The sequence below is a fragment of the Elaeis guineensis genome, chromosome 3, assembly GCF_000442705.2.
Source record: "Elaeis guineensis isolate ETL-2024a chromosome 3, EG11, whole genome shotgun sequence".
In the NCBI taxonomy this organism is placed as follows: Eukaryota; Viridiplantae; Streptophyta; class Magnoliopsida; order Arecales; family Arecaceae; genus Elaeis; species Elaeis guineensis.
In genome coordinates, this window is record NC_025995.2 from 100,065,066 (window position 1) to 100,209,244 (window position 144,179).

General features: G+C 37.0%; 2 protein-coding genes across 3 annotated transcripts; both read left to right on the plus strand.

The window, feature by feature from the left end:
- The first annotated feature begins 17,804 nt into the window (after positions 1 to 17,804).
- On the plus strand, positions 17,805 to 76,869 carry LOC105035815 (14-3-3 protein 6). The gene is given in 5 exon segments (XM_073254143.1): positions 17,805 to 17,993; positions 17,996 to 18,367; positions 74,721 to 74,843; positions 76,578 to 76,696; positions 76,698 to 76,869. Coding segments are annotated over 5 exon segments (876 nt in total). The 5' UTR covers positions 17,805 to 17,888; the 3' UTR covers positions 76,855 to 76,869.
- A 28,645-nt stretch (positions 76,870 to 105,514) lies between these two features.
- Positions 105,515 to 127,869, plus strand: LOC105041440 (14-3-3-like protein 16R). Of its 2 annotated transcripts, XM_010918414.3 has the most exons (4): positions 105,515 to 106,088; positions 106,287 to 106,409; positions 127,235 to 127,327; positions 127,431 to 127,869. In XM_010918414.3, exons 1-4 carry the CDS (start codon positions 105,615 to 105,617, stop codon positions 127,464 to 127,466), a joined length of 726 nt encoding a protein of 241 aa, XP_010916716.1. In that variant the 5' UTR covers positions 105,515 to 105,614; the 3' UTR covers positions 127,467 to 127,869. The 2 variants fall into 2 exon arrangements, with proteins under 2 accessions (XP_010916716.1, XP_073110243.1); XM_073254142.1 differs by lacking the exon at positions 127,235 to 127,327.
- The last annotated feature ends 16,310 nt before the right edge of the window (positions 127,870 to 144,179 follow it).

Sequence of the window (144,179 nt, forward strand, 5' to 3'; positions counted from 1 at the left end):
TTCCCTTAGCAGTTTTATTTGAGATTTCTGGATGCTCTACATCAATATTAGTTCAAGGGGCAATGCTGTTATCCTTTTTATAGTGTCATTTTGGCTTAGTTGTGTAATATCTATTGTACATTCCAAACTCTTGTATGCTTTGCTATTTAATATTTAAGTGAAAACCACTTTTTATCAAAAAAAAAACTCTTGTATACTTTGTTGTTTAATATTCAAGTGAAAGCTACACTTTACTGTTTAATATTCAATGTCTACAAGATTACTATGTTCAAATAACAATTTAGGTTCGAGCCGACCTGATTAGGTTTGGACCAGGCCGATTAGTTTCGAGCTGGCCCAATTGAGCTCGGGCCGGGCTCGGGCCTCATATTTTAAAAAATTTTCAGGTCAAAGCCTGGCCCGAAGCCCATAAAAAAATTGTAGATTGGGCTCGGGTAGGGATGTTGTCCGATCCAGCCCGGCCTAGTTCCAGCCCTAAAAAGGAGAGAGCAGGGGAGAGAGAGAGAGAGCGGGAAGGGGTTACTAATCCATCAAATAGGGGAGGGAGAGGGTTCTTTTTCTTGTTCCTCTGGTGGTATGCAGCTGCCCTGCATCCACGAACCAGAATGTGGCTAATATGGAGGAGAAGAATACGAGGGCACCTGAGACTAGGAACACTTTGAAAGCATATTCTTTTGATAGAACTGCTGTGCCACGGCCTGGATGATCATCAGCTATGTATCTCCCGGGGAGAGTGAAACCAGCAGCAAATGTGACTGTAGCAATCAACACAGAATCACTTTGAAAACAAGGATCCTCCCACCATATTGAAACTCTGAGAACAGAAAAAAAAAAAAAAAAAAAAAACACCCATCGTCTAAGCTTTCCTTTTGGCTGCTCCAAGCCTCCCACCCGATTGAGACTCTGAGAACAAAGAAAAAAGAAAAAGAAAAAGGGAAACACCCAACACAAAACCCCATCCATCGTCTCAGCTTCCTGGTGGCTGCTCCAAGCCTCCAACCCGAACGGAACTCTTGAGGATGGGAAAATAGAAGAACATTAGGGAAAACATAGGAAAAATCAACGAAAATGAAGGAGAGACAGAAAAAAATTAATGGTAAGGCCTTTCCCCACGCAGATGATCATTCTTTTTCCTTCTCACTTCTTTTCCTTTTCATTTCATTATTTTTTTCATAGATCTATGGGAAAGGAGAGCACTTGAGAGAGAGATGAGAGGGGTTTCTTAGGTGGCTAAGCTTCTCTATTCGGTCGCTCCAAACCTCTCACCTGATTGGAAGTTCAAGGGGTGGTCACTGCTGGAGCCAGACAGGAGGCAGCACTTGTGAAGCGAGACTTGAAGTAGCCGAAGGATAGGCCCGTGCACTATCAGAATGCCACTAATCCAGCAACAGAAAGAAAAAACTGGCATTGTCACTACTAATCCAGCAACAGAAAGAAAAAACTGGCATTACCACTATTAGAGCCAGATCGGAGGTAGCTGAAGACTCATTAAAGCGTTGGCAGGTTGCTGCCGATGGATGAGCAATACGTCATCATCTAAGAGAGGTAAAGAGAAGGGATTGCCATGGTGGAGCATCTAATGCAGTAGCAAAGCAAAAAAAAAAAAAAAACTGAGGCGAGGTGGAATAGTGAATGGGCATGGATTACCATTGCTGGAGATAGATCGGTGGTAGCACCGATGGGATTAGAGACAGGAGGCAATGCTCGAGGGTGAGGGATGCTTCCCATGTGTCGATCATCATCAGAACCAACCGAGCAACAAAATAAAGGAAAAAAAAATAAACTGACATGGAAGAGTTTAAAAAATTGAATTATTATGTAGTATTTATTTATATATTTTTATGTTGATTATTTGAGATTAAATATTTTAGATAATCTTATTATATAGTTTTTTTAATTTATTTTTTTCATTCGTAGGTGTTTCAATCGGATGGGAGGCTTGGAGCAGATTAGGTAACATTTTTTCCCTTTCAATAAAATTTATTGAAATCTATTATTTTTTATAAATTATTTTTTATTGTTATTTGGTAGTATAAAAAATTATTATTATTTTAATGTTTATTTGATTTTAAGATTAGATAGCTTGAAGGTAATTAAATAATGAAAAAATTATTAGTATAAATTTAATTTAAAAATTATAAATTTTTTAATATCTTAATGGACTTTCTAACAATAAAAATAATATTTATGATATAGATATATTTTTTTAGAAAAAAAGTTAGTTATAACTTCTACTTTTTATGAATAATTTTATAGTTTCGGATCCATCTATTGAGTAGATATCTTTAAGAAGTATTTATTATATCTTGCTTCATATTAGTTTATTAATAAAATAAAAATTATAAAATTTTTATATTATATTTTATTAAAATTTATTTTATTATATTATTTATTATCAGAGTAAGTTAATCGAGTGATTTTTTTTCATATTTTTATGTAATTTTATTGATTAAGTTATGTTTGCTCATATCACTTAACTATGGAGTATTTGATCATTTAAATAATTTTTTTCTCTTATTATATTAAACTTTTTAAGTCAACTTAAATAGATTTTTAGGCTAAGATAAAAATATTATTCTAAAGAGGCATGATGTGTATGATGTTAGGCAAGTTTAAAAATATATATATCAAATTTTAAAATTTTTAGTAAGATATTTTTAATGATTCTAGCTTTACAGTCCTAACTACAGCTGTTCATCCTATAAATATTTTAAAATATATTTAAATATTTTTAATTATTTAAATTTTTATAAATATTTAATATTTTTTTGAATTATAATTTTATAAATAGATATTGTTGAAATTTTATTAAGGAAGAAGTTTGAAAGAAATTATCAAGAAACTAGGATTGTTTAAATCAATATACGAATTTAAGGTTCAATAGAACATAATGAAGTTATTGACCGCACTCAATAGATAAGACTGTAAAAATTATTATTATTTTTTATTATATTTCAAAAATATATTTTATTTTTATAGCTTTTGATTTGTAAAAAAAATAAATGTTAAACTATACGAGAAAAGGTCTTACCTTTTAATTTTTTTAATTTTTCTTTGTCTTCATTGATTTTTTCTATATTTTTTTCTAATTTTTTCTTTATTTTTTCTATTTACAGAAGTCTCAATTGGGTGGCAAGCTCAGAGCAGCTGAATAAAGAAGTTCAAATCCATCTCAATCGAGTGGGAGGTTTGGAGTAGATGAGATAACTCTCTCTCTCCCTCTCAATAAAATTTATTAATTTTTTATAGATTATTTTATTATTATTTGATAATTTTAAAAATTATTATCATCTTGATGTTAATTTGATTTTAAGATTGGACAGCTCGAAGGTAATTAAATGATGATTAAAAAATATTAGTATAAATTTAATTTAAAAATTATGGATTTTTTTACTATCTCAATTGATTTTTCAATAATGAAAATAACATTTATGGTATTGATATGTTTTTTCATTAGAAAAAGAAGTGGATTATATCTATCTTTTTTTGTAGATAATTTTAAAGTTTCGGATCAATCTATTGAGTAGATATTTTTAAAAAGATATTCATTATATTTTGCCCCATATTAGTTTATTGATGAACAAAAAAATATAAGATTTTTAATCTTTATTTTATTAAAATTTATTATATTATATTATTTATTATTGGAGTAAGTTAATTGAGTGATCTTTTTTCATGTTCTTATATGATTTTGTTGATTTAGTTTTGTTTCCTCGTATCACTTAATAGTGAAATATTTAATCTTTTAGATGATTCTTTTTCTCCTATTATATTCAGCTTTTTAAGTCCATTGAAATAGACTTTTAGATCAAAATAAAATATTATTCTAAAAAGACATGATGTATCTGATGTTAAGCAGGTTTTAAAAATATATATATATAATTTAAGAATTTTTTAAGATATTTTTAGTGTTTTTAGCTCATAGCCCTATAAATATTTTAAAATATATTTAGGATTTATTTTTAATTAGTTATCTCTTAATTATAATTGCATAAATGAACATTGCTAAAATTTTATCAGAAAAAAATTTGAAAGAAATTATGAAGAAATTAGAATTGCTTAAATCAATATACGAAATCGAGGTTCAATACAACATAATAAAGTTATTGATCGCACTCATTAGGTAAGACTGTGAATCTCATTATCTTTTTTTGATTATTAATATTTTATTATATTTCAAGAATATGTTACTATTTTTATAGCATTTGGTTTGTATTAAAATAAATTTTAAATCAATGCGGGAAAAAATCTTACCTTTTCATTTTTTTTCTATTTTTTCTTTATTTTCATTGATTTTTCACATATTTTTTCTTATTTTTTCTTTACTTTTTTCGTTCACTTTTCTCATTTGTAGGAGTCTCAATTTGGTGGGAGGCTTGGAGTAGCTGAATATGAAATTTTAGATTCATCTCAATCGGATGGAAAGTTTCAGACGGCCGAGATAGTTCTCTCTCCCCTCTTAATGAAATTTATTAAAATATGTTATTTTTTATAGATTATTTTTTTACTATCATTTAGTAGTTTAAAAAATTCATTACTATCTTGATACTAATTTTAAATAGAATTTTAAAATCAAAAATGAAGTTCTAGATAAGAATGATACTTGATGTCTTATACATGATGTGTGTAGCTATTTATTGTACCACTATTAAGAACCAATTACTTTATATTGAATGATTGTATATTTCTAGAGAGTACAAATAAGATCAATATAAATTTTTAAAAAATAAATTATATATTTCGAAAAATATTAATTTTTTATTATTTTTATAATATTATTTAAGTAGAGTCCACTGTATAGTATGGGTTATTTGCTAGTAATGAATGACATACCATAGGAGCAAGTGGCGGTAATCGGCGGCATGCACAATCATATGGTACATACCATGCAAGACATAATTTCTCCAACAGGCTAGATATATCTTATTTGATTTAGTTTATCATTGAATTCCCTTTATATCATTTTTTTTACCCAAAACTTTAGCCTAATTTGACAAAAAAAAAAAACATGGTGGACTATAATTAGCCGTGTCTATATTTTTAAGAATGCATCATTCAAGAATCAAAGCAAGAATCTTTTACTACTAGATGGAGAACTGTGACCTGGCTGTGGCTTAAATAATTGAAGGGAACCATCTTTATCCCATCTGCAATGCATGCCACAGCTGGCTTTCATGAGTGACATTCACCATCTATTTGGCAATTCTGACAAGGGTTGAACAGAGATGGTAACCCACATACTTTACTCGAGGGTAATTGCCATTAAGAAACTCCTTAGTGATCATAGTGCGGGTTTCCATCTATGTATGAGAGAGAAACCCACTCACTTTACGATGACCTAGGTTTAGATACTTTACGATGATCATAGTACTAAAAGAATAAGCCCCAATTCACTCTGTACTTTGTATTTTGATGTTTGTGGATGCTTTGTATCTTGGTCCACAATAATTATTTTATTTATTTATTTCAAAAAAAATGGGGATCCATTCTTAACAACCACTAACTCAGCCAATGGCACCATTGATTCTTAGATGCTGAAAGAGTTCACCATTATGATATCCATATCAACAATGTGTTGTGATTTCTCTAAATTAAATTCATTCGGATGTGACCCACACTAATATGTATCAAGATTTATTTTATATATTTTAATTAATCTTGATTCTGACTAAAGATAAATCTCCGATCAAGTGATATGAATATATTTGATGCTTTGATAAAATTGAGCTTTACACAAATACAAATATAATGGATAATGTCTATCTTTCAGTCTTTGCGATTGATTCAGATACCGACAGTGAAAGATATCTATCTTTCAGTCTTTGCGATTGATTCAAATTCTGTCTTTGATGGGTAAGGCACGGATGCTTTTGGATTTAGTCCCCTACTCATCCAAAAGCTTGTAAGATGCTCCCTGTTGAGACAATCAGATTTGCTCCCCCCGATTCTACATCAATTCCCATATTCGACATCGGCCCTTTATTCCATATCTATATAAGAAAAGCCAAGAGATCCCAAGAGAGGAGGCTCTGGAAAGGGAAGAAACTTTCAGAATTCAGCTCTCATGAGAGTCATCTGATGAAGCAGAGTCATTATGGCCGAACCAAAGTCATTTGGCTAAAGCTGAGTCATCATGACTGAACTTGAGTCATCATGGCTGAAGCAACATCTTCATGGCCGACTGACCATCTTCACATCATGGCCGACTGACCATCTTCATGGCTGACTGACTATCTTCATATCATGATCGACTGACCATCTTCATGACCAAATCAGCATCATAACGACCAATTGTTAAACAACCGACTACCGACTATCAAACGGCCAACTATCAAATGACCGATTGCCAAATATATAATCATGATGCTACAATCATGGGTAATAACTACATACCATGATTGTTAGTGGACATAAATTGCCCACTAACTCGATGATTATGATCCCATAATCAGAGTAACTATCCCTTAGTGCCATAAAAAGTGGGATCACGTGCTCGATAGTTACATCCGAGTTACCTATAAAGAAGAGGTAAAGGAACAGACGAGGAGTAAGACACCTTTGTGTTGATACTCTGTCAATTTTGATATTCTACTTCTTGTTCGATCATTCCTCACTGATTTAAACATCGAAGGATCCCCATCGGTACAACTTCGATTAGTGTGAACTTCTTTTGTAGGTGCTCTTCATCGATGTTAGGCACTCCAGGAGATTGGCCCAACAGATTGGCACACCAAGTAGGGAGGCAAACAAATCCTGAAATAATAATGGCAAGAGAAAAAGCCCAAAAGACATCCATTAACAATGGCTGGTGATCTTCTCGCAGAAAGAGGCTATCTGAGCCAGAACATAAAGTCCCATGCTCCATAGCAACAATCAAGGGAGCCCCACTATCCTCGATCGCTCCTTCAAATTGACGCCATCAATCATTGGCTGCCTCATTTCGATACAACCAACAATCGATGGTGGCATAGTCTCGAAGACAGTCTCATTAATGGGATTGGCCATACCACTCAGTCCATCACTCTCAACATGCCAATCATCACCTATTCTCTTACAAAGCTGATAAGGAGAAATGATGATGTACACTTTGAAAGCTTCTCCAAATGACGAATCGACTATGATCGATGATTCTGAAAGCTTCTCCAAATGATAAATCGATCGTGATCGATGATTCTGAAAGCTTCTCCAAATGATGAATCGATCGTGATCTATGATTTGAAAAGTTTCTCCAAACGATGAATCGATCGTGATCGATGATACGGAAAGCTCCCTTTAAATAATGAAGCGATCCTGATCGATGATTTGGAAAGTTCTTTCAAATAATGACTATACTCCTCTATAATGGAATGACTTACAATCATATTCTGAATTAACAGAACAATCTATAACAATGTTCCTTTACGGCAAAATGATTATCCTTCGATATGGAATGCCAACAATCTACGACCGTATCTTCAGTAAAGTTGTCCTTACAACATAATATATTCGAATGATATATTTGATCTTCAACATACTTTCAACTGAAATACGATACAATAAGCTTCAACTCAAGATGATTCGATGACAAATATGAGCTTTAGCTCAAAGATGATTCGATAATAAATACAAGCTCTGGCTCAAGCCCCGAAGGGTCAAAGCAGAAAAATACTGATCTCCAGATTGAAATGTGTCCTAAGAGGATTAACATACTGACTCAGCTACGATCGAATGGAATAATATGCCGACTCGACTATGATCAGATAGAAAATATGTCGACTCGACTTCGATCGGATGGAACAATATGCCGACTTACTATGATCGGATGGAACAATATGCCGACTTGACTTTGGTCAGACAAAATAATATGCTGACTCGACTACGGTCTGACAGAACAACATACCGACTCGATTTCGATCGGAGGAACAACATGTCGACTCGACTGCAGTCAGATGGAAGAATATATCGATTCGACTGTGATCGAACGAAACAATATGCCAACTCGAGTACAGTCAGACAGAATAATATGTCGATTCGACTGTAGTCGGATGGAACAATATGTCGACTCGATTACGATCGATCGAAAGAATATACCAACTCGACTCCGATTAGCAAGAAAATATTCAACAGTTATTTATGATGAATGATGATTACATTCAAAGAGATAACACAAAAAAAAATTTTCATTATGAACTGAAGACTACAAAATCAGACTAAGATCTGATAATAAATTTTTTTTTTCATTATCAACTAAAATAACCACAGAATCAGACTCAAAGTCATGGCAGAAGATACGCTAACTCCCATCGTCCAATGCATCAAGCCATCTTGAACTTGAGAGTGGGGGCAACTATTGGGACAATCGAATTTGCTCCCTCTGATTCTATGTCGGCTCTCATATTCGAGATCGGCCCTTTATTCCATACTTATATAAGAAGAGCCAAGAGATCCCAAGAAAGGAGACTCTGGAAGGAAAGAAACTTTCAAAATTCAGCTCTCATGAGAGTTATTTGGTTGAAGCAGATTCATTATGGTCGAACCAGAGTCATCTGGCTCAAGCAGAGTCATTATAGCTGAACTTAAGTCATCATGGCTGAAGCAACATCTTCATGGCTGACTAACCATCTTTATGACCGACTGACCATCTTCATATTATGACCGACTGACCATTTTCATTACCAAACCAGCATCATAACGGCCAACTGTCAAATAACCGACTACCGACTGTCAAACAGTCGACTACCAAATATATAATTATGATACTACAATCGTGGGTAATAACTACATACCACGTTTATTAGTGGACATAAATTGCCCACTAACTCTATGATTATGGCCCGATAATCAGGATAACTACCCCTTAGTACCATAAAAAGCGAGACCATGTATTCGATAGTTACATTCGAGTCACTTATAAAAAAAATAAAGAAACAAGCAAGGGGTAAGACACTTCTGGACTAATATTCTATTAATTTTGATATTCTACTTTCTGTTCAATTATTTTTCACTGATTTAAGCATCGAAGGGTCTCCATCGGACATAAATTCGATCAGTGTAAACTTCTTTTGCAGGTGCTCTTCACCGATGTCAGGCGCTCCAGGGATTGGCTGCAACACCCATCAGGTATACTCGGAGTAGGGTTAGAAAATCAAAGCACTGTTTGACGATAGCGAGGAGCTTTCAGGATTGGTCTCTTATGATTGTAGATTTTAAACCATTGCAGGTTGCAGATCATAGATTTATTTGGGCTTGAACAACAATGGCTGAATGATAATAACTGGAGATGTGATTATTTTCATATTAAATATTAAGATTTTCTATACAATGAAATTTCTGTCATGGATTGCAGAAACTATATCAATGTTAATCCTATCTGCTAGTGGTGATCCCTACTTCATGATCCTTGGTTTATCGTGTGGATTTGCTCCACACAATCAAAACACTTCGCACCAGATTTCACCTCTTGTAGGGCCCATGAGATTTGCGCTTTATATCCACCACCAGTCCTCACTGACATAGCACAAAAAAAAAATCCATATGTATATTTTAGGATAAATTAATGAAAACTCTTCATTTGAGTTTAAACTTAAAATTTGCTCTTCATTTAAGTTTTAAGTAAAAAATACTTTCTATTTAAAATATAACTTAAAAACAACTCTCCAAATGACATGAAATGATCAAATTACTCCTGTAGTTGTAAAGCAACACTAAAACAATATTGCGATATTATAAAACAGTACTGTCTTATTGTAATGTAATATTTTCTCATTGTAAAGGAATACAACCTTGTTATAATGGAATACTGCCTTATTATAATATAAGAATATTATAAAATAGTACTGCCTTATTGTAATGTAATGGTATTATAAAACAGTACTGTCTTATTTTAAAACGATACCATCTTATTATAAAATAGTACTGCTTTATTGTAAAGAAATACTGTTTTATTGTATAAGGGTATATAGATCATTTTTGCCAAAAATGAAAAGTTACTTTTAATTTATGTTTAGAATGAGAAGTTACTTTTATGTAACTCAAATGGGGATCTATTTTTAATTTGAAAGTAGAACTAGAGATTTATCCCAAGTTCTTTATATATTTTATTTTAAAAAATCTTCTTGAAAAAAAAAAGAAAAAAAAACATATTGAATCCACATTAAGTTACCAACATTACAAATCAGCATGCTTATCGGACTATCCATCACACAGCTTTTTAGTATAATATTTGTGTCTAGAAAGTGGCTTTTGCTATCTGATTTTAGGCCATAGATTTGATATACGAGAAATTCTTTATGCACTGTGGGTGGTGCAAAATTGTACGTACCATTCACGGTGATTGGCTCACACATGGGGTCAGAAGAAATTTTTTTTTTTTCACGCATCGTGTTTAATCCTGCGTATGAGCCAATCACTGCAGGTGATGTGCGCATTCTGCACCGCCTGTGGGGCGCAAAGAATTTCTCTTGATACAAATGGAATCAGGAACTTAGGAAAAAAAAAAAACAACGAATGGCAAAAATAAACTAATCAATTAAGTAGATCGTGTTTTATCCTCCTAGCTTAAAATGATGAAATGAAGAAAAAGAACGGATCGTACCGGTCGGGTGTTTTGGTGGGTACTGATCGGGGGCAATGGAATCCATGATGGTTGCTTTTATCCGCTAGACCCGCATTTGGGACCGGGTGTAGCCGAATATTTTATGTAGCATCCTTTAATAATTTATGATGAACTCTCCGAGCAGAGACACATACATCGTCTCTTTTATTAATTTTTTTTTTTATGATTTTATCATAAAGTTGCATAGTAAATATTTTTATCTGCATCCAGATCTTTTGGATAGAGTCGCCAATGGCTATAACAGTAGATCAGATTCAATCAAGTGATGTTTTATCTTACACTCCTACTAATATAATTTTAATTACCCAGAGTCATTCTTTTATGGATAACAAATTTATCTAAAAATCTATATTTTTATAGATATATATTTTTCAGATAATATTTAGATCAAAAATAATTCATTTACGTTCTTTGATGCATGAAAAAATAATTTTGAGATCTGCTATCCATGTTCTTTTGCATTATTATTTTCATGAATAAGTTGCTAAAATTTATTCATATTTTCATAATATCCTTTATGCTTTTTAGGTTTGGAGAAATTGGACAATTGAGTTATTGAGCATTGAATGATGAAGACATTAGAAATGAGGATCTGATATTCTATGAATAAAATTAAATATCTAGCCACTCTTCAAATGGATAAGATTTTTTTTATTTCATAGATAAATATTATTCATGAGAAAGTAATTTATATATCTTGAAAATTATGAGTATATGGATAAGTCGGTCAATAAAAAAATTAATTAAATTATTTATAATATTTATCTATCAAAGAACGACCCCTAAAGTTAGTAAATATCTTAATATTATTTTTTTACTTTATTTTCAATGATGATAACAACTAGAAAAAAAATATCTTACCGCTATCGCTAGACCTTTATTCAATAGAACTTCCAGCATCCTGGAGCCAAGAAGCTGACTTTTTGTTGTGCACACCTAAACAAAGACAAAAGCTATCGGTCCATCCAATACATCAGCTAGTCAATGAACTCAGGGCAGAAAGTAGTGGGTGATTGGCCAAATGTACCGCATGACATAAGCATTAGCAGAGTCAGAATGCTGTTGGCAATGTTCGATGGTCCATAATTTCCTGAATGGTCGATATAGATGCATATATAATACCCTAGACACTTCGGATCATGTACTCTTTAGCGAAAGAAGAAAGATCATTCACTCAAACCTATACAGAAACTTGGTAAGGATGATATCTTCTTAACAGAATCTTGCTGTAGAATTATTGATAATAGAGAATATTTTTGCCCCATTCTTTATAGCAATGTGAAAAGCAGCTGTGCTTGAGGTGATAAAAATGTTCCTTTAGCTTGTCTTGAAGAATAAACTATGTATAATGAAGTTCTCAACAGAAAAAAAAAAAAAAAAAAAAAGAGGCTAGACGGTAAACTTTAGAAATCCTATATGTGATTCAAGTGTTGAAACCTCTTCATGTTTTTAATTAAGCGCTTCCCTACTTTAAGCATTTAGTACACATTCAAACTTAAGCTCAAGTTGGTTGGATGATCGTCGAATCTTCATGCACTTTGGACAACTTGAAGACATAGAAAAATTCAATCTTTTTGAAAAGAGCTCGAGCTTAGCTTATCATTAAACTCCGCTGGTAGGTTTGGTATTAAACGAATTCAAGAATTTTTATAAGAAAAAGATCCTCCATCCAAGCAATATTTTTTTGATATGAATCCATCAAAGCGGTCATTATCTTCATACTTTTGAATTTTAAAGAAAAATTTGAACAACAACAGAAACGTCCTAAGGGGTGCTTGGTTCGCAACCGGAATCGTAAGGATTTGAAATGGAAATCAGAATAACCAAATCCCTCAAAACATTTCGTTCATGATCGAAATCAAAATCGAAATTAAAATGAAAATTTGAATCAATACAAAAGAGGGGATTAAGTTTTAGATAGATTGGATAATTTTTATTTCCATTTTATCCCGAAATCTAATCGAAATGAAACTCTTTCCAACCAAACAATTGAAATAAAAAATTACCTATTCCGATTCTTCTTTCAGATCTCAATTTCCCTCAACCAAGCACCTCTTAATCTCTTCAGCTCCTCTCTTTGGATGCTATGGTCTTCATCGTACTCCCATTATAATCACCACTCTCTGCCCCTCCCTCTTTTAAGACAGTATTTTCACCTTTTTTTTATAAATTGCGGGAAGCTTTTCCATCCTCCATTGCCCATTAGAAAAAAGATAGGCCACGGTGGCACGGAATCGAACCGACATGAGAAGCCTAATAATACAACTTAAGACTTTTTATAATTAAGAACGGAAGAAGTTTGCAGGATTTGGTGTTAGTTTATTATTAATTTTTTAAATAAATAATGATTATTTTATGGCGGTAATGTGAAAAGATTGATGCTATTGTACGGTCATTTTTTTTCTCTTTAAAAAAATCAGTAAGGGTGCATTTGGTTAACTATAAAATTTTTTTTTCTACATTTTGATTTTTAAAAAATAAAAATCAAAAATAATGTTTGATAATACCATAAAAAATCAAAAATCAAAATCAAAAAAATAAAAATAAAAATAATTATTTTTTGTAATATATATATATATATATATATATATATATATATATTTATTTTTTTTTTTATTTTTAATTTGCTTTTGCTTCTGCAGATCCTGTCACAGTATCCCTTCGCGCTCTCCCGTGGCAATGGCATCCCCTCACACCCCCACGCCTTCCCTTCCCTCCTCAAGGCCTGTGCCTCGCTCGGCCTCCTCCCCCTCGGCCTCGTCCTCCACCTCCATGCCATCGTCCTCGGTTACTTCCCCTGCAACCCTTACATCCCCGATCTCGCTCGGAGATTGTTCGATTCGATGCCGCTGAGAGGCATCGTCTCATGGAATTTTATGCTTTCAGGCTACGCTCGGACTGATGGATGTGTAACCGGATTGATGGATTTGTTCGGGAGAATGAGAGTCGTGAGGGGCATCAATCCTGATCATCAAACTTATGGGTCTTTGATATCATGCTTCACAAACACAAAGAATGGAGGAGGAGAGGTGTCGATACAGTTAGGCAAGTCATTCATGCTCTTGTTGTCACCTCTGGAGTTGGACTGGATGCCCATGTCCAGATTGCTCTTGTCAGCATGTACCTGAAATTTGGAAGACTGAATGATGCATTTCTGCTCTTCGACCAAGCTCCGGATCATCGAGACATTGTATCGTGGACTGCCATGATCTCGGATCTCGCCCAAAATGATGGAGCTGACAAGGCTTCGGTAATATGGAAAGCACATAATTTGATTCAGTGATTTCGGTCTTATTTTTTAATATTTAAAATAATAATAAAAATTTATGTATTTATTAAATATGGTTTTTGCTTTTTTTTTAGTTTTTTGCTTTATAACAATTAGTTATCAAACATTTTTTTTTATTTTTTTACTTTTATTTATAATAAAAATAAAAAATAAAAAATATTTTTAAAAAAATAGAAATTAAAAATTAAAAAATGTATTCAAACTCATCCTAAATTATATCAAACTTCTATGGGTCCATCGTGATTCGTGGTATGGGTGGATTCAACGCAGAGAACACGCTGGGTTTTTGGTGAAAACAATAATGAATGGACCTCTTAAAGACGTGGCGCAGCCGCATGGAATTCTTTAAGCGGCTGTTCCATGTGGGTTCTATCACTTTAAAAACGAACACAGTTTCAGTGATGCCACTTAGGTGCACTACATCTATAATTGGCACTACTGGTCAGACAAACCAAATTTTGCCAATCCAGTGGGAGCGTTGTGCCTTTCTTCTTCTTCTTTTTTTTTTTTTGGGTGCTGCTGCTCCTGCTGAGTTGGAGGGGTGGGGTGTCAGAAAGGTGTGTTGCTTTCGAATTGACCCACCGAGCCCAATAAAATTTTTTTTTGTAATAAGTTTTGATAGAGGTAGGTCAGACCTTGAGTGGACTGTACATCATATGGGCTAGGTGGTGCTACAAATTTTGAGTGGACTGTCCATCATATGAGTTAAGTGGTGCTGGTACATTAATACAGTAGAGCCGACTCTGAGACAGGTCGAATTGGACGGCCGCCTCAGACCTGTATTGATGTTTTAATAGGATATAAGAATATTTTTTATAATATTATAACAAAAAAATAATTAAATAGATTAATGATGTGTTTTACACATTGCCCAACGAACATATTTATGAAAATTATTGCATGCAGATTAATTTTTCAATGATAATTAATATTTAAAATATATTTATTTTTAGTAAAGAAAATCTCTTTTTTTTATTTATTTCCAGATCTAAAAAATATCAGGACCGGCTCTGAATATCAGTTAGGTGGTAAAAAAAAATTATAGCACCACCGATCTCATATGATGTATGGTTCTCTCGAGGTTTGACCGATCTTTATCCAAATTAAAACTTCTGCAATGTAAATGTAGACACAATGTAGTTTGACAATGGGTTGGGCTGGCAAGAATAACTATGGTTAGGGCAACCAAATGACCAAGGATAACTATGGTTAGGGCAATCAAATGACTAGAAAGAAGAAGTTATGATGTGCACAATTTTATGGGAGAATGTTGTTGATTCTAGATCCATACATCTAATGTACATATGTATGATTTATGCTAAATGTATGGATCTTTACTAAATTTGTCTGCATAATATAAATATAACTTAAATTGTAAAAGTTGCAATTTAATACAAATACCTAGTGCTTCCTAACCTTGATGGAGTGATCATGTCAGTCCTTAATGTTGACCCCATATAAATAACTATACAAAATTGCAAATTAAAAGATTTGATGCAACCAAACATATACAGAGCTCTCCTGATAGGCTTAGCTGGCCTTCACCTAGGATTTTATTTGTCTCTTATCATTTATCAGACTTTCAAGAATTACTGACAACTTGAAAAAAAAAAAGGAATTGCTGACGCACTGATACGGAAACTGATAAGGATGACATCTTCTAAATAAAATCTTGCTGTAGAATTATTGATAATTGAGATTTTTTTTGCCTTATTTTACATAGTAGTGTGAAAGCAGCTATACTTGAGAAGATAAAAATCTTTCTTTAGCTTGTCTTGAAGAATAGACTACGTATAATGAAATTCTCAACAACAACAACAACAACAACAAAAAAAAAAAGGGTGCTAGGTAGTAAACTTTGGAAATCCCATGTGTGATTTCAAGTGTTGAAATCTCTTAATGTTTTTTAATTAAGTGCTTTCCTACTATAAGCATTTAGTACATATTCAAACTTAAGCTCAAATTAGTTGGATGATCATTGAATCTTCATGCACTTTAGACGACCTGAAGATGTAAGAAATTCAATCTTTCTTGAGAAGAGCTCAAGATTAGCTTATCATTAAGCTTCATTGGCAGGTTTGGTATCAGAGGAATTCAAGAATTTTTATAAGGAGAAGGGCCTTCATTCGAGCAATATTTTTTTGATGTGAATCTATCGAAGTAGTCACTATCTTCATGCTTTTGAATTTGGAGAAAAAATTGAACAATAACAAAAATATCTTAAAGAATGCTTGATTCGCAATTAGAATCAAAATGGATTGGAATGAGAATCGGAATGATCAAATCTCTCAAAATATTTGGTTCATGTTCAAAATCAAAATCAAAATTAGAATGAAAATTTGAATCCATAGAAGAGAGTGGAGATTAAGTTTTATATAGATTAGATCATTTCCATTTCATTTCAAAATTGAAATCGAAATAGAACTCTTCCAATCAAGCAGCTAAAATAAAAATAATCTATTTTGATTCCTATTTCAGATCTCAATTCCTCCCAAATAAATATCCCTTTAATCTCTTCAACTCTTTTTTTTTTTTTTTTTTTGGATGCTATGCCTTCATGGTACTCTCATCATAATCACTGTCCTCCTACCCCTTCTCTTCTTTTTCTTCTTCTCTCTTTTTTTTTTTTTTATTTAGACAGTATTTTCACTTTTCTTATAAATTATAGAAAGCTTTTTCTTCCTCATGCCTATTAGAAAAAGATAGGCCCTGCCGACATAAGAAGCCTAATAAGATAACTTAAAACTTTTTATAATTAAGAACTCACAGTACGACTCCTCCGTTGCCTATTAGAAAAAAAGATAGGTCCGGCTGGCATGGAATCCAACCGACATAAGACGTCTAATAAGATAACTTAAGACATTTTATAATTAAGGACCTAAAGACCCGTTGAAAAGATTATCCCATTTCTCGCGGGCGACTCCTCGAAGAAAGATAGGCCAGGCTGGCATGGAATCCAACCGGCATAAGACGTCTAATAAGACAACTTAAGACATTTTATAATTAAGGACCCAAAGACCCGTTGAAAAGATCCTTCCTTTTCTCACGGGCGACGCCTCGAAAAAAGATAGGCCAGGCTGGCATAGAATCCAACGGTCATAAGAAGCCAAATAAGACAAGACCCAAAGAATTATTAAAAAGATTCTCCCCTTTCTCACGGTGCGACACGCAGGCGAGGTCCATTGAACGGCGTCCACAAGATGGACATCCCTAATTAGACCCACGGTCATGAACGGTGACTGGGGGTTGCCTACTGGAGTCTTCATACGCTCGATCATTCGTTCGATGGCTTTCTGATCGAAAACTAGTAACCATCTGTTCGGGATCTAAGGGATTTCAATAACAAAATTTTTTTTGTGGTGTTCGTATTATGCGAAAATATTTTTTTATGGACGCCTTTGCCTTACCGGCAAGGACAAAAGTACACAAAATCCAACCACTTTCGCTAAAGTTTTTCCACCAATAATCATTTAAACAAAGTAACATTCAGAAAGAGAGAAAGATATCAACGGCAGAGAACAGCTGTACCAGACTGCCAAGAAGCATCCTTTTCCCCTACCGCGGATATAAAAACGCATTCAATTTAATATGGGTCCCACCACGAGTGACAAGGTTTTTAGCAGAAACCGATGTTTTTTAAATCCGTCCTCGAACGTCCAGCTCATCCCATGTGGATGGGCCCAGATAGCCCGCATACAAATTTCCTTTAGGTGCGCTGCCATAAATGAACAGACGAGATTTCCCATACTTGAGTAATCAACGGCAGATCCAACCAAGGCCTAGAATCCCCAAAACGACCCCACGTTCAGCTTCTTTCGTCTTCTTGCGGATGACCCACTTTATTAATTTCTAATAACTATAATAAAATAAAAAGAGAAACGACAAAAATTTCTACTCTATAAACTATAAAGCCGCCCTCGTTCAGTTCGTTCTCACGCGTTCTTGCCTTTTTTTGCGCCTCCTATCTTTCTATTTCCCTTGTCTTCTTTATTTCTAGTCGCGGCGATGGCGGGAGCGAGGGAGAAGAACATGTACATGGCGAAGCTCGCCGAGAAGGCGAATCGGTACGACGAGATGGTGGAGTTCATGGAGAATGTGGCGGCGGCGGCGGCGGCGGAGGGGATGGAGCTACCCTGGAGGAGCGCGACCTCCTCTTGGTGGCCTACAGGACGATCGTCAGCGACCGCCGGAAGTCCCGGCAGATTGTGTCGTCGACCGAGCAGGAGGAGAGCCGCGGCAACGAGGACTACGCCGCGGACATCCGCGACTTGCGTGCCAAGATCGAGGACGACCTCACTAGCAGATGCGCCGGGATTCTCAGGCTGCTGGACGCAAGCCTCATTCCTTCCGCTTCCGCCGCCCACTCCAAGGTATTCTACAACAAGATGAAGGGCGACTTCCACCGCTATCTCGCAGAGTTGAAGACCGGCTCCGAAAGGGAGGACGCTGCGAATAGTGCTCTCGCCGCCTACAACTCTGCACAGGTCTCCAGTCTTTTTCTGGTTCTGTTCGGATCCGATCCGGCGATCCGCTCCGTTTGCTAGGATTAGGGTTTCGGAATGGAGATCCACTTGTTTAATCTCATGCAATGTTAGGGTTAGGTTATTGATTTGATTTCTTTTGATATGGACGGTGGTGATGATTAGTTGGGATGATGAATCTGATGTGATGTGAAGGATATTGCGATGGCGGAGCTGGCATGGTCGCACCCGATCCGGTTGAATTTGTGCGTTGGCTTCTCGGTGTTTTATTACAGGATCTTGGACTCCCCGGGTCAGGCACGCACTCTCGCGAGACAGGTAATCTTAGATTTGATTTGATTTTCATTTTTTTTATAAATAAAATACATTAAATTAAACTAAACGTATTCACACATCTATGAGAATCAGAAAATAAAATATTTAAAAATTTAACTGAAAGATCAATCGAAGAAGTCAAAAGGATCTTAGAACTTTTGACTTTCATCATGTATGATATTATCGATTTGGTTTTTGTTTTCATTTCTTCGGCTCTGCTGTGTTTTGCTTAGAGGGCAATTTCCTCCTTTAAGAAATAGAGCAACTTCTTTTTAACTGCTGGATATCTGTTTTAGTTGTTGTGGCAAGCTTGAATGAAATTGAGCACCTTATGTTCTTTGATAGGCTATAATAGTTGATAATTCTATTGGGTTGGAAGCTAATAAGTTTTTTAGCAATTAACATTTTTGGTCTTATTCTTTTTATATTTAGGGGAATGTCCTCTATTTGTATTTGGGTTCAAATTTTGAAGATGTTGCTCTTTTCATAGAAGTTGATTTCCTTTGTTTAGTGCTTCAATTCAAATATTGGAGGATCGCTTGTTTGTTTTGGATCTTTATTTCTTTCACAACTGCATTTATAGTTAGGATATTTCCTCTTTCTTTTATGGTTAATCAGAGGTACAGTGCCACTCTTCTTATTGTGTTTATCCAGTGCCGCTCTTTTTATTGTGTTTATCCAAATGCTAAGTAATTCCATCGGCATGTCATCTGAATGCCTGAAGTAAACTGTTTGTTCGAATGTGTACTATAAAATTGGGCATATAGCATATATTATTGCTTTAATCAAGTACAGAATAATTATGTTAAACAATCTGACATGGATACAGTCTAATATTTTGACAATCAGATGTCTTTCATGTTATTTGAATGCTGGTATTATTTGATTCAAGAAGGGTCTCTCTCTCTCTCTCTCTCTCTCTCTCTCTTCCAAAACACTTTTGTTAGGGTTATACTTAAATTTTGAAACATTTTGTTCTACTTATTCATTTGGACAAGCTTTAATTGATGTTTGTGGCTTATGGCGACTTCATAAAACCTTGTTGGTCACTTCAGGTTAAAGTTCAGTATTGTTTTCCCTTTTTTGGTCGAGCTTTTTGTTCCCTATGAAATAAATGTAAAGGATCATTTAAGCCCAGGATTTCTTCATTTTGTGCTATCAAGCTCTTCTGTAGATCCTTGAATGGAAAGTTCATGTGAGTCTTGATGTGTTATGAAGATATTGATCTTACCTTTCGATTGCTGCTATTAGGCATTGGATGGAGCAAATGCAGAGCATGAGGCATCGCGCAGGCTCATGCAGCGCATCCGAGATAATCTTGCGTCGTGGACTCCAGACACGGAGGTCTTTGAAAGTTCAAAATAAGTAGCCTATATTTTTGTGTTTAATGTCTGATCACATTCGCTTCAAGTATCCAATTGAATTAATTAATATTTGTTATTTCCAGCCTGACAGGTCGGATGACTCGGATGACTCGGATGATAGCTAAAGAAGCACCCAAGCATGAGGATGAACAGCGGTCGCTGCTATAACATTGGTTCCTTATAGCCAATCAAGGGTCCCGCTGATTTTCCCCACTAGAGATGCAAATAATTTCCTGTTCTCGGCTGGCCGCATTATGTCTTGGCATTCCATTTTCTCTCCTATCCACTGCCCCGTGAAAGTTTCAAGAAGCATTCTGTTTGTGTTTTGGGTTTTTGTTTCTTTGTTCTTCCTTTTATATTTGAATCTTTTTATTTTACCTGCTCCTTTTATCGTTATTAGGTTTGCTGCTGTTGTGCTTCAATTTGAAAATGCCAGACTCTTATTTAAAGTAGTTTATATGCAGTTATGTGCTTGCTTTTGCTATTCGTTACAGTCTTGTGCATGATGAGCTTATTCAAAGGGAAATGCCGACTGGCTGTTTTTTAGAAAATCCCATGTATCAGGTTTATTTGTTCAAAATTGCGAACGTTTTTAAATGGGCCATTGCTTACTCGGATTTCACTTTCCTTGTGACAAGTAAAGCGCACTTATTGTTTGAGCTGGTGCGGACTGTAACGGGCCCTGGTACTGCCCTCGATGAAACGTAACCTCCCAACAGGGAGTAAAAGAGGTCCATGCTCTCGATAGAGTTGGACCATCATGTTTTCGTACAGGACTGCGTGGTTTCAAAGAAATGTTTGATAAAATAGAAAATAATTCCTTTTCATGGAAAGAAAACTGTTTTTTTTTTTTTTGGTAGAAGATGGCAGGAAGGCCACTTACATTATAAAGAAACTGTTTACAGACCTTCCCCAGAACTGATAATATGAACAATAATCTACATCCCCAAAACCAATACGTAAACATCCCAAAAAGATTCAGCTGAGTCAGCAGATAATCGATCAGATGTAAGAATTGAAAAGCAGTGCAAGTTTCTTCATGGTGTTTGATGTTTCAGAGAAGAATGAAACCCAAGAAACCTGAAGACATCAGTTGCATATAGAACCAGGATGTGGAAGAAAGATGAAGAAAGTGATTTTCAGCAGCAACAGCAGTATAACAGCAATCTTCCAAAAAAAAGTACAAAAAAGATCCTGAGTGTTAAAGAACCATTTACAGCACCTTGGAAGATTGGAACTCGATGTGCACAGTGGACAATGAAATCAAAATGTGCAAGGCTGAGTAAGGATTGCAGCTTTTCAATGTTGAATGAAGTAGATATGTCATAGTAGGAATATGCAAGTAAGTCAAGAAGCTATCATTCGCCCCATTATCATAAAAAGATACCTGATACAGGTGAGTGAAATCCATCTGACTTTGAAGTAACACATATATAATTAACTTTAGACACCAAACTAAAGATCCAGATGCGAATAGATAGTTAGAGTGCTGACATAATACCTCTACATCATTGAAAACATGAATAGCTAATAACAAAACCTGCAAGCAAACACAACACAAGGTTAGTCATAAACTTTCTATTTTCTTTTTTCTTTCTTTCTTTTTTTTTCTCCTTTTGTTGTTCTTCATTTTCCTTTTTTCCTTTTCCTTTTTCTTTTTCTTTTTCCTCATTTTTTCCGCACATCCCCCATCCTTCTTTTGTATGTCTATACAGAGAGAAATAGCATATTGAAATTGGCATTGATCCTATATAATTCCATGATATGTAAACCACAGTATTCTGTAGGATGGAGTCATTGTAAATAAAGAAACAATGACCAACATGGTATTTGAAAAGACATTCGAACTTGTGCCATCCAATGCTTCAAATCCAGCACATAAAAGGACAATAAAGTGGAAGATATTCAGTGTAGCCATAGTAGCTAATATAAAGGTATGTGAAAGTTAATGAGGACCGGTGTAGAAAAATCCCCAAAGAAATCCTACCAGCAGGCCAGAGAATTAGAGTGTATACCATCATTGCTGAGATAGCAATCACTAATGAAATTCCACTCTATTTTTGACCAGTATAAGAAATTGACAATATTTTTGGTATATGTAGAAGAGAACCGAAGATGGATAAGCCTATAACCTGCACCCAAGAACAAACAGGGTTAGAAGTAAACCTTGTTTTTTTTGTTTTTTCCTTTTGATTTTCTTTTTTTTTTTCCTTTTTCTTTATTTTTCTCCTTATTTTCCTCTTTTATCCTCCACATATTCCAAAAAACTATCAAATGCTCATTCTGTACAACATAGTGTATCTGTACTTGTATTCTTTGCAGATAGTCATCTGAAGACAAGCCTGTAACTTTGGTGCAATACCACATTCTATATACAAATTGTCGAAGGTAACAAGTATCATGAACCCCATACTCATTAGAATGAAAGCCATGTTGGGTCATATCCACCATGTGGACTATGTAGAGGCCTAGAAAATCAGGATACTTGACCACCAGCCTATAGTCTTCCTCCTCAGAGCAACAACAGGACCCAGCATTAGAGTATAGGAGTAGTATTATCAGGTCCCAACTATCTGAAACACCATACATCTCACTCTATACAACAGATATCATGTGACCGTCGGCAACATCCATCAGATATTGTGGGTGAACAAGCACAGTATTCCTTTTATTTTGAATGCATAGATGCTGCATGTTTTGATAGGGATGTGTAGGGTGCCCAAGAAAGATGATCCAATTTTGTGAAATAGCACAACAAGTCCATTGACGCCCATAACAGCAAAAGTTATAAATATTACTGATCATTCTTCTTCCGCCAAAATGTGATGTAGAAACACGTGCCATAATAATATTAGAAACCTGCATGTACAATAGAAGAGAAGGAATTAGAACTTGAATAGTAAAACCATTTTGTTTATTGATCCCTATCGTTGCGTCATTATGTCCTTCTTGTAGCATGCAGTGTAGTGTCTTTGTTATATTCCTCCACCACAAAATATACCTCATTTGATCCTGCTTCCACATTATCGGATGTTGCATTAAACAAAGATTAGGGTCAGTCAAAAAATTAATTTGAATATAGATAACAATAAAGAAAAGCAATCTAAATGCAAGCAATTCAACAAAATAATCTACGGTGAGGTACTATGACCAGACCCCTGACCGAGAATCCATCTCCAAGGATAGCAACAGGAATGCATTTTCAAATCTCTAACTCTCTCTTGCATAGTGAATACCATACGCATCTGGTTGAATCAGAACTTGGTACATAAAATTCTCAACAGACTTTGAGGACCCAAGAAAATCACCATACTGAGCTTTATTTGCCAAAAAATCCACAACTTGATTGGCTTCTCTATAGGTATGCGAGATTTTATAAAATAAACCCATACTTTTTCATGGGTATAAATCCTTTACCTGAGGAATTTGCTCAATCTTCCCACATTTGGAACTTTTTAACCAAGATACCACAGTAGCGGAATCTCCTTCTAGCCAAATTTTAGTGGCTTGTAATTTCGAGATTGCAATCTTAACCCCATACCATGCCACCTGAAGCTCTGCCATGGAAACTGCAGAAGAAGGAAAAAGCTTACCTCTAACATATACAATGACAGCGTGATGATTTCGAATTACAATTCCAGCCATTGTGTTATCTGTAGTGATCGAAGCGTCAAAGTTAATTGTTACAACTCCTTCGGAAGGGGGTAGCCAAGAGATGAATCGAGAAGAGTAGAATGAAGCTTTCTTTCACAATTGGTCACCTCAGTATCGACACAGAGGTCGTAAACTAATTAAGACTACACTTTCATTTGCTTTTAAAAAAATCCAAAGCTTACGTAATACGTAAGATGTAGTGATATAAGAATGATTGAAAATACATTCATTTCGGGCCCACCACAGCAACCAAGCTGCATATGCCATAGGTAATTTCTGTTCATTCCCTACTCGGGTATTGAAAAGCTGTTCGCTCCATACCGGCAAGAAATTAAAACATAAATTCATCCGATAAATGCAACTTATCTGCTGCCAAAAATTTCATGCAGAGGCACAATGGATAATTACATGCATATAATCCTCAATTTGATCAAGACATAAATCACAAAACTGATTGTTCGCCTCTATAATATTGCAGTGAGCCAAAAGAGCTTTGCATTGAAATCTATCCCACATAGCCTTCTAGAGAAATGTTTTAACCTTTGGAGGAACCTTCAAAGCCCAGATCCACCCAGAATTCACCTGCACTGGAAGACAATAATTAGGAATAATAAGATTCTTTATGTCTTGTAATGATAGCTTCAAGCTCTTGGATGAGGCCCAAATAAGTTTATCCGATCATGTACCCTGCGCTAGTGGAATTTTACTAATTAAATTGATTAGATCCGTAGAAAAAAATAAAGAGAGATAGTGCAAATTCCAACACCTATCAGCCATAATAAAATATGTTACCCATAAATTAAGAACTATATTATCTACATTCATAAATGTTGGCCAAAACATGATGGGAATATTTATAATCATGGCTTTTTGTAAACATTAATAGAATTATCTGATCCAACGAACTATTGAAACTGAAATTTAATATGAGTTGCAGCATTTGAAATTTTTCTCCAAATAATGGGAGAACCTCGGTGACATATGTAGTCAACCTAGGTTCCATGAAAACAATATTTTGTTGTAACAAATTGGACCCATAAAGAAGAAGGTTGCAAGATCACCTGAGCAGCTAACTTACATAAATACATCAACTTACGATGAGTTAAAGGTTGAAATCTAATACCTCTCCTTCTGCTTTAGGCAAACAAACTTTTGCCCAAGAAATAGGATGGAAAATTCTCTTATCCCTGAGGTGTCCCCAAAAAAAGGCTCTAATCTCCTTCTTGATCCTTCGAAGAATTGACACAAGAACATGTGTTGAGGTGTTAAGCACCAAAGAAAAAAAAGCAAAAAAAAAATTGGCAGGTTCCGATACTAAATCTATAACAGTATGGAGCCATCGTCGCGTCGTTAGCATGCTTGTGATCTAGTCCTATCCTTTTGGGAAGGAGGATCGACAAGCGACCCTGTAGTTTCTGTCTCCCAGCCCATAGGCAAGGGATAGGGCATAAAGTGGAATCACATACAAAACTGATTGTATCGGATAGGTTCTTCCCACAAGTGATAACACATGCCATTTTTGTCCGGCCATCTTATTAGAGATTTTTGTAAGAAAAAATAGATAATCAGTAGAAGATGTCTTACACGATAATGGAACTCCTAAATCACTACAAGAAAATAAGTTATTAGCTATGAAAAATTTTCATCGCTAATAAGCCAAATTCATCGCTAATAATAATTAGCAATGAAAATTTTGTCACTAAAATTTTATTGCAAAAAATACCATCGTTGATAATATTTTACGACGAAAAGTCTATTTTCATCACAAATAATCTTAATTTGCGACAAAAAAATTTAGTCATAAAAAATAAAAAATAAAAAAATTTATTCATAAAAAAATAATTTGTGATAAAAATAATAGTCATTAATAATAATTAATAGCGATGAAAATATATTCATCGCTATTATTCACTTATAACGATGAAAATTTTTTATCATAAAAAAATTTATTTAATAAAAAAATAATAATTGAAAAACTTTAGCGACAAATATTTATGTCGTAAATAAATAATTTTTTGATGGAACTTTACGTCGCTAATAAGTATTTACAACAAAAAATTTTATCACTGTTAATCATATATTTTTTAAAAAATTAAATTATTTTTGTAAATTTTTTGCGATAAAAATTTTGTCGGTAGTAATTTCATCGCTAATTATTTTTTTTTAAATTTTAGATATATTTTTTTAAGTTATATGTATAATATTTTTTATAAATTAAAAAATTTGAATAAGAAATTTGCATAATAAAATGATAAATAAATTTTATTATTTTATTATATCAAATTAAAATTATAAGAGTTTTAAAAAATATATATCAAAGAGCTATCACATATCGGCATGTGAAGAACGAGATGGGGATGGAGAATGCTCGATGGAGCTCAGGTCGATGATGAAGCTCGGACCGGCCTGCTGCTGCCTCAGCATCTGGATCGTCTACTCCATCTGTGCCATCCGATCCATCATCTGAATCTGGAACTGCTGATAATGGTCGATGCATTCAGTCAGCTCCTGTGCTCGCTGCTCAGCCTACTGTTGATCCTCGATAGCCTGCTATCGATCCTTGACAGCCTGTCTCTGTACCTCCATCAATTGAGCCTGGCACATAGAATAGATCTCAGCCCTAGATGATCGTGAAGATGAAGGAGCAGTGATCCCATATCCTAGATTCCTAACATAACAAGATCTCGTACCAAGCATCTGATCACAGATCTTACATTTGTGGGTGCGGTCGAGCCATCAAGGGTAGGCTGAGATCTCATGTCGGTCATACAATCCTGAAAATAAAAATTAGAGTTATTTTAATTTTTTAATAAAGATCAAATTATGAATAAAAAATTAATTAAAAAAATTTACGAAGAGCTCCTGGCTCCCCATCGTCCACTCCTCCGACCGTTGCTGGTGGGTCTGCTGGTAGATATTGATCCTACCAGGAAGCTCGCCACTTCAGCATCTCTCTGTAATTTGAGAATTATTTAAAAAAATTTTAAATAATTAGAAAAATATATCATAATTAAAACTTTAAAAAATACGTACCCTGTGCTCCATGTGGCGAGCAAATGATCTCTAACCCCCACAATGCGTCACGATCTGTCTCGTCTGGTTCGCCGCATTCTAGACACATCGTCTCTGTAAAATTAGAAGTAAAATTAGTAGATAGCAAACATAATTTAAGAATAAATGATTAAGGTATTAAAATCTAAAAAAATTTTAGATGTGTAACTAGATATGTCGGATCCTTGTAATGCCGGCATATGAAAGTCCAATCATCGATGGTGATGCTGTCGTAAGGCTACAACCATGCTGCCTCCTACCCATCAGCCTACACCACCCGATACCAATGTTGATGCATGTGACCAGATAATCCTTGAAGCGCAAGGATAGATGGGTATCGATCACTCATCTCACACGATCATCCTCGAAATTGATGATGTCATATACACCCTGCCAATAGCAAATACTAGAAGAATACTATGCAAATTAAATATTCATAATATAATTTATTTTATCTGTAAGTGGGTGTAGAAAATCTGTCTTTGAGCTGGGACAACATGATGCCAATCAAAGAGCATCATCGGGGCATAGCTGCGGCATATGATGCCCAGCTCGGTCTGTCATGGCTCACACTATCCCCTAATGGTCTTGTGTAGCCGGCTGGCTTCTCTATCCGGAGATGCTGTCTCGGGTGCTCAGTCTCCAATGCTCTAAAGCAAGGTTTTTTGATGGACCTCGCCCTCGCCTGACCACTGATGTAGACTGACCTAAACAATAATAAATAAATCATTAGTATGATCTAAATAAAAGAATCAAATTTGATTATATATAAAGTGTAATGATTAATATCACTGGGACCAACCTCACTGGGACTTGGCTCAGTCGTAGTCAGCTCACTAGGACCTGCCAGTGCAGGACACTCTGACACTGGAGCCGGTGAGGCCATGGAGATCGGTGAAAGCGCCTCAACCTCCGAGCTGTTAGTAGGTAACTGTGAATGCGACCGTCGTCGTCTATCTCTTGGTGCCATATCTGCAAGAACTGAGATGTAAATAAATATAATATTATATAATAATAATAATAAAATTAAATAATATTTTAATAAATATAATTATATCGCATCCCATTATAGCAACATAAAATTGAACGAAGAATAAAGATCTACTCATCAATATTCATATTTTCCTCGATGTGTAGATCCTCGTCCGAATCATAGTAGTCGGTATATGTATCATCTTCTATCTCATCATCATTTATGAGCTGATCGTCACCCTCTGACTCATCTAGATTAGATACAAAATCAGCTTCAACTTCGTTGGACGGGAGATCAGCCCTATTCAAAAGTACGTTACAAGTTTTTCATCAACTAAAAACTCGGCTGATGTTTGTTCTTCTGACTGAAAAGCTCCTCTTCATGTAAATCCAAAATTTCATCTATCTCTAATCGAGTTGGTATGTCACATTCACTTCTAGATATTATTTTTTGTACGACATGCCAATTACCTCATACTTTACATCCTTCAAATATATTACTTGTTTCGCTTGAGTTGCTAATATGTACGGCTCATTTTGGTACCATGTTCGTGCAAGATTTACACTGATAAATTATGAAATCGACATGAATCCCGATCTTTTTATTACTAATATCCGACCATTCACACTGAAAAAAAAATACAGAATTACTGGATCCATACTTCAGTTCTATGATATCTACCAGTACACCATAGTAATTAATCTCTTCTTCTCCTTCATATCCTGTTGTAGCAATTTCACTATTCTGGATCCATCATTGCATCTTAAGTTTTCTTGTGTGAAATCTCATTCCTCCAATGATACAGGATGTGTAGTAATTAACTCTTCGATCGGGACCACATGCTAAATCGTACAACTTATCGGTTGCACCCACTTCTTTATTGAAATACTTATATTTCATCTGCATCATAAGATAAAAAATTATATTGATTGAAATAATATTATTTATAAGTAAATAAATAATGTATCACTAATACAACTTACAAGATCACCAAACTATTTTACAAATTTTTTTCTATGTCGATCATCGGCATCCATATTATTCTCTTTACATAGTATACTCTTGTGCTCACTACAAGAAGTTATAATTTTTAATTTTACATCGGCATAAAAAATTTCTTGATCATTAAATATTATCGTAAGATGATACCTACTCAATAAAATCTTCAATTCTTCATAATTATTTAGAACATAAAAATATACCTTGGATAGCTCGTTCACGTCCATAAATTTAAATTTTCTTGCACCAATAGGTCGAACCATTTGTTTAAATATAGACAACGTTGACTCATTGTCATCCCATTCATGGTCTGCATTATGATCTGTACGATTGAATTTTATTTCGATATCATCAAGATACATCGAGCAGAATGTGACAGACTCGGTAGCTACATATGCTTCCACTTTAGATCCTTCAGACTTGTTTATTGCGCACATATTTTTTTAAGGTGCACAAAAATCTGCAAACAAAAATAAATTTAAATTTTATAAATGCATTTACATCTTATAATTGATATGATAAAATACGTATAACTTCTTTACCTTTCAATAGGATACGTCCATCGATAATGTACCGATCCGACCAAAAGAGCTTCCTTTGGAAGATGGACAGCTAGATGCATCATAACATCAAAAAATAATGGTAAAATTTTTTTTTCTAACTTATAAAGAATGAATACGATATCTTTTTCTAATATCTTAAGTAAGTTAATCTTTAATTTTGACAACATAGTTTTCGAAAGAACACTCCCAGCTCAATCAATGCAGTTTGAACATCACCATCCAAATAGCCACGCATGATCACAGAAAGCAAACATTGTATCATCACATGGGAGTTATGACTTTTCATGCCAGAGATATTGCCGTCGTTGTTCCCAACACACCGTGATATATTTGAAGAGTATGCATTAGAAAACTTTATGATTTTGAACCATCCACAGAAATTCTTCTTTTTCTCTCCAAACAGTGAAAACATGCGGGTGGCATAAAAATTTCTCACCTCGATGAACTAAATGCAACTTCGATCGGATTCTCATTTTCTGCAGATCAAGACGAGCTTTTGTACCATCTTTTATTTTTTCTGAAATATTCAATACAGTACCGATGATATTATCATAAATATTCTTTTCAATGTGCATTACATCTAGATTATGATGAAGTAGTAGCTGCTTCCAATATGGCAGTTCGAAAAAGATGCTTCGCTTCATCCAATTCAGCTCAGCTTCAATACGCTTCTGCTTGTGAGTTCCGATATTTTTTCAAATCAGACATTTTTAATGATTTAAGTTGTTCTAAAATTTTTGATCCACTTAACTCCTTGGGTGGCGAACGTCGATCGAACTTACCATCAAAGAATTGATTATAATGGGTCCTCCAAGAATGATTAGCAGGAAGAAACCATCGATGATCCATGAAACATATTTTTCATCCGTGCTTTAAATGTAAGGAGGATGCATCCCTATTGCATATTGGATATGCCAAATATCCTTTGATGCTCCATCCAGATAAATTTTTATATGCCAAAAAATTATTTATAGTCCATAAAATCGAAGCATGCAACTTAAAATTACTTCGACTCATAGAATCATATGTCTGAACTCTATTTTCTCATAACTCCTTCAGATCATCAATCAAAGATCGTAGATATACATCAATTTCATTACCTGATGCTTTCGGATCTGGAATCAACAATGACATAAAAATAAATAATTCTTTCATGCACTTCCAAGGTGACATATTGTATACAACTAGTATCATAGGCCACATGCTATAAGAGGTACTCATATTATCAAAGGGATTAAATCCATCTGTCGCTAGACCAAGCCTGATATTGTGCGAGTCACTCGTAAAGTGCGGATGCTTTGCATCGAAGTCTTTCCACACTAAAGAGTCAGTCGGGTGGCTAAGTATGTTCTCCTCCGAAATCCGCTGCTCATAATGCTATCTCATTTCTTCAGCTATCTTTGTGGACATATACAATCTTTGAAGTCTTGAAATCAATGAAAAATATCTCAAAATATTTTTAGGTATCTTCTTTTCTTTTCTATTATCGATTTTGTATCTAGGCTCACCGTAATTCGGACATTCAGTTGCTTGTTCGTTATCCTTATAAAATAATATGCAGTCATTTTTGTAGGCATGTATAGGAGTAAAGTCTAATTTTTCACATGTATATTTTTGCTTCAGAATATGATTTCGGCAGTCTCTCTCCATCAGGCAGAATTGCTTTAATCAATATTAAAATTTGATCAAATGACTTCTGACTTCATCGGTTCACGATTTAAATATGAAGCAATTTTATCAAAAACTCTAACTTGAAAAACTTTGCGTAATTTGGATAAAGTGGCTCTCGTGCATCCCTTACAAGCTTTGCAAACTGTTCAGAGGTCCATTCTACCTCAAGCTAGATATTATGTTCATCATCAGAATTGCTTTCAGATGCAGCAGTATTCATCCATACTTTCGAACAAGCACCTTGATGTAAATCATCTAACAATTCTTCTACACCACTGTGTTTGACAGATCCATCAGCATCACTATCATCTTTAGTATCATCATTGTCGTGTACCACCTCATTCGGATCACCCTCTCGATGCCATGTCCAACAAGTATACTTCTTATCCATACCATATTGTAGCAAATACTCGTCAACAAGTGTTGTGTGATGATATACCATATTGACACATCTCTTACATGGATATTTTATCGACTAGCACTGTCAGTCTTATGCCGTGCAAAGTCAATGAAATCTCGAACTCCTTTTCAACATTCAGACAAAAAAAAATTTCTAGCATTCATCCAATTTTTGTTAATATTCATCTAATAATAAACATAAAATCATTAACAATAAAAAAAAATTCTATGGTATTCAGGATCCCGATCTAAATTTTCGGACTGAATCGCATTCTGAATTTTAGGCAAAATCCTGACTTGGATCCAAATTGGATCATTTCATACAAAATAACACATTAAAAAAGACATACAGACTGAACATTAATACAGAAAATATGTGGCTCTATCCCTTTATGAAGTAAAAATGCTTGATCCTATCCTTTTCAAATCATTACTAACAGGTGTGGCCCTATCCCTTTCAGAAAAGTAATAATCTCATTATTGTTATTAGTGATATTTTATCTCATTTTTATAAAAATTTTGACAGTATCTCTCTATGATTTTTCAAGTATATGATGTGGATATGGTGCCCACGCATCCTATCCACCACATACCCGAAGAATAATGGACAGATAACTACTGAATACCACATAATGAAATGAAATATCAATTATTAACAATAATAATATTATTACTTCTTCAAAAGGTCCGAATACGGAACATCCAAGTTTCGATCTCAATGAAGATTGAAACTTGAACAGGAATCTACAGCTCAATATAATTAAGTACCATCTTTGAACGTGCATTCAAAGATGGATTTCTAATTTATCAAAAAGGAATAACTTCATATTGAAATTTCTTGATCAAAAATTTCAATAGATTTTTTTAAAAAATAAAAATACTCTTTTTATTTATAATTTTAACAGTATATAAAGCAGCACATAAAATAATTTAATTGTAACAAGTAACAGCAATGTGCATTGTGTTAGTGAAAAAATAATCAATCAAATAATTAACTAACTTCAACAGTAACACTAAAAAATAATATGCAATAATTATAATAATATGCAATAATTATAATAATTTGGTTGCCCTAGCCCAACCCGGTACGGACCCGACCCGACCCGGCTCCACCCGACTCACCCCAGGACCCACTTCATTTCGATCCGACCCAGAACCGACTCAGCCTGGACCCTACCATCCCCGACCCGATGCGGACCGGACCCGACCCGACCCGACCCACCCTAGCTCCACCCGACCCGCCCCAGCCCGACCCGACCCGGCTCCACCTGACTTACCCTAGCCCGACCCAACCCGACCCGCCCCGGCTCCACCCGACCCACCCTGTGTTGGGAATAGTGTCCCAAAGCCAATCATCAGTCTGTTGACGGTTGTGCTCCTTTTAATATTAGTATATAAATTATAAATAAATAAAAGTTATTTTGATATTTTTTTCATCACAAAATGTTTCATCTTCTAATGAACTCCTATGTTGTGGTAAAGTCCTTAGGACTATTTAGACTCGACAAAAGAGGATTTATCGTTTAGTCCTTAAACCAGTTCACGACCAAATGATACGTTGTTACCAAGGATGACAATGTTTATCAAGCATAAGTCGTTGTGTGCCATATGGGTTGGTTATCCTCTTAACCAAGGAGTGTGGAGACACTGATATGGCATACAGGTATGATGTAAGGGTACATCTGCACTGAACGTGACCGACTCCAGAGCATTTTTTGCTGTCAAGATTTGCTCCGATGGGATATGGGTATAACTGTCCCTCCGACCTGAGACCACCATGGTGACTTGCAAGCAACTCACTGCACTTAGGCACTGGACTACCTGAATTTCTAATTCAGTGATGGAAGGATGCTGGGTGTAGTCAAGTACTTGACTTGTCGGTGCGTGTGTCAAGATGGGATTGACCACTCCAGTTCAGGAGCTGTGTACAGTCGTGTTTCAATTTAGCAAAATCTTGGCCAGAGTAGTCCTAGTGAGGAGTCACAGGACTGTTTGAGTTGAGCACGATTCAGATGATCTAATCACGGTTGACAGTTTAACCCTGAGTCGTCCTAAACACAGAGGTCAAAAGGGATGAATTATACAGTAACCATATTCATGTAGGTTTTGAGTGTTGTGATTACAACTATTTGATCTATCCGAATATCGGGTACCATTGCTAGATGGTCACTTCGATTAGTACAGGAATTGGTTCCTGTGCTACCGATTTAGGTTCGAACCTGTGGGGTCACACATATTAGAGGTTCCTATCTGATCTGATGGCTGATGAAGAGTCCTAATGCTCATAGACTATAAGTCCTACATGTCTAAGACTCTATGATCGAGAATCAAGATTCTCTGATCATGAGTACCACATATTTTGGGTACCGGGGTCAAGAGTCCCACTGGTTTGAGACTTTTTTGATCAGGATTTCATATCGATGGACTTTGATGCCCAATTGCCCATCGAATTTGGACTCAGTATTTAAGAGAGGTTTAATTAGTGATTTGATCACTAATTAACTCAATTTGATTGAGTAATTATTTTTGGATCAAGTCCAATTGAATTGGATTCAGTTGAGTTTGACCCGATTAGGTTAAGTGTTGACCTAATCGCTAAGGTGTTTTGGTCACTGATTTGATCAGGGGTTGGGCTTAGTCAATTTTTAATTTGATTAAAATTTTATTGAACCTAATTAAGCCTAATTATGTTGGGTTTAATTTAGTCTAATTGTGTCTAACCTATTTTAAATAAGGTTGGTTCAATTGGATTTCAAACCACCTTGACTAATCTCCCTGTGCCACCTCACTTCTCTGTGCCCATTTAAACTCATGAGAAACAACTTCTCATTTATTTTCTCCCATGTAGAAGCCTTCCCATGCCCTCTCTTATGCACCATTTATCTTGATAAAATTTGGTTTGTTGGCCATTCAAATTCAAAGAATGTTTGAATTTGAATGGGCAACCAACTCCATGCGCCACACCTTATCTTGTGCGCCACTTCTTCCACACGAGAAATGGTTTCTCGTGCAAATTATCCATGCATAAGAGAGCCCATGCCCTTCTCTTCTCACACCCAAAGTGGATAAGGATGGGTTGTTTTGCATTTGAATTCAAATTCGATTTGAATTCAAATGAGCAACCACTTATCTTTATCCTCTCACGCGGATAAGACATGTCTTGCACTATTTTAAAAGAGAAGAGAAAGTGGAGCATGCGTAGAATTTTTTTGAGAGAGAATAGTGGGTGTGAGGAAGCCTTGTGCATGAGTTTGATGTTCAAAAACTTTTGAGAGAAAATAAAAAAAAAAGAAACAAAAGCGGGCGCAGGGTTTTCATAGAGTACCCTAGGGTTTCAGCCTAGGGTTCGGGAAGTGAGAAAGTGAACTACGAGTGTTATGAGCTCACCAAACTTCAGAGAGAACTTCATCAACCTCTCTACTATATCTGCTAATGATCCAGAGTATTCGAGGAGTCAGCAGATCAAGATCAAAGGAGTTCGATCAACATCGGCCATCAAAAGGGTTCAGCCATGAACTAGCATTCATGAGGAGTCGATCAGACCGAAAGCTTCATGTAGATGATCCACAGAGGTTAGATACACTGTGTGGTTGTATTACGATGATCAAATCCTTCCAACGATGATCAGATTATGGCGATCGACTACCCGCACAAAGATAATGTCTTCTTAACATATAACAGTAAAATATTTACTATAGAAGTTTGAATTTCAAATTTAAATGCATGCTATGTATATATCATATTTAGATTCTTATGTAGGGTTTATACATGTTAATTAATTAGATTAATTAATAATTTTTACTGTAAAATAGTGATTTGAAAAAAGTTTTAAAATTATCGTTTTACCCCTGCACTAAAATTTACTTCAAATGGTATCAGAGCGGGTTCTAAAATATGATATATATTTACATGCGTAGATTAAGTTGTAATCTAAATGTTTAAATTTAAATTTTAAAATTCAAAATTTAAAATTTAAAATTTAAAATTTATTCAAAATTCAAAATTCAAAAATTTGAAATTCAAAATTTGAAATTTAAATTTTGAAATTTGAAATTTGAAATTCAAAAATTTTAAATTTGAAATTTGAAATTTGTTTGAAATTTAAAATTCAAAATTTAAAATTTAAAATTTAAAATTTAAAATTTAAATTTTAAAATTGGTATATTTAGATATACTTGATCCAAGTAGCAAGTAGTCTAATTGGGTTGGTTGCCATGGTCGTCCGATCAAAGGAGAAAAGTAGGGTTTAAAGATCCTCTCCTCCCATTCGATGGGGTTCTCCTATAGCGGTAGGGGTGCCACTGCAATTATATCCCATGCAGATGAAGTAGCGTAAGGACTTAATTATAAAGGTTCAATTATAAAATTTATCATGAATGTGTTAGATTAGATCTCAAGGAATATTTATGATTTATTTTGATTAAGTTATTTTCTGTTATGTAATTAGCAATAGGATTGCTGTTTATGAAATGTGCTGATCCGTTTGTGAAATGAGTCAACACATTTGATGAACAGAAAATAAAATCTTTCAAATTTAAAAATTATTTTTGAAATACCAAACCCTGACCCATCAGTCCAAATACTTAATTAAAAGAATTAAGTATTGTCAAGTTGGTCTAGAATTATGAATTAAGACCTAAGACAATTACATAAACTTGTAGGTCAATGGGTTAGATGGATTAGGTCCATAATTGGGTTAGACCTAAGGTTAGCTTAAAGAAATAGACTAAATTAGAGTAATTGGTCAAATCTAATCAAAAATTGAATTAGATTAGGTCAAGAACACTCTAGACTCAACTCCAATAGTTGTAGTTGAATGGGTCCATATCTTTAACTAGATCAAGATGGACTTAATTCATGGCTACATGGTGAAACCCTATTTACTAAGTTGATCAAATTAAAACTAATGAATCGGTTGGTGTCTAAGGTAAGTTCGACAGTCTGACTAGTGGTTTTTAAGTGGGAGCTACTCGCATTGATTCGATCTCTGACGAGTTAATGACATATCCTCACCACTGATCTCACTTACCTGGCTAACCTGGTGAGTTAGGTTTTGATTAGATCACTTGGTGATTAGGGCTCACCCATGTCATTAGGTAAATCAGTGTGACTGATTTAGGTGCTCCTAATGCCGGCTTTAATTAAATCTTTTTTAATCTGACTTGGTGAAGCCAGTGGGAGGATTGAAATTGGCTGGTTAATTTCTTCTCTTTTATCCTTTCATAAAATTCTGAAAAATTATTAGGTCCCTAAAATGATTAAGTTATAGTGATAACTAAGTCATAGCCTCCCATTAAGTGAGTGATAATGAGTCCATTAGTTTAATAATCACTAGAGGCCCAAAGGCCTGGTGCTTATTGACTAATGGAATTATCATTCATAGTATGATAATTTGGTTGAGTCTTTTTGATGGTGGTCAGGTTGGCCAGCCAAAGTCGGGCCTGATCATTTATTGATCCGATTCACCAAATCAAGTCATATTAATGGTTGGACCTAACCAGATCTTTTCAGTGAAGGCCAAAGCCTACTGATTAGGTTCTGGGGCAAAATTAATTACTAGAAGTTGTTTAAAGAAACAACTGGTTATGAACCTACCCATAAATGCACATGGGTTGACTAACCAAAGTTGGACTCGTGTGTAGTCTGTGTAGATTCTAGTACCCACTAAGGAATTAAAGTAATTTTTCGAATTGGAGGTTGAGGCTACCAGTTCGTTAAAATACTGAGAGAAACTTTAGACTAAAGTTCAAGACTTTAGTATTAATAATTTATATACTAATAAAGGTCTGATTTTTCTTTATGCAGCAATGGCCACTACCCTGTCGCTCCAATCATTATTAGATAATGACAAGCTCATGGGACCTAATTTCGATAGCTGGTATCAAAAATTGAAAATCATCCTTAAGCATGAGCGGATTCTTTATGTAGTAACGGATCTGGCACCTGAGGAGCCAGCCCCGAACGCTAGAGGGACGGTTCGAGACACTTACCAGAAGTGGCTCAACAACCACACCACTGTTCGGTGCATAATGCTAGCGGCAATGAATGATGAGTTCAGCTGTAGGTTCGAGAATGCCCAGCCGCAGGAGATACTTCAAATGTTGAACGACTCCTGTTGCCCAGCTATGCAACCCTAGAGGGGGGGGGGGGTGAATTGGGTTTCTAAAAATTTTAAACTTAACTTGTGTCTTATGAAAAATATTTGACAATAGCTAAATAAATAGGGAGAGTAAAGTTGATTCAAGGCTAATGGTTAAATACAAGAATACAAGAGAATATTGAAGTGTTAAAGAAGAGTAATTAGGCACAACACAAACAAAAAGATTTATAGTGGTTCGATGCCAACCTTGCACCTACATCCACTCTCCAAGCTCCTATTTAGGAATTCCAATCCACTAATCTTGTATTCAACCTGAATACAAATGTCAAAAACTCTGACTCTAGCTATCCCAAGCTAGTCCACTTATTTTTCGGATACAAGCCAATCCAATACACTCCGATTCAAGATTCGGATCAACCTTTTCTTGTTTTGGAATCCTTCTAAAATAAAAATAATAACTCAACCAGAGTATAACAATGAATAGCACAGAAAATATAAAGAAAGCTCCTTTAATGAGCAAATGAGACTTTAAATACACTTTACTCAAAGAGAAGAAGACTCTTTTTGATTTTCTCAAGGTGGTTGGAGACTTGAATGTGCACTTGAGGAGTTGGTGAGCTTGGATTAAAGGCTTCTTGAATGCTTTGAGTGAGCTCTTGCTTAGGGCTAAAAAGTTTGCTTGAAATTTCCTTTTCAAAATCTCTCTTCTTGATTCTTCTTAATGATTCCCACCTATTTGTCTCTTTTATAGCTTCAAGAAATGGTGAAAAATATTCTTGGCTGAAATAGAGCCGTTAAACCACATTAAATGAGCATTAATAGCACTTAAAATGGGTTAAAAACTAACCGTTGTGGAACAATCCCGTCACAGGGGTCGACTCATGGGTTGACTCACAGGGTGTGCCAAGTCTGTGCCATTCAAAAATTCAGTGTGCCAATCATCTCATATGCCATGAGTCGACTCATGGGTCGACTCATGTTTTTCAAACATGAATATCTTTCAAAATACAAGTCTAAAAATAATAAAATTTTCACCAATGGATCATAAATCTTTTGTTCTATCACTTGATGCTTTCAAATTAGGATTTGGTAAAATTATGATTTTGTCTCTGAAAAATAATAAGTCTTTTTCAAGCGAAAATCATTAGTACCCCTTCAAATGCTTTGTAATCATCAAAATCAATCCAAGGAGCAACAATCTCCCTTTTTTTGATGATGACAAAATACTTGAACAAAAGCATATATATGAAACAATGAGCATGAATTTCAAAGGAATGAAATGCATTATAGGTAGTTTGAAGATAAATAGAAAATTTACTACTAACTTGAAAATTAATTATAAGTGCATTTGCTTGAAAAGAAGATTGATTCTTTTGGCATGAGATACATGTGTCTATTTGCTTGTGTTGCTCATTTGCATAAACAATTTGCCTATTGCTTAATAATTTGAAAATTTGCTCATTTGATTATGTGATTTTGGTATCAGAGCAAAATTTATTTTTATTATCAGAGCAAAGCAGAATTTGTCTAAAAATTTTAAAAATTGCTCATTTGAAAATATCTCATTTGCTCATTTGCTTATTTTTCAAATTGCTTAGCACCTTGAAAATTTACTCATTCTCATTTGATTATTTAATTTTGATACCAGAGCATGTCTAAGAATTAATTTTAAAGTTTGCTCATTTGCTTTTGCTTAACATTTTACTCAGTTTGCTTTTAATTCTTTTATTAATCTGCTTTTGATTCTTTAATTTCTCTCCCTTTTTGACAGCATCAACAAAAAAACATTGTTTACTCCCCCTTTTTCTTTGAATACATTTTCTCGTTTTCTTTCTTTTGATGGAATTAATTTTACTAATGTTACTTCTTTAGTTTCTTTTACTAATAGTAATTTTACTAACATTAATGTTTACTCCCCCTGAATACAGCAATAAAAAAAAAATTATACCATTGGATATCATAGATATGAGATAGCAATTCATAGTATTTTAAGCATGTACACAATTGAAAGTAACTCAATTTGAAGGTCATATATTAAAAGTCAAAGAGTAGATATATAATCAAAAAGTGACTGATACCATAGTTGTTTCAATACATATACCAAATATAAAAGTCAGTTAGTCAACATCATTACATGGCTCAAAAGATAGATCCTAGAAAGAGACAAAAGACAAAGGCTAACTACAAGGATCTAGTAGAGCTCATGACTGGATGGATCAGAGTCAGATGTATCGGAGATAGGGTGGAGAGATGAAGGATCATGATCAAGGACTCATTCTCTACCCCATCTGCCTCTGCCACGAGTGGAGGTGCTGGCATGAGTAGGTGGACGAGATGATCCTGAAGGCTGAGAAGCAACAGACTGAACTGCAAGAGAGAGCCTGATGGTGTCTAGAAGGTTCAGAGCTCTCGAAACAGACTGTAGCAGTGCAGTGAACTGGGTGGATGCATGCTCACTAGAGCCTCTGATCTCTCTCCTCAGAAAATCAAATCCACTCTCCAATACTCCTCTAAGTCTGACTGCCTCCATAGATAGGTCTGAGACCTCAGTGGTGCACTCCTGTGGCTGTGGATGTACCAGAGCTAACACTTGCCCCTGTAAGTCAAGTACCCTCCCAATCAGTCTCAAAATGTAACCCTCAAGCTGCTGAATCCGAACTAACTGATCTGAGATCATCTGAAAGACAGTGGAGATGTCGGGGATCAAGGTCTGATCAAATGCATCAAATGATGTGGATCCCTATGCAAAAACTGAAATGCCCCACTGTCGAGAAAGTAAGGAAGCCACACGCTGAGAGATCATCTCAATCTGGTCATCAGTCAATCTGATCTTTGAGGGAAATGTTCTGCTGTCTGGCTGCTGGACTGGAGTGTGCCTCCTAGTGGACTCTGAAGGGCCAGCCTCTGGATCTGAAACAAACTGGATGTCTGGAGATGCTGCCCCGATGTCATGGAGAGGTGATGAAGGACCTTCTTTCTCAGCTCTGTCCTCAACTCTCTCTTCTGCACCCTTAATCCAACCACCATCAGTCCTAGTAAATCCCATGCGGTGCAAAGTATGTTGGTTGATGGTGTCAGAGTGAGAGAGCCTAGCTGATGCCTCCCCCTCAAAACTAACTCCAAACCTCCTGAATACCAATGTGAGGGCCATACCGAAAGGCAGATGTGCCTTGGATCTATTCAGGGTTTCCCTCATGGCTTCTATCATTAATGCAGGGAGGTTTAGGGGGGTTTGGGTAATCACATGAAACATGATGCAGATATCTCGGCCTGAAAGGAGGTCATGTCTACCACTTCTAGGGAAGAAAAGCTTTGTTACCAATTGATGTAGAATCCTCATTTCAATGGACAGGATCTTGGCTTCTAGTTTATTTAGACTTCCCGAGTAGGTTCCTCCTAAAATCACATTAATACCTTCTTCCTTGACTGGGAGTTTCATGTTTGAGTATCCCTCACAGGGCAAATGAAGAATCTCTCCCAAAATAACAAGATCCAAACAGATATCTATACCCTTAATAGTGGATGTTACTGTTCCATTGCCATAGCACAAGTTCAGATAAAATTCTCTAACCAAATCCACATATGTAACTTCTTTAAGTGAACAGTAAAATTTCCAACCTTGATTTTTGATTTTTGAACCAATGAAGAACCTCTCTTTTTCAAAAAATTTGAAGTCAATATTTTTTCCGGATTCTACCTTTCTAATAGATAAAGAAATTTTACTGGGGCTTAGTGGAGATTGAGAGGAACCTGGAGCAGATGCTGAAGCAGGAATGGAAGCAGAAGAGGCCTGAGAAGCTTGTCTTTTCCTGCGCACGCCCTCTTCCAACTCATGGATCGATTTTCTTCTTTGTGGGAGCTTCATTTTTGGAGCTATTTTCACCACAAGAGCAAGCAAGGAGACTTGGAAGATCAAATGTGTGAGGAGATAGAGGGTTATTAGGGGATGGAAAGGGGTTTTTGGAGGAGAGAAACCCCGATTTGGAGGAGAATGGTGGAAGCTAAGGCACGCTCCAACCGCTCCAATCAAGGGAGAAAAATGGGAATAGCTCGGTTCCCAAGGGGTGATTTGAGGTGGAGGGGTGATGGGAGAAAGATCTTGGGGGTAGACCTTGGATTTGGAGAGGAAGAAGAAGAGGACTTTGGGTTTTGGAGGGAGGAAGACGAAGATGGAGAGGGTCGGCTCATGAACGGGGTTTTAACCAAAAAAGAGAGGAATCCATGGGGTTTTGACCGTAAATTACAAGTATGCCATTGGGTCGACCCTAGGGGGTCGACTCATGATTCACAAAATTTCAAGAAAATGATGAATTAATTTTGAAAAATTTTAAAAATTCTGGGAGAAGGATTTTTGCTCTTTGAACAGTTATGAGTATGATAATCTTAAGCTTTTAGGTCCAAGAGAAATGATGGAAATTGAGCTCAAAAAATTTTTGACATTGATTCCTTGGGATCAGAGAGATATTTAAGTAGATGGATCAAAAATTTCTAGTTCTCTTCTAATTTCACAGAATCTATCTTCACTTAGGGCCTTTATAAAGATGTCAGCTAATCATTTTTCAGTACAAACATAGTCAAAAATTATATCTTTATTTTGAACATGTTCTCTTATAAAATGATATCTGATTTCAATATATTTAGACCTAGAATGCTGAATTGGATTTTTAGTAAGATTTATGGCACTGGTGTTATCACATCTTATGGGTGTTTCATTAAGTTTAATACCAAAATCTTCGAGTTGTTGCTTAATCCACAAGATTTGAGCACAACAACTTTCGGCTGTAATGTATTCGGTCTTGACTGTAGATAGTGCTACCGAATTTTGTTTCTTACTAAACCAGGAGATTATGTTAACTCCAAGAAATTGGCAAGTTCCACTAGTGCTTTTTCTATCTAATCTACATCTAGCAAAATCAGCATCTGAATATCCTATTAAATTAATTAGTGAGTCCTTAGAGTACCATAATCCTAGAGTTTGAGTACCATTTAAATATCTAAGGATTCTTTTAACAGCATTCAAGTGAGATTCTTTAGGATTAGATTGAAATCGAGCACAAAGACAAACACTAAATATAATATCAGGTCTACTTGTAGTTAAATATAATAGAGAGCCAATCATACTTCTATAATATTTTAAGTCTACACTTTTACCTTCTTCATCCTTGTCAAGCTTATATGAAGGGCTCATGGGTTTGCCAATTATTTTGGAGTTCTCCATTCCAAATCTTTTGAGTAATTTCTTTGTGTACTTGCTTTGGGTGATGGAGATTCCTTCCTTGATTTGTTTGATTTGGAGTCCGAGGAAGAATGTAAGTTCTCCCATCAAGCTCATCTCGAACTCTTCCTGCATGAGCTTAGCAAAGTCTTGACAAAGAGATTCATTAGTAGACCCAAAAATAATGTTATCTACATAAATTTGTATAACTAATATATCATCTTAATTTTTTTAATGAAAAGGATTGTATCTATATTACCTCTTGAAAAATTATTATTAAGTAAAAATTTACTTAGCCTATCATACCAAGCCCTGGGTGCTTGTTTCAAACCATATAGGGCTTTGTTTAGTTTAAAAATATGATTAGAAAAAGCATGATTTTCAAAATCTGGAGGTTGTTCTACATAGACTTCTTCAGCAATATATCCATTCAAAAATATACTTTTGACATCTATTTGAAATAATTTAAATTTCATAATGCAAGCATATGCAAGTAGAAGTCTAATGGCCTCTAATCTAGCAACAGGTGCAAAGGTCTCATCAAAATCAATTCCTTCTTCTTGATTATAACCTTTAGCAATCAATCTTGCTTTATTTCTTATTACATTTCCATGTTCATCTAATTTATTCCTAAAAACCTATTTTGTGTTAATTATTAAATAATTTTTAGGTCTTGATACTAAAGTCCATACATTATTTCTTTCAAATTGATTAAGTTCCTCTTGCATTGCATTAATCCAATTATAATCATTTTCAGCTTCTTCAATAGTTTTAGGTTCAAGATGAGAGACAAAAGCACAATGATTAAATACATCTTTAAGTGAAGAATGAGTTCTTACCCCATGCATAAGATCACCAATAATTAGCTCCTTAGGGTGATTTTGAACATACCTCCATTCTTTGAGTAGGTCATTTGTACCTTGAGGTTGTTCTTGATGTTCTTCACCTTCCTCATCCTGTTTGTCTTCATGTTCCTCATCTTCTTGAATTATAGAATCTTTCAGAGTAATTTCCTTCATTCCTTCTATAAGAGGATTTGCATCATCAACACCTTCATTCTTTCTTGAAGGAAGATCGTTAGATTCATCAAAGATAACATGTATTGACTCCTCTACTACTAAGGTTCTTTTGTTAAAAACTCTAAAAGCTTTACTAGTGGAGGAGTAACCAAAAAAAATTGCTTCATCTGATTTTGCATCAAATTTTTCAAGTCTTTCTTTACCATTATTTAATACAAAACATCGGCAACCAAAAATATGAAAATATGCAATATTAGATTTTCTTCCTTTCCAAAGCTCATAGGGGGTTTTCTTTAAAAATTGTCTAATCAAAGTATAATTTAAAATGTAACATGCTGTGTTAATAGCTTTCACCCAAAAGTATCTTGGAAGGTTGCTTTCAAATAGCATGGTACGGGCCATTTCTTCTAGGATTCTATTTTTTCTTCCTACTATCCCGTTTTGTTGGGGTGTCCTAGGTGCAGAGAAATTATGGCCTATTCCTTTTTCATTATAAAATTTTTCAAAGTCTTGATTTTTAAATTCAGTTCCATGATCACTTCGAATATTTTGAATTGAAAATTCTTTCTCATTAGTGACTTTTCGGTAAAATTTAGTGAAAACTTGAAAAGTTTCATTCTTGTGAGCCAAAAAGAAAACTCAAATAAAATGAGAGTAATCATCTATAATTATAAAATCATATCGTTTTCCTCCTAGACTAGTAGTTCTAGTAGGTCCAAATAAGTCCATGTGCAAAAGCTCTAAAGGTCTAGAGGTTGAAACAATATTTTTAGATTTAAATGAAACTCTTATTTGTTTACCTAGTTGGCATGCATCACAAATTCTATCCTTTTCAAAATTCAATTTTGGCAAACTAAGAACCAATTCTTTCTTAATTAATTTTGAAAGTGAATGCATGCTTATATGTGCAAGCCAACGATGCCAAAGCCAACTAGTCTCATTAATCTTAGCATTCAAAGATACAAGACATTGCATGTTTATCTTGGATAGATCATCCAAATCTATCATATAAACATTACCATGTCTATGTCCAACAAATTTAATGCCATCATTAATAGGACTAGTTACAATGCAAACAGAAGATTCAAAAATAACTTTATATTCTTTATCACAAAATTGACTAATGCTTAGTAAATTATACTTTAAACCATCTACCAACAAAATATTTTCAATATATTTGGAGGGAGTGATACCAATGTTACCTATATCGATGATCTTTCTTTTACCATTGTCTCCAAAGGTGACCATCCCTCCATTCTTAGCATCAAGAGTGATGAATTGGGATTCATCACCAGTCATGTGTCTCGAGCATCTGCTGTCAAGATATCATTTCTTGTTTCTTCTTGGGATGCTAGACACACCTGCAAGCAAAAGTCAAATTTTTGTTTTAGGTACCCAAGCTTTCTTGGGTCCTTTTTGGTTAGTCATAATGGTTCCTTTTGGAACCCATACTTTCTTTACATTTGAGTTTGTAGATTTGTTAGAGAAGCAAGTGTATGACTTGTGTCCTACTCTACCATATTTGAAGCAAGTAATATTAGATAACTTGTTACTTGAAGAGTTAACATAGATATTTTTCCAGATACTTTTGTTTCTTGAAGGGGTTATAGCCAAGTCCAACCTTATCATACACGGCCTTTTGATTTTCAAGAATCATATTAAGTTTATTAGAACTCAAGGTGAATTTTTCAACTATTGATTTTAGCTTGGCGATTTCATTCTTTAAACTTTGATTTTCTTGAAGCAGGGTGGATTTTTCAATTGAAATGCTTTCATTTTGTTTCAGTAAAGATTGATTTTTCGATTTTAGATCTTTGTTCTTTATCCCTAGTTTCTTTAGTTCATCAATTAAATCATAAAATGCTTCATGCAGTTCTTCAAATGTAAAGTCACTAGGAGTTTCGAGAATTATCTCATTTTCATGTGCCATAAGGCACAGGTTGGCCTGTTCAGTCGAGTCTTCCTCTTCGGAGCTTGAGTCATCACTCCCACTTCAAGTGGCCATCATGACCTTCTTCTTGTACTTCTTGGGACCCTTCTTCAGTTGTGGGCATTCGAACTTGAAGTGTCACGATTTTTTGCACTCATAGCAGATAAGGGGTTGGTCTTTATCCTTTTCTTTGCTTTGTTCCCCTTTTGTGAATGGCCTCTTCCTCATCCCTTGTTTCCTTTTTTTTCAAAAACTTCTTGAATTTTTGGATAATGAGTGCCATCTCTTCATCCTGCTCTTCATTTTCGGTGTCATCAGTTTCTTCATCTGGTGGAGCTGTGGATTTGAGAGCAATTGTTCTCTTTTTTTTGACATCTTCCTCTTGATGTTGTTTCATGCTCAGCTCATGTGTCATCAATGATCCAAGAAGCTCTTCCAAGGGTAGAATATTCAAGTCCTTGGCTTCTTGGATGGCAGTCACTTTGGCTTTCCAAGTTCTTGGTAAGGACCTGAGAATCTTTCTTACAAGCTCACTGTTAGTATAGGACTTATCAAGACTCTTTAAACCATTTATAATATCAGTAAAGTGTGTAAACATTTCAGTTATGGACTCATCATGCTCCATTTTAAACAATTCATATTTATGCACGAGCATATTAATTTTGGACTTCTTTACTTGATTGGTTCCTTCATGGGTTACTTCTAGCCTATCCCATATTTCTTTAGCAGACAAGCAAGTTGAAATGCGATTAAATTTGTTAGCATCAAGAGCACAATATAGAACATTCATAGCTTTAGTATTTAATTGGACTATTTTCTTATCAACCTCATCCCACTCCTTTTCGAATTTGGCTGATTCCACACCATCAATAATTTTAGTGGGTGTGTAAGGGTCGTTCACTATGATACTCCACATATCATAGTCGAGTGCTTGAATGAATATTTTCATCCGAGCTTTCCAATAGGTGTAATTAGACCCATTGAAAAGTGGAGGTCGGTTAGTGGACTGCCCATCGACTAGAGAAGTGCCGACTTGAGTTGCCATAGATCTTTGGCTCTTTGATTGGTTAGATCAAAGTAGGGCTAGAGCACCGGGCTCTGATACCACTTGTTGCCCAGCTATGCAACCCAAGAGGGGGGGTGAATTGGGTTTCTAAAAATTTTAAACTTAACCTGTGTCTTATAAAAAATGTTTGACAATAGCTAAAAAATAGGTAGAGTAAAGTTGATTCAAGGCTAATGGTTAAATGCAAGAATATAAGAGAATAATGAAGTGTTAAAGAAGAGCAATTAGGCACAACACAAACAAAAAGATTTATAGTGGTTCGGTGCCAACCTTGCACCTACATCCACTCCCCAAGCTCCTACTTGAAAATTTCAATCCACTAATCTTGTATTCAACCTGAATACAAACGTCAGAAACTCCGACTCTAGCTATCCCAAGCTAGTCTACTTGTTTTCTAGGTACAAGCCAACCCAATACACTCTGATTCAAGGTTCAGATCAACCTTTCCTTATTTTGGAACCCTTCCAAAATAAAAATAATAACTCAACCAGAGTATAACAATGAACAGCACAGAAAATACAAAGAAAGCTCCTTTAATGAGCAAATGAGGCTTTAAATACATTTTACTCAAAGAGAAGAAGACTCTTTTTGATTTTCTCAAGGTGGTTGGAGACTTGAATGTGTACTTGAGGAGTTGGTGAGCTTGGATTAAAGGCTTCTTGAATGCTTTGAGTGAGCTCTTGCTTAGGGCTAAAAAGTTTGCTTGAAATCTCCTTTTCAAAATCTCTCTTCTTGATTCTTCTTAATGATTCTCACCTATTTGTCCCTTTTATAGCTTCAAGAAATGGTGGAAAATATTCTGGGTTGAAATAGAGCCGTTAGACCACATTAAATGAGCATTAATAGCACTAAAAATGGGTTAAAAACTAGCCGTTGCGGAATAATTCCGTCACAGGGGTCGACTCATGCTCATGGGGGTCGACTCATAGGGTGTGCCAAGTCTGTGCCATTCAAAAATTCAGCATGCCAATCATCTCATATGCCATGAGTCGACTCATGGGTCGACTCATATTTTTCAAACATGAATATCTTTCAAAATACAAGTCCAAAAATAATAAAATTTTCATCAATGGATCACAAATCTTTTGTTCTATCACTTGATGCTTTCAAATCAGGATTTGGTAAAATTATGATTTTGCTCCTGAAAATTAATAAGTCTTTTTCAAGCGAAAATCATTAGTACCCCTTCAAATGCTTTGTAATCATCAAAATCAATCCAAGGAGCAACAACTCCTTTGGCATGCCTAACGACGTTGAAAGGCACAAAACTAGTTATGCCATTTTCAATGCTCGGATGAGGGATGGGGCCTCAGTCACCAATCATGTACTGTACATAATCGAAATGATTGAGCGCCTAAGTAAACTAGGCTTTCTCTTGCACGAGCAGCTCGCTAAGGATGCGATCCTTAATTCTTTGCCCAAGTCCTTCCTCCCCTTTCTTACTCATTTTTGGATGATAAAGCCTGCACTAAACTACCACGACTTGTTGGGGTTGCTGCAGAACTTTGAGAAGGATCACCAGCTCCATAAGGAGTCGGTGAATGTTGTTGGAGGGTCTTCTTCTGGTCGTCGACCCTTTAAGAAAGAAAAAAAAATAAGAAGAAGAAGAATAAGAAGGTGCAGCCGCATGTTGGAATGTTTGCACAGGATCAGACCAAGAAGTACAAGCCCGACCAGAGCCTGGTGGAGTACTTCTTTTGCAAGAAGCAGGGGCACTGGAAGAGAAACTGTCCTCTATACATTGCCTCCCTAGACTCGAACAGGCCGAAGAAGAAGCAAGGTGATTATATGATAATACCTTGCAACTTTTTCATTTGTGATACTACTGCCTGGGTATTGGATACTGGAAGCCCTTATCATATCTATAATTCAATGCAAGATCTGCAGGTCAGTAGGAGATTTGATGAAGGTGAGAGGTTCCTGAACGTTGGAGATGGAAGCAAAGTTTCAGTTCTAGCTTTAGGAATCATGAACCTTGTAATCAACTCTCGTAATGTAATTCTGAGTGAATGTCACTATTGTCCAAGTTTTTTATTAAATATTATTTCTGTAGGCCTTTTGGCCATGTACAGTTATGAATTTTTAATAAAAAAAATATTTATAATATCATTTTGAATGATGTTAAAATATTTGTTGGATAACTAAATAATAGAATTTACTTACTATCACAGTCTGTTAATGTGGTTCAAACCTCTGGTAAATATCCTAGAATAGATAATGTGTCAGAAGTCTACCTTTGGCACTGTAGGCTAGGTCATATCAATAAGAACAGTATAAACAGATTGGCTCAAGAAAGAATTCTTGAAATTAGTGATTGTGAATCACTTCCAACTTGTGAGTCCTGTCTTCTTGGGAAGATGACCAAGTCACCTTTTACTAAAAAAAAGTGAGCGAGCTAGTGAAATCTTGGGTCTGATACATTCTGATGTATGTGGACCCATGAGCTCAAGTGCAAGAGGTGGATATTTCTACTTCATAATCTTCACAGACGACCTATCGAGGTATGGGTATGTTTACTTAATGAAGCATAAGTCGGAGTCGTTTGAAATGTTCAAACTATTTCAAAATGAGATAGAAAAATAAACTGAGAAGTGTATTAAAACTCTTCGATCTGATCGAGGAGGTGAATACCTTTCCAATGAGTTTCTGACATATCTTGGGGAGAATGAGATTCTCTCTCAGTGGACTCCTTCTGGAACACCACAGCATAATGGTATGTCTGAAAGAAAAATCGGACCATGTTGGATATGGTTCGATCCATGATGGGGTTTGCTGGTCTGCCGATCTTCTTCTGGGGATATGCGCTCGAATCGGCTTGTTACCTTCTAAATAGGATTCCGAGTAAGTCTGTAACCAAAATGTCATATAAGATATGGATAGGACGTAAGCCAGTACTCTCGCACCTTAGAGTTTGGGGATATCCAGCTTATGTTAAACGTTTAATTATGGATAAGCTTGGACCTAGGTCTGACAAGTGTTATTTCATAGGGTACCCAAAAGAGACCAAAGGGTATTATTTCTACCTAGCTGATGAGCAAAAGGTGTTTGTTAGCCTTAAGGCAATCTTTTTGGAAAAGAAGTTCCTTGGTGAAGGGACTGTCACCTCTAAGGTCAAACTTGAGAAAGTTCGGCAGGTAGAAAAACCAACACAAGTTGCTGAAACTGAACCGAATTTGGTTAGATCAGATCTGAAGCCCATTGTTCATGCACCCTTAAGGCGATCTGGTAGAGTACCACGTCAACCGGACAGATACTATGGTTTCTTGATCCGGGACGGCGATCCTGTCGAACTTGATGAAAACGATGAGGATCCAATCACCTACATGGATGCAATGCAGAGATCTGACTCTGAGAAATGACTAGAGATCATGAAATCCAAAATGGAGTCCATGAAGGTCAATGATGTGTGGACATTGGTTGACCCACCCGAAGGAGTAAAACCTATAGGGTGTAAGTGGGTCTTCAAGAGGAAGAAGGGCGCAGACGGAAAGGTGGAGATCTATAAAGCCCGTCTGGTTGCCAAGAAATATCATCAACGTTATGGTATAGACTATGATAAGATATTTTCTCCTGTGGCAATGCTCAAATTCATTCAGATTATGCTTGCGATAGTTGCCCATCTGGACTATGAAATCTGACAGATGGATGTGAAAATAGCTTTCCTAAATGAAGAGCTGGATGAAGAGGTGTATATGATACAACCTGAAGGATTCACATCCACAGATGAGTCTAAGGTGTGCAGACTATAGAGGTCCATTTATGGACTTCAGCAGGCATCTCAGAGTTGGAACATACGTTTTGATAGGACGATCAAGACGTATGGCTTCGTTAAGAATGGAGAAGAGCCCTGCATTTATAAGTGGGCTAATGGTCCAGTAGTAGTATTTCTTGTATTGTATGTAGATGACATTCTCTTAATCGAAAATGATGTCCCTGCATTACAAGGAATAAAGATTTGGCTGTCGTCACAGTTCTCCATAAAAGATCTGGGAGAAGCTTCCTACATCCTAGGGATGAGGATCTGTAGGGATAGATCTAAAAGGTTGCTTGGCTTATCCCAGTCCACGTACATTGATACTATGCTGAAAAGGTTCAGCATGGAGTATTCCAAAAAAGGCTATCTACCGATAGGCCATAAAATTTTTCTCTCGAAGAGGGATTGTCCGATAACACCTCAAGAGAGAGAGCGTATGGGTAGAATTTTATATGCTATGGCAGTGGGATCTATCATGTATGCCATGACATGTACACGATCAGATGTGGTATACTCACTAGGGGTAGTGAGTAGATACCAATCTGATCCAGGAGAGAATTACTAGAAGGTTGTTAAAACCATCATGAAGTATTTAAGAAATACTAAGGACCAGTGGCTTGTTTATGGTGAATCGAACTTGAGACTTATAGGATTTTCAGACTCTAGTTTTCAGTCTGATCACGATGACAACAAGAGTGTGTCAGGATTTATTTTTATCCTTAATGGTGGGGCTATCTGCTGGAAGAGTTCCAAGCAGCACACAGTGGCTGATTCAGTTTGTGAGGCAGAGTATGTCGCTGCATCAGATGCTGCCAAAGAAGTGGTGTGGCTGAGAAGATTCATCACCAAGCTTGGAGTAGCACCCTCCCTTGTTGGTCTAGTTCTACTCTACTGTGACAGCTCTAGAGCCATTGCTCATGCGAAGGAACCAAAGGCACACCAGCGGACGAAGCATATTCTGCACCGCTACCATCTCATCTGAAAAATCATGGATCAAGGTGACGTCAACCTTCAGAAGATCGACGAAAAGGAGAATCTGGCCGACCCATTCACTAAAGCCATTGCGGTGAAGGAGTTCGATGACTTCAAGTCGAAGATAGGTATTAGATACTGCACCGATTGGCTTTAGGCCAAGTGGGAGATTGTTGGGAATAGTGTCCCAAAGTCAATCGTCAGTCTGTTGACGGTTGTGTTCTTTTTTGTATTAGTATATGAATTATAAATAAATAAAATTTATTTTGATATTTTTTTTCATCACAAAATATTTCATCTTCTAATGAACTCCTGTGTTGTGGTGAAGTCCTTAGGACTATTTAGACTCGACAAAGGAGGATTTGTCGTTTAGTCCTTAAACCAGTTCGTGATCAAATGATACGTTGTTACCAAGGACGACAATGTTTATCAAGCATAGGTCGTTGTGTGTCATATGGGTTGGTTGTCCTCTTAACCAATGAGTGTGGAGACACTGGTATGGCATACAGATGAGATGTAAGGGTACATCTGCACTAAACGTGACCGACTACGGAGCATTTTTCTGCTGTCAAGATTTGCTCCAATGGGATATGGGTATAACTATCCCTCCGATCTGAGACCGTCATGGTGACTTGCAAGAAACTCACTGCACTTAGGCACTGGACTACCTGAATTTCTAATTCAGTGATGGAAGGATGCTGGGTGTAGTCAAGTACTTGACTTGTCGGTGCGTGTGTCAGGATGGGATTGACCACTCCAGTTCAGGAGCTATGTACAGTCATGTTTCAATTTAGCAAAACCTTGGCCAGGGTAATCATAGTGAGGAGTCACAGGACTGTTTGAGTTGAGCACGATTCGGATGATCTAATCAGGGTTGACAGTTTAACCCTGAGTCGTCCTAAACACAAGGGTCAAAAAGGATGAATTATACAGTAACCATATTTATGTAGGTTTTGAGTATTGTAATTGTGACTATTTGATCTATCTGGATATTGGATACCATTGCTAGATGGTCACTTCGATTAGTACAGGAATTGGTTCCTGTACTATCGGCTTAGGTTCGAACTTAAGGGGTCACACACATTAGAGGTTCCTATCTGATCTGATGGCTGATAAAGAGTTCTAATGCTCATGGACTATGAGTTATACATGTTTGAGACTCTGTGATCAAGAATCAGGATTCTCTGATCACGAGTACCACATATTTTGGGTATCGGGGTCAAGAGTCCCACTGGTTTGGGACTTTTTGATCAGGGTTTCATATCGATGGACTTTGATGCCCGATTGCCCATCGAATTTGGACTCAGTATTTATGAGAGGTTTAATTAGTGATTTGATCACTAATTAACTCAATTTAATTGAGTAATTATTTTTGGATCAAGTCTAATTGAATTGGATTCAGTTGGGTTTGACCCGATTAAGTTAAGTGTTGACCTAATCGCTAAGATGTTTTGGTCACTGATTTGATCAGGGGTTGGGCTTAGTTAATTTTTGATTTGATTAAGATTTTATTGAGCCTAATTAAGCTTAATTATATTAGGTTTAATTTAGTCTAATTGTGTCTAACCTATTTTAAATAAGGTTGGTTCAATTAGATTTCAAACCACCTTGGCTAATCTCCCTGCGCCACCTCACTTCTCTGCGCCCATTTGAATTCATGAGAAACAACTTCTCATAAATTTTCTCCCACGTAGAAGCCTTCCCACACCCTCTCTTGTGTGCCATTTATCTAGATAAAATTTGGTTTGTTGGCCATTCAAATTCAAAGAATGTTTGAATTTGAATGGGCAACCAACTCCATGCGCCACACCTTATCTTGTGCACCACTTCTTCCACACGAGAAATGGTTTCTTATGAAAATTATCCATGCACAAGATAGTTCACGCCCTTCTCTTCTCACACCCAGAGTGGATAAGGATGGGTTGTTTTGCATTTGAATTCAAATTTGATTTGAATTCAAATGAGCAACCACTTATCTTTATCCTCTCACACGGATAAGACACGTCTTGCACTGTTTTAAAAGAGAAGAGAAAGTGGACCGTGCGTAGAATTTTTTTGAGAGAGAATAGTGGGTGTGAGGAAGCCTTGTGCATAAGTTTGAAGTTCAAAATCTTTCGAGAGAAAAGAAAAGAAAAGAAACAAAAGCGGGCGCAGGATTTTCAGAGAGTACCCTAGGGTTTCAGCCTAGGGTTCGGGAAGTGGGATAGTGAGCTACGAGTGTCGTGTGCCCACCAAACTTCAGGGAGAGATTCATCAACTTTTCTACTACATCTACTAACAATCTGAAGTATCTGAGGAGTCAGCAGATCAAGATCGAAGGAGTTTGATCAACATCGACCATCAAAAGGGTTCAGCCATGAACTAGCATTCGTGAGGAGCCGATCAGACCGAGAGCTTCGTGTGGATGATCCGCAGAGGTCAGACACATTGTGTGGCTGCATTGTGATGATTAGACCCTCTCGACAGTGTTCAGATTATGATGATCGACTATTCGCACAAAGCTAATATGTTCTGAACACATAATAGTAAAATATTTACTGTAGAAGTTTGAATTTCAAATTTAAATGCATGCTATGTATATATCATATTTAGATCCTTGTATATGATATATATATATTAATTAATTAGATTAATTAATAATTTTCATTACAAAATAGTAATTTTAAAAAAGTTTTAAAATTATCATTTTACCCCTGCATTAAAATTCACTTCACCCTGACCCAACCCGACCCGGCTCCACCCGACTCGCCCAAGCATGATTCGACCCGGCCCGACCCGCCTCATCCCGGCCCGACCCGGCACAGACCCTACCATCCCCGACCCGGCACAGATCAGATCGGACCCGACCCGCCTGACCCCGACCCGCCCGACCCCGACCCGCCCTAGCTCCACCCAACCCGCCCCATCCTGACCCTACCCGACTCCACCCGACTTGCCCTAGCCCGACTCGACCCGGCCTGACCCGCCTCATCCTGGCCCAACCTGGAACCGACCCAGCCCAGACCCTACCATCCCCGACCCGGCACAGATCGGATCCGATCCAACCTGCCCTAGCTCCACCTGACCCACCCAAGCCCGACCTGACTAGGCTCGACTCGCCCCAGCCTGATCCGACTCCACCCAACTCACCCCAGCACGACCCGACCCGGCCTAACCTGCCCCATCCCAGCCTGACTCGACCCAACCAGATCCGACCCGACTCCACCCGACCAGCCCCAGCCCGACCCGACCGGATACAGCCCGACCCGCCCCTCCTTAGCCCCAGACCCTGGCATGCATGAAGGTCATGACATACCGGCCACGGCATGCTGTTACCATGCCCGATAAGCTAGTCCTGGAACGTAGGCCCTGGCACACAGGCATGCAGGCCTGCCGTCCCAACCCAGGCGACCGTCCCTGGCACGTCAGCTACGAAACGCCACCACCATGCGGCCGTGGCCCGCATGCCCCATGCGATTGCGGGCCGCCATCTTGGCCCAGGCGGCCATCCCTGGTATGCCGGCACTATGCCTGGCACGTTGGTCCCGGCATGTAGGCCTGCAGGCCCCGACATGTAGGCCTGCCATCCCGGCCCAGGCGACCGTCAACGGCATGCCGGCCATCGTGTGGCTACAGCCTGCAGGCTCGCAGGCCCCACGTGATCGCGAACCACCATCCCGGCCCAGGCGGCCATCCCCGGCACACCGGCACGGCATGTTAGCCCAACGTCGTTCCCCGTCCCCGGCCCGAACACAACCCAAAAAAAAAACCTCAACACGACTCACCTCGATGGCGGCGGCGACGGAAGAGTTTCGAATGGTGGAGGAAGCCGGAGGGGACACGGGAGGCAGGGAGGTCGAGAGAAGAACGTGGGAGGCAGGGAGAAGAATGCGAGATGCCGAATGCCGTGGGGGGGGAGAGGAAGAAAAATGGGTTTTTGATGGGATGTGAAGGGACGTGGGGTATTAGCGACGTAATTTTTCATCGTCAATAATTAATTTTTATTACAAATAAATTGAATGAAAAATACATTTACGATGAAAAATATATTTTCATCTCTAATAACTTTATTAGCAACAAAAAAAAATTTCCGTCGCTAATAATTTTCGCCATAAAAAAATTTTCCACTGAAAAAATTCACGCTCCGAAAAAATATTATTTACAATGAAAATAAGTTGTTTCATCGCTATTTATATAATTAACGATGAAAATTTTATTCCATCTCTAATAATCATTCAAAAAAAATAATTAATTTAGATAATGCAATGATACATGTGATATATGTATATATACATATATATATATATGTATGTATCTATGTATGTATGTGTGTATGTATATGTGTGTGTCTATATATATATATGTATGTGTGTGTGTGTGTGTGTATATACATATATTAAGTTGGTAAAGTCTTTGGTTGTTAAATCAACTGAAATGGGATCAAATCTTACCTTCACTTTTGGGGGTCTAAGGATATTTTGGAGAGGGCAACCTCAAAACACAAAATGGACTAATCAAACAAAGATAGGAAAAGATTTTAATTAACATACTCATTTTACTCCAAACCAATATTATATATTGATTTATATATACAAAATTATATATTACTTTATATAATATAAATAGAATAATATTTTATATCTTGCACTAAACAAATTGATATTCATCTATTTTATTTTTGGATCAAAATTAAAGGTTGAAAACATAACTTTTGAATGTAAACAATTAGAGACTCGAGAAAGGCATATTAGAATGACAAAAACCACAAGAAAAAACACTATGACAAAAAGTAGGAATAGAAATAAAAGTAATCACCTTGAAAATGCCTTCATCAACCCCATCCACTTCGGCCCTCCCATGCCCCAACATTGCGACAACATAATTTTCATATGCCATGACTTTTCACGTGCCTTTTATATACACATATCTTGATATTCTACATAACTTTATTTTGCACATATTATTTTTTAAAAGTATCTTATAATTTTTATAAATATAGTAATATTTATTATAATATATATATCCTTCAATATGAAAGTTTTTTTAAATTTTCAAAATTTTTTAACCATTAGTGATGAAATATTCTGTCGTTAAAACTCATTTTAATGATAGAAAAAGCTTATTACGTCACTAATAGTTTAGTTTTTTAAATTTAAAATTATTTTTTAAATATTAGTGAGTTTTGAAAATAATTCATCGTTAATAATCAGAGATTTACGATGATAATATGATTTATCATCGTAAATAGTTCATTATTAATGATGAAAATATTTTATCATAAATTATCTTTTATTTTTAAATTTTTAAAATTTAAATATTTGTGATGAAAAATATTTTTTCATCGCTAATATTCATATTAATGATGAAAATATTTCCATCGTTAGGAAATGACTAGTTTTTTATTTAAAAATTATTTTCATCTAAAAATTTATCGTAAAAAAAAGCTTATTAGCATCGCAAATAACTTACTTTTTGAAATTTTATATTATTTTAATTTTTTAATTATTAGTGATGAAATATTTTATCATAAATGTCTCATATTTTTTGATGAAAATTTTATTTTCTATCCTAAATATTTGGTTATCTACGATGTTATATTTTCATCGCAACTAATTATTCTATTTTAAATTTTTAATTTATCTAACTTTTTAAACTATTAACGATGAAATTATCTATCATTAATATTTTTAATTTGGGATAAAAAATCTTTATTGATCATAAATAGTTAAATTATTTATGACTAAAATTTATGTCATAAATAATTAAAAATATCTAATTTTTAATTTTTCTTGACTTATTAGTGGTAAAAAAATTTTATCATAAATAATGTTATTGACGACGCAAAATCTGATTTCATCAAAAAAAATTTTAGTATTTTCAATGAAAATAATTTCATCGATAATATCTCTATATTTTTTATTTAAAAAATATTTTTTTATTTATGATAAAAATTTTCATCATAAATATTTTATTTATTACGATGCAAGCAATGTTTCCATTGCTAATTATTTTTATTTATGATGAAAAAACTTATTCATTATAAATATTTTTTTATTATCGATGAAAACTTTTTACCATCATTGACATTATTATTGATGATGGAAATTTTATCCATCGTAAATAATTTTATCGCTAAAAATCTCTTCTCTTGTAGTGAATATTACCAATTCATTCTTTTTTCAGCAATATGTAGCAGCTTTTTTATCTGATGTTTGACCCTGCGATTTGTACTTGGAGAAAAAATTATATAAGATTTAGTGCTATTAATAGATTGATCAGAATAAGTAGTATAAGCATTTAATATAGCTAACTGGGCAATCGCAACTTTTAGGAAAGCTTGGTCGACCAATAAACAATCATCCGCATAAAAAATGTGGAATATTTCAAGACCCCCAGGAACTTTGAGCCCACGAAGCAAATGCATTTGGATCATAGTATGAAGAAAATTTGTTAAGATTTGGAAACAAATAATAAAAAGATAGGGTGATAGCAAACATCCTTGTCGAAGACCTCTAGCAGCCCAGAAAGGAGTGGTCTTGGATTCATTAATAAGTAAAATGAATTGGGGCTTGAAAATACAGATTCTAATCCAAGAAACAAACTACTCAAGGAAGCCTATCTGAGTTAAGATTTTAAGAAGCAATGGCCAATGGATCCTATCATAAGCTTTTTTCATATCTATTTGGATCATCATTAGTTTTTTTGATTGAGTAGTCCTAGAGAGAGAATGCATAATTTTTTATCCAAGCAAAAGATTTCTGTAATATTTCGATTTAAAACAAAAGCTCTCTATTCTTTTGAAATGATGTCAGGTAAAACCAATTTTAGCCTTTCAACCAACATTTTCACAATGATTTTATGCACCGTATTACAAAGGCTGATGGGATAGTAATCATTTGGAACTTGAGGATTATCCTTTTTTGGAATAAGCATGATATATGTTTTTGTCCAGGATTCAGGTAGAGTGGCAGAAGCAAAGAAAAAAGAAACTGCATTCACAATGTTAGGCTTAATAATAGTCCAAAATTTGTGAAAAAAACAAGCAGAAAACTATTAGGCCCAGAGGCCTTGTCCGGATGAATACTCATTATGGCAGATTCAATTTCATCTTCAGTAACCGACAGAGTTAACGATGAACTTTGAATAGGAGAAAGAGTCGGAGTAACAATAGGAATATCCATTTGAGGGATCTCGTCATCCTCCTTCTACTGATCATGAAAATGATCAAGCAACATCTCCTGGATAGTCAAAGGATCACTAACAATTTCACCTTGGGGGGAAGATAAAGCATGCACTCGATTTTTCCTTTGATGAAGAATGGTGGAGCAATGAAAAAATTTTGTATTAGAATCACCCTCCTTAAGCCAGGTGATCGGAGAATTTTGTCGCCACATAATCTTGATGCAATGTAAGATTTGATTATATTCTCGAAGATTAGAAAATACAGCATGATGAAGATTAACAGATAGGCAACCAATTTGAGATTCCTTGAGTTGCAAATCATAAATGTTATTATATACCTATCGGGCATGGGTATTCAAATTACCAATAGAATATTTTCATGAAATAAGTGCACGATGAATCTTTTTTAACAACAAAGAAATCCTTTCAGTCGGAGAATAATTGTTGAAGCCCCTCCAAGATCAATGGATCACCTCTGTGTACTACAAGAATTCAGACTACTAGTAGCCGTTGCTAATAGTCCACATGCCATCGCTAATAACCTCACTGTTGCTAATTTCGTTGTAGCAGTCAATCTGAAAAAATTTGATCGCTAAATATCCTTATTAGCGATAAAAATTCTAGCTGTCGCTAATAAGGCTATTAGCGACAGCTTTAGCGACAGAATTTTTCCACCGCTAGTTATTTTTTAATTTTTAAATTAAATTTTTAATTTTTTTTAAAAAATATTAGCAATGGTATTTTCATAGCTAATGCTGTCGCTAATAATTATTAACGATCAATAATACCGTCGCTAATATTATTTCTAATTTTTTTAATTTTTAAATTAAATAAAAAATTTAAAAAATATTAGTGATGGTATTAACTATGATATTTTTTATTGCTAATACCATCACTAATAATTAATTTTATTTTTTAAAATAATAATAATAATATTTTTAAAATCTATTTTAATTAATCATAATGAATTATAGTTTTTAATACCTGTTATAATTAAAATCCAAAGATCATATACAATCAAAAATTAAAAACTAATTATATTATATAAAAAATATAAATTATATAATTTTTTATAAGCTGTATCAAAAAAGATACAATACATCAAAAAAAAAATCAAATCCGATCTTCCTCGTCATCTGCCTCCTCCTCCTCCTGCTCCTCTCCAATAGCTGGTGGATGAAAACCAGATGTCTCAGCATCATGTATTGAAAAACATAAAACAATATTAGTACATTTTGATATGGAGGCGTATCATTCGATACGAAGGTGTATCTTTCGCTATACTTTTCTAATTTTTGAACAGATTATTTCTATATATTTTATTCGATGATATGAAGCTATAGATACCTCCAGCCCATCGATTGAATAGTTAGATTAAATTTTTAGTCCTTAGATCTCCTTTGCAGCCTCAAATCTAAATATATGAAGCTTCTAAATATGAAAACTTAAAACAAGTAAAAAGTTTAGTAATATAATTATCTGATGTGATGGTTGAAATGATGAGCCCAGTCGGTCATGTAGCTACGGGTCCCTAAGAAGCTCCATGACTATATCATGGATGGCATCCTGGAGGCTCTAAGGTCGCTAGTTCAGAAGCCTCTGCACGACCTACTCTATGTGTGCATTAGTCTACGTCTGGGATATCGAGGCCTATGAGGACGGCGAAGGGTATGGAGCTGGTGGAGGATCGAAGCTATGGTCGAATCCTATAACTCGGCTCTTACTCATCCCTTCGATGGCACTAAGCCATCCCTCAAGATCAAGAGAGGGCTGAGAAGATGGGTCATCACCATACCTCTCAGCAATGTATGCCACATGACACATCTGCATAGTTCAAAAATATATTAGTTCTAATATAAAAATTAGATCTTGTAACAACTTAATTAGTAAATAAAATTTGAAGTTCTTATCGTGATATGTCGCAACGTAGAATCTAAATAGTCATCAGTCCTCTTAGACTAGTGTGTGGCCCGTCACAACTACAGCTGATCTAGTGAATAACCCAGCTACCATACTTATAATGAGTAAATAATAAAATTAAATTAATTAAAGCATGCATATAAGAGTTTTTATAGTTATAGTAAAGAGTTTTGGTATAGATTTTTTATCAGTTTGTCGGCCATAATATGTGTGCCGATCGAGCCATCCGTGTGTCGATCGGATCCTGCTGGATGATCCGATTCTATTGGGCCCTCTGTAGCCTATCGAAGTACTTCTCGCTGCTCCATTAGTCGCAAAGGACTTGCCATATGTTCGTCAGTATCTAGTGATCCATAAAGAACCTCCAGTCCAATGGTGACTGGGAACCAAAATGCTAGATGACGGACTGTCTGAGGCTGTAGACACCATCTCGGAGCCTCTGTATGGCCACCTCTTTGAAGATTCGATGGCCAGCCTCCTCATCCTGGATAGTCTCGAATTGGTAGTATTTTTGTAAGATAGAAACAAGCGTGTATTAATATGTAATTAAAATATCAGTGTACCAAAAATTTAAAATTAAAGTAGCTTTGACTTATTAGAAATATCTCTCAGGCTGCATCATGAGCTCCCGACAGCCAACTTGAGAACTCATTTATCGATCTTGGCATCAATCGACGTATGATCTCGGTAATGATACGAGATATAAAAGACTCTCTGAATGTGATGCAAAATTGATTTAGAAGAATAAATATTAACTCTAAAATTACTAAATTCTAGACATATTAATTGAGCATGTAGTATTTATGAGCGGCTCTGGATATGGATGTTCTCTCTATCCTCCGATCGAGTCGGAGGTGCTGCGAGCTAGGTGGGTCCTCAATCACGGAGTTGTGTTTGAGAGCCGACGGTCGTTGCTGCATGCGACTGTGGGGTCACCGGTGACCCCCTGTCCTCTAAATTTGAGCGCAAAATATCTAATATAAAAATTATTATATTAGTTAATAAATAATAAAATAACATAAATGAGAATATATAAAGTGTTAGAGCTTACCGCCCAATGTGAGAGGTGCAGAACCATGTGAGCTAGCCGTGTAATCGCTCACTCCTCGAGAGCTCTCTCCTCGATTGGCACGGCCCGACTTTGGAAGACATGATGTATGCTCTCTGAAAATAAAAATAAATAGATTCATCAAATTAATTATACAATTATGGATAGTAATGCAAGATTTAAAATGATGCAAGATAAATAATTAAAATAATCCAAGAATTATATACTTAGCACTACTCATCGGTTTGTTCAGATGTTTGGTATCCTTCAAAATCTTCTTCCGATTCTTCCTTTTCTTCCTCTTCTTCTTTCTCTTCTTCCACCTCTTCCTCTTCTTCTTCATCTTCTTCCTTTTCTTGGAGAGGATTGTCTTTTAAAACAATCTCAGTTGGATCTACCTCCTCATGTTGGCCATCTTCACGTACGAGAATTTCTGGAGCAACCAATTCCACATCATCGAATGATTGATGAACTCCTATTGTCTCATCCTCTTGAAAGCATTCTGGTAATTGAGGCTCTTTTTTTTTGAGTGTATAATGAACGGTTCGAGACTTAACTTTCCATACAACCTATCAATCTTTACTTCTTTTTTCTCTTGATGGAAAAAGAGTACAATACACTTGAGCAGCTTATGCAGCTAGTACAAATATCTCATTGACGTAAGCTTTTGATCCATATTTGATTTCAATAAGCCCGTGCCGTGGATCAATCTTTATACCATTATCGATATCAAACCATTGATACTTAAATAGAATGACACTATTACCTCAAATATAGCTCATCTTAATCACTTCTTCAAAGATTCCATAGTAGTCACTCTTTGTCTTATCTTCCCATCAACTACCTTTTATATACATACCACTATTTATTATCGGTAGTATTTTTTCTGAAATTTTTTTCGAATCTTCAGCATACCATTTTATTACTATAATAACCTATAGAATTACTTGTATTTTTTAAATTATCCATAGTGGACAATCAATTGACCAATATACATAATTCTTCCATCTGTATGAAAATAAATAAATATATGAATATATTAGAATATGTACATCAATTAACTGATGGATCTATCATTTCATGCACTACAAATTTTATTAAAATTAACATATAATTAATACTGTCCGGAACCTTCCATCGGCCAAAGTGCATATAGCGCATGAGGGCTAGATGTCTTGGATGCTAGCTGTGGCCCGAGGCCTAGGCACGCAAGGCACGCCCTTGCCTCATGTTTGCAATGCTACCCGACACCTTCTCTTGGTCCGAGCACTCTGCATGTCGAGACCCAAATCCCATGCATCTTTCTAATTAATTAATTAATTACTTATCTAACAAATTAATTAAATCAATATTTAATTAACATTTAGTGATAGCACTAGCCATCACTAATGTTGTCACTAATACTAGACAACACTAACTCTTGCTAATGTTGTTGCTAGTTCTCACAATAGTAGGCGCGTTGGCATGGGGATGGGACCACGGGGTCGAGGTTGCAGGCTGGGGGTGGTGGGGCAGGGGCTGTATGGTTAGGCCGACGGGGATGGGGCCATGGGGAGGTCGGTGGGGCAGGGGCCGCAGGGTCGGCCGATGGGGTCGAGACGGCCGTAGGTGAGGCAAGACCAGGGCGGCTGGCTCAGGGCCGTGGCATAGGAGGCCCCGACCCCACCGCTGGTGGGGTCGGAGCAGCCGCGGGCAAGGTGGGTCTGGGCCGGCTGGCTTAGGGCCATGGCGTAGAAGGCACAGGCTGGGACGGGGTGGCCGCAAGCATGGCAGGGCCAGGGCAGCAAGCTCGGGGCCGGCATAGGAGGTGCTAGTAAGGTCAGGACTTTGAGAAGGAGGATGTACGGGGAGCGGAGAACATCAGGACAGATGTGCTGGGGAGGGGGGTCGCTGTCGGTCAGGAGGAGGCACCGGTGAGGTGGGAAAAGGTCAGGAAGAAGGAGAATGAGAGGGGATTCGCGGGAAGGAGGAGAACGAGTGTGGAATTTTTTTCCCACCGATAGGTTGGGGGTGTTTTTTAATCGAACTATTATCGATGGCAATGCGGCCATCGATAATACGATCGGTAAAATTTCATTTTATATGCCAAGATAATAGCGATGGTAGTTTTCATCGCTAATATCCATCCACCATCGCTAATACTATTAATTTTTTTAAATATTAAATTTTAATATTAATTTTTTTTATTTTTAAAATAATATTTTTTAAAATTATTAACAATGATAAATTATTCTGTCGCTAATGCTATCGCTAATACTATTAAATTTTTTTCTTCATGATCATTTTTTTGGGTGGTTAAAAATCATTATTGGGTCTTATTAAATTTTTGGACTTAATTAATTTATGAATCAAATTTTAACTAATTTAAATTAGATTTAATTTAATTAAATTTGACTTAATTTGAGACTAATTGAGTTTTAATATTTCAAATAGGATTTGGATTCAAAGCTTAATTGAATTAGATTTAATAGGATTTTGAATTAGATTCAAATTGGATTCAAATTAGATTCGAATTGAATCATGGATTCACTCTTAATTAATTTAAATCAGATTTAACTTAATTAGGTTTGACTTAATTTGAGGTTAACCTGATTTTATAATCCATGTAGGATTTGGATTCAAAGCCTAATTAAATTAGGTTTGACAAGATTTTGAATTGAATTCGAATCGGATTCGAATTGGATTCGAATTGGATTCGAATCGAATCAAGGATCAAATTATAATTGATTTAAATTAAATTAAATTAAATTATATTTAACTTAATTTAAAGATAATAAAATTTATAATCCAAGTAAGACTTGGATTCAAAGCCTAATTAAATTAGATTTGATAATATTTCGAATTAGATTTAAATCAAATTTGAATTGAATTCGAATTGAATAATGGATCAAATTCTAATTGACTTAAATCAGATTTAATTTAATTAAGTTTGATTTAATTTAGCCTAATTAGATTTTATAATCCAAGTAAGACTTAGATTCAAAGCCTAATTGAATTAGATTTGATAGGATTTCGAATCGGATTCGAATCGGATTCGAATTGAATTTAAATTGAATTATGAATCAAATCTTAATTAATTTAAATTATATTTAATTTAAGTAGATTTGACTTAATTTATGGCTAATTGGATTTTATAAGTCAAGTAGGATTTGGATTCAAATCCTAATTGATTTAAGTTTGATAGGATTTCAAATTAGATTCGAATCGAATTTGAATTGGATTCAAATCGAATCTAAATTGAAAATTATTTTCTCTTAATTAATTTAAATTAGATTAAATTTAATTAGGCTTAATTTAATTTAAAAATAATTAGGTTTTATAATCTAATTAGGATTTAGATTCAAATCTAATTGAATTAGATTTGATAGAATTTCGAATTGGATTCAAATTGGGTTCGAATTGGATTCGAATCAAAAATAATTTTTTTTAACTGATTTAAATTAGATTAAATTTAATTAGACTTGACTTAATTTGAAGATAATTATATTTTACAATCTAAGTTGGATTTGGATTCAAAGTCTAATTGAATTAGGATTGATGAATTAGGATTGACAGGATTTCGAATTAGATTCGAATCTGATTCGAATTAGATTCGAATTGAACCTAAATTAAAAATTATTTTTTTCTAATTAATTTAAATTAGATTTAATTTAATCAATCTTGTCTTAATTTGAAGCTAATTGAGTTTTATAATCCAAATAGGACTTGGATTCAAAGTCTAATTAAATTAGATTTGACAGGACTTCAATTGAATTCGAATTGAATTTGAATTAGGTTCAAATTGAATCCAAATCATTTTTTGGATTATTCATAATAGAAATGTATCCTGTCACTAATTCCATCACTAATAATATTTAAAAAAAATTCTTTTTTCAAATTATTATTCAATTTTTTTTAAAAAAAATATTAGCGACGGCAAGATTTTCATCACTAATAATCCCAATTCGCCACCACTAACAATTATTTTATATTTAAATACTATAAAAAATTTGAAAAATTTAAACACTTTTAGTGATGACTTTGCCATCGTTAATATTTAAAATGCCATTACTAATAGTATTAACGACGGTAAGATTTTTGGTCGGTTTTGTGGTAGCTAAAAGGTATTATTAGCGATAGAATTTTTTTTCATCACTAATCCCATTGCTAATATTCAATATTCTTATAGTGGCGACTTTGGGGTATGTCAGTTGGAATTTTTCAAAATAAAAAATGTGGGATCCCCTGTTAATTTTATCAATGATGTGAAAAAGATGGGGCAATGATCTGAAGCAAATTGAGCCAAATAAGTTACAGTAGATTCCAGATAAACATTAAGCCAAGAGTCAGAGGCAAAAGCTCGATCAATTTTTTCCCAAACCCTAGCAGCACCCAAACAATTATTACATCAGGTGTAAGAAAGACCACAAAATCCAAGGTCAATAAGGTTAGTGGATCGAACAAAAGTATGAAACTCTCTAACATCCCGATTAACAATAAAAGCTTTCCTCCTTTTTTATCAGAAGCATTAAGAATATAGTTAAAATCACCCACTAGAAGTAAAGGAAATTGAAGCATTAACACATCTTGGATCTGAGACCAAATGATCCATTTGTTGAAGATATTAAGGCTAGCATAAACCACACCTAAAATCTATGAAGGACCCTAGTTTAAAGAAAGAACTCCCAAAGCAACTTGCCTATCCAGATGGTAAAAATCTGTACTTCCCAAAACTTTTTTCCAAACAATGATAGTACCTCCAGATAGCCCAACCACAGGAATCATAAAGATATTCCATGCTTGATCAAAAAACCTGCGAATCCAATTATCAGAAGACTCATCTAAACGGGTTTCCAAAAAACACATCACATCTACATTATGTTGTCCTAAAAGAGTTTTGACATAATTAGCAAAAGAGGGCATAGCCACACCCCTACAATTCCAAACAATCAACTTCATTGTGTATGTATGCATTGCTAATCTTACACACCAGGATCAGCCTCACATTTTGCCTTCAGATTTGCAATATCTCTTATAACTACAGGAACGTTAACAAGAGAAGTAGAGACATTATTAGCATGAAGGGCTGATTAAAGCTCATGACATACTTCCTTGTGGGAAGACAAATTCTATTGTTGACCAGGTGGAGACAGCCTATTGTCCATTTTATGTACTTCCACCTGATCTTCCTCCACTATCTTTGGATCCTTAGGTAGTTTAGAATTCGTATCAACAATTGGTTTCCATGCCTTGACGATAGTTGATCTATTTTTATGTATCATCATAGTAGAGATTCCCTTTAAAGTCGCATCACCTACATTTGAATTGTTCACTGAGATTTTTGCATGTAGTGGAGATGAAGATGATGATCGAGTATGTTGCTTATTTGGGGATTTTTTTTGTTTTTCCATTGAACTTTTTGCTTTATTTGGAGAAGCACTAAAAACCATGCTATCCATACTATCTATATTCACCACTGTTTGCTCTTCACCACTGCTTTCTTCCAATATCGGGGAAAACTTGGATGTTGTTTTAACTTCTAGTGGTGAAGTACCTACCTTCGGCATATGGCCACTCCTTATTGGCTTCTTAGGTTGAAGCCATTCGAGGGTGGGTCTTTCATCAACAGGAGCAGAATTAGAAATGTTTCTTTTGGCTTAAAATTGAGGTGTTGGGGTAACTGATACCCATGCTGTTCTAATCCAAGATCCATATATGCCATCTTCATTTTTATCTATGGATGAACCGTCGCTGGCATCAAAGTTACCCCAATATGCCCACAATTATAATAGATATTCGATAGCTCTTCACAAGAGAACTGTTGCCACATAACATCATCATGGATCATGATTCTAACTCTAGGGCAAATAGGTCGCGAAGCATCTAACAAAACACAGACCCATGCATACCCCAGTCTAGAGGAATTTAAAGTCCATTCACTAAGAAACATTGGAACCCCAACTTGGGAAGCAATTTTTAGAATTTTGCATTCTTCCCATAGCTCTAGAGGTAGATCTGGGAGATGGAGCCACACTCTAAGCTGATTAATAGTGTCCCTCTCCGATCTAAATTTTGGTCCCCATTGCTCCAAGGCAAGCAATTGCCTAGCCAGGGACCAAGGGTCTTTAGCCAAGATCTGATTTTTAGCCTCCTTCGAAGGGCACTGGAACAGCATCAGGCCCTTAGACATAGCAGATATGTGAAATTCACCTTGTAAATTCCAACATATCCACGTTTCTTTTTCCACATAGTTAATAGGAAAACCCCTACCAAAAAACTTACCTATCAGAGCCGCATTCAGCCTTTGAGAAGCCGATTTGATTTCATCTTTTGAGAACAAAATTATCTTGGAGAGCCTCTGCTCCAGTTGTTCAATCTGAGTCTCCATGGTCCGTGTCATCTCCCAGCAAAATTTTCTCTATCCCTAAACCACCTGAGACCATTTTTGGTTAGGATCAACTGAGGGATTTGTTGCCTGCAATGTAGTGTCGGGCCCTCTGCGTGCTGGCGTAGAAGCAGCTCACAGATGTGAAGATGCTGCTCCTAGAAGAGAAGCACCTTCTCCAAAAATAGAAGAAGTCTCTTGCAAAGGCACCGCCCTATCTCGGCGGACTCCTCTCTGAATATTTACGGCTATGTTAGGACTAATTTCAACCTTTTCTTTCCCCTTCTGAGCACTTTTTACCATTGCTAAGACAAAATCTCCATCAATCGTCTGGTTGTCTAAGCTCCGATGGACATTAAGCAACTCTCCTTCGTCGAAAGGAGAGCCTTCCTTTGCATCCATAGTCACAGATGCGACTGATCCAGATGGATCGTGATCCATAGATGAGCAAAGCCCACCGATCAAGGATGATTAGCAAAACCTAATCCTAAAACAAAGCAGAAACAAAAAGGGCTAATCAATCACTGGAGTTTCTCTCTCTTAGGGCTAAACAGTCTTTTGCCTTCTAGTGGAAAGAAACTTGTTGGAAGATTGGTTATAAGCTCGTTAAGTTTACTAGTTTTCTATATTCAAATAAACAATCAAAAAATCAGATATATTCAAGAAAAACAAGTTTTTTTTTTTTGCCACGTCACTTGTGTGTGGCCTGTAAGGAAAAAAAAATTATCTGCAAAATCACCATATAACCTATATATAATCTGTTAAAAAGATAGTTTTTTGGCTCACCTCTTTACCAAAATTTATTAATGAAGCACCATGTGCGCAGACGGTCCAAACTTGTCATGACTTTTCTTCAAAAGTTACGACTCGAGTTCTCACCAACTCCTATAATGCCTTTAAGAAAAGTCACGATGTGAGTTCTCACCAAATCCTATAATGCCTTCTTAAAGAAGATGACGATTAATGCAACCGGGATGGACTCGCAGGGCCTGATGTGAACACGAGGAGAGGAGAACTGGCGCCACTTGAGAGGACATGATCTCACAAATATTATTGCATGAACTACATATACGAACACACTGAGACATGCCACCAATCATCATCATTGAGACGAGCATCTCCTAATATTTTTTTTTTGGCAGAAGAGAGGAGCTAAGCTGAAATTAAAAGCATGAAAATGGTTCACAGATACACCAACCAGCCCACCTACAGATGATTGAATAGCTTTCAGACCTAATACACACAACAAAATAGCTGTGCCTAAAGCAAAAGCCAGCGCACCAAGAAGATGAGCTAGTAGCAAGGATTACCAGATGTATAAAAACCCAATAGCCAAAGATATTGCATGATCAATGTCTTTGAACTTCTGCTGCATCCTCTGACCAAGCCTTTCAAATTGAGAGCAAACTACCAGCACATCCCAAACTGTTGAGTACTGGTGCGGTGATAGCAAAGGAAGTGAAATGAGTATACAGACTTCAGGCTCCCGACCCCAGCTTAACTGCTTGCCTCCTGATTTCCTATAAACAGAAGAAACATTTGTGACAGCATAAATACAATAATCATAGAGCACCAACCAAGTAAGTGATGATGCGCCAACTTGGAGATATTTGTAATGTCTCTGTAGAGTGCGAGAAGTCGGTAGTCCAAAGTAGATCCTATAGTATTCCAATTTATATGCGAGTACAAAATAACAGCAAAGCCTTGAAAATATTGCAGCATTTGTAGATTGGGATATTGAATTTGCGTGATGATGATTGAAGAAAGCTTATGGCAACAGCAAGATTCCAGCATCCAATACAGCACCAGTAGATGGGTGTGACGTTCATTAATTCAGAATTAATTGAATACCCAGCATACTGAAGAGAATAGAAAGACCATGGTAAATAGTTATGAAGTTTAGGGCAAGCATCAGAAGACCAAGGTAAATAGTTGCTTAGCAGATTGTTATCGTGCAGTAGTATACATTGAAGGAAAAGCCCTGAAACAAGAGCGACATGAATAAAATCCAAAATCTTCAAATATAGTGGAGTGATGGAAGAGATTTGAAAAGCCACAGCTTTGTCCATGATATGCTGAAACCCAGAGCAACACAATAAGATTAAGAAATGCATATCTTTGGGGTAAGAAAGTAAAAATAAAGAGACATAAATTTCAAGACTTCTTTGCGGGAAATACAGATTCATCCTCTTGAGAGTTGTACTGAAAACAGAGTGTCTTAGCTTTATCTTTGATACCTTATAAAGGGAATTGACCTTCTATCAGCCTGTATAATACCTGCAAATTGAGGACTGGAAAAGATATAATAAATATCCATGACATCACCTTTTAGGGCACAATTAGCTAGAAAATCAGCAGCTTTGTTTCTTTCACGGTAAGTATAAGAAATGGATATAGTTCTACTTTTCTTTCACTATTTAATGTTATCCAGGACAGGATATTGGATCCTTATACCCTGGTCTGATTTTAATAACCAGGTAATAACAGTAATGGAATCACCCTCCAACCAATTGTTTTGAGCATTGAGATTATTTATGGTAGAGCGAAGGCTACACCAAGCAGCCACAAGTTCAGCAAAGGGTACTGAAGAGGGTTACAAAAGTTTACCCCCAACTCTTAGTAGAACCCCATTATAGTCTTGAATAATGAAGCTAATGGCGGCCTTTGTACCAAAGACTAAAGCATCGAAGTTCACCTTCAAGACACCTAAGGGAGGGGGCAGCCAAGACACAATGGCATCATTTACATGATTGGAAGGGATAGAAGAGTGACTATCTGAGGGTGAGTGGAAGATGCATTGACATAGTATTTATTGTATCAATGATGTGAAAGAGAGAAATAACATAATCTCGAAAGATGCTATTATTTCTAGCTTTCTACAAAAGTCATGGAAGATAGGCAATCATCATTTTCAAAGAGTTTTCCATCTTTTCAATAAAAATTCAATCAATGCTGATAATGAGTTCAACTGGTATCCCAATCTACATTTACTACTAAGTAATCTTCAGCTAGCCACTACAAATGGATAAGATACAACAACATGACCACAGTTTTCTTCTAATTGACAAAGGTCACAAGTAACTCTGGTAGGAGGAATGATATTTTTCTTGGCTAAATAACTTTTAGTAGGAAGTTTCCTCCAAAGAAGCTTCCACCAAAAAGTTTTCACTCTTGGAGGGTTAGGCAGCTTCCAAATCCAGGTAAAGTTAATGTGAGTATCAAAATCAGAAGCATGAGAAACTAAGGGGAGGGAGTCTTTCATAGTAGGAGCAGAAGAATTACTTTGGGCCCATGCCAGCTGATCAGATCATGATTCTTGTGCTATAGGAATGCATTTAACATGGTTCATCATCTCAATCGAGAAAAGATTGCTTAAAAGATTTTCATTCCAGATTTGATCTGGGTTGATGAGCTCAGAAACACTTTGAAACTCTTCAATATGATCCATATTAAGAAATGTAGGCCATGCTGTAAGAAGAATATTAGAGAGCCAAGGATCTACTATTACACGAATAGATTAACCAGATGCAACTTGTCATTAAAATGCATATTGAATTTTATTCTCCATCCCACTTATTTTGTTCCAAATTGTAGAACAATGTCGTGGCTTTTTATAATTAAGCCAAGGACCATTGAAATGATATTTAGCAGCCACTACTCTGGCCCAAAGAGAATTAGGATGAAGGACAACATGGACAGCTAATTAACTTATAAAGGAATGCTTGCTTCTTAACACCAAGAGATATCAGTCCAAGGCCTCCATGATTTTTAGGCAGACAAACTATGCTCCAAGCCATCAAATGAACTCCTTTTCTATCTAAGGGATGGCCCTAAAGAAAGGCATGAAATTCTTTCTCCAAACCATCAAGTATAGAGATAGGAATGTGTATGGAAGACATACAATAGATAGGTAATGAAGAGAGAACAAATCGAAAGAGAGCAAGTCTTCCAGCAAAAGATAACGCCTTCCATTTCCAACTCTCTACTTTTCCTCACACCTTATCCAATAGAGAATTGAATACAAAAGGGCGAAGGATAGAGCCAGTGATAGGAACTCCAGAGTAATGCCAAATATTTTCTTTGAGAGTAATCTGAAAGAGGCTTAAAATTTGTCTGTTAATGCTTTGAGAAGTGGAGGGGCTGAATCTGATATGGGATTTAGAGAAGTTAATGGATTGACCTGATAACATAGAATAAGAACCTATGATGGCACGTAGGGCAACAGCATCTTTGATGGTAGCTCTAGAAACCATAATGAAATCATCAACAAAAAATGTGTGATATCGAAGAGCCTCCTCAGATCCTATAGGCTTTCAGCATATTGCAATAGTCTTGAGAGAACCTCAAAGAAGGATAAATAAAAAAGAAAAAAGAGGACACCCCTAACAAAGGACTCTTAATGAGAAAAACCAGATAATAGGAGAGCCGTTAACAAGAATAGCAAAGCTGGACGCAGTCACACAAGCTTGGATCCATTGAATGAAGTTAGTATGAAATCCAAACTGCTTTATTATTTGAACCATGAAAGGCCAATGCAACTTATCAAAAGCTTTCTCCATATCAACTTTCAGCATCATCAAGCTTTTTGATGGAGGGGCCCCATCAAGAGAGCACATAATTTTTTGAGCAAGAAGAATATTATTTGAGATATGCCTCCTTGAGACAAAAGCCCCTTGCTCAGAAGCAATAAGGCAAGGAAGAATCGACTTCATATGGTTTGTTAGAATTTTTGCAATGATTTTGTAAACTGTGTTACAAAGACTGATGGGCCTATAATCATTAACAGTAGTGGGATGAGGGACCTTGAGAACTAAAGTGATATAAGTTTGTTTCCAAGAATCTGGCAACCAAGAGTATCAAAAGAAATATTTGACAGCTTGAATGACCTCCCTTTTGATCAAAATCCAAAAGTGCTAGAAGAAGAAAGTTGGGAAGCCATCTAGTCTAGAGGCTTTATCTGGATGCAAACTTCGAATAGTCTCCTTAATTTCTTTTGCTGTCACCTATCTACAAAGCTGCTTGTTTTGTTCTTGTGAGACCATCATGGGAAGAATAGTGAGATCCATAGATTCAAGATTAGGATCAACCCTACATCTATTTTGAAAATGCTGAAGGAATAGGGATGGAACATCTACATCATTCTCCCCATTGCCATTGTCAAGAGAATGGATTTTATTGTATCTCCTTCATAACAAAGTTGATCTATGAAAACATTTTGTGTTAAAGTCTCCTTCCTTGATCCACAAAGTCCGAGCCTTTTGTCTCCAAAAAATCTCTTGAATACATAAATTTTTATGATAAGCTCTGAGCAGAGTAAGAAGTTTTATATGATCCGGCATAGTAAGGCCATCAACTTGGGATTCAATGATTTGCAAATTATAAATCTGATCCTGTAGAGATAGACCCTGCTTGAATATATTTCCCACTCTATGCTTCTAGGCTTTAAGAGCATTTTTGGTATTGTGAAGTAGTCTTGAAAGTTTGACAGGAGGGGAATGATTACCATAGCAAGACCATGCATGAGAAATAGTATCCATGAGACCATCCTTGTAGAGCCAAAATTTTTCAAATCGAAAAGGAATCGAACCCCTTCGAGAATCATTAGTAGATGAGAGGAGAAGGAGACAGTGATCTGAAGCAAATCGATCAAGATGGACAATAATAGATTTTGAAAAAAGATCAAACCAAAGGTCAGAGACAAAAGCTCTATCAATATGCTCCCAACTCTAGCCATATCTAGTCTATTGTTACATTAGGTATAGCGAGGTCCTTGAAAATGCAAGTCAACAAGGTCAGCACTTTGGATAAAATTTTGAAATTCTTTTATATCTCTATCAATATAAAAAATTTTACCCCTTTTCTTATCATTTGCATTCAGGATATAATTAAAATCTTCCATTAATAATAAAAGCTAATTTAGAGACAGCACAGAGTGTACCTGAGTCCAGAGTTTTTTTCTTTCTAAACCACAAGTGCTAGCATACACAGCACCTAGGATCCAGGAGGGATAGCTTGGCCGAGAGATAACTCCGAAAGCAACTTGTCGATTAATATGAGTGAAAGAGATATATCCAATGTTCTTTTTCCAAGAGACAATAGTACCTCCCGATTGTCCAGTGGCCGGTATCATGTAAATGTCCCATAAAGGACCCAAAAATCTGTTGATACGACTTAGGCCATCAAGGAACAAACAAGTTTTCAAGAAACAACATATATCAGGATAGAATTGGCGAAGGATGGTCTTCATATAATTTATGAAGGGTCGCTTAATAGCTCCCCTACAATTTCAAGCTAAAATCTTCATTGAGATGGAGTTTGAGAGCACCCAACCCTCCTACCCGCATCTTCCTTTCCAGTTAATTTGCTAGCTTTAGCCTCAACTATAGAGGAAACTCCCTCAGATTGCTCTTGGTTCTTATGAGTTGAGATAGGTTGATCTAAAAAAGCATTTGCTCCCTCCAATTTCTTCTTGGGCTACTGAAACAAGGTGTCCGTAGAAGGAGAGCTAATGTTAAGGTTATCAGGAGAGTTATTTTTACCAGAATTCTGACTTTTACCTTGCACATTATGTTCTACTTGTTGGACTTTTGATTGATTAGAAATAGGCTTCCAGACCTCCTTAAGAATCTTAATTACTTGACTTTGTTGTTTGGAAGATAATACCAATTGTTTTTTCTGATGATCAAGGTATGGAAATTGTTTCTTTGGAACTGTGTCGAAGATCCACTTGTTTAATCTCAAGCCTTGCTAGGGTTAGGTTAATGATTTGGACGATGGTGATGATTTGTTGGGATGATCCATTTGATGTGATGTGATAGGATATTGCGGTGGTAGAGCTAGCACCGATGCACCCAATTCGGTTGGGGCTGTCCCTCACCTTCTCGCTGTTTTACTATGAGATCTTGAACTCGCCAGACTGAGCATGCACTCTCATGAAGCAAGTGATCTTAAATTTTTTTTTTTATTTTTTGTAAATGGGATGCATTAAATTAAACTAAATGTGAATAGATGTACCAGTGGGAATTGAAAAATAAAATATTTAAAAATTTAACTAAAAGATCAGTCAAAGAAGTCAAAAGATCTTAGAACTTTTAATTTCTTGCATTTTGAATTTTTTCTTTTAGATTATTTTTTGACTTCCAATATACCTTTCATATATAGAAATTCGATTCATATTTTAGATCCACAATTTGCCAATCAATGATACACATTTGGGAAAATAGCTCTGCACCTACAAGATACACGAGGTAGACAATTCAATAGTTGAGTAAATGATCTGTGTCCACGTTGTTCCCTCATTCTGTTGTAATTATTAGATATAAACATTTTGTGCATGATGTGATGAATAACAAATCTTGAGTGATGCTGTTCCTGGATTCTACTCCTTTAAAATGGCAGTGGGCTTATGTGATGTGATTTGATGGCGTGGATGTGACAAATGTGAATGCATGTGCTTACTTAAGGTGGGTAGGAATGTACTAAATTAAATAAATGATGGGTGGCAAGATTGTCTTTTATCTGAGCTCATCAAGCTCTTGTCTACATGTATACTTGATTTGGTAGATGTTAAAATGTCGATTTTTGTTATAAAAATTCCCCTTTTTTAAATATTTCACGTTTCATTTCTGACTTTCATTTCTGACTTTCAGCGTATATGATGTCATTGATTTGGTTTTTGTTTTTGTTTCTTTGACTCTGTTGTGTTTTGCTTAGAGGGCAATTTCCATCTTTAAGAAATAAAGCAATTTCTTTTTAACCGTGGGATATCTGTTGTAGTTGTTGTGGTAAGCTTGAATGAAATTGGTACCTTATGTTCTTTGATAGGCTATAAGAGTCGATAATTCTATTGGGTTGGAAGCTAATAAGTTTCTTAGCAACTAACATTTTTGGGCTTACTCTTTTTATATTTAAGGGAATCTCCTTTATTTGCATTTGGGTTCGAATTTTGAAGATGTTGGACGTTTTATAGAAATTGATTTCTTTATTTAGTGCTTCAATTCAAATATTGGAGGATCGCTTGTTTGTTTTGGATCTTTATTTCTTTCACAACTGCATTTATAGTTAGGATATTTCCTTTTTCTTTTGTGGTTAATCGGAGGTACAATGCTACTCTTCTTATTGTGTTTATCCAACGCTAAATAACTCCAGCATGTCATCTGAATGCCTGAAATAAACAGTTTGTTTGAATTTGTACTATAAAATTGGGCATATAGCATATGTTATAGCATTAGTCAAGTATCTGACATGGATACAATCTGATCTTCTGACAACCAGATGTCTTTCATGTTATTTGAATGCTGGTATTATTTGATTCAAGGGGGTTACTTTCTCTCTCCTCTCTCTCTCTCTCTCTTCCAAAACTCTTTATTAGGGTTATACTTAAATTTTGAAACATTTTATTCTACTAATTCATTTGGGACAAGCTTTAATTGATGTTTGGGGTTTATGGTGACTTCATAAAATTTTGTTGATCCCTTCAGGTTAAAGTTACAGTGTTATTTTCCCTTTTTTGGTCGAGCTTTTTCTTGCATCTGAAATAAATGTAAAGGATCATTTAAGCCTGGGATTTCTTCATCCTGTGCTATCAAGCTCTTCCGTAGATCCTTGAATGGGAATTTCATGGAGTCTTGTTGTGTTATCAAGATATAATCTTACCTTTCAATTGGTGCTGTTAGGCATTTGATGAAGCAATTGCAGAGCTGGATACGCTTGGTGAGGAATCGTACAAAGATAGCACCCTTATCATGCAGCTCCTCCGAGATAATCTTACCTTGTGGACTTCAGACATGCAGATCTTTGAAAGTTGAAAATAAGTAGCTTATATTTTTGTCTTCAATGTGTGATCGCATTCACTTCAAGTGTCCAATTCAATTAATTAATATTTATTATTTTCAGGATGATGGGGTAGATGAGATCAAAGAAGCACCCAAGCATGAGGATGAACAGCAGTAGCTGCTATTATATTGGTTCCTCATAGCCGATCAAGGGTCCTGCTGATTTGCCCCACTAGAGATATAGATAATTTCCTGTTCTTAGCCGGCCGCATGATGTCTTGGCATTCCTTTTCTCACCTGTCTACTGCCCCGTGAAAGTTTCAAGAAGCATTCTGTTTGTGTTTTGGGTTTTTGTTTCTTTGTTTTTCCTTTTATATTTGAATCTTTTTGTTGTGCTTGAATTTGAAAATGCCAGACTCTGATATCCTGGCCGTCAAAGTCCCCCCTTTTTATGGCGTACAATGACTTTCCTGGATGATATGTAATGACAGACTTCATCTCATGTTATTTAAAGAAGTAGCTTATATACAATTTTGTGCTTGCTTTTGCTATTCGGTATAGTATTATGCATGATGAGCTTATTCAAAGAGAAATGCCGACAGGCTCTTCTTGCGAAATATTTTGTGCACCGCGGGCAGTGCAGCTCACACGCACCACCCATAATGCATGGATGAACATTAACCTTGACATTCTGTGTCCCGAAATGAAAAAGGTCATTTTAAGTTAACGAGCTGCCCAAGAAAAAACACTAGAAGCGCTGGATAACTATCACAATTAAGTAACACGGACTGCGAGATGTTCTGCCATAAAGTTTCACGAAAGTGTCCAACCCTCTGGCTGTACTAAATTTCCTCTTGCAGATTATTCAGTTAATAAATGAACATCACTGTTGAAGATCATGCCCTTCAACTTCAGCCAATATACAGAAAATGTGGAGTAAGTAAAAATGACTTGTGGTTAAATTTTTGAATCTAATGTAAAATATTACAAAGAAAGTGGAAAAAAAAAAAAAAAGGAGATCTTGCATGCGACACTTAAACTGGCTTTTCCCTTCCATGCCTTGATTACCCACTATTGACATCAATTGCCGACACTAAAACATGAATAACATGATAGCATCGGCGGTCGAGCGATGCCACAGGGGTAGAGTTTTTGCAGGGTGGGCTGCAAGACCGGTCAAAGTGAAGACAAGCCAAGTTGGCCAACGTCTCTTTTTTTTATGACTTTTGTAGTTGCAGAACAAGTTGATCCACATCCATCTCTCTTGGTCACATCACGTCGGTTGGTTGTGGAGTGAGGCGAGGCGTGCACCCAATCGGACCCCATGGGCTCGGGATGTTCTAATCATGGTTGACATCTTGCCTACCGAGCACCATTTCATAAATCTCCTGCTTCATTGGCTAAACCCATCGGTGTAGGGCAGAGTAGAACTAGCTTGACGTTGCTAGAAATGCCACGGGATTGACCTGGATGCAAAAAAATCTGCTACAAGCGACTGTAGGATTGCTTACCAAACACAGCCATACTTGACTGAAACTTTCTTGCTCGAAGCAATGGCAAAGTGCGTCTAAACTGTGTCAGACTATGCTTGCACCACACCATCTTGTGCCCGCTCGAACAAACTTTCTCTTGATCCTGTTGAACCTCAGTGGAGAATTTCACTTAGGTTTGAAGAATATATAGGATTTTACACCAGCCACCAGTCTTGTGGTCTTGGCTTCATGCTTGGACTCATCTCACATCCAAGATACACAAAATGAACAGCAAGTGAATTCAAGGCATTGATACCTTACCTGCTAGCAAAACCCACCAATGCTTCTTGTATCACTAGGGCCCAGTTTGGAACCAAAATAATCATCTCGGGAATAACTTTTGCCATGCAACAGCCATACTTAATTTCAGAAATGGATAAAAGTGGGAATGATGCAAATGTACTTTTGGAATAAGTATTTCTAGCTGTCTCCATTTAATCATTACCTAATATTACAGTACTATGACATTTGTTGGTTATGACATGGTCAAAACATAATAATTTTGCTTTTTGATTACTTTTCTTATGAATAAAGGATTTTTAACTATTTTCACCAATCAAGTATGGGATACTGGAATTTTACTAAGATCTCCTTCAAGCCCAAGTAATTGTTGGTGAATAATCGAGATTATCTGTGCTAAAAGAATTATTACACCTAGAAAGTAAATTCATTGACTTTTCCAATCGTTAGGTTTTACGACAAGAAGCTAGAAATTCTAAAATGAATGAGTTTTATATAAATATTTATTTTCTTGCTTTTTGATTGAACTTGTTTTATAAGTCTAGCAAGCCATAAAACTTGAGCTACGTGTAAAATGAATGAAAAAGGAACCAAAAATATTTACAAGCCTACAGACTAAACCTACTACCATAAGCTATGAAAAGGCCATCGAATTCTTTGACTAGATAGCGTCCAGCTTGACACGTTGACGTGGGGCAGGAGGCATTCTGCTTCACGTGCCATCACTCTAGGCCAGAATCGGAATGTTTGGTTTGTAGTCACCGTCCATTAATTGGCTCCATTTATTGATTTGATTCCAAATTGATCGGATCATTGAACTCAATTTGCGATTCTGTCGAACTCTTGAATGATTGAGTTCCTCTTTTAGATGGCCTTTATCTTACGCTATCATATGGCCGTGCAAGCTGCCAATGAAAACCATCCATTTATGTAGTGGTGCACCAAAATGAATATATCTATCCTATACATTAAAGCGCAACCCGATGGTTTCCCTACGTGCCACATAGCAGCCCATCAGGTCTTCTCCCCTAGGTGTTTTTTTTTCCTATTTGTTCGGCACGCTGTGGACTCCCTCTGGAACCTTCTCGACCATCAGCACCAGTTCTTCTCCCCCTAGTGTTTGTTTTCCTTTTTGTTTGGCATGCTGTGGACTCCCTATAGAACCTCCTCGACCGCCTGCCTCCTCTCTGCTCTCCTCGCCGCCCCCTCCCACCGCTCTCCACTATTGTCTTCTTCTCCACCGTCATCGGCATCGGACTTCCCCTCCAATCTCCCTCAGGTGCTTGCTTTCCTACAGATCTTCGAAAAAGAGACATCAACATCCTCTCTGCTCTCTTTGCTACCACCTCCAGTCGATCTCAGCCATCGCCTTCCTCCCTATTGTCGCCAGCATTGGCCTTCTCTTCTGATCTTCCTCAGGTGCGTGCCTTCCTTCCTATAGATTTTCGAAAAAGAGAGAAATGAAAAGAAAAAAAAGAGGCAGGTGGGGTGAGTGGCAAAAGCTTCACCTCTCTATTTTTTTCTTTCATTTTCTTTTCTATTTTTCCACCCATCCAACACACAACACACACAGAAGAGAGAGAGAGAGGGGAACATGGAGAAAAGAGAGGGTGGGGAAGGGAGCACAGCAGAGAAGGAATGCAGGGAGGAAGATAGAGGAAGAGAGAGTGTGAGAGCAAGAGAGGGTGTTCAGTTCCAATAAAAATAGGGGAGGGAGTGAAGGATGTCGCGTATCTAGGAACATGCATGCAGAAATCAGAACGTACAGATTTTTAATATTTAAAAATCATGAATACAATGAAATAAAATTCTAATCCAGATTAAATACTTTAATCTATCTAACATACATAAAGTACATGTAATTTACGGCTAATAGGATCGATCATATGCAATTTTTATGATGCTGAAATCAAAATCAGATTTAATTAAAATCGAAAGCCTGGAGATCCGATCTTCATACTTTTGTGCAGATCGATGATCTTCGCTGCTGATGACTGTGATAATCCGATGAGATTTTCGTCAAACCGCATATATATCCGGCCTCTACGAATATCCACACGAAGTCCTTGATTCAATTAGAGACTCCTGACTTTATTGGGATACTAGCTCTCTTACAGAGTCATCTCCTAATGGTTGATGCTGATTTTTTCCATCATTTTCTCTCAGACCTTCTCAGAGATAATGGAGAACCAGAGGAGGAAGAAGAAAAAGAAGGAATAGGAGAACCTTTCTCTCTATTTTTTTTTCTTCTCACAAAACCCACGCCACCCTAGGAAAACCCTAGGAATCTAATGCCCACAAGAGGAGATGCCTCTCTCCTTTTTTCTTAGTTTTCATGCCAATGCCAAATTACCATTGAAGAAAAGGACCTGATGACCCTTCCTATGTTTCTCACACACAAAACTTCCTTTCGTTTGGTGAAATCTAATTCCAATGCACAAACAAAAGATTCCTTTTAAAGTGGTGTCCAAAGGGTGTTAGGATGAGATCAGATTTCATTTTGATAAGGAAACAAATCAAATTTCAAAACTTCCTTATCTTTATCCTATCTTTGGCATTGAGAAGAGGGGGCGACTAAGGGGCTATGACATTGGTTTCTCACGTAAAAAAGAGGGGATGCATGATTCCTTAGCATGGACATGTGGGGCCGTGCGCACAAGGGAGAAGGGAGAGAGTCCTAGTCTAATGGGACTCTCATTTATCATTTTAATTGGATCCCAACCAAATCAAATTTGATTGCACCCAATAAGAAGAGAAAATCTAATCAAATTAAAATTCAATCTGCTCAATAAGAATCTAATCCAATTAGAAATTAATTAAATCTAAGTTCTGATCAAATTAGAAATTTATTTCCCTAGCGATTTAGCTATCCCATAATTCAATCAGGCTTGATTTAATCAAATTCAAATCAATTTAAATTGAATCCAATTCAATTAGACTCGATTTCAGCCCAATTGCTCAATCAAATTGAGTTAATTAGCAATTCAATTGCTAATTAATCCTTCTATAACTTACTAACACTTAGCGAATTACTTTATTATAACTCTTACACTGGATTAATTATTAATTATATTGACGATTAAACCTAATAGCGATTCATAATCACTAATCAACCATCTAATCGGATAAAGACCTCTTTTGTGTGTGACTTCATAGGTTCTATTATCTGATAGTGAGATATATTGTGATCTCCATTACAATATTATCGAAATTTCTTTCGATGGGTTGAAACGATTCCAGTTTTACCCATCAAGGGTCATCGATCATCAAGACAACGCTTAACGATTCTCACAATCCACCAATAATATCTAGTAGTATATAATGACAACTTAGAAGAATGAAATGTTAAACCTCTAGGTACAGTTACCATATGATTTGATCCTTTTATCCTGAGTCCCGATAAGATAGAAGTCATAGATAACTCGTCAAATTTTATCGTCTGTCATATATAAGATTTATTCGACTTGAGTTTATATGTGAAAACTAATGAAAATTCTTTTCTATCATTCACTCTGCCCAGGCCTAGATCTTCTGAACTCAATCTCATAAACCACATAGGACTATTCCTTATTTATCAAGATCGATAGATGCCCTATAGGTGTGCATCTTACTCCTATAGTGAACCTACTGCAGCCAACATCTACTACAAGGATCCATATAGCTAGAGACCATGTTTATATATAGTTAAACTACAGTAATTTCTTTGTAAGCAGTCAAGGCACCACAAGTCTAAGGACTACTCACATTACTGCAGCATCGAGTATGTCAGAAATGAATGGATAGATATCCATGTGATTACTCATGTTGGTCATACTCAGTATCATTATTTTTTAACAATCATCTGCACTCTCGCTCCAGTATCCCTACACTATGGATTTAAGACTCGTCTATCCAAAAGAAAGTGACTGTGCACTAATGTAACCAGATCAATTACTGTTCTCGTGATGATCCATCGATCGAAAGTATTTAGAAATCAATCACCAATGATATATGTCTCAAATTTTTAATTTTTGAGAATATGTGTCGTCATCCTATTAATTCTTTAAACAATTTATGGATACATAACTCAACATGAATGAAAATTAATCTGATTTATTTTATTCAATTATAAAATTATGCCACCAGAAAGGCTACATGTGTCTGCTAACTTAGTTTCTAGGGCATACCTCTAATAGGGAGAAGGGTGCGCATGTGAGAGAGAGAGACAGAGAGGAAAAGGAGTAGGGCAGGAAGTGGGCTCGGGCCGGCCCGAAGCCCATCGGGCCGGTCCGACTTCAGGCCAGGCTTTGGACTAGGCCCAAAATAATTCAGATCAGGTTTGGATTAAATTATAGAGCCCATTTATCTTTCAGATCAGATCCGGATATACCCTTGGCCCGATCCGAGCCCGACCTGAAGTTTAGCCCACCATTTTCGACCTGAACCTAGCCCAAATTTCAGCCCATTAGCCCAACCCAATTTTATGCCCCTTAATTTTTATGAGTTACCCTTCGTGAGTGGATAGCCCCTGGCCTTTAATCTTTGGTCTTCTGACTCTTTCCAAATTTTTTCATTCGATGCCCTAGCCCCTAGCTGCAGACCGTGGTCCTTGTCTGTCCGCCTCCCATCACCGTCTTCATCTTCTCCCATCACCGACAAGGGTGTCTTGTCTTCATCCATTGGCCATCGGTGTTCGTCGGACTTTCGGACGGCCTTTATCGTCTTCCAACTTCTATCTTCCACTAAAAAATAGATACCGATGGTGACAATCAGGCAGAGAGATCCCTCATCATCTTCCATCTTTTGATTTTTCTCCATCACCGACTCCAAGATTCTGTCTCCCCCATAGTCCAATTTTTATTTTTCTTTTTTTCAAAGATAGGATAGGGTTCTTGGATTCTCGTGTGGTGTCTATGTTTGGAACTTATTGCTAAGTTTTAAAACTGTTGCTTGAAAATATTTGGGTTGAAAAGATCAGTATTTTTTATCAGGATTTTTGGCAGAGTATTTAGGTTCTTTGGTTCACAATCTTGATAAGATCATGGGATTGCATGTGGTGTTAATGGTCTTATGGTTCGAACTCCAGTTTGTTGAAAAATTGATTTTTCTTTTTCTTCTCCTTTCTATTGGGGTTCAGACAGATTCTCAGATTCTTCTGGGGCTTTCTGTTTCTTGATCTTGGGTAGCCTAAGATTTATTAGTGGTGGTAATGATCTTTAGTTTGCATTCTAGTTCTATTGTCAAGAATATGGTTTTTCTTTTTTCTTTTTCTTTCCGTTAGAGTATTAAACCTCATTTATTGGCTCTGCTATTAGAAATAAATTACTGGATTGTCTCAAAGGACCAGGATTATTGTTGTTTGGGTGTTGGATAGAATTTTTGGATGCAGGCAAGAATTCTACGTGCATTCATTTCATTTTTAATATGGCTTAATAACCTACAGTTCCATATTTTTAATAGGCATGATATAATTAGTGAAGGTCATCTGACAAATAGATACCAGAGGATAAACTTCTGTGGTATAATCATAATTATGAAAAAAATAGAGGACCCTCACTCTTGCCTAAGGAAAGAATGCAATGCTTTGTGCTTTATTGATTTCATTTTCATCTGTTATGTGCCATGTGCTGTTGCATAACTCTTTATTTATCAAGACCTTTGCATTGATGCATTGGGCATTGTTAAAATGAAAAATGTTCAGTATTTATAAATTTGCATGATTTTAGAAGTTATTTAACTCTAAGAACTATTTTACCTCCAAATTTTTATTTTTTCCTTGAAATCCTCATTATGTTTCATCTAATCTTTTAGGTTTTTGACTAATATCAGGTGGCATAAATTTTAAATCCTCTTTTAGCCATGTGCTGCTATAGTGCTATTAAGTATTGGTTGATCAGTGCATAATGTTTTTTCTATTGGATTTTCTATTCTGATAGTTTTTAATTTATGCTATAATTTGACATTAAGTAGTTCTTTTGAGTAATTTATAATGTGATTTGTGCATATTGTTTTACTAATGTCTAAATCTAAAATGGGTGAAAATGAGACTATGGAACATATAAGAAATGAAGGTGACAAAAATGAAAATAATTCTGAAATTGATTGTGACAAAAGTTCTAATAAAAGATTTTGGGTATGGACTCATTTTATTGAGTAAAGAAAATCTGATAGATCAATAGCTATATGCAAATATTATAAAAAAAATATTAAATGATGGTATGAAAGGAGAAACAAGTCATCTTAAATAATATCTTAAAAATATTTGCAAGAAATATCAAAAGAATCCAGTTAATCAAATATTGATAGTAGCAAGTTCAAAAGATCTGGTGAAATCTTTTAAATTCAATCAAGAAGAGAGCAAAAGATTTCTTGTAAAATTTATCATATATACTGAGCTTCCATTTTGTATTATTGAGTATCCTATTTTTTTAAATTTTATGAGATCTGTTCAGTCATTGTTTAATATTATTGATCATAAGACAGTAAGAAATGACTGTATGGCTTTATACCAAGTAGAAAGAAAAAAATTATTTGATATATTTAAGAAATTAAGTTTTCATATTAGTTTCACTACTGATATTTAGACATCAAATTAAAAAATTGATTATATTTTTCTCACAGCATATTATATTGATTCTGACTTTATTCTACATAAGAAGATAATTAGTTTTAAGAAACTACCATATCCTTATATAAGTTTTGCAACTGAAGATGCTATTGAAAAGTGCCTTCTTGAATGGGAACTAGATTCTAAAATATATGCTATTACTTTAGATAATTACTTCATAAATGATGCTATAATTAGAAGGATTCAAGATCATTTTTCTTACGGAATATTATTTAATGGGGAGTATAGTCATATTAGATACTGTGCACATATATTAAATATTATGGTTCAGGATGGAATAAAAATAATTCATGAAGCTATTGAATATATCAGAGAGATTATTAGATATGTACCTACATCCCCATCTCGAATGTAAGGATTAATGAAATTGTACAATATATGAGACTTTCTGTTAAAAAAGGATTGAATTTGGATGTTGTTACTAGATGAAATTTCACTTATGAAATGTTGACTGATGTAATTACTTATAAAGTTATTTTTATTAGATATACAACTGAGTATTCATATGTATGTCTTAGCAATGATGAATGAAAACAAGCTGATGTAATTCTTAAATTTTTAGAAGGTTTTCTAGATACCACTAAAGTATTTTTTGGTTACAAGTATCCCACATCTAATTTTTACATAAAAAAAGTTTGGAGAATTAGGGCTTTATTGATGAATGGGAGTGTTGATACCAATGATAATTATGATATACTAAAGCAGTTGATAAATGAGATGCAAAAGAAGTTCAACAAATATTGATCTCAGTGCAATATTTTATTCGTCATTGCTTCTATTTTGGATTCGAGATCAAAGTTGATATTTATAGAGTTTTATTATCAAATGATATTTGATGCAAAGGAGAGCAAGAAGAAGATTGATGATATTTGTACTTGTCTTTATGAATTTTATAATGAGTATGCAGATGCAACTAGAGTGTAGCCTTCTATAGGTTCAAGCAAGCTAACAGTTGATTTTGATGGACAAAAGGATATAAATTTATTTTTTTAAAATTTGAGTAAAATAAAATTTGGCATGGATTTTGTTCAGTTTAAAAATCAAAGTTCTTCGAAAAGGCCAAAGAGATTAGAGCTAAATAGTTATTTGGATGATGATGTACTTTCTGATTTAAGAGACAAGTAGTTTGATATCTTGGCATGGTGGAAGAACAATGTAGCAGTCTATCCCATATTATTGAAAATGGCAAAAGATATTTTCACTATTCTAGCCTCTATTATTTCATCAGAATCGACATTCAGTACTAGTGGTAGAGTTATAGATCAGTATCGGAGTTTATTGAGCCCATCCACTATTGAGGCCTTAGTTTATACCCAAGATTGGCTTCGTGAAGAATATGATGAAGATATATAAATATTTTAAATTTATATTATATTATTTATTTGCTCATAGTATTTATATTTTGAAGATTTATGATTGATATATGTGTTAACAGTTACAAGTAGCTTAATTGTGAATGATGGCACCCTGGAGCGAGCCAAGCAGTAAAGTTGGGACATGGATATAATATTATGTAAGCATCTTTAAAATTTATTTTAATCTATATGAAGTTATAAATTTTTATATTTAAATTTTTTCATCTTCTAATTATTTAGTTTATTCTAAATACAGATTTTCATGATAATGGAAGAATGAAGATGGAGGTTGCTTCTTGTATTTTGGTATAGGCTCATCAATCTCTTTCTTTAAGTAAATTAAAAAATGACCATATTGCATTCTGATTGATTAAGTTTTTTTGAAGATAGTTGAGTATATCACAACTTGAATGCAGAAGTATATAGCTGCTTCTTTCTTTTTTCCTTTTTTTCCTCAAATAATTGTTGTGTGATAAGCATCAGACGAGATGGGCACTAATGATCTCATTGCCAAATTAGCTCAGCAAATAGATTTTTCTTTGGGCACTAATGAGGCTATTCCATATGCATTGGCTATTATTTTGCAGGAAGACCGTAGTGGGAAAACTAGGGAAAGAAGACTGAAGTAACAGGGAGATCTACATGCAGATTTTGTTTAAACTGCCACTTACTTGGGATTCTCCATTTTGGATGATTTCTGAAGTCAAGGTAGAAACTGTTGGGATATTTATGTACACAGGTTCTGCTGGTATTAGCATTCTGTTTTAACATGGTTTTTTGCTGATTGGCTTATGTATTCGTGTAGGGTTTATGGGTTAATGTTCCGAATAATGTTCTTAACCATTGTAATCACATCTTTGAACTCTATTTCTAAACCTTTATCTTTGAATGGGGAGCTTTTGGTTCCAGGTTCTACCAACAAAAAAAAAATGCAAAAGCATAAAATTGCCAAGTTCTTTTTCTTTTTGTTACATGGACATCTATCATTTGGAGTCTTATTTTGAGGAAAAATATCTTCACAGATGTCATAAGGGTCATAACTTTGAGATCTAAATAAGAAATAAAGTAATGTTTTTCCTCAATTTACTTTTTTTCTTAGGTCAAAATCAACTCCCATCAAGCTTTTATGATCCCATTCTACATCCATAACAATGTATAGGGTTGGTTTTCCTTATCAACAGATAATGTATAGTGTTTGCTGGTGTCGATCTAACTTCCTCTACAAGCTCGGTGGAATCAGAGCTTATTCCTTTATCCATTACAATTTCTACATCCCCTTTTATTCACTGTTTTACAGCTTCTTCATTATCCACACATCTACATATATGGTTTTATTTGTAGCAGGTCCACTCCAAGATGGTTATTCAATGACCCATATACAGGCTCAAATCATGCAATGGCACAACTGGGAGGAGTTTTGGTTCAATTGATCTTAAAGCTGGATTACTGTAATACATGTGTTAGCATGTGGAAACAAGTACAGAAAGGAGATAAGAATAATCAGCTTATTTGCCAAATCATAGGACTGCTGTTTCACTTCAAGGATCTTCTTCACAACAAGGTATCAAACACATATTTTCAGCTTCAAAAATTACTGATACGGCTATGTCTTCAAACTGTCTATCCTACCCTAAGCAATATCCGAATTCAGCTGCTAATGAATTTCAATTTGTATTTCATGGCCGATCATTGTTACTACTTGGTTGCCTCATCCCAGAACTACAGGTCAACGACATCTTTCCCCTAGCAGTTTTATTAGAGATTTCTGGATGCTCTGCATCAATATTAGTTCAAGGGGCAATGATGTTATCCTTTTTATAGTGTCATTTTGGCTTAGTTGTGTAACATCTATTGTACATTCCAAACTCTTGTATGCTTTGCTGTTTAATATTTAAGTGAAAACTCCATTTTTTATCAAAAAAAAAAAAAAACTCTTATACACTTTGCTGTTTAATATTCAAGTGAAAGCTCCACTTTGCTGTTTAATATTCAATACCTACAAGATTACTATGTTTAAATAACAACTTAGGTTCGGGCCAGCCTGATTAGGTTTGGATCAGGCCGATTAGCTTCGGGCCGGCCCAATTGGGCCCAGGCCGGGCTCGGGCCTCATATTTCAAAAAATTTTCAGGTCAAAGCCCGGCCTGAAGCCCATAAAAAAATTGTAGACTGGGCTTGGATAGGGATGTGGCCCGGTCCAGCCCGACCCAATTCCAACCCTAAAAAGGAGAGAGCAGGGGAGAGAGAGAGAGAGCAGAAAGGGGTTCCTAATCCATCAAATAGGGGAGGGAGAGGGTTCTTTTTTTTGTTCCTCTGGTGGTATGCAGCTACTCTGCATCCACGAACCAGAATGTGGCTAATATGGAGGAGAAGAATATGAGGGCACCTGAGAGTAGGAACACTTTAAAAGCATATTCTTTTGAAGAATTGTTGTGCCACAACCTGGATGATCATCAGCTATGTATCTCTTGAGGAGAGTGAAACCAGCAGCAAATGTGACCGTAGCAATCAACACAGAATCACTCTGAAAATAAGGATCCTCCCACCAGATTGAAACTCTGAGAACTGGAAAAAAAAAAAACCCACCCATCGCCTAAGCTTTCCTTTTGGCTGCTCCAATCCTCCCACTCGATTGAGACTCTGAGAACGAAAAAAAAAAAGAAAAAGGGAAACACCCAACACAAAACCCCATCCATCGTCTAAGCTTCCTGGTGGTTGCTTCAAGCCTCCAACCCAATCGGAACTCTTAAGGACGGGAAAATAGAAGAACATTAGGAAAAACATAGGAAAAATCAACGAAAATGAAGGAGAGATAGAAAAAAAATTAATGGTAAGGCCTTTCCCCACACAGATGATCATTCTTTTTCCTTCTCACTTCTTTTCCTTTTCATTTCATTATTTTTTTCATAGATCTATAGGAAAGGAGAGCACTTAAGAGAGAGATGAGGGGTTTCTTAGGTGGCTAAGCTTCTCTATTCGGCCGCTCCAAACCTCTCACCTGATTGGGAGTTCAAGGGGTGGTCACTGCTGGAGCCAGACAGGAGGCAGCACTTGTGAAGTCAGACCTGAAGCAGTCGAATGACAAGCTCGTGCACTATCGGAATGCCACCAATCTAGCAGCAGAAAGAAAAAATTGGCATTGCCACTACTAATCTAGCAGCAGAAAGAAAAAACTGGCATTACCACTGTTAGAGCCAGATCGGAGGTAGCCGAAGACTCATCAGAGCATTGGCAGGTTGCTGTCGATGGATGAGCAATACATCATCATCTAAGAGAGGTAAAGAGAAGGGATTGCCATGGTGGAGCATCTAATGCAGTAGCAAAGCAAAAAAAAAAACTGAGGCGAGGTGGAATAGTGAATGGGCATGGATTACCATTGCTGGAGCTAGATCGGTGGCAACACCGATAGGACCAGAGACAAGAGGCAATGCTCGAGGGTGAGGGATGCTTCCCATGTGTCGATCATCGGAACCAACTGAGCAACAAAATAAAAGAAAAAAAAAAAGAGAGAAAATAAAGTGACATAGAAGAGTTTAAAAAATTGAATTATTATGTAGTATTTATTTATATATTTTTATGTTGATTATTTGAGATTAAATATTTTAGATAATCTTATTATATAATTTTTTTAATTTATTTTTTTCATTCGTAGGTGTTTCAATCGGATGGGAGGCTTGGAGCAGACGAGGTAACATTTTTTCTCTTTCAATAAATTTTATTGAAATCTATTATTTTTTATAAATTATTTTTTATTATTATTTGGTAGTATAAAAATTTATTATTATTTTAATGTTTATTTAATTTTAAGATTAGATAGCTTGAAGGTAATTAAATAATGAAAAAAATATTAGTATAAATTTAATTTAAAAATTATAATTTTTTTTAATATCTTGACGGACTTTCTAATAATAAAAATAATATTTATGAATATATATTTTTTTAAAAAAAGTTAGTTATAAGTTCTATTTTTTATGAATAATTTTATAGTTTCGGATCCATCTATTGAGTAGATATCTTTAAAAAGTATTTATTATATCTTACTTTATATTAGTTTATTAATAAAATAAAAATTATAAAATTTTTATATTATATTTTATTAAAATTTATTTTATTATATTATTTATTATCAAAGTAAGTTAATCGAGTAATTTTTTTTTCCATATTTTCATATGATTTTATTGATTTAGTTATGTTTGCTCATATCACTTAACTATGGAATATTTGATCATTTAAATAATTTTTTTTCTCCTATTATATTGAACTTTTTAAGTCAACTTAAATAGATTTTTAGGCTAAGATAAAAATATTATTGTAAAGAGGCATGATGTGCATGATGTTAGGCAACTTTAAAAAAATATATATCAAGTTTAATGATTCTAGCTTCACAGTCCTAACTATGGCTGTTCATCCTATAAATATTTTAAAATATATTTAAATATATTTTTAATTATTTAAATTTTTATAAATATTTAATATTTCTTTGAATTATAATTTTATAAATAGATATTGTTGAAATTTCATTAAGGAAGAAGTTTGAAAGAAATTATCAAGAAACTAGGATTGTTTAAATCAATATATGAATTTAAGGTTCAATAGAACATAATGAAGTTATCGATCGCACTCAATAGATAAGACTGTAAAAATTATTATTATTTTTTATTAATTTTTTATTATATTTCAGGAATATATTATTATTTTTATAGCTTTTGATTTGTAAAAAAAATAAATGTTCAACTATACGAGAAAAGGTCTTGCCTTTTAATTTTTTTAATTTTTATTTATCTTCTTTGATTTTTTTTTAATATTTTTTTCTAATTTTTTCTTTATTTTTTCTATTTGCAGAAGTCTCAATTGGGTGGCAAGCTTGGAGCAGCTGAATAAAGAAGTTCAGATTCATCTCAATCGAGTGGGAGGTTTAAAGTAGATAAGATAACTCTCTCTCTCCCTCTCAATAAAATTTATTAAATTTTTTTATAAATTATTTTATTATTATTTGATAATTTTAAAAATTATTATTGTCTTGATGTTAATTTGATTTTAAGATTGGACAGCTTGAAGGTAATTAAATGATGATTAAAAAATATTAGTATAAATTTAATTTAAAAATTATAGATTTTTTTTACTATCTTAATTGATTTTTCAACAATAAAAATAACATTTATGGTATTGATATGTTTTTTCATTAGAAAAAGAAGTGGATTATATCTATCTTTTTTTGTAGATGATTTTAAAGTTTTGGATCAATCTATTGAGTAGATATTTTTTTAAAAAGATATTCATTATATTTTGCCCCATATTAGTTTATTGATGAACAAAAAAATATAAGATTTTTAATCTTTATTTTATTAATATTTATTATATTATATTATTTATTATTGGAGTAAGTTAATTGAGTGATCTTTTTTCATGTTCTTATGTGATTTTGTTGATTTAGTTATATTTCCTCGTATCACTTAACAGTGGAATATTTGATCATTTAGATGATTCTTTTTCTCCTATTATATTCAGCTTTTTAAGTCCATTTAAATAGACTTTTAGATCAAAATAAAGTATTATTTTAAAGAGACATGATGTATTTGATGTTAGGCAGGTTTTAAAAATATATATATATAATTTAAGAATTTTTTAAGATATTTTTAGTGTTTTTAGCTCATAGCCCTATAAATATTTTAAAATATATTTAGGATTTATTTTCAATTAGTTGTCTCTTAATTATAATTGCATAAATGAATATTATTGAAATTTTATCAGAAAAAAATTTGAAAAAAATTATGAAAAAAATTAGAATTGCTTAAATCAATATACAAAATCGAGGTTCAATACAACATAATGAAGTTATTGATCGCACTCATTGTAAAACTATGAATCTCATTATCTTTTTTTAATTATTAATTTTTTATTATATTTCAAGAATATGTTACTATTTTTATAGCATCTGGTTTGTATTAAAATAAATTTTAAATCAATGTGGAAAAATATCTTATCTTTTTATTTTTTTCTAATTTTTTTATTTTTATTGATTTTTCACATATTTTTTCTTATTTTTTCTTTATTTTTTTCATTCATTTTTCTCATTCGTAGGAGTCTCAATTTGGTTGGAGGCTTGGAGTAGCTAAATATGAAATTTTAGATTCATCTCAATTGGATGGAAAGTTTCAAACGACAGAGATAATTCTCTCTCCTCTCTTAATAAAATTTATTAAAATATATTTTTTATAGATTATTTTTTTACCATTATTTAGTAGTTTAAAAAATTTATTACTATATTAATGCTAATTTTAAATAGAATTTTAAAATCAAAAATAAAGTTCTAGATAAGGGTGATACTTGATGTCTTATACATGATGTATGTAGCTATTTATTGTACCACTATTAAGAACCAATCACTTTACATTGAATGATTAATATATTTCTAGAGAGTACAAATAGGATCAATATAAATTTTTAAAAAATAAATTATATATTTCAAAAAAAATATTAATTTTTTATTATTTTTTATTATTTTTAAAATATCATTTAAGTAGAGTCCACTGTATAGTATGGATTATTTGCTAGTATTGAATGACATACCATAGGAGCAAGTGGCGATAATCGGTAGCATGCACAATCATATGGTACATACCATGCAAGATATAATTTCTCCAACAGGCTAGATATATCTTACTTGATTTAGTTTATCATTGAATTCCCTTTATGTCATTTTTTTTTACCCAAAACTTTAGCCTAATTTGATAAAAAAAAAATAACATGATGGACTATAATTAGCCGTGTCTATATTTTTAAGAATGCATCATTCATGAATCATAGCTAGAATCTTTTACTACTAGATGGAGAACTGTGACCTGGCTGTGGCTTAAATAATTGAAGGGAACCATCTTATCCCATCTGCAATGCATGCCACAGCTGACTTTCATGAGTGACATTCACCATCTATTTGGCAATTCTGACAAGGGTTGAACACAGATGGTAACCCACATACTTTACTCGAGGGTAATTGCCATTCAGAAACTCCTTAGTGATCATAGTGCAGGTTTCCATCTATGTATGACAGAGAAACCCACCCACTTTACGATGACCTAGGTTTAGATACTTTACGATGATCATAGTACTAATAGAATAAGCCCCAATTCACTCTATACTTTGTATTTTGATGTTTGTGGATGCTTTGTATCTTGGTCCACAATAATCATTTTATTTATTTATTTATTTCAAAAAAAATGGGGATTCATTCTTAACAACCACTAACTCAGCCAATGGCACCATTGATTTTTGGATGCTGAAAGAGTTCACCATTATGATATCCATATCAACAATGCGTTGTGATTTCTCTAAATTAAATCCATTCGGATGTGACACATACTAATACGCATCAAGATTTATTTTATATATTTTAATAAATAAATCTCTGATCAAGTGATATGAATATATTTGATGCTTTAATAAAATTGAGCTTTACACAAATACAAATATAATGGATAATGTCTATCTTCCCGTCTTTGCGACTGATTCAAATACCGACAGTGAAAAATATCTATTTTTCAGTCTTTGCGATTGATTCAAATTCTGTCTTTGATGGGTAAGGCACGGATGCTTTTGGATTTGGTCCCCTACTCATCCAAAAGCTTGTGAGATGCTCCTTGTTGAGACAATCAGATTTGCTCCCTCCGATTCTACATCAGTTTCCATATTCGACATCGGCCCTTTATTCCATACCTATACAAGAAGAGCCAAGAGATCCCAAGAGAAGAGGCTCTAGAAGAGAAGAAACTTTCAAAATTCAGCTCTCATGAGAGTCATCTGGCGAAGGAGAGTCATTATGGCCGAACCAAAGTCATTTGGCTAAAGCAGAGTCATCATGGCTGAACTTGAGTCATCATGGCTGAAGCAACATCATTATGGCCGACTGACCATCTTCACGTCATGACCGACTGACCATCTTCATGGCTGACTGACCATCTTCACATCATGACCGACTGACCATCTTCATGATCGACTGACCATCTTCATGATCAAATCAGCATTATAACGATCGATTGTTAAACAACCGACTACCGACTATCAAACGGCCGATTGTCAAATAACCGATTGCCAAATATATAATCACGATGCTACAATCGTGGGTAATAACTACGTACCATGATCGTTAGTGGACATAAATTGCTCACTAACTCGATGATTATGATCTCATAATCAGAGTAACTTTCCCTTAGTGTCATAAAAAGTGGGATCACGTGCTTGATAGTTACATTCAAGTTACCTATAAAGAAGAGGTAAAGAAATAGACGAGGAGTAAGACACTTCTGTGCTGATACTCTGCCAATTTTGATATTCTACTTCTTGTTCGATCATTCCTCACTGATTTAAACATCGAAAGATCTCCATCGGTACAACTCCGATTAGTGTGGAGTTCTTTTGTAGATGCTCTTCACCAATGTTAGGTACTCCAGAAAATTGGCCGCAACAGATTGGCGCACCAAGTAGGGAGGCAAACAAACCCTGAAAGAATAATGGCAAGAGAAAAAGTCCAAAAGACATTCATTAACAATGGCTGGCAATCTTCTCGTAGAAAGAGGCTATCTGAGCCAGAACATAAAGTCCCATGCTCCATAGCAACAATCAAGGGAGCCCCACCATCCTCGATCGCTCCTTCAAATTGACGCCGTCAATCATTGGCTGCCTCATTTCGATACAGCCAACAATCGATGGTGGTATAATCTCGAAGACAGTCTCATCAACGGGATTGGCGATACCACTCAGTCCATCACTCTCAACATGCCAATCGCCACCTATTCTTTCTCACAAAGCTGATAAGGAGAAATGACGATGTACACTTAGAAAGTTTTTCCAAATGATGAATCGACGATAATCGATGATTCTGAAAGTTTCTCCAAACGACGAATCGATTTTGATCGACGATTCTGAAAGCTTCTCCAAATGATGAATCGATTTGAAAATTTTTTTCAAATGACGAATCGATCATGATCGATGATACGGAAAGCTCTCTTTAAATAACGAAGCGATCCGGATCGATGATTTGGAAAGTTTTTTCAAATAATGACTATACTCCTCTATAATGGAATAACTTACAATCATATTCTGAATCAACAAAACAATCTATAATAATGTTCCTTTACGACAGAATGATTATCCTTCGACATGGAATGCCAACAATCTACGACTATATCTTCAGTAAAGTTGTTCTTACGACATAATATATTTGAATGACATGTTTGATCTTCAACATACTTTCAACTGAAATACGATACAATAAGCTTCAACTCAAGATGATTCGATGACAAATATGAGCGCTAGCTCAAAGATGATTCAATAATAAATACAAGCTCCGGCTCAAGTCTCGAAGGGCCAAAGCAGAAAAATATCAATTTTCAAATCGAAATGAGTCCCAAGAGGATTAACATACGAACTCAACTACGATCGAATGGAACAATATGCTGACTCAACTATGATCAGATGGAACAATATGTCGACTCGACTTCGATGGGATGGAACAATATACCGACTCACTATGGTCAGACGGAACAATATGCCGACTTGACTTTGGTCGGACGGAATAATATGCCGACTCGACTATGGTCAGACAGAACAACATGCCGACTCGATTTTGATCGGAGGAATAACATGCTGACTCGACTGTAGTCGGATGGAAGAATATGTCGATTCGACTACGGTCGAATGAAACAATATGCCAACTCGAGTATGGTCGGACAGAATAATATGCCGACTCGACTGTGGTCGGAAGAAATAATATGTCGACTCGACTATGATCGATCGAAAGAATATACCAACTCAACTCCGATCAGCAAGAAAGTATTCAACAGTTATCTATGATGAATGATGATTACATTCAAAGAGATAACACAAAAAATTTTCTTTCACTATGAACTGAAGACTACAAAATCAGACTAAGGTCCAATAATAAAAAGAATTTTTTTTTTTATTATCAACTAAAATAACCATAGAATCGAGAGTCGAAGTCATGGCAGAAGATACACTAACTCCCATCGTTTAATGCATCAAGCCATCTTAAACTTGAGAGTGGGGGCAACTATTGGGACAATCGAATTTGCTCCCTCTGATTCTACATCGGCTCCCATATTCGAGATCAGCCCTTTATTCCATACTTATATAAGAAGAGCCAAGAGATCCCAAGAAGGGAGACTCTGAAAGGGAAGAAACTTTCAGAATTCAGCTCTCATGAGAGTTATTTGGCTGAAGCAAAGTCATTATGGCCGAACCAGAGTCATCTGGCTCAAGCAGAGTCATTATAGCTGAACTTAAGTCATCATGATTGAAGCAACATCTTCATGGCTGACTGATCATTTTATGACCGACTGACCATCTTCATTTCATGACCGACTGACCATCTTCATGTCATGACCGACATCATAACAGCCAACTGTCAAATAACTGACTGCTGACTGTCAAACAGTCGACTACCAAATATATAATTATAATACTACAATCATGGGTAATAACTACATGCCACGTTTATTAGTGGACATAAATTATCCACTAGCTTTATGGTTATGGCCCGATAATCAGGATAACTATCCTTTAGTACCATAAAAAGCGAGACCATGTACTCGATGGTTACATCCGAGTCACTTATAAAAGGAAAGTAAAGAAATAAACAAGGGGTAAGATACTTCTGGATTGATATTCTATTAATTTTGATATTCTACTTTCTGTTCGATCATTTTTCACTGATTTAAGCATCGGAGAGTCTCCATCGGATATAACTTCGATCAGTGTAGACTTCTTTTGCAGGTGCTCTTCACCGACGTCAGGCGCTCCAGGGGATTGGCTGCAATATCCATCAGGTATACTCAGAGTAGGATTAGGAAATCAAAGCACTGTTTGACGATAGCGAGGAGCTTTCAGGATTGGTCTCTTATGATTGCAAATTTTAAATCATTGCAGGTTGCAGATCATTGATTCATTTGGGCTTGAACAATAATAGTTGAATGATAATAACTGAAGATGTGATTATTTTCATATTAAATATTAAGATTTTATATACAATAAAATTTCTATCATGGATTGAAGAAACTATATCAATGTTAATCCTATCTACTAGTGATGACCCCTACTTCATGATCCTTGGTTTATCGTGTGGATTTGCTCCACACAATCAAAACACTTCGCACTAGATTTCACCTCTTGTAGGGCCCATGAGATTGGCGCTTTATATCCGCCACCAGTCCTCACCGACATAGCACAAAAAAAAAATCCATATGTATAATTTAGGATAAATTAATGAAAACTCTCCATTTGAGTTTAAACTTAAAATTTGCTCTTCATTTAAGTTTCAAATAAAAAATACTCCCTATTTGAAACATAACTTAAAAACAACTCCCCAAATGGCATGAAATGACCAAATTACTCTTGTAGTTGTAAAGCAATATTGCGATATTATAAAACAATACTGTCTTATGGTAATGTAATATTTTCTCATTGTAAAGGAATACAGCCTTGTTGTAATGGAATACTGCCTTATTGTAATATAAGGGTATTATAAAATAGTACTACCTTATTGTAATGTAATGGTATTATAAAACAATACTGTCTTATTTTAAAACGATACCGTCTTATTATAAAATAGTATTGCTTTATTGTAAAGAAATACTGTCTCATTGTATCAGGGTATAAAGATCATTTTTATCAAAAATGAAAAGTTACTTTTAATTTATGTTTGGAATGAGAAGTTACTTTTATATAACTCAAATGGGGACCTACTTTTAATTTGAAAGTAAAACTAGAGATTTATCCCAAGTTCTTCGTATATTTTATTTTAAAAAATTTTCTTGAAAAAAAAAAAATATATATCAAATCCACATTAAGTTACCAACATTACAAATCGGCATGCTTATCGAACTATCCATCACATAGCTTTTTGGTATGATATTTGTGTTTAGAAAGTGGCTTTTGCTATCTGATTTCAGGCCATAGATTTGATATAAGAGAAATTTTTTATGCACTACGGATGGTGCAAAATTGTACATACCATTCATGGTGATTGGCTCACGTATGGGGTCGGAAGAAAAAAAAATTTTTTTTCACTCATCGTGTTTCAGTCCTATGTATGAGCCGGTCACTGCAGGTGATGTGCGCGTCGGATGTTTTGGTGGATATTGATCGGGGGCAATGGAATCAATGATGGTTGCTTTTATCCGCTAGACCCGCATTTGGGACCGGGTGTAGCCGAATATTTATGTAGCATCCTTTGATAATTTATAATGAACTCTCTAAGCAGAGACACATATATCGTCTCTTTTATTAAAAAAAATCCTCTTTATCAAAAAGTTGCATAGTAAATATTTTTATCTGCATCCAGATCTTTTGGATAGGTAGGGTCGCCAATGGCCGCTCTAACAGTAGATCAGATTCAATCAAGAGATGTTTTATCTTACACTCCTACTAACATAATTTTAATTACCCAAGGGCCATTCTTTCATAGATAAAAAATTTATCTAAAATTCTATATTTTTATAGATAAATATTTTTTAGATAATATTTAAACAAAAAATAATTCATTTACGTTCTTTAATGCTCGAAAAAGTAATTTTGAGATCTGCTATTCATGTTCTTTTGCATTATTATTTTCATGAATAAGTTGCTAAAATTTATCCATATTTTTCATAATATCCTTTATGCTTTTTAAGTTTGAAGAAAGTGGACAATTGAGTTATTGAGCATTGAATGATGAAGACATTAGAAATGAGGTTCGGATATTTTATGAATAAAATGAAATGTCTAGCCACTCTTCAAGTGGATAAGATTTTTTTTTTCATAAATAAATATTATTCATGAGAAAGTAATTTACATACCTTGAAAATTATGAGAATATGGATAAGTCGGTCAATAAAAAAATTGATTAAATTATTTATGAGATTTATCTATTAAAGAACGGACTCCAAAGATTTAGCGAATATCTTAATATCATTTTTTTAATTTATTTTCAATGATGATAATAACTAGAAAAAATTTTCTTGCTGCTGCGATCGCTGGACCTTTATGCAATAGAACTTCCAGCATCCTAGAGCCAAGATGCTGACTTTTTGCTGTGCACACCTAAACAAAGAGACAAAAGCTATCAGTCCATCCAATACATCAGCTAGTCAATGAACTCAGGGCAGAAAGTAATGGGTGATTGGCCAAATGTACCGCATGACATAAGCATTAGCAAAGTTAGAATGCTGTTGGCAATGTTCGATGGTCCATAATTTCCTGAATGGTCGATATAGATGCATATATAATACCCCAGACACTTCAGACCATGTCCTCTTTAGCTAAAGAAGAAAGATCATTCACTCAAACCTATACAGAAATTCGGTAAGGATGATATCTTCTTGCTGTAGAATTATTGATAATAGAGAATTTTTTTGCCCCATTCTTTATAGCAATGTGAAAAGCAGCTGTGCTTGAGGTGATAAAAATCTTCCTTTAGCTTGTCTTGAAGAATAAACTATGTATAATGAAGTTGTCAACAAAAAAAAAAAAAAAAAAAAGCTAGACAGTAAACTTTAGAAATCCTATGTGTGATTCAAGTGTTGAACCTCTTCAAGTTTTTAATTAAACGCTTTCCTACTATAAGCATTTAGTACACATTCAAACTTAAGCTCAAGTTGGTTGGATGATCGTTGAATCTTCATGCACTTTGGACAACTTGAAGACATAGAAAAATTCAATCTTTCTTGAGAAGAGCTTGAGCTTAGTTTATCATTAAGCTCCGTTGGTAGGTTTGGTATTAGACGAATTCAAGAATTTTTATAAGAAAAAGGTCTTCCATCCAAGCAATATTTTTTTGATATGAATCCATCAAAATGGTCATTATCTTCGTACTTTTGAATTTTAAAGAAAAATTTGAACAACAACAGAAACATCCTAAGAGGTGCTTGGTTCGCAACTGGAAGGATTTGAAATGGGAATCGGAATAACCAAATTCCTCAAAACATTTCGTTCATGATCGAAATTAAAATTGAAATTAAAATAAAAATTTGAATCTATAAAAAAAATAGAGAATTAAGTTTTAGATAAATTAAATAATTTTTATTTTTATTTTACCCCGAAATCCTAATCGAAATGAAACTCTTTTCAACCAAACAGTTGAAATGAAAATTACTTATTCCGATTCTCATTTAAGATCTCGATTCCTCTAAACCAAGCACCCCTTTAATCTCTTCAGCTCTTCTCTTTGGATGCTATAGTCTTCATGGTGCTCCGATTATAATCACTATTCTCTTTCCCTCCCTTTTTTTTATTTTTTTTTAAGACAGTATTTTTACTTTTTTTATAAATTGCGGGAAGTTTTTCCTTCCTCCATTGCCCATTAGAAAAAAGATAGGCCACGCTGGCATGGAATCCAACCGACATGGGAAGCCTAATAATACAACTTAAGACTTTTTATAATTAAGAATGAAAGAAGTTTGCAGGGTTTGGTGTTAGTTTATTATTAATTTTACGAATAAATAATGATTATTTTATGGCGGTAACGTGACAAGATTGATGCTACTGTACGGTCATTTTCTTTTTTTAAAAAAAATATCAGTAAGGGTGCGTTTGGTTAACCATAAAAAAAAATTTTTTCTATTTTTTGATTTTTGAAAAATAAAAATCAAAAAATAATGTTTGATAATACCATAAAAAATCAAAAATCAAAATAAAAAAAATAAAAATAAAATAATTATTTTTTGTAAAATATATATATTTTTTTTTAAATTTGATTTTGCTTCTGCAGCTCCTGTCACAGTATCCCTTCGCGCTCTCCCGTGGCAATGGCATCCCCTCACACCCCCACGCCTTCCCTTCCCTCCTCAAGGCCTGTGCCTCGCTCGGCCTCCTCCCCCTCGGCCTCGTCCTCCACCTCCATGCCATCGTCCTCGGTTACTTCCCCTGCGACCCTTACATCCCCTCCTCCCTTCTCCACATGTACTCCCAGAACGGCGACCTCGCCAGCGCCCATCGCATATTCGGCCAAATGCCACTCCCTCTCTGCAACACCGTCGTCCCCTGGTCCGCCATCATCGCCGCGCACTCCCGAGCAGGCGACGCCGCCGCGGCCTTCTCTCTGTACAACCAAATGCGCGGCCTTGAAATCCAGTCCAATTCGATCACTCTGTTAGCTCTTCTCTTGGCGGCAGTCTCACGGCTCGACTATTTGCAATGCCTGCGCGCCTCCGCGATCCGACATGGTTTTGAGGCCGATCTCGTCCTCGTCAATTCGATGCTGAATGTGTATGCTAGATGCGGAAGACCCGATCTCGCTCGGAGATTGTTCGATTCGATGCCGCTGAGAGGCATCGTCTCATGGAATTTTATGCTTTCAGGCTACGCTCGGACTGATGGATGTGTAACCGGATTGATGGATTTGTTCAGGAGAATGAGAGTCGAGGGGCATCAATCCTGATCATCAAACTTATGGGTCTTTGATATCATGCTTCGCAAACACAAAGATTGCTCTTGTCAGCATGTACCTGAAATTTGGAAGATTGAATGATGCATTTCTGCTCTTCGACCAAGCTCCGGATCATCGAGACATTGTATCGTGGACTGCCATGATCTCGGATCTCGCCCAAAATGATGGAGCTGACAAGGCTTCGGTAATATGGAAAGCATATAATTTGATTCAGTGATTTCGGTCTTATTTTTTAATATTTAAAATAATAATAAAAATTTATGTATTTATTAAATATGTGTTTTTTGCTTTTTTTTTTTTTTAGTTTTTTGCTTTATAACAATTAGTTATCAAACATATTTTTTTATTTTTTTACTTTTATTCTATAATAAAAATTTAAAAAATATATTTTTTAAAAAATAGAAATTAAAAAATGTATTCAAACGCATCCTAAATTATATCAAACTTCTATTGGGTCCATCGTGATTCGTGGTATGGATGGATTCAACGCAGAGAACACGCTGGGTTTTTGGAGAAAACAATAATGAATGGACCTCTTAAAGACATGGCGCAGCCGCGTGGAATTCTTTGAGTGGCTGTTCCATGTGGGCTCCATCACTTTAAAAACGAACACAGCTTCGGTGATGCCACTTAGGTGCACCACATCTATAATTGGCACTACTGGTCAGACAAACCAAATTTGGCCAATCCAGTGGGAGCGTTGTGCCTTTCTTCTTCTTTTTTTTTTCCTTTTTTTTTTTGGTGCTGCTGCTCCTGCTGAGTTGGAGGGGGTGGGGTGTTAGAAAACTGTGTTACTTTCGAATTGACCTACCGAGCCCAATAAAATTTTCTTTTGTAGTAAGTTTTGATAGAGGTTGGTCAGACCTTGAGTGGACTGTTCATCATATGAGCTAGGTGGTGCTACAAATTTTGAATGGACCGTCCATCATATGAGTTAAGTGGTGCTGGTACATCAATATCAGTTAGGTGGTAAAAAAAAAAAAAAAAATTGTCGCACCACCGATCTCATATGATGTACGGTTCCCTCGAGGTTTGACCAATCTTTATCCAAATTAAAACTTCTGCAATGTAAACGTGGACACGATGTAGTTTGACAATGGGTTGGGCCGGCAAGAATAACTATGGTTAGGGCAATCAAACGATCAAGGATAACTATGGTTAGGGCAACCAAACGACCAGAAAGAAGAAATTATGATGTGCACAATTTTATGGGAGAATGTTGTTGATTCTAGATCCATACATTTAATGTACATATGTATGATTTATGTTAAATGTATGGATCTTTACTAAATTTGTCCGCATAATATAAATATAACTTAAATTATAAAAGTTGCAATTTAATATAAATACCTAGTGCTTCCTAACCTTGATGGAGTAATCATGTCAGTCCTTAATGTTGATCCCATACAAATAACTGTACAAAATTTCAAATTAAAAGATAAATTTTGATGCATCCAAACGTATACAGAGCTCTCCTGATAGACTTAGTTGGCCTTCACCTAGGATTTTTATTTGTCTCTTATCATTTATTGGACTTTCAAGCATTACTGACAACCTGAAAAAAAAAAAAAAAAGAATTGCTGACGCACTGATACGAAAACTGGGTAAGGATGATATCTTCTTAATAGAATCCTGGCGTAGAATTATTTGATAATTGAGACTTTTTTTTATCCTATTTTACATAGCTGTGTGAAAGCAGTTGTACTTGAGAAGATAAAAATTTTTTTTTAGCTTGTCTTGAAGAATAGCCTACATATAATGAAGTTCTCAACAACAACAACAACAACAACAACAAAAAAATAGAAAAAGCGTAGGTAGTAAACTTTGGAAATCCCATGTGTGATTCAAGTGTTGAAGCCTCTTCATGTTTTTTAATTAAGTGTTTTCTTACTATAAGCATTTAGTACACATTCAAACTTAAGCTCAAGCTAGTTGGATCATCATTGAATCTTCATGCACTTTAGACAACTTGAAGATGTAGGAAATTCAATCTTTCTTCGAAAGAGCTCGAGATTAGCTTGTCATTAAGCTTCGTTGGTAGGTTTGGTATCAGAGGAATTCAAGAATTTTTATAAGGAGAAGGTCCTCCATTCAAACAATACTTTTTTGATGTGAATCCATCGAAACGGTCATTATCTTCATACTTTTGAATTTTGAAAAAAAATTTGAACAACAACAGAAATATCTTAAGAGGTGCTTGATTCACAACTAAAATTGAAATGGATTGGAATGAGAATCGAAATGATCAAATCTCTCAAAATATTTGATTTATTATCAAAATTAAAATTAAAATAAAAATTTGAATCCGTAGAAGAGAGTGAGAATTAAGTTTTAAATAGATTAGATCATTACCATTTCATTTTAAAATCAAAATCGGAATAGGACTTTCTCCAATCAAGCAGTTAAAATGGGAATAATCCATTTCGATTTCTATTTCAGATCCCAATTCCTCTCAATAAATACTTTCTAATCTTTTTAATTTTTTTTTTGAATGTTATGATCTTTATAGTACTCTCACCGTAATCACTGTCCGCCTTCCTTTTCTCTTCTTTTTTTTTTTATTTTTTTTTTATTTTTTTTCATTTGGGCAATCTTTTTACTTTTTTTTATAAATTGTAGAAAGCTTTTTCTTCCTTCATGCCTATTAGAAAAAAGATAGGTCGGCTGGCATGCAATCCTACCGACATAAGAAGCCTAATAAGACAACTTAAGATTTTTTATAATCAAGGACTCACAGTAGGACTCCTCCGTTGCCTATTAGAAAAAAGATAGGCCAGGCTGGCATGGAATCCAACCGACAACTTAAGACTTTTTATAATTAAGGACCTAAAGACCCGTTGAACAGATTCTCCCCTTTCTCACGGGGCGACTCCTCGAGAAAAGATAGGCCAGGCTGGCATAGAATCAAACGGACATAAGAAGCCTAACATGACAAGACCCAAAGAATTGTTAAAAAGATTCCCCCCTTTCTTACTGTGCGACTCGCAGGCGAGGTCCATTGAACGGGGTCCACAAGATGGACATCTCTACTTGGACCCATGGTCATGAACGGTAACTGGGGGTTGCCTACTGGAGCCTTCAAACACTCGATCATGCGTTCGATGGCTTTCTGATCGAAAGCTAGTAACCATCTGTTCAGGATCCAAGGCATTTCAATAACATAATTTTTCTTTGTGGTGTTCGTGTTATGCGAAAATATTTTTTTATGGACACCTTTGCCTTACCGGCAAGGCCACAAGTACATAAAATCCAACCACTTTCGCTAAAGTTTTTCTCCCAATACGCCGTACCGGACTGCCAAGAAGCATCCCTTTCCCCTAACGCGGATATAAAAACGCCTTCAATTTAATATGGGTCCCCACCACGAATCACAAGGTTATTAGCAGAATCCGATGTTTTTTAAATCTGTCCTCGAACGTCCGGCTCATCCCATGTGGATGGGCCCAGATAGCCCGCATACAAATTTCCTTCAGGTGCGCTACCATAAATGAACAGACGAGATTTCCCATACTTGAGTAATCAACGGCAGATCCAACCAGCGCCAAGAATCCACATAACGACCCCACGTTCAGCTTCTCTCGTCTTCTTGCGGATGGCCCATTTATTTAATTTCTAATAACTATAATAAAATAAAAAAAAGAAACGACAAAAATCCTCCGTTCGTTCTTTCTTCCGCGTTCTTGCCTCTTTTTGCGCCTTCTTTCTTTCTATTTCCTGTGTCTTCTTTATTTCTATTCCCCGTTCTTCTTCTCTGATCGGTCGGCGGCGATGGCGGGAGCGAGGGAGAAGAACGTGTACATGGCGAAGCTCGCCGAGAAGGCGAAGCGGTACGAGGAGATGGTGGAGTTCATGGAGAAGGTGGCGGCGGCGGCGGAGGGGAAGGAGCTTACCGTGGAGGAGCGCAACCTCCTCTCGGTGGCCTACAGGAAGATCATCAACGACCACCGGGACTCGTGGCGGATTGTTTCGTCGACCGAGCAGGAGGAGAGCCACGGCAACGAGGACTACGCCGCGGACATCCGCGACTTCCGTGCCACGGTCGAGGCCGACCTCACTAGCAGATGCGCTGGGATTCTCAGGCTGCTGGACGCAAGCCTCATTCCCTCCGCTTCCGCCGCGAACTCCAAGGTATTCTACCACAAGATGAAGGACGACTTCCACCGCTATCTCGCCGAGATCAAGACCGGCTCCGAAAGGGAGGACGCTGCGGAGAGTTCTCTCGCCGCCTACAACTCTGCACAGGTCTCCAGTCTTTTTCGGGCTCTCTTCGGGCTCCGATCCGATCCGGCGATCCGTCGGTTTGCTAGGATTAGGGTTTCGGAATGGAGATCCACTTGTTTAATCTCATGCAATGCTAGGGTTAGGTTATTGATTTGATTTCTTTTGGTATGGACGTTGGTGATGATTTGTCGGGATGATGAATCTGATGTGATGTGATAGGATATTGCGATGGTGGAGCTGGCATGGACGCACCCGATCCGGTTGGATTTGTGCCTTAGCTTCTCGGCGTTATACCACGACATCTTGAACTCCCCGGACCGGGCACGCACTCTCGCGAAACAGGTGATCTTGGGTTTGATTTCTTTTTTTTTTTTTTTTAAATGGAGTGCATTAAATTAAATTAAACGTGAATAGATATGCCAATGAGAATCAAAAAATAAAATATTTAAAAATTTAACTGAAAAATCAGTTGAAAAAGTCAAAGGATCTTAAAATTTTTAATTTCTTATAATTTGAATTTTTTTTATTTTATAGATCTATTGTTATTATTAAAATTTTAATTTTTGATTTTTAAAATATTTTTTATATATAGAAATTCGATTCATATTTTAGATCCACAATTTGCCGATCAATGATATACGTTGTAGAAAATAGATGTAGGCAGACAATTCAACAGTTGGGTAAATGAGCTGTGATCACGTTGTTCCCTCATTCCGTTGTAATTATCAGATATAAATATTTATGCATGATGTGATGAATAACAACTCTTGAGTGATACTTCTTTAAAATCGCAGTGGACTTATGTGATGTGATTTGATGCCGATGTATGTTTTTAGAGATAACCGACTATGACAGTTACGATATATCGAATGAGTCGGTCGATTATGCGTCGGAGGTTGATCGTCGGTTGAGAACTCTGAAATACCGACGATCGAAGTAATCCGTTGTCTATAGTGTCCGAACATCGATCGCTTATCGATCTTGAGTTGGTGAGGTATGTTCGGTTGGTCGGTTAAGAGTAATGCCGGCCTGTTTGGTCGATGTTCGGTCGGTAGTCACTTTCAGAGTCATGTCTGTTTGTGGGGTCAGAGTCGGATGTCGGTCGGTCTGCGCTGGAGATCAGTCGGTTTATAGGGGTCGGTCGGTTTATCCCAACAGTTGCCCCTCCACTTCTGAGTCCAATGGTGAGTCGTCGCGTGCATCGCCACATAGTCAGTTGTCTTGGACGAAAGGAGTTGTTGTCTGTCATGTCGAATCCCGACTCTGCCACCACATTCTCTGAAGTACGGTCGATCAACCACTTTGTCTTCTTTGAGCTGTCGTATCAGTAGGAAGATTTGATGTCAGGCGTCATTTGCGGAAGGTCAGCCTGTGCCAGACATTATATCGGGAAGGCGAATCGGCATCGTGCGATTTGATTATGGCATGTAGATTTTTGCCACGTGTCGAGATGTTATTGGGTCGGAGCTGTATATGCGGATGGAGGTGACGTGGTTTAATCTGATGCAAGCATGTCGAACTGTCGGGTCGATGATGGGTCTGGATACTACCACGTGTCGTCATCCGGTGCTGTCTTGATCTGGCCGCTTTCATTCGGGCCATTAGGCATTCCTCTATATAAAAGGACTACTGTCAGCCAGGTATCCATCCCTTATTTTGTCTCTTCTGATGGGAGAGCTCTGCCAGAGAGTTACTTTCGTGCGAAAACATTCCTTGTCATTTTCTCTTTGAGTTTCTTTGGATTTTTGATAGTTCTTCCAATGGGTGAGATTCCTGTAGGGGGTGGTTGGCCGGAGGTTCCAACCAACAACTCCCTGTCGGGCCCGGGGGTTTTCTTGTTCTCGAATCCGATTGTTGGTCAGTTTTGAAAGCGGCATTGTGCTTCGGGTTGATGTCAGCTTTTCACTTTTGGTGCCGATGGTGGGGTCAACGATCCATTACCGTATATCCCGCATCTCCATCTCAGCTACATGATCAAGGTCATCTTCGGTGGTGGATGAAAATTTGAAGCCCTCCTTTAGCTCTTATACGAGGAGGGTGTGGTTGTAGATCGGGTGAGACCCTCTCTGTTCCCGTACGAGTGGGTTAAGCTGTTGATGTGGTTGGCCGAGCAATGTGATCGGTCAACCATCTTCACAGCTCAACTCGAGTCGTATCGTCCCCCGAGCTAGAAGGTGGAGTTTGTCGGAGAAGCCGATTCAAGGTGGGCCTGTCGATTCTTCAGTGAAATGAAGGGTGGGGATGAAGATTAGTTGGTGTTTTTGATTTTTCTTCTTGTAAATAAAGATGTAATCGGACTTCAATCTAATTTTGTAATCTTTCTTTTTTGATAATGAAAGAAGTACTTTTGTTCTGAAATGCTTCTCTGTATCGTCGAGTCTGCAATGTTTGTTTGTAGGACAATCTCTGAATGTAGATCGTAAATCTGACCATTTTACAGACTTTGTAGAATCTGCTGGTCGTGTAGTTTTCGACGTATTTAGTTAGGATAACGATGGTAAGTCGAATATCCATTACCTGAAGCTTGATCGAGTTTATGCATCGTATTGTTTGATAATCGGTGGCAAGCTGAATATCCCTTGACTGGCCGTGGCCATGTCGGTTTAGTTTCAATCCGACCTTGATCGTCTTGAAATTTTGCCTTTCTTAGTTGATACTAAGCCGGTAAATTAGCCAGCTGCTTCAATGGAAAGCCGACTATGAGGGCAGCATGAATTTTATGGAGAAATTCTGCATCGTCGATACTGGCCTCTAGTTGAAGTCGATAAGTCAGTTCTGCAAGGGAACCGAAATGTAGTTGGTGTCAAGATAGTCGATCCTCTGACTTTTACAGTGAAAGCTGAAGCATATTCGATGTTGAGATGGTCGATCTTCTAACTTTTACAGTGAAAATCGAAGTATATTCGATGTCGAGATGGTCGATCTTCTGACTTTTATAGTGAAAGTCGAAGTATATTCGATGTCGAGATAGTCGATTCTCTGGCTTTTATAGTGAAATCCTGCATATTTGATGTCGCTTTAAAATCATAGTCAGGACGTTGGATTTTACAAGAGGATCGAAATATAGTCGACACTAAAGTAGTTGATTCTCCGAGTAGTTGCATTCAGAAGAGAGTCAAGTAGAATAAAACATCCATCATACTTTTATTAGCTAATTGTTTAAACAACAACAGCATCGTCATTAGGAGTTTGAATTCTCCAAATTTTCTCTTTCGAGAAAGTTATTATATTGAGTTGTTGTTGTTTCGCCGACTCTTTTTTGGGAGTTATCCTTCAGTTTAGTCGTCCGGAGATCATATTGATGACTCCTGTAGTCGGCTGATTATTTACAGCTTCCTCGATCGACTGGAGGTTGAGTCGGTGGATTTTTTTGATATTTTTCAAGGTACCCTCGTCGTATCAGGACCTCTATTTCATCTCTGAGTTAGATGCATTGTTCGGTGTCGTGGCTGTGGTCACGGTGAAATCGGTGATACTTCCTTCGATCGTGGTTCCTCATTTTCATTGGTGGAGGGTGCCGTAGATATTCTACCCCTTCGATCTTCATAAGGATTTGTACATGAGGAATAGAAAGAAGGGTATAGGAATCATGCCTGTTATACATCGGCCTTGACTCCATTATCGGGGTGAGACTCGCTTATTAGTCGGGGGGGCCTACTTGATTCGATCGGAGCCCCACTCTTCTTCTGTTTCTTCTTCTGACTTTTACCTTCTGTCTGGTGCCGGTCAGAAGCTCTTTTATCTGCATGCATAATTTGTATGCACGCTCCAGAAGTTTAGCATAAGTTCAAGAGAGAGTTTTATCCAAAGAATATGTGAATCGAGATCCCCTCAGACCTTTTTTTATGATCGAGATAGCCATGTTTTCATTGAGGTCTTTGACCTCAAGCGTGGCCGCATTAAAACGAGCCACGAGATTCTGAAGTGTTTTAGTCTCTCCTTAATCGAGAAGAGACTATCAGAAGTTTGTGGTGGCCTTCGGCTGGTGCTGAAGTGAGCTACAAAAAAATATTCTAGCTGTCCAAAAGAATATATATTTTCCGACTGAAACCCGAAGTACCAGGCTAGAGCAGCTTTCCGAAGAGTTTCCAGAAAGTCGATGCATAAGAGGACATCGGTCGCCCCCTGAATCGTCATGAGAGCCTTATAGCTCTCAAGGTGGTCGATCGGATCGGTGGATCCGTCGTATGGCTCCCCCTGTGGTATCTTGAACCAAGATAGAATCGGCTCATCCAAGATGTGTTGGGAGAGAGGTTGTGCAGTGTGAAAGTCGTAGTCGTTGGAAGACTTCCAACCTTCCACTTGAAGCTGAGCAAGTCGACGATTGATTTTCTAGAACTTGCGTTCGTAGTCGTCGAATCGTCGTTGTTAAAAAACTCCGGGAGTGGATCCTCTCGATAAACTTGAAGGTGAAGCAGAAGGCGTTCGCAGCTGCTTCCCCTTCCTAATACTGTCGTGATGAGAAGGAGAGGGGGAACGCTGCGAGCGATGAGTGGCGGCATGTCGAGAGTGCCGAGAATGTCGTTGCTCATCTCGACGGGGGAGCCGAGACGATCGCTCCGAGTAGGGAGAAGGTGATCGCTGCGGGTGGCGGCTACTGTGCCTGGACGGCACCAAATGCGCCATCGGTTGCTCCACCGACGGCTGTGATGGCTGGGTCTGCTGCTGCTACAGACTTCTGACTGCCTCCATAAGAACATTCATTTACTGTATGATCGCAGTAATCTGGACGTCCGTGGTGACCACGGGTCATGGAGAACTGGGCTCTATTACCAGAGGCAGGGGAGGAGCCTCTTCCCGATGGGAAGAGTGCCTCGTCGATCTGGTTGCTGTTGACCGTTAAGTTATGATTTTCGTCATTGCGAGTTATCTTTTCTCCTATCTGGCACGCCAATCTGTTGCGGCCAACTCCCTCGTCGTCTGTCGTCGGGAACAAGAACCTATAAAACAACGTCCACACTGACCGGAGTTATCTCCGATGGAGACCTTTCGATGCTTAAGTCAGAGAGGAAGACTGGGCAACAGTATTTTTGAATGAGAAAGATGGCAGAACTCAGCTCGAAAGTGGCTTACTGATGCTATTGCCTTACCCCCTTTTTATAGAAAAGATAGTTGTAACCATCGGATATGGTACCGCATTTTATGGCGTAGAATCATTGGGCTGTAATCTCGTGGTGGGTTATTAATTCTCACAGATTACACCTCGATATTTGAGGGATAACCATCCATGACAGTTATGATATGGCGAATGAGTCGGCCGACTACGCGTCGGGGATTGACCATCGGTTGAGAACTCTAAAATACCGACGATCAAAGTAGTCCACTGTCTGTAGTATCCGAACATCGATCGCTTGCCGATCTTGAGTCGGTGAGGTGTGTTCGGTTGGTCGGTTGAGAGTAGTGCCGGCCTGCTTGATCGATGTTCGGTCGGTAGTCTCTTTCAGGATCATGTCTATTTGTGGAGCCAGAGTCGAGTGTCAGTCGATCTACGCTGGAGATCAATCGATTTATGGGGGTCGGTTAGTATATTTCAATAATAAATAAATGATGAGTGGCAAGGTAGTCTTTTATCTGAGCTCATCAAGCTCATATCTATATGTATACTTGTTAGGTGGATGTTAAAATATTTATTATTGTTATAAGAATTCCCTTTTATTTTTTCAATCTTTCATGCTTCCCTTTTGACTTTCATCATTTATGATATCATTGATTTGGTTTTTGTTTTCATTTCTTCGGCTCTCCTATGTTTTGCTTGGAGAGCAATTTCCTCCTTTAAGAAATAAAGCAATTTATTTTTAACTGTGGGATATCTGTTTTAGTTGTTGTGGCAAGCATGAATGAAATTGGGCACCTTATGTTCTTTGATAGGCTATAATAGTCGATAATTCTATTGGGTTGGAAGCTAATAAGTTTCTTAGCAACTAATATTTTTGGTCTTACTCTTTTTATATTTAGGGGAATGTCCTTTATTTGTATTTGGGTTCAAATTTTGAAGATGTTGCTCTTTTCATAGAAGTTGATTTCCTTTGTTTAGTGCTTCAATTCAAATATTGGAGGATCGCTTGTTTGTTTTGGATCTTTATTTCTTTCACAACTGCATTTATAGTTAGGATATTTTTTTTTGTTTTTTGGTTAATCAGAGGTACAGTGCCACTCTTCTTATTGTGTTTGTCCAGTGCCACTCTTCTTATTGTGTTTATCCAATGCTAAGTGTTGGGTATAAAATAACCCCAGTCGAAGTTCGTAAGAGGCCAACCCTCTCAAGACTCTTCCGGCTTCTGACCTTGTGCAACGTCTTTCTGTACTCCCCTGACCATCCGAGCTTTCACAGTACCATCCGGACTCCTCCAGCAGTCGACCTTCCACAGTGTCCTTCAGATTCCTCCAACGGACGAACTCCTACCATACCCTTCGGACTTCTTCAATAATGAGCTCCTTCAGTCGTCTATCGGACTGTTCCAAATATTCTCTGGGCTTTACTATCAGCTGATTTTCTACAGTAATTGACTACTCTCCGAATCTCTTCCAGACTTTCTCCTGTCACGATCGACTTTACTCCGAGCCTCTTCCAGACTTCGTCAATATCCGGGCTTCTCCAGCAACAGGACTTCTACAGAACCAAACTCCATCCAAGTTTCTATGGTGGTCGACCGCCTTTCGAATTTCATCCGAGCTTCTACAATAAGTGAATTCTGTCCGAACTTCTATTGCAAGCGGACTTCATCCAAGTTTCTACGGTAAGTGGACTTCGTTCGAGCTTCTACAATAAGCGATCTCCATCCGGACTTCCACGACAACCGATCTCCATCCGAGCTTCTACAGTAAGCGACCTCCTTCCGGACTCCTACAAGAATCGAACTCCGTCCGAACTTCTACAGCGGATGGATTCCAGATGAACTTCTACAACAGATGGATTTCAGATGAACTTCTACAACGGACGGACTCCAGCAGCCGGATTTCTACAGTGACCAACTGTCTCTGGTGTCTTCCGTACTTCTCTAGCCATCAACCTTCAACAGCGCCAACCAAACTTTAACAGTGCCAACCAGACCCCTCCAACGGATAAATTTTCTCCGGACCCCTCCAGCATTCGACTTTTCACAGTGTCCTCCAGACTCCTCCAGCGGATGAACTTTCATAACGCCTTTCGAATTCCGCTATCGGTCGACCTGCTGTTGGATTTCTCATGCAATCGGACCTCTTCAGCGGACAGTCTTCAGATAAGCTTGTACATCAGATAAAAATCCAGACGGACTTCTCTAGCAATCGGACTCCAGCCAGATTTTTTCAACAGAAAATTTTCGTCCGGGCTTCTACAGCAGATGACTTCCGTCTGCAGCATCAACACCTAAGGCACCCAATAATAGTTAACCCGTTCGCAACCTCGGAAACATCCGAGCTTCTCTTAGATTGCTGAGACAGAAAGCTATTCCGCTCCACCAGATGTTCCAACCGAGCTTCAACCGTCCGGCCCGAACTCCCCGGTAAGTTGCGACAATGGACACCACTACTCTCCGTAACAAACCCCACGTGGCCCTGAACGGCCCACTACCAGGTAGTTACGGATGTCGCTGTCAATCGGTTATGCTCTTCCATCTATAAAAAAGACCCCCCAGATACGTTCTCCTCTAAGCTCTAAGTATTATCTCTAAACTTTGCTAAAATCTCATTCGAGTGCTCCATTTCTGTTGAAGCAGAGTACTGACTTGAGCACCGGAGGATCTTGTCGGAGCACCCCCAACTCCGGTTTAGACTTTTCTTGCAGGTCCCGATGGCGGCTGTGATCTCCTCGACTCCAGCTTCTCCAGTATCGGTAGAATTCTGCACCAACAGAATTGACACTAGAGAAAGGACCTTTGTCTTCGCAGAACCCTTATTCTTAAAGGAATACTCAACGGGACTGTCTCCAGTCATCTTCTTCGACATCTTCTTCTTCTTCTCCGGTCAGATCCCAACCTGATGCCTCCCCGAAAGGCATCCACCAGGCGATCTACGACCTCCGTGGTCAGATCTCAGCAAGATCCGCCAGCTCCGACCTCGTCTTCAATTTTTTGGGCTCCTCCTCCTCCGGCAATGACAGTCGGCATGGAGCAGTTCGACCTGCTGGTTCAGCAGGTCAGGGGCCTCACCGAAGCGGTGCAGGCCATGTAGCAGCAGCCACAGGCATCTGTGCAGCTGAAAAGAGCATCGTTGGAGTTTCAGAATCCAACGATTGACGGCCCACTTGGGCCAGTCGTCCTATATCCCCAGGAAAGGGAAAGCAGAGGGCGGAGAGCCCTCTGTCTGATCACGATTCCATCCCTGGAGGGTCCCTACCTCCGTTCTGTCAGAAAATCCTCAAGATTCATGATCGAGAGGATCTCCTGGATCAAAGATTTTAAGAGATGAACCGACAGATCGAAGAGCTCCGCCATGCTCCCCCTGCTTACGGTGAGGATATCTGTACTGACCCTCTTTTTTCTCAAAGGATTATGCAGGAACCGATCCCATCGAACTTTAAGCTCCCCCAATTTGAGAGCTATGACGGGACCTCGAATCCGGTTGATCACCTGGAGGCCTTTCGGACAATGATGCTGCTCCATGGCATGTCAGACGCCATCCTGTGTCGAGCTTTCCCATCTACCTTGAAGGGAGCAGCAAGAAATTGATACTCGACATTGAAGTCAGGTACTATCTTCTCCTTTGACCAAATGAGCCATCAGTTTGTGGCTCATTTCATCAGCAGCCGACGTCCCCAGAGAGGTTCGGAGTCCCTCATCAACATCAAGCAAAAGGAGGGAGAATCCATCCGAACTTATGTCAACCATTTTAACGCCACCGCATTGAAGGTCCAAAACTTGGATCAATCAATTGCAATGGCCGCCCTGAAGAGCGGTCTTCAAAAGAATGACCTTCTGTTTTCTCTGAAAAAGAAGTATTTCAGGGACTTCGCTGATTTGCTGGCTCAGGCCGAAGGATATGCTCGAGTAAAGGAAGCCTTCAAGTTGAAGGATGAGGAGGCCATGAAGGAGCGGCAGGCGGGCGACTCCAGCAAGCCCGCAACTGAAAAAGGGCCGAGTGAAGCTCGACCACGTTCTCGAATTCCCTCCGAATACAAGCGTGTCCGAACTCTCTCCCGAGCTCGTAGGCAGAGAAGCCCAGACCGCAGAGTTCGACGGAGCTCTCCCCCAGGAAGATTCCACAGCTACGCCCCTCTCAATGCTCTAAAAACTCAAGTGCTGATGGAGATCAGGGAGCAGCTGTCAAGGTCGGAAAGGATGCGCACACACCTCGGAAAGCACAACCCTAACAAGTTCTGCTTCTATCATCGTGACCATGGCCACGATACGGAGGAGTGTATTCAGCTCCGAGACGAGATCGAGGAGCTCATCAGACGAGGTCGGCTCAACAGATTCATCCGACACCGACCTGAAAGTAGGGAAGATCGGTCGAGGGCCCTACCACAACCAGAGCCGTCAAAGAAGGAAGAACAGCCTGAAGATCGGCCTCCAATCAGGATCATCAACACCATCTCTGGAAGATCCCGAAGGGGAGCAGCCAGTGGATCGGCCAGACCGCCCAAGCGGCAGAGGACTGAAGAATCTATAACTTTTACTGAAGAAGATGCCTAGGAGATTCAATTCTCCCATAATGATATAGTTGTACTTTCTTTAAATATTGCTGACTATGATGTACGCCGCATTCTTATTGATAATGGAAGCTTGACCGATATTTTATTTTACAATGCATTCTCAAAAATATCCATTCTGGATGATCGATTAGGGCTGATAAGCTCCCCATTGGGAGGGTTCACTGGCGATGCTGTGCCAGTGGAAGGAGTAATAACTTTGACCGTAGTTGCAGGTCGGTGCCCGAAACAATCTAGAGCGCAAGTGGATTTTCTGGTAGTAAGGGCACCGTCTACCTACAACGCAATACTCGGCCGACCTGGCCTCAATGCTCTCCGAACTATGGTATCGACCTACCATTTGAAATTAAAATTTTCTACAAGCCAAGGGGTCAGAGAGGTCGGAGGAGATCAAGTCCTGGAAAGACACTGCTATAACATAGCCTTACAAAGAAATGGTCAGTCTGACCCTTGTCCGATTGATGGATTAGACACCCGCGACGACCTTGCTGAAGAACGGGATGAGCCAATTGAAGATCTTGTCTCAATTCTTTTGAACGATGGGAATGAAAAGCACGTGGTGAAGATCGGCTCCAACCTGGGAGAAGAGGTACGGACACAGTTCATCAATTTTCTACAAAAGAATGTGGATGTTTTTGCTTGGGTTCCGACGGACATATCGGGGATTGATGCGAAAGTCATGGAACACCGTCTAGCTGTTGATCCTAAACATCGATCGATGAAGGAAAAAATCTGAGGTCATGCACCGGAAAGGTAGAAGGCAATAGCTGAGGAAGTTGATAAACTCCTGAAAGCCAGATTTATCAGAGAAGTCAACTATCCAAACTGGGTCTACAATGTGCTTCTCATCAAGAAGGCGAATGGCAAGTGGAGGATGTGTATAGACTTCAAAAAACTGAATAAAGCCTGCCCGAAGGATAGTTACCCTCTGCCCAGAATTGATCAATTAGTGGATGCAATCTCAGGCCACGAGCTTCTCACTTTCATGGATAAATTTTTTCACTACAATCAAATCAGGATGGCACCAGAGGATGAAGAAAAGACTGCCTTTATCACTGACCGTGGTCTTTACTGTTACAGGGTCATGCCTTTTGGCCTCAAAAATACAGGGACGATCTATCAACGGCTGGTGAATAAGATCTTCAAAGAGTAGATCGACCGCAACATGGAGGTCTACGTGGACGACATGCTTGTAAAAAGTAAATCCTCAATGAACCACGTCGCCGACCTTGAGGAGACCTTCAGCGCCCTCCGAAAATACAAGATGAAGCTGAACCCAGCCAAGTGCACTTTTGGAGTAATCTCAGAAAAATTCTTGGGCTTTATGATATCAGGGTGCGAGATCGAAGCAAATTCAGAAAAGATTTGTGCCATCCAAAAAATGACTGCTCCAAAATCAATAAAGGAAGTTCAGCACCTTACTGAGAGAGTAGCAGCTCTGAATCGCTTCGTCTCAAGGTCGGCCGAACGATGCCTACCTTTCTTTCAGACTTTCAAGCAGTCGAAAAACTTCTATTGGACCATTGAATGTTAGCTAGCGTTCGAAGAATTGAAGAACTACCTCGGCTCACCTCCGCTATTGGCAAAGCCCGAACCCGAAAAGGAGTTGTTCCTGTACCTGACGGTCTCCCTTGTGGCTCTCGCAGCAGTTCTGATTAAGGAAGAAGCAAAAATTTAACGGCCGATCTACTACATAAATTGAGTATTGAGAGACGCCGAAATCAGGTATACTAAGTTAGAGAAACTAACTTACGCCCTGTTGATTGCAGTTCGAAGATTCTGATCTTACTTTCAAGGGCACACCATAACACTGCTCACCGACCAGCCGATTAAGGCAGTTCTGCATCGAGTGGATGCTTCCGGAAGGATAGCGAAATGGACAGTCAAGCTCATGAAATTCGACATCAACTATCGACCTCGACCGATGATAAAAGTCCAGATATTAGCAGACTTCATAGTGGAATGCACTATCCCGGAAGTAGCCGAACTTGAACAAGGTGAAGCTGACAACCCAGGACTCCAGCTGAACTCCCCTGAGGAAAGAACATATCTCTCTGATGGTTTTTGGGCCCTCTATGTGGATGGTTCCTCCAACATGTCAGGCGCCAGTGCGGGCTTGATCTTGGTCAATCCGAAAGAAATTATCGCAGAGTACGCACTGCGCTTCGAATTTTCTGCGATAAATAACGGAGCAGAATATGAAGCTCTGATTGCAGGACTGAAGATCGCCAAAAAATTAGAAGTAGATCGGCTCCAAGTCTACAGTGACTCCCAATTGGTGGTGGGACAAGTTAGCGAAAACTATGAAGCTCGGGAGGACAGTATAGCCAAGTATCTCGAAAAGGTAAAAGAGATCATCCCTGCCTTTGACAGCTTTGACATCAAGCAGATTCCAAGAGCAGAAAATATCAGAGCCGATCTTCTCTCCAAGTTGGCTACATTGGCTCCGACTGAACTACCCAAAGAAGTCCTCTTCGAAGTTCTGAAATGTCCAAATACGGAAGAACCGCAACTTGTAATGGAGATTAGCCATGAACCCAGCTGGATTGACCCACTGGTTGCATACCTCAAAGATGGGGTTCTTCCTCATGATGCAAAAAAAGTTCGGAAGCTTAGAAACCAGGCCTCTTGATATATCCTTTATGAGGACAAGCTGTACAAGAGATCGTACTCTTTGTCCCTCTTGAAATATTTTCGGCCTTCTGAAGCCGATTTTGCCTTGTGGGAGGTACATGAAGGAGTCTGCGGAAGTCACCTGGGGGCCAGATCTTTATCCCACAAATTGCTCCAACAAGGTTATTACTGGCCTACAATGTACTACGACTCCATTGAATATGTCAGAAAGTGTGATCGGTGTCAGAGATATGCGAATATCCAAAGACAGCGCGCCTCCGAACTTACACCCTTGAGTGCCCCATGGCCGTTTGCACAATGGGGGATGGATATCCTTGGACCTTTTTTCATGACGTCCGGGCAGCGAAAGTTCCTCCTGGTGGCAATTGACTACTTCACCAAGTGGGTCGAAGCCGAACCTTTGGCAAAAATCACAGAAGCTAAAGTGCAGGACTTCGTCTGGAAGTCAATCATTTGTAGGTTCGGCTTACCCAGAACTCTCATTATTGATAATGGATGACAATTTGCTAGAGCAAGGTTTGTTAAATTTTATGAGGATTTAAACATCTCCCATAACTTCATGTCAGTAGCCCATCCACAGGCAATCGGCGAAGCTGAGGTGACTAACAGGACTCTGTTGCAAAGAATCAAGGCGAGACTTGAAAAAGCAAAGGAAACTTGGGCAGACGAGCTTTATCACGTGTTATGGGCATACCAAACTACCCAAAGACTGCTCACGGGAGAGACCCCCTTTGCCTTAGCCTTCAAAACAGAAGCCGTTATCCCGATTGAACTCAAACTTTCGTCGGCGCGAGTCATGGCATTCGACGAGCAATGCAACTCACAGGATCTCAAGGCCAACCTCGACTTGTTAGAAGGAAAGCGGGAGACAGCTCAAGTTCGGATGGCAGCCTACAAGCAGAAAGCAGCCCGCTACTATAACTCCCGAGTCAAGAGCAAAGCCTTCAGAGCGGGAGACTTAGTACTTCGATGAGCCACTGTTTCACAACCTCAGAACCAAGAGAAACTTGCCCCAAACTGGGAAGGCCCGTATGAAGTCAGGGAGGTAGTCCGGTCCGAAACATACTATCTAAAAGAGCTCGGAGGAGCGGACCTTCTGCGATCATGGAATTCAAAAAATTTATGATGTATTACCGATAACTTTGCCTTAAATAAAAGTTTCATATTCGCATATCTTTTCTTTTAGCATGAGCTTATAACGACAAGGAGTAGCTCCTTCAGACAATCGAAACTAAGCGTGTCAGAAACAAGAGGAGAATCTCATCCCGACACAAATGAAGGCCCGATTATTAAGAGACCGGATGGGAGGAGAAGCCCTCGCAACGGCCCTTATGCGCCCCCACAGCCATGTTAGGAACAGGAGGAGAACCTCATCCTGACATGAGCAAAATCGAAGATCCAGTTATTAAGAGATCGGATGGGGGGAGAGGCCCTCGCAACGGCCCTTATGCGCCCCCACAGCCATGTTAGGAACAGGAGGAGAACCTCGTCCTAACATGAGCAAAGTCGAAGACCCGATTAATAAGAGACCGAATGGGGAGAGAGGCCCTCGCAATGGCCCTTATACGCCCCCACAGCCATGTTAGGAACAGGAGGAGAACCTCATCCTAACATGAGCAAAGTCGAAGATCCGATTATTAAGAGATCGGATGGAGGGAGAGGCCCTCGCAACGATCCTTGTGTGCCCCCATAGCCATATTAGGAACAGGAGGAGAACCTCGTCCTAACATGAGCAAAGTCGAAGAGAGAGGCCCTCGCAATGGCCCTTATGCGCCCCCACAGCCATGTTAGGAACAGGAGGAGAACCTCGTCCTAACATGAGCAAAGTCGAAGATTCGATTATTAAGAGACCGGATGGGGGGAGAGGTCCTCGCAACGGCCCTTATGTGCCCCATAGCCATGTTAAAAATAGGAGGAGAACCTCATCCTAACATGAGCAAAGTCGAAGATCCGACTATTAAGAGACCGGATGGGGGGAGAGGCCCTCGCAATGGCCCTTATGCACCCCCACAGCCATGTTAGGAACTGAAGGAGAACCTCATCCTAACATGAGCAAAGTCGAAGATTCGATTATTAAGAGACTGGATGGGGAGAGAGGTCCTCGCAACGGTCTTTATGCGCCCCCACAATCATGTTAGGAACAGGAGGAGAACCTCATCCTAACATGAGCAAAGTCGAAAACCCGACTATTAAGAGACCAGATGGGGGGAGAGGCCCTCGCAACGGCCCTTATGCACCTCCACAGCCATGTTAGGAATAGGAGGAGAACCTCGTCCTAACTTGAGCAAAATCGAAGATCCGATTATTAAGAGATCGGATGGAGGGAGAGGCTCTCACAATGGTCCTTATGCATCCACACAGTCATGTTAGGAACAGGAGAAGAACCTCATCCTAACATGAGCAAAGTCGAAGACCCGGCTATTAAGAGATCGGATGAGGGGAGAGACCCTCGCAATGGTCCTTATGCGTCCCCACAGTCATGTTAGGAACAGGAGGAGAACCTCGTCCTAACATGAGCAAAGTCGAAGATCTGGTTATTAAGAGACCAGATGGGGAAGAGGCCCTCGCAACGGCCCTTATGTGCCCCACAGTCCTGTTAGGAATAGGAGAAAAATGTCATCCTAACATGAGCTGAAATTGACTATGTCGGGGACAGGAGAAGAACCTCATCCTGACACAAATGAAGACCTGGTCATTTAAGATCGGATGAGGAAAAAAGTCTCATCAACGGCTTCTCTACACCCCTACAACCCCGTTAGGAGCAGAGGAAAAACCCTCGCCCAAACGTAAAAAAAAAAGAGGAAAAAAAAAGGGAAAGCGACGAGCTACGCCAGAGATAAGAAAAAAATGAATTACATCTAAGACACAAGGGATCTCATCTCAATGAGGAAGAAAACTCTTGTCAAAAATTCTCAGTCTCTAAGGGAGAACCCAACACTAGCAGGAGAAAATAGACTTTCTCAAAGTAACGAGAAGTTCAGGCCCCAAGCTCGAACACCGGGAGAAAACGTCAAATTCGAATGGCCTCGAAAAGATCTTCGGTCATGAACAAAAAGGGCGAATCAATGCGGCGATGACCAGGAACCTTCAAACAACGTCGACATCGAATAAGATAAAAGACAAGAGAAACTCGGTAAATGACAACTCAGAGCAAGAATAGACAAAGTAATGAGAAAATTCCTTTTCATTTCATTAGTAAAGAGTGCATTACAAAAGCCTTTGAAGGCCAAAAAAAAACAACAACAAGAAAAGAAAAGAATACATGGAACAAAAGGTAAAAGAAGCTCTAAGGAAGCTCAGCTTCTTCTGACTTCAGACTCTCAGTTCCAGCCATTATCAGGGATTGCTTTAAGTTCTCAACTTCTTCTTTCAGTTCCTTCTTTCTTAGCAGCATCTCCCGATACATTTGGTGAAACCGCCGGCTTTCGTCCTCCGATTTTCGAAACCTCTTCCTCAAAACTTCGGACTCCGCTTTTGCATCTTTGACTGCCTGCTGCTCATAGGTCAGCTGAATTTTCAGCCGTCATAGTTCGGCCTTCTCCTTCTCAAGGACTACGGACAGTTCTTCCATAGTCCCCCTCAAGGATCGGAGCTCGTCGGAGCCTTGAACCAAAATGGCCTGGGCTCTTTCGAACAACTGCTTCTGAAGGCGAGCAACCTCGTCGGTCGTCGTCTTGAGCCTCCTTTTGTAGTTGTCTATTTGCCTGCACCAGCCGACTCGATAAGTGTTGTAATTCATCTCGGCATCCTGTAGCTGCTTCTGAAGGTCGGAGAATTTTTTCAACCAGTCCCAACCGTAGTCAGTCTAAGTTGGAAGCTAGGATGAGCTTCCTTCCAATGTCCGACCAGTCCCAGCCGTAGTCAGCCTGAGTTGGAAGCCAGGACGAGCTCCCTTCCAATGGATCGATCTTCTCCCGTGCGGTCGCCAACTTGACCTCGAGGGAGCTGATCTTGGAAGCCTGAGTCCAAGATCGATCGCTGGCGTATTTCTGGAGTTCCTCAAGCTCCTTCTCGAAGTTGGCCAACTTCCGGTTGTAGTCCATGAAGTCCTTTTTGTGGAGGTTTCGAAGGTGAGTAACCTCCACGGTGGCTTTCGAATGGCTCTTCCTCAGCCTGTGAAGTTCGTCGTCCATCTTCTTTGATTTCTTCGTTAGGTGACGAACTTTCCTTCTTAGATCCCGAATCATAGACTTCAAAGGAATCCCCTGCGATAGGAGAAGAGCTTCGACAGGATACTGTTGTCGGAAAACAAGAGCGTCACAACGCAAATCATTGCAAAAAAGAAAAGAAAAGAAAAGAAAGTAGAAGAAGAAAAAGGAGCTCTCTGTAAAGGGGAATCTGATTTCATTGATTGAATAATTTTTAAGTACAAGAGAAAGAGAAAAAAAATTGTAACAAAGGACAAGTACAAAATTAGAGGTCTCGGACCTCTGGAGCAGAAGTGGAGGAGCTCGGCGCCCCCGGAAGGTCGTTCACGACAGCTGCGGCAGTTGAAGAGGTCCCGACTGGAGGGAGACCGGCAGCAACTTCGAAAGGTCCGGCTTCATCGTCGGACGCTTCATCCAGGAAGCTGAGGTTAAGTTCGGAAAACTTTCCGACCACCTTCTCCTGGCAAAGCTCGAAGCCTTTGATAAAGGCAGCCTGGCCGAACTTGATATTCAGATCCCTCATCTCGGAGGAGGTCTTGAACTCCTCCACTGCTTGGGCCCTTACCTCTGAGACTAGGGTCGGGATCTGCTCCTTCAGCTTGGAGACCTCGGCCTTTGCCTTCCTTCTTTCCTCTTCCAAAACAGCCTTCAAATCCGTCGAAGTTTGTTCTTCCTTCTGGAGCGCCTCTTGGAGACTCGTGACTTCGACGACCTTCTCCTTAAGACGGGCAGCCTCAGCCTGACGACCTTCCTTCGCCTGGGCTGCTTCCTTCTTTGCATTTTTCATCGCCTCGATGTTGGCAATGAGTTGGTGTCCAATCTGCAAGAGCGGCCAGGAAGTCAATATGAAAGCTAAGGAATGAACTAAGTGAAGAAGTGAAAGGAAGAAAAAAGTAAATCGACCTATCTCAAGAAAGGACCCCAGAGAGTTTCAAATCCGCTGTTCAGGATCAGCATGGACGATCCTGTGGACGATCTCGGGCAAAACGCACCCATCGACCAACCTTTTTATTAAATCTCTGTTGTTGAAGGGATTCTCCCTCGAATCCTCTTCGGAGTCGTTGGACCCTTCGATGGCAGCCCTGCTGCTGCTGATCTTGCGGGCCACCGTCTTCTTCCTTCTCTTTCTTTCGACCCCCGGCACCTCCTCAGGATGAGACTCTGAAGCAGGAACCTCGGTCGGAGGACTTCTTGAAGAAGCTCGGGGGACTGCGGGCACGACGTCGGAGGGGGCATCAACGATAATGGCCGCCTGGGCAAGCACGGTCGAGCTTGTCTCCTCTACCCTCTCCTTCTTCGCCGACCCAGAAGTTGCGGCGTCTTTCCTCTTGTGGGCCTTGAGACCCTTGGCTAGTATCTGAGCTACATCTGCGTCCATATCTGCAATGAAAAAAGATCGGCACAGCGTAGACACAGAATAAGAGAAAGAGGAAGTAGCGAATGACTTGAGAAAGAAAAAATACCCGTAGGGTTGAGAGGGCTCAGGCCGACATTGAATAAAAGTTCTTCAGAAAGTCAGGGAGGAGAGGAGCTAGATAAGTTTTAAGTTTATTGGAGGCTTCAAGGTCATCCTTTTCCAGGCTAGAAGCCCAGCAGACGGAGTCCCTCAGGGAGCCCCAGGGGGCAATCCCAGCATCAGGGTCGGGCATCGGACGTAGAAGTACCTCTCCTTCTAGTTGTGGATAGAAGAGGGGGCACCTTTCAGCAACCCCTTTCTATCGAACTGGAGGGAGAAGTACCACCAGTCCTTTACCGAAGGATGACACTTAAAGGTATAAAAGTTTCTAAACAAGGGAAGAGTTTGTCAGACTTCAGCTAAATGACAGAGGGAAAGAAATCCTATCAGAAACCTAAAGGAGTTTGGCACTACAGAAACTAGAGAAATGTTTAAAAAGCAAAAAAGAGCAACAACAAAAGGTGGGAGTGGAAGTCGAAGCCCGGCACAGAAGGCTTTCTGGTATAAACAAAAGCGGCCAGGAGGGCGCTAGCTCGATCAGATAGCCCGGGAAGCTCATGCTCATACATCGGAGGAACCCCATACTGAATTCTAATCAGCGAGAGTTCGTCCGAGATCAAAGAGCTGGGAATGGTGTCTGGTACAAAGATCGGACGAGGTTCAATCCTAAGTATGGGTTCATATACAGTACTAGAATTTTGGGGGGCTGAAGTTGACGAACTTCTAGAACCGCTAGAGGAGGAAGTGTTGGAGGATATTTTGAATCAAATGAAAATCCCGAAAAAATTAAAAAAATAGAAAACAAGGCGCTCGCAGAGAAACTGAACGGGCGGAATGTAGAGGAGGAAAAATGGAAGAACAGCAAGAAAAAGAAGGATTTTGAAACTAACCTAGGCTGGTCCGAGAGGTGCAGGAGGGCAGCGAAGGCGATGGAGGTCGACCTGAAGGGCGCCTAAGATCGAGAGGGATGCTGAAGGAGGACGAAGCTCTTGGGGAAGAAGAAGAGATTGAAGAAAAATCTCAGGCAAGGTGAAACTCCTAAAGGAGGGGGACAGGTTTAAATAGACCTCAAGGTCCGACGCAATAATGATTGCAGATCTCCTTTGGCTGACCTACAACCGTCGCGTGTCTCACTCATCGTGGCAGATGGCTGACGACTGACAGAATCATTATTGTGCCGTACCTGGGGCGACGTTCCAGTGAAAATTTCGAAAAAATCTTTTCGGGTCACCTCGATTTGAAAAGACTCCAGCACCAACGCGTCAAACGCCAAAATATCTGGAAACAATCGAGTACGAAAATCAAGGAGGGCAACTTTGGCTGTGAAAATTTTTTTGTACTTTCTTCATTCGAAATCCGAACTCGAAAGTAGAGGGACTAGTGTTGGGTATAAAATAACCCCAGTCGAAGTTCGTAAAAGGCCAACCCTCCCAGGACTCTTCCGGCTTCCGACCTTGAGCAGCATCTTTATGTACTCTCTCGGCCGTCCGAGCTTCTACAGTACCATCCAGACTCCTCCAGCAGTCGACCTTCCACAATGTCCTCCAGATTCCTCCAACGAACGAACTCCTACTATACCCTCCGGACTTTTCCAATAATGAGCTCCTTCAGTCGTCTATCGGACTGCTCCAAATGCTCTCTGGGCTTCACTATCAGCCGATTTTCTACAGTGATCGACTACTCTCCGAATCTCTTCCAGACTTCCTCCTGTCACGATCGACTTTACTCCGAGCCTCTTTCGGACTTCGTCAATGTCCGGACTTCTCCAGCAGCAGGACTTCTAGAGTAACCAAACTCCATCCAAATTTCTACGGTGGTCGACCGCCTTTTGAATTTCATCCAAACTTCTACAGTAAGCGAATTTCGTCCGAACTTCTATTGCAAGCGGACTTCATCCGAGTTTCTACGGTAAGTAGACTTCGTCCGAACTTCTATTACAACCAGACCCCTCCAACGGACAAATTTCCTCCGGACCCCTCCAACGGTCGATCTTCCACAGTATCCTCTAGACTCCTCCAGTGGACGAACTTCCACAACACCTTCCGAATTCCGCTATCGGTCGACTTTCTGTCGGATTTCTCATGCAACCGGACCTCTCAAGCGGACAGTCTTCAGACAAGCTTCTACATCAGACAAATTCTAGACGGACTTTTCTAGCAATCGAACTCCAGCCGGATTTCTCCAACAGAAAGTTTCCGTCCGGACTTCTACAGTAGATGACTTCCATCCGCAGCATCAACGCCTAAGGCACCAACAACAGTTAACCCGTCTGCAACCTCAAAAATATCCGAGCTTCTCTTAGATTGCTGAGACAGAAAGCTATTCCGCTCCACCAGACGTCCCAACCGAGCTTCAGCCGTCCGGCCCGAACTCCCCGGCAAGTCACGACAACGGACACCACTACTCTCCGTAACAAACTCTACGTGGCCCTGAACGGCCCACTACCAGGCAGTTACGGACGTCGCTGTCAATCGGTTATGCTCTCTCGTTTATAAAAGAGACACTCCAGATACGTTCTCCTCTAAGCTCTAAGCATTATCTCTAAACTCTGCTAAAATCTCATTTGAGTGCTCCATTTCTGTTAAAGCAGAGTACTGACTTGAGCATCAGATGGTCTTATCGGAGCACCTCCAACTCCGGTTTAGACATTCTTTGCAGGTCCCGACGGCGGCCGTGATCCCCTCGACTCCAGCTTCTCCGGCATCGGCGGAATTCTGCACCAACACTAAGTAACTCTATCAGCATGTCATCTGAACGGCCGAAGTAAATAGTTTATTTGAATGTGTACTATAAAATTAGGCATATAGCATATGTTATTGCTTTAGTCAAGTGCAGAATAATTATGTTAAACAATCTGACATGGATACAATCTGATCTTTTGACAATCAGATGTCTTTCATGTTATTTGAATGCTGGTATTATTTGATTCAAGAAGGGTTAGTCCCTCTCTCTCTCTCTCTCTCTCTCTCTCTCTCTCATCCAAAACACTTTTGTTAGGGTTATACTTAAATTTTGAAACATTTTGTTCTACTAATTCATTTGGGACAAGCTTTAATTGATGTTTGTGGTTTATGGCGACTTCATAAAACCTTGTTGGTCACTTCAGGTTAAAGTTCCAGTATTACTTTCCCTTTAGGTCGAGCTTTTTCTTCCCTATGAAATAAATGTAAAGGATCATTTAAGCCCAGGATCTCTTCATCTTGTGCTATCAAGCTCTTCTGCAGATCCATGAATGGAAAGTTCATGTGAGTCTTGATGTGTTATGAAGATATTAATCTCACCTTTCAATTGCTGCTGTTAGGCATTGGATGGAGCAAATGCAGAGTGCAAGGAATCGGACGAGCGCATGCAGCTCATCCGAGATAATCTTACGTCGTGGGCTTCAGACACGGAGGTCTTTGAAAGTTCAAAATAAGTAGCCTATATTTTTGTCTTTAATGTGTGATCGCATTCGCTTCAAGTATCCAGTTCAATTAATTAATATTTCTTATTTCCAGTCTGACGTGTCAGATGTCTCAGATGATGATATCTAAAGAAGCACCCAAGCATGAGGATGAACAGCAGTAGCTGCTATTACATTGGTTCCTCGTAGCCAATCAACGATCCCGCTGATTTGCCCCACTAGAGATGCAAATAATTTCCTGTTCTCGGCTGGCCGCATTATGTCTTGGCATTCCATTTTCTCACCTATCTACTGCCCCGTGAAAGTTTCAAGAAGCATTCTGTTTGTGTTTTGGGTTTTTGTTTCTTTGTTCTTCCTTTTATATTTGAATCTTTTTATTTTACCTGCTCCTTTTATCGATATTAGGTTTGCTGCTGCTGTGCTTCAACTTGAAAATGCCAGACTCTTATTTAAAGTAGTTAATATGCAGTTATGTGCTTGCTTTTGCCATTCGTTACAGTCACATGCATGATGAGCTTATTCAAAGGGAAATGCCGACTGGCTGTTTTTAAGAAAATCCGATGTATCCGGTTTATTTGTTCAAACTTGCGAACGTTTTTTAATGAGCCATTGCTCACTCGGATATCACTTTCCCTTTTGGTCCACCGCGTGCGGTATACGAAATCCAACGTGGAGCGCACCGTTTTATCCAATTAGTCCATATAATTATTATTTTTTAATATGTATCTAATATTTATAAAATATTTTTTTATTTAAAAATTATATGATGAAATATTTCTGCTCTTTGGTCATGATATCTCTTCACAAAAATTATAACATCTTTTTAAAAAAATTATGACACACCGATATTAAATAAAAAATTAAAGACATTAACCCCTCCTATCAATATTTTCTATCATCCGTGATCTGAATTATAACTTTTAAAATATCACATAGATATCTCTTCTTAAAAATTATGATATTCCTTCATAAAAATTATGATACTCTGGTACTAAACAAAAAATCAAAGACAGGTGTTATAATTTTTTTGAACGATGTTATAATTTTTGTGAAGGAGGTCATATGTCGTAATTTTTTTCAAAAGATAAGAGGATCATAATTTTATTTTTAAAAAAATATTATAATTTTTATATAAAAATATTTTTATTATATAAAATTTTAAAAAATAATTTATAATTATTAAATATATATTAAAAAATAATTACTATACGTCGGCGGTGGTACGCAAAAAATTTCTAGCGATAAGGAAAGCGTACTTATTGTTTGAGCTGGTGCGGACTGCAACGGGCCCTGGTACCGCCCTCGATGAAACGCAGCCTCCTAGCAGAGAGTAAAGGAGGTCCATGCTCTCAATAGAATTGGACCATCATGTTTTCGTACGGGACTGTGTGGTTTCAAAGAAATGTTTAGCAAAATAGTAAATAATTTCTTTTCGTGGAAAGAAAACTGTTGGAAGATCAGCTGTATGCTCGTTAAGTTTACTAGTTTTCTATATTCAAATCTGAATTAATTATAAAATATATATTTTTTTTAATAAATTTTTAATTTTAGTATGAATTTTTAATTTTTGCAATCAAATATGTATACTATCTAATTTATTACAATGTTGATCTACCATCAGTCAGTATCGAAGTTTACCGTTAAGATATAGACGTGGAAATGAGGTGCTAATCTGTTAGGATGACGTGTGATGACGTGTAATTTTGTTAGGATGACATGCCATCCATATTTCTAAACACCGGCTGATAATGGGAGATAGATTCAACATAAAAAGAGATAGAGAGACAGAGACAGAGAGATAGTTTGAGGACTAGGGTTGAAGAGGGCAAGGGTAGATGTAAGCGTTTCACTGATTCTCTTCTCCATCAGTGATTTTCTTTCCTTCTTCTGGCTAGATTATGGTGTCAAACTGTAATTTGTAGATTCGAGGGCTGTAGAAGCTTGGATACAATGGCATGGTCAATCACCTCAGCGATAGAGCATTGATTCCCTTCTCCCTCAATGGTCTCTCATCGAGCCCTCCATCAGTGGTCCCTCATTGAACCCCTCCATCGGTGGTCCCTCATTGAAACCCTCCGTCGGTGATCCTGAGAAGCTTTTTATAACAAAAGACAAAGATGAGTTTAGTCCAAATTTAGTTGACTATTCATATTATTAATTAATTATAGTTTTGTAATAGATTTGGATGACAAACAACTAAAAATTATTAGGTTATCTTATTAAGCCTCTCCGTCGATGGTCCCTCATTGAACTCCTTCGTCGATGGTCCCTCATCAAGTTGTTTGAAGAAAAGCCTGAAAAATTTTTTGTAACAAAAGATAAAGATGAGTTTGATATTATATTTTGTTGACTATTCATTTTATTAATTAATTATAGTTTTATGCCGGATTTAGGTGACAAACAACTATAAATTATTAGGTTATTACCCAATGTTACATGCATTACACAGCATATATCACATATGCTGTTTGGAATACTTGATTATTTCAATGAAGGACATATTATTTTAATAAATATTATAATATTATATTTACTAATAATAGGTAATATTATGGTTTTATCTTGTAGAATGGAAGATAGATTCAACATAGAGATGCATCATAGGGGTACTTTGCAAAGGTATCCAGAAGTGACATATGTAGGAGAGAAGGTGGATACATGGGATAACTGTGATTCAGATTTTATTTTATACTTTGAGTTGATAGACATGGTTATGGAGCTAGGGTATGAAAAGGTATCAAGTATGTGGTACATAATTTCAAACATGAATGTAAGTGAGGGTAATAGAGAAATTAAGAGGGATAGTAAAGTGATGGAAATGGTACCCATTGCATTTCAAAATGGGACCATTGTGATGTATATAGAAGTCGTTGCTATTCAAGACTTTAAGGGTAAAAATACAATTGAAGTTATGAAGCCTGATGCTGAGGCTACGATTACTGATATATTAGATGTAGCTGATTGAAGCAATCAAGTTGCAGTACTTGCAGATAGTGAGAAGCCGACTGATGAAGATGATGATCCTGAGTACATGCCAATGGAATCAAGCGAATCCGATGAGACTTTAAGTGACGAAGAGCTTATAACAGATGATGAAGAGTATGTACAAGCTAGGAATAGGGAGAATGATGTAAGGTAAAAGTGTAGTACTGATGATATTGGTTCAGATTCAAGTGTGCTAGATAAACAAAGACCAGCTGAAGAAGACAAGATGCATTGCAGCTAGATTTTGGAATAGTTGAGGGTACACAACTACAGGACAGGACTACGACAGCGGTTCAAAAATCACGGCTATAGCTTCTTTGGCAACGGTTAGAAAACCACTACTATATCTTTTACGGCAACGATTTTGTAACCGTCGCCATAGATTATGACAGTAGTTGGCATAGATATATAGCAGCTGTTGGTATGGATATGGCAGTGGTTGCGCAACCGTTGTCATAGTTTGTTGGATAGCAAAAAATATAAATTTTTTATTTTTTATTTTTTTTACCTGATAAACACAGTTTAATATATAATTGCTCAAATTAAAATTTGAAAGAATCAAAAATTTTACATAAAACTCAATAATAATGCAAAAATATGTCTCAAATACTTAAATTTTATTACTGATCAAATTATATTACAATATTTTTTAAATAAAAATAACATATATCAAAAATCTGCTAAATCTAAATCCTCCTTTCCAAGCATCTCGTCATCATCGGGAGAGACTAGAATAGGAGTTGGAGGAGTTGGATCAGGAGCTGGAGGGGGCTGAAGTAAGAACTGGAGTAGGAGCTAGAGGGGCTGGAGCTGAAACGCTAGCCAACATATCCTGAATGCTTGAAAAATCAGCTCCAAGATAAGTGGAGGGCTGTATCACCATAGTGGACATGATGCTCTGTAGCTAAGATGTGCACTCCTCAGCCTGAGATGCACGCTTCTGAGCCGAGCTGCCTATGCCAAGGCCTCGTCAAGCTGCTTCTGGCTGACGACCCTAGAAGCATGTGAGGAGACGCTCACCTCAGACCAGTAGCTTGTCGATATTTGTCCGAACCTGCAATGAATCCTCTCAGAGTGCTCAAGTCCCAATACCTAAGACAAATGGTCATGGGGGCCAGAGGTGTCCAGGCCCTCACTTGCAAGCACATCTAACTACTCCTGTAATTACAAATTCAAATAAAATCTCATAAGAAATGCTATAATACTAATCATACTAATCATACTCTAATTATTATTTACAAAAATCCTCTCGATTGCGGCGTTCATTGGCCTGCCCTTCTTGTCTGTACAACTGCATTGGAAGATGGTGCTATGGGTGGGCATCACCCCCTCTCTCGTCAGCTATAACAATCAATCAGCTTGATAAAAATATACAAAAAAAATAATTTAATAACTTATAAACTAAGGGTCAGAATTCATTACCTCTCTATGCATACGACTGGCCATAGACTTATAACTGAGAGTGTGTACTCTTGAGCAGTCCGATTCTCCCGATTCTGATGGGAGGCAGCCTAAAATGTATTTAAATCACATAAATTAAAATCAAATATAATTATTAATGTAATTAAAAATTTATAAATTATAAATTAAACCTAAAACTCCTGGCTCCTCCAATGCCTGACCATCCCCTCCTACTGACTTGGGGGATAGTCCTGGATCTAAGGAACAAGCTCCTTCTCAGTGTCCCTATGGTGCTTTAGCCACCCTCTGTAGAGCTTGACTTTATAGTTTTGATACAACTTCCCAATCTTCTGCAGTCGGACATCTCGAGCTCTCTCATGATCTGAAAAGTCGTATCTCCTCTGCACAAAGTTATCAGAAGTTGGTTGTGAAATTATTCTAATCAAACATAGTGAAAACATATCACATGCATATATATAATTAAGATACACTTACCCAAATCTCCTCCCACACCTGATCCTTGATACCAGCATCCATCAATCATCAGTCTATGGGTAGTACAAAAATGATGTCGGACCACCTCACAAGCACTCCGAAAAAGAAATGAATCTCCCATATAGTCCCGCCTACTGGCCTTTCCTCCTAATCGTACTCCACCATGACCTGATGCTAGCAGTTCTATGCATGCGGCATGCGGCATGCGGTGGGATCGTGAAATATCCTACTGGATAATGTACCTGTATTGAAAATACATTATGAATATATAAGAGTGTGCAATAACTATATAAAAAATAAATAAATAAATAATTTACATAATGAAAATCTACTCTCACTGGGATCGTACGACGTAGATGCTGATGGAGCCTCATCGATGGATGGAGATGTGGCTGTCAGTTGAAGCTCAAATATTGGTGGTGCCTGCGAAGTTGAAGCTGATGCGGAGGTGGATGGAGTATGTTCTGGCAACAGCTCAGATGCAGAGCTCTGCGTAGCCCACCGAGGGGCGGGGGTGAAAGCTAGATAGCATTTCAGTGCCATCGTGACCTGCAACGTTAATGAATATTAACTAATATAATATGTTGTTAAACAATAATATTTATAGAGCATCAATAAATAAACACTAATATTTATACTAAGATGTTGAACTCATCGCCTAGTGACATCTACAATATGAACATCACCATCACTCCTGGCAAATGTATTTGGGACCTCGATAATACCAGATAAGTTTTGTCCTAGAGGAACACTTTGTATGCATGGTCCAACATTATCATCAACCTCGATATCATCAAAGATATACCTAGGCACCATCTTCACAACAACACCCCATTGAGGCTCCAAGGGATCACTAATGTAGAAAACTTAACTAGTTTGGGAGGCAAGTATATATGGTTCTTTAGTGCAAAGATGGCGTTGCATGTTGATGAGAGTAAAATCGCACTCATCAGTCTTCATCCCTGACTAAGATAAGATGTCAAACCAATCGTATTTCATCAATGCAACCCTCCCTTTAGAATAGTAGTTCAAGATGACTATCTTCTCCACAACCCTATAATAGTTTAGATCTTTCGTATGAGACTGTGAATTCCTCAAGCTAGCATAACATCCAGTGGTGACTCTCAACATCAAGCCACTATTTTAGTTGCCATGTTTACGGATCGATTGTGAATATTGAATCTATAGTTATTAATGACGAGCTGTTTGCACTCACGTACGGTACGATTAGATCCCATTGAAAGAGCACGTACTTCAGGGCTCACATCATTGAGGGATAATCTCCACACCTAAGAAGATGACACCTAATTAGTAAACATATTCAAATAAGGTGTACAAGACAGAAATATGTACTCGCTTACATGATCTTTGAACCACTTAAAAAAAATTTTGCTGCATATTTTCTCTTTTTTTAACATACTTAGAGCGTCGTATTTTCCTCTTATGACCTCCTTATGTTTGCTATATGCATAAAGAACAAATTTAGGTGTAATGAGATATTTTCTTCTAAGTAATGAGAAATAAATAAGACTAAGTGACTCACCTTATATATGGTTTAATGACATCATAATTGATCAGCATGTAGTGGTGCGCCCTATCCTTTTCCTCAAGACTCAAATCAGTAGATGGTATGAAGTGAAAAGTCCACCTGGCTATGGAATGGACTCAAATGCAGGCTTAATTGGCTTATACTGATCATTCTGATTTTTCATTGGCCGGTTACAACGTGTCTCGAGCTTGTTGAAGTATATGGTACAAAAATTTATATACTCTTGACCCAAATAACCTTTTGCTATAGATCCCTCTGGGTGATTCATATTCCTTACATAAGATTTCAGCGTTTAAATATTTCTCTTAGTGGGGTACATCGATCGGTAGAATACTAGGCCTCCAAGTGCAACTTTTCCTACAAGGTGCACGATGAGATGCATCATAACTGTAAAAAATGATGGTAGAAGTATTTTCTTCAGATCACATAATATAGTCACCGCCCTTACCTTCATTTTCTTCACGTCTTTCTTAAGTAATCTTTTTGTACAAATATCTTTGTAGAAGTTGTAAAGATGAATAACAGCTATTCTCATATTTTTTGGCAACACACGGCAAATAGCTATTGGGATCAATTCCTGCATCAATATCGTAATCATGAGTCTTCAATCCATCAAGTCTGACATCCTTACTATTCACACGCTTTGATATGTTGCTTGAGTATCCATCTGGGATCTTTTCATTCTCCAACACATGAAGAAATATGGACCGTTCAGAGACATTCATAATATAGCATGCATGAGAGAGCCTCCACTATTCTTCCTCTATCGACTCTGAGTGGAGTGATCTCCCAATACTTCATTCTTTCAAGTCTAACCGAAAATTCAAATCATCCTTGATCTTATCCTTGATGTTCAAGATCATTGTCAATAGAAGCCTGCATATATTCTTTTCAATGTGCATGACATTTAAGTAGTGGCGCAAAAAGTTTATCTCCGAAGATGGCAAGTCAAAGAATATACTTTTTCCTCCAATTAAAGTGTATATCATCTACTTTTGATTGACGCTTCCTCTTCTTACCACCAATCGGATCATCTTTCTCAAATTTAACACTGAGATTATTCAACTCTCTCAACACCTCACTCTTAAACATCCGACTAGATGTCTCACCTTCTTCAATAGTGCCATTGAAGGAGCGTGCATCTCTTCTGTATAGATGGTTTTGATGGAGAAAATGTCGATGCCCCATAAAGCTAAAGCTCTTCCAATGTGTCAGCCTTTTAGATCGGATATTTTTTTCATAAATCGGGCACGCTAGCTCACCTTTCGTGCTTCAACCCAAAATTAGGGCATAAGCTGGAAAATCGTTTATTGTCCACATAAGCGCCGTGCACATAAAGAATGACTTATTCATCAAAGCATCAAAAGTTGGAATACCTTGAATGCTCCACAACTATTTCAGCTCGACATTAGGAGATTGTAAATAGACATCAATGTCATTCCCTACCTCCATCGGTCCAGGGATGAGCACTGTCATGAAAGCAAAGGGTTTTTTCATACACATCCATGGTGGGAGGTTGTAAACATGAGTAAACACTAGTCATACACTGTGGTTCGTATTCATGTGCTTGAATGGATTGAAACCATCACATAACAAATCCAACCTCACATTACGTATCTCTTATGCAAAGTCAGGATGTATTTCATTAAACTTCTATCATGCCTCTCCATCGACTGGATGCCTTAATGCATCATCTTTTGTTCACTTCTTTTCATACCATCTCATATCCGTCGATGTCCTTGCTGACATAAACAACTTTTATAGTCTCGATATCAAAAGAAAGTGCCACATCAATTTTTGAGGTACACAGGTCGATGTGCCATCTTTGTTCTGTTTCTATCTTGATGCAACGCACCTCCTGCACTCATTTTGATTGGCATCCCCCCCCAATAGAGCATGCAATCATTAGGGCATCCATATATCTTGGTTTAAGTAAAATCCAATTGTTCAATAATCTTCGATGCCTCATAATTATTCTTTGGAATTTGTGCATTGTCCGAAAGAATATCTCCAAAAGCTCTAGTATACAGTTCACTCCATTATTACTGAATCCATAGGAGCATTTCGCATGATATAATCGAATTAAAAACTCAAGCTTCACCATCTTTTCACACCCGAGATACAACGGAACATTAGCATCCTATATCAACTTGTGGACCTTCTCCATATTCTTATTGTTTATCATTCCACTAACCACAAGATCAGGTATGGATGTAGATGCATCGTTATTGTGGCCAACCAATGAAAAGATATCACCAACCATTTGTTCCACTCCCCCATCATGTTGATTGCCTCCTTGCAGTTTGCACTCACCATGTTGATCCTAACAAATTTCATAGCCGGGTTTAAAGTCATAAATAGTGAGGTGATCATTTATATCTTGACGAGGTAGTCAAGGCCCACCCATATACTTCTTACATGGATATTGGATAAGTCCATGATCTCCAAATTTTTCTATAGCAAAATCAAGAAACTTTTGAAGTCCAGTGATGTGTCTTAAATTTATTGCAAGTGCACGGTATATAATGTAACATGTCCGATGAGTACAGATTGATTCCACGAGGAATTGAATTTTAAAGTGTGTTCAAATACTTGCTCAGGTGAGCTTTAAAGAAAAAGAGAATAGATTGTTTGTTGGATTACTAACTATCCAAGAAGTAAATTAATTAATTATAAAGATAAATAATCTAAAAGATCTAGAGCTTTTAAATCCACTAGACCAATGAATTAGAGAGCCTTCCTATGGTTTCTCTTGTAATATCCATTGATTAATATGTAAAACATGAACAAGCAAGGACCATGAAGAGATTTAACTTAACTATGATCCATCAAGTATTTTGCTTTCATTCTAATTAAGAGATTTTTTTCTGTCAACCACTTTTCTTGTGTTACCCAAGTATGAGTTATGAAAGGGCTCAAATCCAACTATAATCCATCAAAATTTTTATAGGAAAGGAGAAGAAAGGATTTAGAGATTTATGAGCCTTCTACCAATCATCCTCTCTTGCACCGAATCAAGCATGGACTATGAAAGGATTCTGATCCAACGATAGTCCATCAAATTTCTTGACAAGAGAGATGAAGGGAGAAGGATTCTAAAATTTAAAAGCTCGAAGAGAAAAATTCAAAGGAAAAGACTTCTATTCATGGTCTAACTTTATCGCAAATCCCAGAGGGATTGCTTAGTCAGACATAATTTGATTTGAAGTCAAAAAAATAAAATAAAATAAAATCTTATGCTACTTATAAAAATTTAATTTATAAAAATTAAAAATTACAGAATTACAAGATGTAGAAATTTAAACTACTCTATTGCAGAAATTAAAATTACATAAATTAAATAGAAAAAAATTAATTTATTACTAAATAATAATTCTGATACAAAAAATTTCTTAACTCTTAAGCCATTAACAAAGCTTAGAGTTGGAACAGAAAATAAAAATAAAAAAAAACTCTCTTCATAGAACCTGGCTTCTCTTCCTCTCTTAGCTTGGGACCAACTTTTTTTTGACTGACTCTCCTTCTCATATGTTGAAAGAATGGAAGAAAATGGGAATAAGATGACTAAAAAAATTTAAAAGATGGGTATGTTTGTCTGTCACACAGATCTTCTATAAGAATTATGGTATAAAGAAAGAAATATCCCGGAGTAGAGGTATTGAAATCTTTTTTATAGATATTAGGAAGGAAGGGGTTTTTATGATTTTTAGATGTGAGATTAAAAGGAAAAATAAGAGCTAAAAAATGGATGGTTGAGATAAAATAATAAAAAAGATTTGAATGGTTGAGATGAAAAAAAAATGATATAGGATTTTTATTAAAACTTCAAAAATATTTTCTCTACGGTGCGATCAGCCAACGCGCACGTTTTCCACGTCCATGCATCATAAAATCCCGCGCATAGCTTCTTCTTTCAAAAAAAAAAAATCTTCCTTCCTTGAAATGCCGCGTGCTTCCTTTTCCTCCGCTAGCCGTGAGCACCTTGGAAAGCCCAACGCGCCAACCGTCTTAAAGTTTGAATCCATCACTCTCATTTAATGCTCCAAAGAAAATATCAAAAGTAACTTCTTTTGTATTTAAATTCCTAATGTATTCTTTTTCTTTAGCTTGTTTACCCTTCCTTCTTTTTTTTTTTTTTTTTTAATGCCGCTTTTGTCCCTCTAACTTTTCTTATACCCGGCTTTCACGTTGTTTTCCCCATCTTTTTGCCCCTTTCCGCGTACACATACGTGTAGCTTCTTTATGACGCTCTAAAACCCATGCGCGCTGAATTATTTCAACCCATTCAAATCAATTAAGCTCAACCTATCAATTTGTTATAAAATAAATTAAAAAATATTAAATATCAACAAAATAATATCAATTATTATAATATTTAATATTTCAAATATTAAATTTTTAATAATAATATCAAAAATTTAATGTCCTAAATTTATCGTAAGTGTACAGTATACAATGTAGCATATTTGATAAGTACGGATCAATTCTATGAGAAATTAAATTTTAAAGTATGCTTGAATATTTGCTTAGATGAGTTTTAAAGAAAAAGAAGAAGAATTATTTATTAGATTATTAACTATCAAAATAATAAATTAATTAATTATAAAAATAAATAATTTAAAAAGTTTAAAATTTTTGAATCCATTGGACTAATAAATTAGAGAGCCTTCCTATGGTTTCTCTTATAATGTCCCTTGATTAAAGTATAAAACAGGAACAAATATGAATCATAAAGAGATTTAACTTAATTATGATCTATCAAATATTTTATTTTCATCCTAATTAAAAAGTTTTTTCTGTCAACCACTTCTTTTGTGTTACCCAAGTATAGGCTATGAAGGGACTCAAATCCAACTATAATCCATCAAAATTTTCACAGAGAAGGAGAAAAAAAGATTTAGAGATTTGTAAGCATTCTACCAATCATCCCTTCTTGCACCAAATCAAGTATGGACTATGAGGAGATTCTGACCCAATGATAGCTCATCAAGTCTTTTGACAAGAGAGATGAAGGGAAAAGGACTCTAAAAATTAAAAACTCGAAGAGAAAAATTCAAAGGAGAAGATTTCTATTCATGGTCTAATTCATTACAAACTCCAAAGGGATTGTTTAGTCAGAAATAATTTGATTTGAAGTCAAATAAAATAAAATTTCATACTATTATTGAAATTTAATTTATAGAAATTAAAAATTATAAAATTAAAAGATATAAAAATTTAAACTAATTTATTATAAAAATTAAAATTATAAAAATTAAATAAAAAAAATAATTTATTACTGAATAAAAATTTTGATACAAAATATTTTTCAACTCCTAAATTATTAACGAGATTTGAAGTTAGAATAGAAAATAAAAATAAAATAAAATTTTTTCATAGAACTTAATTTTTTTTTTCTCTTTTAGTTTGAGATCAATTTCTCTCTAGCTGAGTCTTCTTCTCGTACGTTGGAAGAGTGAAAAAAATAGAAATAAATTGATTAAAAAATTTTAAAAATAAATATATTTTTTATAGATGTCAGAAAAAAAAATTTATATAATTTTTAAATATAAAATTAGAGAAAAATATAAGGACTAAAAGATGGATGATTGGGATGAATTGGTAAGATAGATTTGGACAGTTGAGATGGAAGAAAGGTGATGTGAGATTTTTATTAAAATTTTTGAAAATATTTTCTCCGCGGCCGTTGACGCGCCCAGCCAACATGCACGTTTTCCGTGTCCATGCATCATAAAATCCCGCACATAGATTCTTCTTTCAAAAAGAAAATTCTTCTTTCCTTGGAATGCCACGTGCGTCCTTTGCCTCCGCAAGCCGTGAGCACCCAGGAAAGCCCAGCGCGCCAATCCTTTTAAAGTTTGAATCCATCACTCTCATTTAATGCTCCAAAGAAAATATCAAAAGTAACTTCTTTTTTTATTTAAATTTCCAATGTATCCTTTCTCTTTTACTTGTTTACCCTCCCATCTTTTGTTGATGCCGCTTTTATCCCTCTAACTTTTTTATACCCAGCTTCCTTCTTGTTTTCTCCCATCTTTCTGGCTCTTTCCGCATAGGCAAACGTGTAGCTTCTTTATGACGCTCCAAAGCTCATGCATGCCTAATTATTTCAGCCCGTTCAAATCAAATAAACTCAATCTATTAATTTTCTACAAAATAAATTAAAAAATATTAAATATTAATAAAATAATATTAATTATTATAATATTTAATATTTTTAGTGAATTAACTTAAGTGTTTATCACACCTCTCAACTTGAGTTTTGCTTGTCCTCAAGTAAAAGAGAAAATAAGATATATGTACCAACTCATCGAGACATATTAGATCAGGCAGTTCTAAGATTAGTTGATACCCGATCAGAGAATTGACGAAATACATCATTAGATTATTAATTCTATCCATATGGTGGTTAAGTGGAGAACATAAAATTTTAGAGCTGTTCCTAGACTAACTCCCTACTTTATTCTTTAAATCCTCTAGCTTAATATGGGTTTTTTATTTTTTATTTTTTATTTTTTTGACAATGTTTCATTAAGATCTTTCTTTACAAAAATAGATGTAGGATTGAAAGTCAAAGAGTTTAGCAAGTATCACTAAATAAATATTGAGTTTTACAAGTAAATTTCATAGTCAGTACAATCAGAAACTTCTTTAGAATACATCTAAAGATCTACAGTACTTGTGTTTGTAATGACTAACTTAGCATTTGAGTGATGACTTGTAAAGGACAAATGTATCTTTTTTTATCATCTTATTTTGGTTAATTTTTTATATACCCTCAAATATAGTTCATAAACTAAGATAACTTTCACACTGCCTTCTTTTTCTCTCTCTCTCTTTTTAAATTTTTTTTTATTTATTTTTAGTGCATCCTAACCTTTCCTTCACCATTTGATGCAAACTTCCACACTTGACTTAGGTGCAGAGATCTGGTAACTAAGCTTATGGCAATCCATATATACTCTATGTTTTGTACTTTTATTTTAAACGGATAGCTCTTTCCTCAATTTCAAATTTTTGATTGGAGTATATATCAATTATCAATTTTAAGTAATAATTGAATCCTCAGTTGGCCTTACAATCAGCATCTATCTTGTCTTGTTAGTGTGTTGTTAGATGTGTACCCTAGAAGCCAATCTTGGTTGATACATATTTTTCTCTAGGACATGTTTTGTATTTGATAGGCAGTCTTTATAGCCAATCATGTCATTTGTGTCCATGATTTGTCTTAGAAATTAACAAAGATGATTTTGTATATTCTCAAGGTATTGAGAATTTGAGACATACATCATTAGTGGTTAATTTCTAAATACTTCCGATCGAAGGATCGTCACGGAAGACAGTGATCAATCTATTCAAGATTGGTGCACGGATCGCCTCTCTTTAGGATAGATGAGTCTCAAGTCTGCGATGTAGAGACACTGGGATGAGAGTGCAGATGGTTATTAAAGAACAACTTGCACTAAGCGTAACCAACACGAGAAACTACTTAGATGTGTACTCACTCGTCAGTGATCTTCTCGATGCTGCAGTGGTGTGACTGATCCTTCGACCTGTAGTGTGTTAGCTATTCACAGTGAAGCTATTAAGTTTAATTGCACGTTCCCTTGGTCCCTAGCCATTCGGATCCTTACTGTGTATGTTGGCTATTGTAGGTTCAGATTCGCTGTTTGGAGTAAGATGCACCTGATCTTGATAAAAAAAGGAGAAGTCCTATGCGATTCATAAGACTGAGTTCAAAAAATCTCTGATCAGAGTAAGTATGAATACTGAAAAAGAGTTTTCACGGGATTCACAAATAAACTCGAGTCAAGCCAATCTAGCATATGGGGTTTGACGAATTCTTCATGACTCCGTCAAGTCGGGACTCTCGATAGAGGGATTGTATCACACGATAACTGTATCTAGGAGTTCATCTTTTCTGTTCTACTAGGTTGCCACTACATGCTGCTAAGCATCACTGGTGGATCGTGAGAACTCATTAGGATCATTTTCGGATCAACGATCCTTGTTGAGGTAAGTTGGAAACATTCTAGCCCATCGAAAAGAGTTTCGATGATACTATGATGGAGATCACGATATGTCTCACTACCAGACAAAATAGAATCTGAGAGATTACACATAAAAGGAGTACAACCTAATCAATGGCTTAGATCATATTCGAATTATCAATCAGATTGATAGTTTAAATTTTAGAAACTGCTAATTTGTAATCGTTACAGTTTTGATAGCTGCTAATTGTTAGCATAGAGATTTAATTATAAATATTATAATTTTTTTGAGACTGATTAAATTATGAATTAAATTTTAATTAATTTAAATTAGATTTAATTTAATTAGATTTAATTTAATTTAATGCTAATTGGGTTCAATTATCTAAATCAGATTTGGATTTCAAGTTTGATTAGATAAGACTTGATAGTATTTCGAATTCGACTTGATTCGGACTTAATTTGAATCCGATTGAGATCCAATCTGAACCAGATGAATCTTAACTCAGAGAGCCCAGGTTTCCTAAGATTCTCCCTAGATTTCATGCCAAGAAGGAAGAGGGGAGATGGTTTTATTGCTGCTTTTTTCTTCTTGCGCGTGTGAAGGAGAGGGGGCACCAATAGTTAGCGCCCCACCTTATCTAGGTTTCTCTTTTTTTCAATTTTTTTTTTATTTGAATATAATTCAAAATAAGATAAAAATCTATCTAATTAGGGCATGAAAGAATTTTTTTGTGCGACAAAAAAATAAGAGAAGGTGGGACAAGTGCTAATTGTGAGAGGAGATTTCTTTCTTGCAATACAACATTATCTCTATGCCCTTCCATCCATTGTTTTTGATTTGAACGGATATGATTAAAAGAGATTAGATCTCTTGGGTGTTAAGAAAAGTTTTGACATAAAAAATAATTGGTTTTTGGTGCGACAAAATTTTGGGTGGTGTGAGGTCTTGCGTGAGAAAGAAGTGGCGACTTCTTTAGGACATCACAACTCTTCCCAACACCTCTTCTTATTTCTCCCCTTCATCCCCAATGCCCGAATCTGATAGAGATAGATCTAAGAGAGAAAAAGAAAGAGAAGAAGAGAAGAAGAAGGGTTCTTCTTTTCTTCATGGTGATCTGGTTCAGATTCCGTCGGATCTGCGCAAAAGAGTTCATGCTGCGATCTCCTACTTCAAGATCTAGATTCAAGGATGATGAGCGAAATCTATAAGGTGCTAGCATATCGATGATCTCAGTGCTCCAATCAGACATCTCCGTGTGGATATCAATAGAGGTCAGATGCGTGCGCAGTTACGATCAGAACCTCGGATATCCACAGGATCCAAGGTATGGAGATCCGATCTTCATTTTTGATTTTTACTAATATTTATTTTTTTTAATTTTAGATTGTGGTTGTATGTTCGTGTCAAGATCCTAGTTATGATTTTCAGATTAGATCTGATACATGATTAAATTAAAAATATTTTAATTTATTTATTTTTGCTGCATGATGTTTAAAAAAAAAATTTGAACTACACATACGAAATCATTATGATTTTCTAACATGTGCATGTGCAGTTAGAAGTGCTAATAGCCTTTAGGTGATCTATATAAACTGCTAAAAGTCTGTCCAATTAATCTACTCCTTAACTCGCTACAGTCATTAGTAAATACTCTCTAATTCTTATTATTCTTTTGCTAGTCTACTTTGCTTAAGATTCTCTTTCTTGACACATGATTTATTCAAAAAAAATTTTTAATTTTTTTTTTAAATTTAAAAGATTTTTAAGAGATATATTTTTCAAAATTTTTTAAAAATATTTTTATAAAATTTTTTCTGCACCCTCAACTTAAATATTATTATGTCTAATGAAGGAAAAAAGAAAATACAATGCAAAAAAGAAAAAGAAAGATGTCACCTAGTGAATATATGTCCTTTGTTGATGGAGATCTAGTGCGATGTTGGCTTGAAAGTTCAAAACTTAAAGATAGATATTTTTATTTATTCAATAGAAAAGATATTAGTTTAAAAAAATTAGATTGCCTCCCAGAAGCACTAAGTTTAACATCTTCAGCCAGATAAAATATTGAAAGCAAATTAATCGAGATAAGTTGGTTCATAAAAAATCTTGGCTTCGTTAGTAGATTCTTTGGTTAGTTTCAAGAATAGTTTTAATTTTTGACCATTAACTTTAAACACAATATCATTGCTTGGATTTTTAATTTCTATAGCTCCATGTGGAAAAATTTTTTTAACTAAAAATGATCCAGTCCATCTAAATCTAAGCTTTCCAGAAAATAGGTATAATCTAGAATTGTACAAGAGAACTTTTTATCCAAGAGTAAAAGATTTTCTCATAATTACTTGATCATGGAAAAACTTTGATTCATTCCTTATACATCCTAGTATTCTCGTAAGCTTCATTTTTAAGTTCTTCTAA

Excerpts from the sequence above, each read along its gene's own strand:
- LOC105041440 (XM_010918414.3), top strand. The coding sequence starts at position 105,615 with ATGGCGGGAGCGAGGGAGAAGAACGTGTACATGGCGAAGCTCGCCGAG. Across the intron at positions 106,410-127,234 it reads CACGCACTCTCGCGAAACAG|GCATTGGATGGAGCAAATGC; the intron begins GTGATCTTGGGT and ends TGCTGCTGTTAG. Across the intron at positions 127,328-127,430 it reads CGTGGGCTTCAGACACGGAG|TCTGACGTGTCAGATGTCTC; the intron begins GTCTTTGAAAGT and ends TCTTATTTCCAG.